The sequence below is a fragment of the Cyprinus carpio genome, unplaced genomic scaffold (assembly GCF_018340385.1).
Source record: "Cyprinus carpio isolate SPL01 unplaced genomic scaffold, ASM1834038v1 S000006763, whole genome shotgun sequence".
NCBI lineage: Eukaryota > Metazoa > Chordata > Actinopteri > Cypriniformes > Cyprinidae > Cyprinus > Cyprinus carpio.
Genome location: NW_024879360.1, coordinates 306552 through 450730, shown reverse-complemented (window position 1 = coordinate 450730; position 144179 = coordinate 306552). Strand labels below are relative to the sequence as shown.

Sequence of the window (144179 nt, the reverse complement as noted above, 5' to 3'; positions counted from 1 at the left end):
CATGGGACCAGCCACGCTTCTCTAGAAACCACAAGGATAAGAACAACTGGAAACCTAACCAGACATCCAAAGGTAATCACCTGACTCATCCAAGAGCAAGTCATGTGGGTAAGCGACAACGAAACCCACCTCAGCACCACTCAGACATGCACAGTGCTGAGTATTCACAAGAACATGACAGCTTACCATCAGAAGACATGGAACAAGTCATGAGACAACTGAAAGAGTTCCTTCAAGACCAGTTTCACACTTATGAATACAAAGTTGAGTCATGCTTGCTCTGACCAGCGACAGAACGGAAGGCCGGTGATCACCTGGTACACAACATCAGAGATGACAAGCACCTGTTCAACAACCACCCGGAACGAACAAGTCTTTCACGGCCAACCGTTGATGAAAAATCTGAGGTACTAAAGAACATCACCTCAGTCTCCCAACGCTCACTAACAAACTGTCAAATGAACTCCAACTCCAAGAACCACATCCCTGTCTGTGCAACAGCAACCACCAGAGCACAGAAGGTCAGAAAGTCTGCCACAGCCAGAAGGCACCACAAGAAGAGTGCAACATAGGAGACAAAGTTTTGCAACCCAGCTTCACACAGCCATGCCAAACTACCTCCGACTGTCTGCTAAAGAACTTCCTGCCTTGCTGGACTGACCCCCAGTAGACCATGGACACGCCCTCATCCAAGCCAAGGATGCAGAGAGCCAGGCTTCAATGACATACAAGCAAAGGGGGGAGACAACACAGACTGAAACAGATCTGACCACACATACACTACACCTTTAACACACACAACATTACCTACACCCAGAGGTAACCACATCTACTGATAACACATTCAACAAACATATTCTTCCCACAGGTAGAATGTCCAAATTTTAGTGTAACAAAGTTACATATACCCTCCATGAAGAAACATGCAGCCATCCTCACAATAGGTTATAACATCTGACACTAAGTTAAGGTACATGAAACACACTAGCTGCACATGACATCCTAGCTCAACAGCAGTTGTAAGCCATGCTAGGAAAACCCACAGCAGCTTTGTTTTGTTGTTTGTTTTGTTTTGTTCTTCTTTTACCTATCCTTCTCCTTCCCCTCTTTCCTGAGTAGGTGAAACACATAGACACCCTGCAAGGGTCGAAGGTCTGATATTAGGATTGACTCACCACACCTAATATCCGCCAGCCACTCTAAAACGGAATGGAAGCCAGAGAGCTCCATGCACGATAGGTCAACTCATTTCATTGCAAATGATATTACTAGAAAATTAACGGTAAACGTTTAAATTAAGACAACCTAGAAGAATCAAACAAAGTTATCCACAAATTGATTGGCGAATCAAAATACAACAACAATTTCCAAAATGATCTAAACTATCCTCAATGTACTAAACTACATTGACCAATTGAACTTAACCACGTGTACCTAAATAACCTGATGCCTGCACCAGTACAGTAACTGTCATGGAGGTGTTGTCTTGTTGTTTGCTGTGTTTGTCTGCTTCTTCTGCCTTTGTTTCTCCAGCGATCGACGATGTCTTCAGCTAAACACCTCGCCGATCGAAGGGGGGTATGTAGCGTGAACCAGACAAATTAAAGATTCGATCGGGAGCCTGGTTGAAACATGAGCCGAATTCCACAGAAAGGCAGGATGTTGTAAATCAACTCCTAGCACCACAGTCTGAACCAAGATAACTAACCAACTCTTTCACAGAACAGCTTTCAACATTAACACCATTAGAACAATTATTGACAATTTCAATTCGAAGAAGAGATTGTCTAATTTGGGGCAAGTAATCGAAGAGATGGACAGTCTGAGACAAACACACAAAGCCATGACAGAGAAAACAAGATCGTTGGATTGACTTCCCCCCACCTAGCAAAACCAGACTGAAATTCCTAAGGAGACCTGTTAACCCCTCTGGTCTCCACAGGACATATCCTTACTCCCCAGAATGGCACAGAGAATGCCTTCCAATGCATATATGCACCAAAATGAACTCAAAAAAGACTTCTAAATGGATATCAGTCCATTGCTTAACTCCATATCATTTATTTAACCGACACATTTGATTTTAATGTTTCTAATCACTTATTGTGTATGTCTTTTTAAATAACTCTTGAATAGCTTAAGGGATCATATTCATGTTTAGTATGAGTGTGTTCGAATATTCTTGCTTGAAACGTTTCTGACCATTAGTTATTTGTCAAATGTATCATATTCTTGTTATAGGAATCATGTCCAAATTATACCCTGCAAGAGCGGGAAAATTCGGACCACGAGCTTGATAAGATAACATGATTTATGAATGGGTGGGACAGACAATGCAACACCCTGAGAAAAGACAGTATCTAATTGGTCAAGACAAAATTTGAGGTGTGGCCAAAAGGCCAGTTTAAATACTCAGGACACCATCAAATTATGCTTTTAGCTTTTAGCTTTTGTCAAGCTTTTGCTATCAGTCATGCCGGCTTTTAGCTTTGCTTGTAGTTTAAGCTTTTAGTCATGCTTTTAGCTTTTAGCTTTTGTCAAGCTTTTGCTATCAGTCATGCCGGCTTTTAGCTTTGCTTGTAGTTTAGCTTTTAGTCATGCTTTGTCATCACTTTTAGCGTTCTTCGAGCGCCGTTCCAGCGTGCTTCGGCCTGCACGCCTGCTGCTACTTAGCCACGATGAGAAGAAACACCACCTAGTCTCGTCAAACTTTACTTCTTTTCTTTTCCGTTTGAGAGTTTCGTGTTCTGAGTTAAGTTTTGTAACGCCGTGTCTCCGAGTCTGACCTCGCGTGCCCGTCTGAAACTTCAACCAGCCCACAACTCTGCATCTTCAGCCAACGCCCAACCACGGGCTTCCCAAGACGTCACTTCAACGACTACTGAACTTCCAGCCAATCAGCAACTTCGGGAAACCCCCTTTTCAGCGACAACAAAGGGAACCCCGTTAAACAGGCAACGCAAGTAACCTCCAGACTCACATCTGTACTGGTGTTATCTTATATAATTTTAACCTCATTGAGGAACTCATTGCGAGGGTTAATTAAGTGATTAAATGGTTGTTCATGTCTATGCAATTTCACGTATTGCTGTAAACTTGGGATTTCACATTTTCATTCTCTTAAACTCACTCTTTCCTAACGTTCTATCCTCCTGCAACTTGTGTGAATGTGTGAGTGCATGTGCTTATGTGTTAGATTAGTTTATATGTCTTAGATTTATCTAATAAAGTCTTATTTATATTGAAAAGAGAAGTATCTTGTGTTTTTGTGCTCACAAGTTAATGTCTTAAACTGCCGATCTTGTTACTGTGCTAATTAATAGTGTTTTCACTATACTTTGGATATTAATATCCAGCGCAGATTTGATGTTATACGGCTCGTTCAGTCAACACACCGACCTGTTTCCCTTACAATTTCAACCATGCTGACTTAAAGAGTGTGTTTTCAAAAATACACCAACACATTAACTTTCCAACACGAGATAACAACATTTTAGACTTTGTTTACACCACACAGAGAGGAGCTTACAAAGCCCTCCCCCTCCCCCACCTCGGTGCCTCAGACCACATCACTGTCATGCTAATGCCTGCATACAGACCCGCTCGTTAAAGTCACCAAACCAGTTCAGAAACAGATTCAAGTGTGGCCAGAAGGGTCGTCTGACGCTCTTCAGGACTGCTTTGATACAACTGACTGGGATATGTTTAAGCAGGCTGCCACTTACAATAACTCCACTGACCTCCAGGAGTACTCGGAGACTGTCACTGCCTACATCACCAAGTGTATTGAGGATGTAACAGTCACAAAAACCATTACTGTCCGGGCCAACCAGAAGCCGTGGATGACAGGGGAAGTCTACAGACTCCTGGAGACGCGGAACGCTGCCTTAAGAGCTGGAGACGAGGGGGGCCTGAGAACAGCCAGGGCCAACCTATCCCGCGGCATCAGAGAGGCTAAGAGACAGTACTCCAGGAGGATAGCCCATAGTTTCAGCGACAGCAGAGACACTCGGAGCCTGTGGCAGGGGATACAGACCATTACGGACTACAAGCCCCCACAGCGGACCTGTGACAGCAACATCTCTCTGCTGAACGAGCTGAACACCTTCTTCGCTCGGCTTTGAGGCACAAAACAGCTCCACTGCACAGAAGACTCACCTCCTCCTAGTGACCAGGTGATGATGCTGACCCCGGACAGCGTGAGGAGATCTTTCAGCAGGATCAATGCACGCAAAGCTCCGGGTCCTGACAACATTCCTGGGCGTGTACTTACTGAGAGACTGTGCAGCAGAACTCACTGATGTCTTCACAGACATTTTCAACATCTCACTTAGTCAGGCTGTTGTTCCCACATGCTTCAAAGCTACCACCATCATTCCAGTCCCGAAGAAGCCATCTCCATCCTGCTTCAATGACTACCGTCCTGTTGCACTTACTCCCATCCTCATGAAGTGCTTCGAACGGCTAGTCATGCACCACATCAAGTCTTCCCTCCCCCCCCCTTCCCTGGACCCCATTCCAGTTTGCATATCGGTCCAACCGGTCGACCGATGATGCCATCTCAACTACCCTCCACTCAGCACTCACACATCTAGAGAAAAAAGACTCATACGTCAGAATGCTGTTCATAGACTTCAGTTCAGCATTCAACACAATCATCCCTCAACAGCTCATTCACAAACTGGTCGAGCTGGGGCTCAACACTTCGCTGTGCAACTGGCTGTTGGACTTTCTGACTGGAAGACCTCAGGCAGTACGTGTCGGCAGCAACACATCCAGCACCATCACACTGAACACTGGGGCCCCCCAAGGATGTGTGCTGAGCCCCCTCCTCTTCACTCTGCTGACCCACGACTGCACACCGTCACACAACTTCATTAAGTTTGCGGATGACACGACTGTGGTGGGTCTCATTAGCAACAGAGATGAGACAAACTACAGGAGCGAGGTGAGCCGCCTGGCCACGTGGTGCAGTGACAACAATCTCTCTCTGAACGTGGAGAAGACGAAGGAGATTGTTGTTGACTTCAGGAGAGCGCACACTCAGCATCTTCCTCTGACCATCAACGGTACGACTGTGTGGAGAGAGTGAGCAGCACCAAGTTCCTGGGTGTGCATATCACAGAGGACCTCTCCTGGACCGACAACACTGCAGCACTGGCCAAGAAATCACAGCAGCGTCTCTACTTCCTCCGCAAACTGAGGAGAGCCAGAGCCCCACCCCCCCCATCATGTACACCTTCTACAGAGGCACCATCGAGAGCATTCTGACCAGCTGCATCACTGTGTGGTATGGCGCCTGCAACGCGTCCTGCCGGAAGACTCTGCAACGCATAGTGAGAGCAGCTGAGAAGATCATTGGTGTCTCTCTCTCCCCTCCCTCCAGGACATTTATGGAACCCGTCTCACTCGAAAAGCCCTCTGCATTGCAGGTGATACCCACTCACCCGTCACACAGCTTCTTCAGTCTGCTGCCATCAGGGAGGAGACTGCGGAGTCTCCAGGCCAGGACCAGCAGACTGAAGGAGAGCTTCATCCATCAGGCTGTCAGGAAGCTGAACTCGCTCCCGAACTTGCCCCCCCGTCCCTCTTCTGCCTCAGGCACCACTGAACTATGAACCACCATACCAACCCCCCCCCCCCCCGGTACCACATCCCCAGGTCCTAACCCCCCCCCCCTCCCTCTAACATACGATGTCATGCACCAGTCACTTTGTGCAGCAGTGGTCTGCTCACTACCTCATTCACTCATTCACCATGGAACTGACATCATTCTACCACCTCATCAGTCAATTTAATAAAATAACTGCTCTTGAGCCCTTTGTCACTTTGTCACTTTTAATCAGACTGAATAAGCTATTTTTTTATGCACTAAAAATCTTTTTATCTGCACTGTTTGTTCACTGGTTTGCACTCTATCTGCCATGTGCCTTGCGCTGCTTTTATTTAACCTTATTTTTATTTTATTTTTTTCTATTATGTCTTTTTTACATTCCCTTATTGTATAGTTTTATCTTATATTTTATATTTGATCTAGATTTTTAGGCTCTACTGTTAGTGTTTATCTGTATGCACCGGGGGTCTGAGAGTAACGATTAATCACCCAAATAAACTCATAAAATATACATAAATAAAAAATTACAAAAAACAAAACTTTACTATACTTTACATAACAAAAACTCTAGCACTTTTTCATCTGATATGACTCTTATTTTCATTTTATAGAATGAAACAACTGCTCAAAATGAAAAAAAAGGGATGAATTACTTCTAAAGCATAGTTTTCAAATACATTATCTATAGATGTAATTTTTCATCAATATTCTATATCAGACACAGTTGCCATGATCCCTTGATGTACCATTGTTCCAGAACATGATATTACTGTGATGCAGGCCCATTGTAATGAGAACCTGTGGTCAAATGTTGTGATCTGATTACATTATCGATTTTTTAAATTTCCGAATTTGTTCAATGATTCACTGTAGTACTGTAATTAAACACATCGCATATTTTGTACTACAATATTTAATGGTCAACTACACCGCAAAACTTACGCATGTAACCATGGTTCCCCCCGAAGGGAACGAGACGCTGCATCAGAAAACGCAATGGGGAAATGCCATCAGCATGACCGGCTCTGAATAACATGTGTAATCAGTCCAATGAAAGGGCGAGACATCATAGACATAGAGACCATGAAACTATAATAGCACGTGAGGTCAGCTTCTAGGAATGAAGCAAGCTCTGGCAGGGATGCCGAAGTATGGCCTTGAGACGCAGCGTCTCGTTCCCTTCAGGGAACCATAGTTATATACGTAACCTGGGACTTTCTCCTTCAGGAACTCAAGCTGCATCAGAAAACGCTATGGGAACGAGAATGCCCAAGCCACCAGACTTGCAAATCCCTGCCTAGTGTGTATCCGAGGAGCATAGCTAAGGCATTAGAACAGAAGAGCCCGGAGTGGCTCACAGATCTAGGCCATAAAATCTGACAAACGTGGGGGGCGTGGACCATCCTGCTGCGTTGCAGATGTCCTGCATAGACACACCTGCCAAGAAGACCTTGGAGGCCGCCATACTTCAGGTCGAGTGAACCTTGACCCCCAGTGGTGAGGGGAGATCAGAGAACTCATAAGCAATAGTAATCGCATCCACTATCCACCTACTGAGGGTCTGTTTTGTAGCTGGAAGACCTCTCTTAGGGGGACCATAGCACACAAGCAGTTGGTCCGCCTTTCTCCAGAGGGCAGCTCTGTGGACGTACAGTTAAGATTCTGCTGGTCTGGCTCCCTGAAGGGAACAGGACTGAAGGCCTGTAGCATGATAGGCAGTGGTGTAACAGAGGGGACCTTAGGAGTATACCTTGCACGAGGGTAGAGAAATAGTTTTGCCATACTGGGTGCAAAGTCTAAGTAGGAAGGGGCAACTGAGAGGGCCTGAAGATCCCCAACTCTCTTTAGAGATGTAATAGCTAGAAGAAAGGCAGTCTTAATTGTGAGATAGAGATCAGCAACTTCTTCAATAGGCTCGAAAGGAGGCTTACAAAGAGCTTCTATTACCACAGCCAGGTCCCACGTGGGGACACAAGATTGTACTGGGGGCCTCGGCCTACGTGCACCGCGGAGGAAACGTGAAACTAGGGGGTGTCTGCCCAGAGACTGGTCACTGAGAGGGGCATGGTAGGCCGCAATGCCCACCACGTAGACCTTCAGGGTAGAGTGGGTCAAACCTGCGGAGAAATGGGCCTGAAGGAACTCCAGCACTGTACCAACTGGGCAGTTAACTGGGTCGAGCTGGCAATCTCCGCAACAAGAAGTGAAAAGTTTCCACTTCAAGGTGTACAGTTTCCTCGTTGAGGGAGCTCTGGATTGGAGGATGTTGTAGCTCCGGATCATAAGCTACGAGATGCGCCCCCTCAGGGGCCACACCCATAACTTCCACGAATATCGTGCCCTCCGCCTGTGAGAGGAGATCCCTCCTGATGGGAATCTTCCATGGAGCGCTGTCAAGGAGAGAAATCAGGTGCGAGAACCATACTCAGCCTGGCCAGAACTAATGTGGGCTACTAACAGAAGATGGACCCCGTCCCAGCGTACTCTCGCCAGAACTCCTGGGAGCAGAGCGATTGGGGGAAAAGCATACAGACGAAGCCTCTGCCAAGTCTGCACCATGGCATCCAGCCCCAGTGGAGCCGGATGAGTCAGAGAGAACCAAAGGGGACAGTGCGATGTAATCTGAGTCGCAAACAGATCCACCTGAGCCTGACCAAATATTCTCCATGTCTGCTTCACTACCTCAGGGTCAAGCCTCCATTCCCCGGGCCTCGGCCCCTACCTCCTCGACAGGATGTCTGCTCCCCATATTCACATGCCCAGGAATATGTACTGCTATCAGCAAAAGGGGTTTGCCCTGGGACCACACAAGGATCTGGTACGCTAGTTTGTACAAACGGCATGAGCGCAGACCCCCTTGGTGGTGCGCACCAACACATGGCAACTACAGTCGCGAGAGTCAAAGAAGGCCTTGGATATGTGGAGGAAGCCTTGGTTCTTGTCTCAGGGCACAGTGCTGGGAGCTCCTTGTCACCATGTAACGCTAGTGACGGATGCGTCCCTCACCGTTTGGCTTGCGGTCATGAGTGGCCACTCTGGCCACGGTCTGTGGAGTGGTTGCCATCTCACATGGCACATCAACTTCCTGGAGATGCTAGCTGTATTTTGAGCATTGAAATTTTCTCCCAGACTTAAGAGAAAGACAGTCTTTGACTCTCGCGACTGTAGTGAGGATCGACTCGATCCGAACAGGGGACAATCGTGCCTGCATCGTGGTCGAATCCCACACCACGCCCAGATAAGTGGTCCTCTGTAATGGAGAAAGCACACTTTTCTTGGCATTTAATCTTAACCCCAACTTTCTCATATGGGCGAGAACGACATCTCGAAGTTGAAACACCATCTGCTCTGATTGAGCCAGATTCAACCAATCGTCAATATAATTTAGCATACGGATGCCCTGGAGTTATAGTGGAGCCAAAGCAGCATCCTCACACTTCGTGAAAGTTCGGGTGTGAGAGTGCTAGGCCAAAAGGAAGAACTCGATACTGGTAAGCTTCGCCCCTGAAAGCAAACTTTAGGAACTTCCTGTGAGTGGGAAGGATAGAGACATGAAATTAAGCATCTTTTAGATCTATCATGACAAACCAGTCCTCAGACCTGATCTGAGACACGACCTGTTTGATAGTGAGCATCTTGAACTTCAGTCACATAACTGAGCGGTGTAACTGATGCAGATCTAAAATAGGACGCAACCCTCCATCCTTCTTTGGAACTAAAAAAGTATCAGCTGTAGAACCCGGACTCTTTGTCATGAGGAGGGACAACCTCGATGGCCTCCTTCCTCAAGAGGGTGTTTACTTCTTGTTCCAATATCAGAGCCTGCTCGGGGCCCACCAATGTGGGAAAGAACACGTTGAAAGGTGGTGGCGGAGAGCCAAATTTTTTTTCTTTTTCTACAGTCTGCAGGACCCAACGAGACACATTTTGCAGTAGTTTCCATGCTGCTAAATAGTCTACTAAAGGAACCAGTCTCTCGAGACTGGTCTCTGATGTACTTGGAGCTGCTAGCTCGGTGCCCTGACCGGGAGGACAGGCAGAAAATGCCTGAACTAACTGCTTGCTGGAGACTGCTGTGCCCTGGAACCTCCTGGTATCTGTTGATGACGTAATTGACGGCGTCGCCGAACAGACCAGAAGGCGCAAGTGGGGCGTCCATGTGGAGGACCTTGTCTTTCTCTTTCAATTCTGACAGGGTCAACCATAAATGTCTCTCCGCTGCCACCAGGGCTGCCATGGACCGCCCAATCACGCGGGCGGTCTGCTTGGTGGCGCAGAGAGCTAAATCAGTGGTTCTCCTGAGTTCTGATACACTGTCTTCTTTAACTTCCTTGCCTTCATCTAGCTCTTTAAGCAAGTCAGCCTGGTATGCCTGCAACACAAACATCTTATGCAGACACGCACCAGCCTGACCTGCTGCCGCGTACCCCTTGCCCACCAGTGCTGAAGTGGTTCGCAGCGGCTTGGAGGGCAAAACCAGAGCCTTTATAGATGATGCTGCATCAGAAGACAGCTAGCCCATGAGCATTTGTTCTACCCGGGGCATCGATCTATAACCGCGTTCACCCAACCCTGCCGCATTGCCGTAATAATCAGAGGCGGGGATGAATAAGCGGGCCGAGAATGGTTTAGCCCACGATCTTGACACCTCGGTTTGGAGATCAGGGAAAAAAGACAGGCTCCGGCATGGAGGTGGTGGCGGAGATCGTAAAACCAGCTTGTTCAGCTTGTTTCTTGCCGGGCTAATCGATGTTTAACTTGGCTAACGCACGAGTTACCACCTCCAACAACTCCTCATACTGGGGTGACTGAGGGGGCAAATCATCGACACTCTCCACATCCACCTCCTCGGAGCCAGATAGGTGGAGTATCGCACCCGCTTCCCAGGGCGAAGTAGCGCAGGAGCGGGCTTCCGATCCCAGAGAGCGGGTGCTGGATCTGGCAGGGGAGGAAGAAGATAGGGACTCGCCCTATTGACTATGCATGCTCTGCTCCCAAGCTAAGTGGATCCCCGCTTGTGATGTAGCGTAGGCAGGGAGGAACACACAGTCTGAAACCTGATCTGCTTTCGCTCAAATGTTTTGTCTTAGTCTCAGCGTTCTTTGCCATGTTGTGATTGTGCAACTTTGACAAACAACAGTAAATAAGACTCACAGACACGAATGGTATGACTTATACACACTAAGAGCTTCGCTGAATGACAGAAAAGCTGACGCTTGTTCCACCTCACATGCTTTTATAGCTTCCTGGTCGCTACGTCACCCGCCTATGACGTCTCGCCCTTAAATTGGACTGATTACACATGTTATTCAGAGCCGGTCACGCTGATGACGTTCCCATAGCATTTTCTGACGCAGCTCGAGTTCCTGAAGGGGTACTCTCATTACTGATTGTGGTTGATTTAAGTTAATGTACTTGTGGTGTTTCATTCTTAATTATTTTCTTTAAAGATATCACATTTACATTTAGCCATTTAGCAGACACTTTTATCCAAAGCGACTTACAAATGAGGACAATGGAAGCAATCAAAATTAACCAAAGAGCAATATGCAAGTGCTATGACAAGTCTCAGGTAGCCTAATAGAATATGAATGCATGATACAGTGCTTTTCTTCTTCTTTTTTTTGTATTGAGTGTCAGCTCGTGTTGACCATTTTGAGTTTTGTCTATAGTTAAAAAAAAAAAAAAAATCTGAAAATGATGTTTTATTAACAAGGTTCGGGAGGAGCGCGTCAGATACTTAGCCTAATTAGCACAAGTGGAGCACACTTAAGTTAATCAAATCTATGGCATATATATATATATATATATATATATATATATATATATATATATATATATATATATATATATATATATATATATATATATATATATATAAATTCAGCTGACTTACCACTATCCATTGACGGTATATTTACATTCGGTTTGCACCTTTTGCCATTACACATCAGACTCAGCTTCACCCATTTAGACGACAAGGTCTATACTGGGGATTTTTTTGTTCTCTGGCCAATTTGCCAGTCCCAGGATCGCTCCTTCTCCACCAGACACTGCTGCCGAGCTCCAGGCTTCATCTTGGCCACTGCTTTCTGCTCGACCAGCCACACGCTCTCCACGGCGCCAAGGTTTAATCTCGCCTCTACCGGCGTCACTTCCAATTTTTCCCTGGCATCCTTTTATCTTTCAGCTGTGCCAACAACTCCTCCAATCGGAAAGTTGACTGTATTTAAGCCTGAGGCAAACACTGATTAATTCCGACGCTCTGTCCTCGCGAAGGGTAAACAAAGTGGATCTGTACGATCTAAGTTATTCATCTCCCAGCAATCAGCCAAACCTCACTCCTAAATCCACTCCAGCAGGACGGGCAATATTTTTGAGCAAAAAGGGCCTCAAGCTCTTGCGCTAACGACACTGCCATGTTGCAAATTCATTTTAGGTAAAGTCGCTAAAAGGCAGGCCGTTTGTTGCTGAAAGTTGTAAAATGACGTTGTGACACAAAAGGATGTTGATGTCATTTTTAGCCACTTAAATGACGTAGAATACAAATAAATTACTCTGATTTTCTGAATTTTTCTAGCATTTTTTCCTGTCTTTTTAAATTACACTCCACTCAGATAAAAGGACTAAAAGATTGATTTGCGAGAAAATTATTTCAATTATGTACCTAAATGATCGAAGATTATTGGCACAAACTAACAACTATGGTTTATCAAAGGAAACAATTATTGATCAAGTGCAACTAGCAACCTTATTCACATGTGACGTGAGTATTACTAGGCACCTCTCTCCAAGTCTCTAGCCGACGTGCCGCCTGGCTAGCTTTTCAATACTTTCTTCTTTGTGTGGTTAAGAGGAAAATGCATGTCTTTTTAACATTTTATAACTTTGAAAAGTTGCGCAAAAAAAAAAAAAAAACAATCAAACAATAGCCTTTAAAATTACCTGAAATACATATATACAGTTTTTCTCGATTGCTTAAACACTATAAGCAGGCTTTTGAGCTAAAATTTCAAGACCATAACGCCATTTTTCAGAAAGCACACCCATTTTGCTGAACTATAAACACTATTCCCCTGCTTTAACACATGAGTCAGATTTGGTGAACTCTTACTGCAAAACTCCACACACAAATCCCTACATTTCTCAGTGCTTACACCATGTGGTCATTTAGAAAGCACTAGCATTCAATATTCTTCACTCAAGTCAGCATAACTTGAGCTCAATTAGCACACAGATAACCACGTGGAAACACTAAGAGTCAAAATTTATCACACACCAATCAGAACCTTCAATAGATAAATAAAAGAGCCCCATTCAGTTAATTCAGTTTTGAAACAATAGATCCAGAGAGACGTGATTGAAAAGGTCGAGGACATCAGAGAGGAGGAAGAGGATGAGCAAGAGCAGTAAGGAGTAGAAGGAAGAGAAAGAGGAGGAGGACGAGGATGAGGGGCACGGAGACAAGGATTCTCAGATAAAATTTGTGCCACTAGTTGACCATGTCCTTGTCCATGGTTTGACTATGAGGGAGGCTGGCCAATGAATTCAGCCAAACTTACAGTTTTTCTCAATTGCTAAAACACTAAACCCTATTGTCTGAACCAAATGCTCAGTTGCCTGAACCCACTGATTGAATCAATCACTCTTTTGGCAAAACCATAAACACTGTAGCGTATCAGACTGGAACCAGACAAATTAAAGATTCGATCGTGAGCATGGTTGAAACATGAGGAGCCGAATTCCACAGAAAGGCAACAGGATGTTGTAAATCAACTCCTAGCACCACAGTCTGAAGCAAGATAACCAACCAACTCTTTCACAGAACAGCTTTCAACATTAACACCATTAGAACAATTATTGACAATTTCATTTCAGAGAAGAGATTGTCAAATTTGGGGCAAGTAATCCAGATTGATGGTCAAAGAGATGCACAGCCTGACCATCACATGTAAACCCATGAGAGTGAACAAGATCGTTGGATTGACTTCCCCCCACCTAGCAGAACCAGACTGAAATTCCTAAGGGGACCTTTTAACCTCTGGTCTTCACATCCTTATGTCAAAGAAAAGCAGAGAAACTGTCTTCATCTTCATTTTGTGTTCATCTACAGAGGAAGGAATCTAGAGGAATATCAGTCCATTGCTTAACTCCATATAATTTATGAAATCATGTCTCTAATCACTTATTGTGTATGTCTTTTTAATAACTATTGAATAGCTTAAGTATTCATATTCATGTTTAGTATGTGTGTGTTCGAATCTTCTTGCTTGAAACGTTTCTGACCATCAGTTATTTGTCAAATGTATCATATTCTTATCATAGGAATCATGTCCAAAATTATACCCTGCAAGAGGGGGAAAATTCGGACCATGTGATTGATAAGAAAACATATGATATATTAATGGGTAGGACAAACACCACAACACCCTGAGCAAAGACATTATCTAATTGGTCAAGACAACATTTGAGGTGTGGCCAAAAGGCCAGTTTAAATACTCAGGACACCATCAAATTATGCTTTTAGCTTTGGCTTTTCAGCTGCTGCTTTTAGTCATCACTTTTAGCATTCTTTGAGCGCTGTTCCAGCGTGCTTCGGCCTGCACACCTGCTGCTACTTAGCCACGATGAGAAGAAACACTGCCTAGTCTCATCAAACTTTACTTCTATTCTTTTACTTTAGTTTCTTTTCCATTTGAGAGTTTGTGTTCTGAGTTAAGTTTTGTAACGCCATGTCTCCGAATCTGGCCTCGAGTGCCCGTTCAACTTCAACCAGCCCACAACTCCGCATCTTCAGCCAACCCCCAACCACGGGCTTCCCAAGATGTCACTTCAACGACTACTGAACTTCCAGCCAATCAGCAACCTCTGGAAACCCCCTTTTCGACGACAACAAAGGGAACCCCCTTTACACACGCAACGCAAGTAACGTACCTCCAGACTCTGATCTGTACTGGTGTATCTAATATAATTTTAACCTCACTGAGGAAACTCAATGCGAGGGTTAATTAAGTGATTGATGGTTGTTCATGTCTATGCAATTTCACGTATTGCTGTTAACTTGGGATTTCACATTTTCATTCTCTTAAACTCATCCTTTCCTAACTTTATCTTCCTGCAACTTGTGTGAACGTGTGAGTGCGTGTGCTTATGTGTTAGATTAGTTTATATGTCTTAAATTTATCTAATAAAGCATATTATCAATATTCATATTGAAAAGAGAATTATCTTGTGTTTTGTGCTTACAAGTTAATGTCTTAAACTGCCGATCTTGTTACTGTGTTAGTTAATAGTGTTTTCACTATACTTTGGATATTAATATCCATAGCAGAGTTGATGTTATACGGCGCGTTCAATGAATCGCTGGCCGTTTCAGTGATCAGCCGTGAAACAGTGATTCTGTTCAAATTCCCTTTAAAATCTTAAATGATTCCCTTTGATGGAATGTCGACGTATACGTAAAAAGCACTTTTCACCTGTTTAGACACAACTTGCCAACACATTTTCAATTGTGATGCACCCGTGCTGCATAATGGTGAGCACAGGTGACAAAAGTCAAACACAATTAAAGCACAGATGAGACCACTTGAACACAACAACTAAAAATTGATCACACTTGTGGCTAATGATGTGAGGGAGCATATACAGTAAGCCAGTTCAGAGAGCACTGGTTTGTGAGGTCCTACCATGGATAGAAATCTGAGAGGAAGAGTTCGTGTGAGAGGAGGTTAGCGAAGACAAAGAACAGTAATATCTGATGAAATCAGAGCTACTGTGATTGCCCATGTTCTTGTCCATGGTATGAGCATGAGGGAGGCTGGACAAAGGGTACAACCAAACATCAGTAGATTCACTGTGTCCACCATAATCCGAAGATTTAGAGAAGAGAACAGGTAATTACTTTTTTTAAAAGTATAGTACAGTATGTAAATGTTGACATCAATTACTGTATGACATACTATATACTGTACCACAGTATACTGTAAGTAAATGTTTCAGTACATCACTGTACCAATATACTGTAGTATTGTAATGGAGGGTTGGTCTAACTGTTTGTAGGCCTAGTATTCCATGTATATTTTTTGTAACTCCATGTTGTCTTTTTGTAGAATTGAAAGACTGCCACATGGGGATGGGAGGACAGGTATGTTCTCCCCACACCAAGAGACCCTAATTGTTGATATGGTCCGTGAGAACAATGCCAATAAACTGAGTGAAATTCAGCAGAAGATCATTGAGGACCATGTAAATTTTGAGGGTATCAACAGTGTCAGCCTCTCTACTGTTGATTGTGTCCTCAAGTGCAACAGACTGCGCATGAAACCGCTATACAGAGTGCCCTTTGATCGCAACTCAGACAGAGTCAAAGAGCAAAGATTTCAGTATGTACAGGTTGGCATATATCCAGACACATTCAATGTTGATTACTCTAAGTAGTGATTTACTGTAGTGGCCTAAATCATTTTTTCCGTATCACTTACAAAATTATCTATTTCTACAGAGGGTTTTTCAACTGGATGCAATGGAAAGACCCCATGAATACATCTACATGCATGAAGCTGGGTTTAATCTCACCAAAAGGAGAAGGAGAGGCCGTAATGTGATTAGCCATCGGGCCATTGTTGGTGTTCCTGGGCAGCGTGGTGGCAATGTCACATTATGTGCTGCCATCAGCAATCATGGGGTTGTCCACCATCATGCCAACTTGGGGCCCTACAACACTCACCAGCTCCTCATTTTCCTCAATCACATGCGAGATGCTCTGTTAGGGCAGCAGGATTAGCATCCCATCTATGTTGTTGTTTGGGACAATGTGAGTTTTAACAGAGCCCTCCAGGTTAGAGAGTGGTTCAATATGAACCAAGGTTTTATCAATCTTTGCCTTCCACCGTACTCCCCTTTCCTAAACCCCATTGAGGAATTCCTCTCATGGCGGTGGAAGGTATATGGACGCCAACCTTACACCAGGGTAAATCTCCTGCAAGCCATGGGACTTGCCTGTGGTGACATAGGTGTGGAGAAATCCAAAATTACAGGACTAAATGACTAAAGGCCTGTGGCTTTAACGTCTGTGGTCATGAAGTCATTTGAAAAACTGGTGCTGGCCCACCTGAAGGACATTACTGGACCCTTACTGGATCCTCTTCAGTTTGCCTACAGAGCAAACAGGTCTGTGGACGATGCAGTAAACATTGGACTGCATTATGTTCTGCAACACCTAGACAGACCAGGGACTTATGTGAGAATCCTGTTTGTGGACTTCAGCTCGGCCTTCAACACGATCATCCCAAACCTCCTCCTCCCCAAACTAACTCAGCTCTCTGTGCCCACCTCCGTCTGTCAGTGGATCAACAGCTTCCTGACAGACAGGCAGCAGCTAGTGAGGCTGGGAAAATACACATCCAGCACCCGTACAATCAACACTGGAGCTCCCCAGGGCTGTGTTCTCTCCCCCACTGCTCTTCTCCCTGTACACTAATGATTGCACATCTAAGGACCCCCTCTGTCAAGCTCCTGAAGTTTGCAGATGACACCACACTCATCGGCCTCATTCAGGATGGTGACGAGTCTGCTTACAGACAGGAGGTTACTCAACAACCTGTCTGGTGTACTCTCAACAACCTGGAGCTTAACACGCTCAAAACAGTGGAGGTGATCGTGGACTTCAGGAGAAACCCCCCTGCTCTCCCCCCCACTAACCATCATGAACAGCACTGTGACTGCAGTGGAGTCATTCAGGTTCCTGGGCACCACCATCTCTCAGGACCTGAAGTGGGACATTCACATTGACTCCATTGTGAAAAAGGCCCAGCAGAGGTTGTACTTCCTTCGCCAGCTGAGGAAGCTTAACCTGCCACAGGAGCTGCTGAAACAGTTCTACTCCGCCATCATTGAATCCGTCCTCTGCACTTCAGTAACTGTCTGGTTCAGCTCAGCTTCTAAATCTGACCTCAGAAGACTACAGAGGGTAGTCCGGACTGCAGAGAGAATCATCGGTACAACCCCTCCCGTCTATTCAAGAACTGTACTTATCCAGAGTGAGCAAAAGGGCTGGCAAAATCACTCTGGACCCCTCACATCCAGCACACTCCCTGTTTGAACTGTTGCCATCTGGTCGACGCTACAGAGCTCTGAGCACCAGAACGGCCAGACACAGGAACAGTTTCTTCCCCCAGGCAATCCATCTAATGAACACTTGACAATAACTGTGGAACACATTACACTATTTATATTTACAGACACATATACTTATTATCTAACACACATACTTAGTGTACACTTAAATTATTATTTTTTTGCACATAATATACCTGTACATACATAACTGCTCGTAATATATCTGCCATACAATTGTCAATTTGTATATTGTCATTCCTTACCTACTGATTTGTATTTTTTGTATTTTTTTATTCTTTTATTGTGTGTTTTTTGTTTCTGTCATTCTCTTGCACTGCGGAGCTTCTGCTTCTGTCACGAAAACAAATTCCTCGTATGTGTAAACATACCTGGCAATAAAGCTCATTCTGATTCTGATTCTGATTCTGAGGCATGCCAAGCCTGGATACGGCATGCCAGGGGTTTTTTCCCCCGTTGCCTGGACAGACAAAATGTGGCCTGTGATGTGGATGAAGTCTTGTGGCCTGACCCAGTACGGAGACATGATGCTGTGGCTGAGTAATGCACTTATTTGTATATTTTTGTACTTTATTTTTACATAGGCTTACTGTACACAAGTGGCAAACCCATAAGATTTCTGTTTTGTCTTTTTGCACAAGTGCTAAATGCACAGGTTTTTTTTTGTTTGTTTTGCAACATGCATTTAGCCTACAGTGAACAATAAACATTTATTTCTCCAGCTTCATGTCCTGAGCATTGTGTTTTCTATTTTTCTACATAGTGTTTAGTGACTGTTCAGTAGTGTTTTTAATTTTGATTGACTCAGGGCACGATTTGACAACATAGTTCAGTTTTGAGCACAGATTGAACTGTTTTGAGGCGAAAGTTTGGTTTTGCAAGAAGAGTCTGAGGTTTTGTGAATGTAGCTTGAAAACTGGGTTTTGTGTTCACAGTTTAGAGAAAAGGAGCGCAGCTTTCAAGAAATGTGTCTTAGCAATCGAGAAAAACTGTAAGTTGCTTCACCGTCGCCTCGATCATAAGAACATTCAGGGAGGAAAACAGGTAGGTGTATCTCGGTGTACTCTACTGTAACTTTTGAGAGCTGTACTCTGTTACAACACATGCATCAAATTGCCTTACATACAGAGTTTCTGTCTGCTTCCATTTTGTAAAAAGTACTTTTGTAAATCAGTACTTCTATTTTTGTAAGACACAAAGACGATGGAATGGAAGAAGCCTGACTAGACATTACAGTTGATGTGTGACAGGGGTGGATAAGTCATGCAAGAGGATTTTACCCCCGCTGCCTGGCTAGGGCCAGTATAGCCTGTGATGTCTGTCCCAGACCAAAGATGTGATGCTGGGGCAGAATTATTATTTATTTTTTTATTTTTTTGCTGTTGTTTGGTGTATTGTACTGTACAGTACATTAAGGAATAGAAAATGTGCAAATGTATACAAGTGTTCATCATGTGAAATGTTTATTGAGGGGGAGAACCACAAGCAACAACTTATTACTGTTTTTTTTTTGTAGTATTATTTTGAATTTCTCACCAGTGTGTAAGACTTTGTAGTGTGTGTGTGTTTTTGAGGGCTTGTGTGTGATGTTTAAGGGCAAAGTTTGGTTTTTCAGCAAGAGTGAATGGTTTTGAGTGTAGAGCTTCATTTTGACCTGAAAATAGGTAGTTTGGGTAATTGGGTGAGACATTATGGATTTGTGTTTACTGTTTTGAGAATATGAGGCATTGTTTCAAGAAATGTGTTTAAGCAATCGAGAAAAACTGTAATAGCAATGGGGCCATGGTGATCGGTTTAAATGAAGTATGAAAAGCAATTAACGATACTGTTCTATTGAACAAACTTAACAATGTATTTTAAACAATATAATGTACATGCGCATTATATCAAAAGCCTTCAAAGGGCACCAACGTCCTAATGACTGTTTCTACATGTCACTGTGTAATTTAATCCTCATTTGGCTAAACATTTAATTCAAATGTACACTTAATCTTGAATTTTTAGACAATTCTTTATGACAGAAATGCTACAGCAATCATAAATCCTTAAATGTGGACATCAAAAGTTGCCATTTTTCAGAGTTTTTCATTATGTTCAGCCATTTCACTGAAATAAGCTGTTCAGCTTTCCCCCATAGGTGGCGTGAATTGAACAAGAGTTCATGATCAACCCTTTCGATGCCCCGCCTTCTCAGTTTTGCATTAGCCCATTGGAGTGGCTCCTTGGAAAATTGTGGGGTAAGAAATTCCTAATCGATCTGTCAGCTCTGCATAACTCACCGTTTTCAAACATAATCACCTCAATTACTCTTGATGAATTCTCTTTCTCAACTGTAGGACACTGATCATAAAATCAATATGAAAAGAGAAAGTTGAAAAAAATTATATATAGATATATTTCATGGGTCCTAGCACTTGGCTGGCAAAAGTCAACATCACCTCAGCTTTCAAAGCTATGCCTATGCATCCAGATTCATGGCACTTATTTGGGGTACACTGGCACAGGAAATTCTATTTATTTATTTATTTTTTATGCTTAACTTTTGAATGCAAAGACCGCACCAAGATTTTCTGAAATGTTATCGGAAGCAGCTTATTGGATTTGTTAAACAACTACGCAAAGTAATCAACACTATGGTATAAATACAGCTGACTTACCACTATCCATTGACGGTTTATCAGCATCCCTCCTCCACCCCATCTCCTCCACTTAGAGTTCATATTACACCTCTATGGGGGGGGGGGGGTACTCTAGGTTCGGGCCATTCCCGAGCTCGCAGCCCTTCCCCGGACAGCACGCCTAATATGCATTTTAATACTTCAGTTAATTATATGTAAGCGTGAATTAGTGATTTGTAAAAATAATAATAATAATAATAATAATAATAATAATTATAAAAATAATAATAATTAAATAAATAAAAAGAGCACACCCATCAACGTGCTTCATTCAGATTATGAAACTTGTTGGAAGCACTACACAGGACTTGCTCGAAAAGGATTTGTCATTTTTAATGATAATGATAACCTTGTTAAAGGAACAGTGGATGCAGTTTGTTTCTCCGGGAAAGCAACGGAGTTGTGCAAGTGTTTGTTTTCAGCATGTTCTACTCAACATTAACATGAGATTGGCAGAAAATGTGTGTTATGTGCCCTTTAATGTCTTTTTGAAATGTCACTCTACTTGTGTGGTTGCTGAGGAGCCATATGAGCTAGTTTTAGGGATCCTGTGTTCAGCTTGAGGCTATGGAGATCCACCAGACAGCCTCTACTTCTCTCTCATAGGCAGAGAAAAATTCTATTCCCCCATGGGTCAGGATTGTTTACTTGACAAGAGTGGCTTGAAGCTGATCCTGGACTTGCATCTGCTGAACCTCAAACTCAGGACATGCAGTTTCAGAATTTTGACACTAAAGTGTTTTATGTCATAGTTTTTTTCTTACAGGGAGCCTCAGAAAAATAGCTTCAACTTCTCTCCCCCTTCTTGAATCATTCAGGTCTCTCTTTTGAGTGCTTTCTTAAACACACAGCCTTGCTTGTTCTATTTACATTGCTGTGCATTTTAAGCAGGCCATGTGGTGGGCTTGTATGGCAGTTCTCCATTACTGCAGACATGAATGAGCTTTTTGTTTGGTCTCACAACTTGTTTTCCAAGATGTCTGTTGCTTGGTTCTGGTCCCTGTTTCCAGGATTTGGTTTGTGCATTTTCCCCCCTTTCTTTTAAAACTTTTGCTCTAAGAGGAAATCATTTTTGAGTACAGGAGCACTGAGACAACATCAACTGATGACAACTTTGTTCCAGGATCTGTTTTAGTAGCTACAAACCTTTAGCTGCAAACCAATTTACCTATAATTACAACCTCCCAAACCCAAAAAAGCCAAGTGCTCTAGGTGCAAGCATGTGGATATCATGGATCCAAATTCACACAAGACTCTGTAGATATAATGGAATCAAATACAACATTTCCAAACCGGAACTGAAGTGGCTGTTGTTCACTTTACAGGTCCTTTCAAAACAATACCACTTCCACAAAACATAACCTGGAAATGGCTAAAACCCATTTGTTTAAATCTGTATTCTACTGAGGCTTCTGCAGTAAGCCAATGTCTTCTCTCTCTCTCTGTAATCAGGGTGAAAGGGAGTAATATCCTGAAAGTGGGATCCAAAAGGATTGTGTCCAGAGGAGGAAGGGAGGGGCTGTGTGTGTGATAAGTGTGCTCTATGTTTTGGCCAGATGTTTCAAAGAAGTTGTAGTTTTCCAACATCAACTTCAAAGGCTTTGTCTCACAATGAAATGTTTACACTTCTGAATCTGTGAAAAAATACATCTCTTCCTGGCAAAGAATGCAAAATAATTGTATAGTCAGTAAAAAGAAAAAGTAGCCAGAAACATTTAAAGGGGTCATATGATGTTGCTAAAAAGAACATTATTTTGTCTATTTGGTTTAATGATATGTGTTTATGCGGTTTAAGGTTCAAAAAACACATTATTTTCCACATAATGTATATTATTGTTTCTCCTCTATGCCCCGCCTTCTAAAACGCATGGTTTTTACAAAGCTCATCGGTCTGAAAAGCGAGGTGTGCTCTGATTGGCCAGCTATCCAGTGCGTTGTGATTGGGAAAATTACGTCAGAATCACGACTGAACGCTAGCACAGCTGATCAAACAGCAACCACGGCGGCTAACGTAATGTCTCGTTCCCGCCTCTCAGGGAACTGAGTTTACGATAGTAACCGGAGGCGTTCCCTATCAAGGCGGTAACTCAACATTACGTCAGCTAAGACCTATATGGGAACCGTATTAAATGCCGCCGTGAGAGCAGTGAAGATAAGCCCTGAACGGGGACAATCACACCCACAGATAAGCGAGACAGTTCCAGCCAATAGCCGTGTCGCTAAGAGTACTCGCACCTTAAGACGGCTTGGTAGCCGGGGATGGCGCGCTGGCTCTCTGACCACTGCTTGCTTCAGCCGAAAGAGCGTCCGGTTCGGGGCGGGGTGCCACGGCGGGCTGTCTAGCCGGTCCCTGAGCCTGGCGAGGCGCAGAAGAAGAGCGGGACCTCGCAGACGGTGACTGGAGTGAGCGACGGGCCATCACGTGGAGCGTTTAACAGCGTCTTGCGGTCAGCATCCTTCAGGTCAGCTAGGGTAAGCCACAGGTGCCTGTTAAGGACGACCATGAACCCCATAGAACGGCCGATGGCTTGAGCAGAGCGCTTAGTAGCCATCAGCGCGAGATCAGTTGCCGCGCGCAGATCCCTGATGACGTCAGCGCCGACTGCGCCGCCAACGAGGGATTGAAGCAGTTTCGACTGGAACACCTGGAGTATAGCCATAGTGTGAAGAGCAGAAACTGCCTCCCCTGAAGCAGCATAGCCTTTGTCCGCCTGGTGGGCCGTGAATCTTCACGGCTTGGAAGGCAGGCTGCGGTCCGAACCCAACGCAGAGGAAGACGGGCACAGGTGCGCGGCAACAGTCTCCTCGACGGGGGGCATGCGCACATACCCGTGGGCTTCCGCCCCGTCCACGTGCGCAAACATAGCCTGCGCTTTTGGGGTGCAGCCCACGACTTCACCACGTGCTCGTGCACGTCTGGGAAGAACGGGGTTCTTCTCCTCGATGCGGCCTGGCGGCGGCTCGACTGGAGGAACCACGAATCCAGCTTACTTTTCACAGGCTCGTCAGGTGCGTTCCAAGCGTGGTCCAGCTTCGTGACGGCCTTGCCGAAGACCCTGACGAGCTCCTCCTGGAGGTCTGCAGGGCCCTCTTGGTCGGGGCGGTCCGACTGAGACCCCCAATCCTTTTCCGACGCTGAGAGCGACATGGAGTCGTCTTCCTCGCCAGCTTCTTCGAAGGTGACGAAGTTCGCGACGCCGTTGGGGGGGGGGGGGGCGGAAGCTAACTTCCGCGAAGTTGACGTCGTCGAACTCGACCTCGGGCGGGGAAGGGCCCACCAGCGGCTCGCTGGCGGCAGTGGGCCTCATCCCTGTAGCTCGGCGCAGTGGGCGCACGTGTCGTCTGTGAGTGCCGCCTCCGCGTGGGCGAGGCCCAGGCAGGTGACACAGAACTGGTGAAGGTCGGGCGGGTCAATGGGACCCACGCAAATCTGCCATGTAGCAGCCATCGGATGCGGAGAGGGAAAAACAGGGGTGAGTAGTCCTCTAATGCAACTTCTACAATGACTTAGATAAGACTTCTAGCGTGAAGAAAGAGATTCTGACGTAATTTTCGCGCCCATGCATTTTATACTGCCCGGTGACGTGTCAGTATTTGCATGCTTCGCGTCAATTGGCCAGCTGTCCCCAGCTGGCGTTAGCCCATAAGATTTCAGCGAAAGTGGAGAAGGGAGGAGTTCCCATATACGTCTTAGCTGATGTAATGTTGAGTTACCGCCTTGATAGGGAATCGATTACAAACGAGGCAGTTGTTGCATCCAGTGGGGACATAATTACTGATTATAATAATTTACACTGTTTTTTTATGCGTTGCGTTGCATATCGCACCGCGTAAACAAAACCATGTCTGCATTTGTGATCGGAGTTGGGATGTGCCAAACGAGGCTTTTGAAACAGTGATGCTTTTACAACAAACTGTGTTGATGCTTCAAATCTTTGGACACAGTGTTCTACCCCGCCATCTGGTGGTCAATAAAAATTCCTACACCAACTGTATCATTTAGATGTTTTGTTCATTGGGATGTCATTGTACGGTTTAATTGTCTATTTAATAAGCATATGTGTCATAGCAAGGTAGCATGTGTGTGTGCAGTGATAAAGTTTCCCAATGTAAAAATTGTAAAATTTGTAAAAATTGGGGAAGTCGTGGCCTATTGGTTAGAGAGTCGGACTTGCAATCCAAGGGTTGTGAGTTCGATTCTCGGGCCGGCAGGAATTGTAGGTGGGGGAAGTGAATGTACAGCGCTCTCTCCACCCTCAATACCACGACTGAGGTGCCCTTGAGCAAGGCACCGAACCCCCGACTGCTCCCCGGGCGCCGCAGCATAAATGGCTGCCCACTGCTCCGGGTGTGTGTTCACTGCTGTGTGTCTGCACTTTGGATGGGTTAAAAGCAGAGCACGAATTCCGAGTGTGGGTTACCATACTTGGCTGTATGTCACGTCACTTTATCTTTCACTTTCACTTTCAATACAATGACAATAAAGACTTTATTTTCTTCATTTCGACTTTTAACTGATGTCTTTTCACATAAATAGAATGTTTAATATGCCAATAAATTAGACCTACGTCATTTTTCATTGGACCATTTTTGTGTCTTCCTTACAAAAGAACACAAACATGCACATTTAGAAACACAAATGCACAAATACAAATGCAGTTATTTTATTTACAGTTTTTCTGAATTGCTTCACTGAACCCCAATCTCTGAACCAAATTCTCACTAGCTTAAACCAATTTGTCGAATAAAGAACTCTTTCTGCTAAACCTTAAACATGTTCAGGCAGTTAGGCTCTATTTGCAAATCTCATGCACCCTTTTTGTGAAATTCTAAACATTCTACTTTACTTAAACCATATCACACTGTGATGCATTTGTGCTGCAAAATGCTAAACACAAGTGGCAAAAATTAAACACAACTAAAGCACAGCTGTCATTGTTTACACACAACGATTCAAAATTGTTCACACTTGTTTCTAATGATGTGATCAAACCAACTGTACAAAATATAAGAATATGAGCAGTTCGGAGTGCACAAGTGGCACAGGTGACTGAATGATGATATGAACAATAGATGGAAACAATCTGAGAAGGAGAGGAGGAAGAGTATGTGTAAGAAGTGGAGGATGAGGAGAGAAAGAATAAGGTTTAGAGAGTGTTATCAAGGCTGGATCTATCAGACCAGAGGGTTTTTTTCTCTTTGTCTAGCATAAAAGACAACATTATGTCAGGTGGACAAAGTCCTTAGGCCAGACTCAAGCACAAAGACATAATGCTGAGACAGAATGAATCTCTCATTCACCCTGATTTAACCATTGCACAACTTACAGGATTTGAGTGTACTGTAACATGCTTCTTATTTAGAGTTTGAGTTGACCTTTTTGGCCTTTGCAGTTGAAGTGCAGTATTTTTATGCTATGTATCCAAGTGCGGAATATATACAAACATTCAATACTATACTATTCTTGCAGTACATACAGTAGGCCTATACAATATATTCACCTTACTCAGTTGCAATTACTATATTTTTTTTTACAGAATTGCAAAATTGTTTAGTCAATACAATATACCTTTTTACTGTAATGTTCTGGATGCTGTGTTCTCCATTTTTCTCTGTAGTGTCTAATGAATGCTCTGTAGTGTTTTCTTTATTGACTTGTGTGTGTGATCTGAGAGCACCGTTTGATTTTGAGTCCAAGTGAAATGGTTTTGCAGTGATTGCTTTATTATTTTATTTTGAGTCAGAGGTTTCGTGAATTTAGTTTGAGTATTTGAATTTGTGTTTAAAGTATTGAGAAAATGAGTGATGGTTTCAAGAAATGTGTTTTAGCAATTCAGAAAAACTGTAATATATTTTGCAATGATATATTTTGTCTCTACAATGTGAGCTGTTGACAACAGAGAAAAAAAAATGTTTGTGGTTAAGGAAGGAGTTTTATCCTTTTTGGGAACATTGGTTGAGCCCACAATGTGTTTTAATTTTCATTCAGTCAACAGACATTCACATGCCATTGTTTTTAATAGTAGTACTATAATTAACAACGATACACCACGTAAAAACACTACATGCATATTGGCATGCTGACTGATATAACTATAATGGAATGCATAGTCGATATATAATAAAAACTGGATGACGAGTAATTTCTTACTGCTAAATTCTGAAAAAAACAGGTGTTAATTATAGGACCTAAAAACTCTATATGTAATAACCTAGAACACTGTCTTTGATTTGATGGCTGCTCTGTCAATTCTTTGTCATCAGTTAGAAACGTAGGTATGCTATTTGATAGTAATCTTTCCTTAGAAAGCCACGTTTCTAGCATTTGTAAAACTGCATTTTTCCATCTCAAAGATATATCTAAATTACAGCCTAAGCTCTCAATGTCAAATGCAGTAATGTTAATCCATGCGTTTATGACCTCAAGGTTAGATTATTGTAATGCTTTATTGGGTGGTTGTTCTGCACGCTTAATAAATAAACTCCAGCTAGTCCAAAATGCAGCAGCTAGAGTTCTTCCTAGAACCAGGAAGTATGGCCATATTAGCCCGGTTCTGTCAACACTGCACTGGCTCCTTATCAAACATCGATTTTAAAATTTTGCTTATTACTTATAAAGCCCTGAATGGTTTACCACCTCAGTATTTGAACGAGCTCTTGTTACATTATAGTCCTCCACATCCGCTGCGTTCTCAAAACTCTGGCAATTTGATAATACCTAGAATATCAAAATCAACACACTCTTGCAGTTTAAATCTAGATTAAAGGCCTATCTCTTTAATCTGGCCTACACATAACACACTAATACGCTTCTAATATCCAAATCCGTTAAAGGATTTTAAACCGGAACAGGGAACACTTCCCATAACACCCAATGTACTTGCTACATCGTTACAAGAATGGCATCTACCCTAATATTAGTCTGTTGCTCTCTTATTCCGAGGTCACCGTAGCTACCAGATCCAGTCTGTATCCAGATGGTCACTGCAGTCACCTGGATCCAGTACGTATCCAGCCCAGATGGTGGATCAGCACCTAGAAAGGACCTCTACAGCCCTGAAAGACAGCGGAGACCAGGACAGATGAGCCCCAGAGACAGATCCCCTGTAAAGACCTTGTCTCAGACGAACACCGGGACAAGACCACAGGAAACAGATGATTCTTCTGCACAATCTGACTTTGCTGCAGCCTGGAATTGAACTGCTGGTTACGTCTGGTCAGAGGAGAACTGGCCCCCCGACTGAGCCTGGTTTCTCCCAATGTTTTTTCCATTCTGTCACCGATGAAGTTTTGGTTCCTTGTCATTGTCGCCTATGGCTTGCTTAGTTGGGGACACTTCATTTACAGCGATATTGTTGACTTGATTGCAAATGATTACACAGATACTATTTAAACTAAACTGAGCTGAATGATGACATCACTGAATTCAATGATGAACTGCCTTTAACTGTCATTTTGCATTATTGACAAACTGTTTTCCTAATTAATGTTGTTCAGTTGCTTTGACACAATCTTTTTTGTTTAAAGCGCTATATAAATAAAGGTGACTTGACTTGACTATAACATTGCACTAAATGGATCGCTGGTATGGGACAGCGCAATCGACACGCTTTGTATTTGAGCCTAACTTGACGTTTCATTGAGGTAACGAAGCTTCATTTTCACAGGTCACGTGACAGCCTCATTTCAAGCAATGCTCCGGAACCCTGTTTTGAAGCACTAATGTGGCAAAAACTCGAAATGTGTGTCGACACTAGGTGTCGATCTACCCATCCCTAGATCAGAGAAACGACAAACAGGTGCTACTCTACACTGTTCAAAATTTGTGTTTGAATCATCAGTGGCAAATCCTTTACATATGTAAACCTAGTTGCATACCGTGAGTCAGAAGTGCCAGACTCTCCTTGCAAAGAGTGAAGAATGGCCAGCGGCTTGAGTGAAGAACAGCCGGGGGCTTGAGTAAGGAACGGCCAGTGGCTTGAGTGAGGAACAGCCAGTGGCTTGAGTAAGGAATGGCCCGTGGCTTGAGTGAGCGGCAGCCAGCGGCTATAACGAGGAACGGCCGGCGGATTCGATGAAGGAGCAGCCAGGGGTTGCGGCAACCACATGTGACGACCCCGGGCTGGACTCCACTTCGTTCCCAGTGAAAGCCGATCTGGCGATCCACAGCGCGAAGTTGATGTATTTCCTCAGCGACCAGCACGGATCAGCTCTAGGCATGACGAAGCGGATATCGTGATCTTTTGGAAGGCCAAACAAAGTAGTTTCACTTTCACAATGAAACCCACAGCTTCTCCTTGAAATGGCACCAGCGGCAACAGCGAGAATAAAAGGTATGCCTTCTTTCTTTGACTGAACATTTGGGTGGCGTAGCGATGTGGGGGCGTGTTTAAACAAGTCGTTTTAGGGGGGCGAGGACAAGTCTTAACTTTTACAAAGAATATCTCTTTGGATTTGAGACTTTAGTTTTTGCAACTTTACAGATCTTCTTTATGCACCAAGAGCTTGTAACACTCCAAAGAGAAAGGAAAAATTTAAATCGCATCATATGACCTCTTTAAACTAGTAAACTGCTAAAAAAAAAATTAAAAAAAAAAAAACCTAATATGATTATGTTGGAAAGGACTCACCTTTTTTTTGCTGCAATAGATCTGCCATTTCTTCTCAGCAGGCAAAGCAAACATGGCTTCCCTGTTCTTGTCTGTGAGATCCAGTTCATCCTGAGGAAAGGAGAGGACATGATAGCTGAGCCACACTTAACCTCATATATCTATAAAAGCATGGTGAAAAGTATTGATACCAGTCCTGTCTGTGTGTGGGGGGAGGATGGGTTGTACCTGGTATTCCCTATATATTATGTCCCCTTGAGAATAGTAATACAAGTCATTTTTGATGTTGATGGAACATTTTTGTCCCGATATGGAAAACGGCTTATAAATCATACAGAAAGAAAAATGCAGAAAGTTCTGTGTGATGTAGTTTCTGTGTATAAAAAAAGTACATATATGGTAAAAAAAAAAAAAAAAAAAAAAAAAAAAAAAAAATTTCTTCTTAATGTTTGTAGAATTTTCTCAAATGATCTAACAAGTTTATCTAATACAATATATAAATGTATTAAAATAATATTAAATAATAATACAATTCTGTAAAATGAAGCGCTCCTTAATCATGGTCCCTAAAATGGAAATGTATTTAATATTAACATAACTGAAACAATGCAAATACAATTATATAAATTAAATATGAATTACCACACATATAGGTAATGAATGCTGAAAAGTTTGTGTTATGAATTACACTTACAGCAATATGAATTTCATTCTATTAATTTTATTTTTCGCTAGAACTCCAGATTATGTTTCAGGAACTACATTTAAAAGCATTCACAATTCAATTTGCAAACCTGCAAGTTCTGCTGAAAAAAAACCTTAACCTTATTCTCCCTTAAGTATGCCTTTAAGTTTTAATTTGTATTTACTGCCAGAATAGAGCTTTGAACAAGATAAGCTATTCATCAAATATATACATTCAGGATACAAGAAAGACACAGAGGCCAGGTTTTGAAAAGTAACTTACTCTGACAGTGTCTGTTTGAAATGATGGAGTCGATAACTTGGTACTTTTTTCTTTCTTTTTTTTCTTTTTTGTGAAAAATTTAAAAGACATATCAAAAAATATTTTGTGAAAAATATCAAACCAGTTAACTTTTACAGAAGACAGAAAGAAAAGATAACTACACAAAGAGTGTAAATTGCAGAGTGAAATGGAAACAAAACTAAAAGCCATACAGTAATAGTGAGAACAAAAAGGCAGTGCTAAAGAGAGTGAGGTGCAGTAAAGACAGAGAAGGAAAGATTTAGAGATGGTCAAAATGGAAGGAAGTCATATGTGGCCCAGAGAGGACTGAGAGAATACTGTTTTAGACAGTAGTGACCAAGCAGAAAGCATCATGCATAGATACACAAAAATGGAGTATTACTGTAACAACTAAGAGGAATAATTTACCTGAATATGCAAACATACAGTAAAACCTACCATAAAATCAAGTCTGATGTTAATAATTTGAAACTCTTTTGTCTCTTGTGTGTCTAATTTTTCACAACGAAACCATATTTGTATTTAATTTAGATGACATCTGAGAGCTCCAATAAAGGGAGAAAGACTAGCAATACAGTGACTCTCTATGGACTACTTTCCTAGCATTTTTTTTCCCTTGTGGGAGGTCAACACTCCCAGTTCACATTATGAAAGAGAGTATAATCTGTAAATTTAAAAATATAATCGTTTGTGTTTCATGGAAGAATCAGTGATGAGGGGTTTGGACAACATAACGGTTAGTGATGATGGACTTTGCACTTTTGGGTGCATTATCTCAGCAACATGCAGTAATACTTGCCTTTAGATTAATACTCATTTAGGCTGCTCCTAAACTGACAGGAACAATCTTTCACAATGACAGTACAATCCTAAACTAATGTGTCAGACATTTTCTCTACTGTCCCACTCCCTTATCATCCAGATCTAATCAGGCTAAGTTACAGGGTGTAAATAGCAAGGTTCACCGAGGACAGTAGCCAGTAATCTCACTGGCCAATATCACCACATCCAGACCTTTCCACTCCAGGAAGGTTAGGGAGTTAAAAGGAGGGAACAAGCCCTTCCGTTACTATGTCATGTTATATGTTATTCTGTAATCTACTATCTATATATATATATATATATATATACAGGTCCTTCTCAAAAAATTAGCATATTGTGAAAAAGTTCATTATTTTCTATAATGTAATGATGATAATTAAACTTTCATATATTTTAGATTCATTGCACACCAACTGAAATATTTCAGGTCTTTTATTGTTTTAATACTGATGATTTTGGCATACAGCTCATGAAAACCCAAAATTCCTATCTCAAAAAAATTAGCATATTTCATCCGACCAATAAAAGAAAAGTGCTTTTAATACAAAAAAAGTCAACCTTCAAATAATTATGTTCAGTTATGCACTCAATACTTGGTCGGGAATCCTTTTGCAGAAATGACTGCTTCAATGCGGCGTGGCATGGAGGCAATCAGCCTGTGGCACTGCTGAGGTGTTATGGAGGCCCAGGATGCTTCGATAGCGGCCTTAAGCTCATCCAGAGTGTTGGGTCTTGCGTCTCTCAACTTTCTCTTCACAATATCCCACAGATTCTCTACAGGGGTTCAGGTCAGGAGAGTTGGCAGGCCAATTGAGCACAGTAATACCATGGTCAGTAAACCATTTACCAGTGGTTTTGGCACTGTGAGCAGGTGCCAGGTCGTGCTGAAAAACAAAATCTTCATCTCCATAAAGCTTTTCAGCAGATGGAAGCATGAAGTGCTCCAAAATCTCCTGATAGGTAGCTGCATTGACCCTGCCCTTGATAAAACACAGTGGACCAACACAAGCAGCTGACATGGCACCCCAGACCATCACTGACTGTGGGTACTTGACACTGGACTTCAGGCATTTTGGCATTTCCTTCTCCCCAGTCTTCCTCCAGACTCTGGCACCTTGATTTCCGAATGACATGCAAAATTTGCTTTCATCCGAAAAAAGTACTTTGGACCACTGAGCAACAGTCCAGTGCTGCTTCTCTGTAGCCCAGGTCAGGCGCTTCTGCCGCTGTTTCTGGTTCAAAAGCACACGCCTGTGCACGGTGGCTCTGGATGTTTCTACTCCGCAGGTCCCCCAAGGTCTGGAATCGGTCCTTCTCCACAATCTTCCTCAGGGTCCGGTCACCTCTTCTTGTTGTGCAGCGTTTTTTGCCACACTTTTTCCTTCCCACAGACTTCCCACTGAGGTGCCTTGATACAGCACTCTGGGAACAGCCTATTCGTTCAGAAATTTCTTTCCGTGTCTTACCCTCTCGCTTGAGGGTGTCAATGATGGCCTTCTGGACAGCAGTCAGGTCGGCAGTCTTACCCATGATTGCGGTTTTGAGTAATGAACCAGGCTGGGAGTTTTTAAAAGCCTCAGGAATCTTTTGCAGGTGTTTTGAGTTAATTAGTTGATTCAGATGATTAGGTTAATAGCTTGTTTAGAGAACCTTTTCATGATATGCTAATTTTTTTGAGATAGGAATTTTGGGTTTTCATGAGCTGTATGCCAAAATCATCAGTATTAAAACAATAAAAGACCTGAAATATTTCAGTTGGTGTGCAATGAATCTAAAATATATGAAAGTTTAATTTTTATCATTACATTATGGAAAATAATGAACTTTTTCACAATATGCTAATTTTTTGAGAAGGACCTGTATGTAAACTCCCTGTCAAGCATCAGGCATCTGCAAAGGCTGTGTATGTGAGACTTCACTAAGCAATATTGCAATATTAATATTAAAACACTGATCATAGCATGTTCATTGTTTCTGGTTAAATGCCACAATTACCTTATTGCATGATTTGTTTTATCCTGGAACTAAACATTTCTACCATATAAAAAGTATTTTGACACAGTCACCTCTGATTACTCGTAATTGTAATGAAGAAACATGCATTTTCTGTAAAGCTGCTATGAAACAACATTTATCGTGAACAGCCTGTTGGTATGTGGCCACAGATAAAGTTGTTGTGCTTATATTTAGACTCTCAACATGACTGTAAATGTGATATTACATGACTTTTTCTCAACAAGATCTAAGTAGAATCAACCGACGCATGTCTCTGATAAACACACGGTGGGTTGTCCCTTAATTAATCAGATGATTTAGTGACACACTCATAACACGCACTCATAACAGACACACACACACACACACACACACACACACACACACACACACACACACACAAACAGTAACTGTTGAAAAATACCCTCAAAAATCTCCACAACTAATGGACAGATTGACAGCCAGTTTGGAACGGCAAATACAGAGACAAGTGGAATGACAGCAAAATGTAAAAATTCCAATGATTGTAGACTAAATATCAGCACCCTTGGAATACTGCTTGGCCAATCAAAATCTTATAAAATGAATGATTGTGATGCACAGTGGTTCTAAGCATTAAATAACAAAATATCATACCAACGAAAGGTTCTTTGTTTTAAAGAGATTTGTGAAATGTTCATAGAGAGCCTATCAAAAGTACAAGAAAGATGTGTTAACTATTTAGCTGCATATGTTGCAAATAAATATGTAAATGACTAGTAAATGTATCTTAGAATTCTGAAATTATGGAAAGGAAGATAGCTGTGTTGGGAAAGGCACTTTTAAAAGTAGCTATTTTTGCGGAAAGTAAGGTTTTCCACTTGTTGCATTCAATGGTATCAATTCCTTCATCCTCCTGGAACTGACTGCATACTCTCGCCACATGAGGCCGGGCATTGTCATGCACCAGGAGGAACAAGGACCCAATGCACCAGTGTAGGGTCTGACAACGGGTCCAAGGACTCCATCTCGATACCTAATGGCAGTAAGTGTGACATTGTCTATCCTGTAGAGGTCTCTGTGTTCCTCCATGGATATGCCTTCCCAGAACATCACTGACCCACCACCAAACTGGTCATGCTGAACAATGTTACAGGCAGCATAACATTCTCCAAAACTTTTCCAGACCCTTTTACATCTGTCACACGTGCTCAGGGTGAACCTGCTCTCATCTGTGAAAAGCACAGAGCGCCAGAGGCGGACCTGCCAATTCTGGTGTTCAATGGCAAATGCCAATCAAGCTACACGGTGCCAGGCAGTGAGCACAGAGCCCACTAGACGACATCAGGCCCTCAGGCCACCCTCATGAAGTCTGTTTCTGATTGTTTTCTCAGAGGCATTCACACCAGTGGCCTGCTGGAGGTCATTTTGTAGGGCTCTGGCAGTGCTCATTCTGTTCCTCCTTGCACACAAAGGAGCAGATACAGGTCCTGCTGATGGGTTAAGGACCTTCTACTGCCCTGTCCAGCTCTCCTAGAGTAACTGCCTGTCTCCTGGAATCTCCTACATGCTCTTGAGACTGGGAGACACAGCAAACCTTCTGGCAATGGCACATATTTATGTGCCATCCTGGAGGAGTTGGACTGCCTGTGCAACCTTTGTAGGGTCCAGGTATCGCCTCATGCTACCAGTAGTGACACTGACCCTAGCCAAATGCAAAACTAGTGACAAACAATCAGAAAAGATTAGTATGGAAAAAATGTCAGTGGCCTCCACCTGTAAAACCATTCCTGTTTTTGGGGTTTTCTAATGGTTGCCCATCTAGTGCACCTGTTGTTAATTTTATTAACACCAAAGCAGCTGAAATTCTGCAACCCCACAGATTTATAAAGTTAATAAATATAAACCAAATTGTATACACGTCTGTGCACAACTTCACCAAAGAAAAGTTGGCCTCTGTATGCATGTTTATCATATCATATTCCAAAAAAACTGTTAAAACTCTTAATCCTGCCAACTGTGACCCAGATCTGTCAGCTTTCTTAAAGCTTCCTGTGAGACAATATTTATTTCATTACTTCAAAAAGTGCAGGTTTTGACATTCCTCATATATGCAAAACACTTTTTTTGTCTTTGCGGCAAATTGACAAGTTTTTATCCATGTTGTGCAGACAAGCCATTTAAATGTTTGGCACAGCAGTACAATAAGACTGTTTGTTTGCTTGCTCGTTTGTTTGTTTAAATCTATAGGGATAATCCAGAATGAAAGAATGGCAGCAGTCTACTTTTTACAATCATTATTTATTTTTACCAAAAATAATCATTGAGTCTTTTCTTTGTGTATTAAGCATGTGGTTGCTGTGATTTACCTAACTGCTCCCATATGTTGGGCATACTTTGTCTCCAAATGATGAGCTTTATTTTTTCCTTTCCACATTCTGTTTTTAGCTGAAATACAGGGTGGGGAAAGACAGTTTAGCCAGACAGAAAAAAATACAGACAGAAAGGGAATCCTTCTTGCAACTCAATTTTCTCCTAAACATTACATTTGCATTTAGCAGATGCTTTTATCCAAAACAAATTACAAATGAGGACAATGGAAGCCATCAAAATAATTTAAACAGCTTTTTATTATTATTATTATATAATAAATAAAAAGAAAACAGATGGAATAGAAAAAGAATAGAGCTAGCTTATGTTAGAGGCCTTTTTTTGTTAATTGTATAATTTGATTCTTGAAGATGGCTAAAGACTCAGCTGTTCAAATTGAGTTGGACAGGTCATTCCACCAGGAGGGAACATTTAATGTAAAAGTCAGTGAAAGCGATTTTGTGCTTCTTTGGGATGAGGCAGCTATAGGTAGCCAGTGAAAAATGATAAACAGATGTATGGCATGCATTCTTTTTGACTCATTAAAAATGTATCTTGCTGCCATGTTCTGGATTAATTGTAAAGGTTTGATAGAACTGACAGGAAGACCTGCCAAGAGAGCAATAGTCCAGCCTGGACTGAACAAAAGCTTGAACAAGGAGTTGTGAAGCATGTTCCGAAAGAAAAGGCCTGATTTTCTTTATGCTGAATAAAGCAAATCTGCAGGACCGGGCAGTTTTAGCAAGAAAAAGTAAGAAAAAGTGAGAAAGTCAGCTAATCATTAATCATAACTCCAAGATTTCTGGCTGTTTTTTAAGAAGATATGGTTGATGTGCCTAGCTGGATGGTGAAATTGTGATGAAACGATGGGTTTGATGGAACCACAAGCAGTTCTGTCTTAACAAGGTTGAGGATCTGGTGGTTAACCATGTCAAAAGCAGCAGACAGATCCAGCAAGAAAGTATTGAAGATTTGGAATCCACTCTTGCCTTTCTTAGGGTTTCAACAACTGAGAGCAAGGCAGTTTCATTTGAATTAGGTGTGTGAACCTAAACTGGTCTCACGGTTCAGTTCGGTTACGATTATCATGTCATCAATTCGGTTCAATTCGATATCAATATATTAAAGTGACATGACATACATCCAAGTATGGTGACCCATACTCAGAATTCGTGCTCTGCATTTAACCCATCCAAAGTGCTTACACAGCAGTGAACACACAAACACACACACACACACACACACCGTGAACACACACCTGGAGCAGTGGGCAGCCATTTATGATGCAGCGCCCGGGGAGCAGTTGGGGTTCGGTGCCTTGCTCAAGGGCACTTCAGTTGTGGTATTAAGGGTGGAGAGAGTACTGTACATTTACTCCCCCCACCTACAATTCCTGCTGGCCCAAGACTCGAACTCGCAACCTTTGGATTATGAGTCTGAATCTCTAACCATTAGGCCATGACTTCTCCACGACTATGATATATTCTATATGATATATGTGCCCAGATGTCGGCTTTTAAAGAAGTTGGAGCATTTTTAATTACTCGCAATCTCATCTCGCCTCCCTCCGCCATTAGGCGCGTTCGATTTGAAGTAGTGCTGCGCAGGATGAGTGTATGACATCAACCATGAGAGCGATTCGAAAGCATAATGGTGTGTTTCCACTACAGCATCAAATCTGCGCTCAGTGCCGCTGGCAACGCTACAACGCCACTGCTTTGTGACGTGTCAAATTTAGGGCAGAGCAAGCCTCTGAAAACCATGTTTACACCCTATTTGTGTTTAATCTTTTTCTCACAGCGATTGGTTGTCACCCAGCGTTATTACAACAGTGCATGTGTGAGGTTAATGTTGAGAAAAAGCACAAGTCAAGTAGGTGGTACTGCGCATGTGTCGTGAGCTTGTCCATCCGTGCTCATCTGCGGTTGAGTATACTTTGAAAGCTGTGTTGACACGGCTGTGAAATCAAAGTATACCCGGGACTTATATGACAAATAACACATATATGACAAATAACGTCAGAAAAGTGTCAGTACGTTATCGGTTATGGTCTATTACTGAACCGATACTGAATTGTCCTTGTCTGCATTGCGATGCATTGTAGAAACAATTAATTTCGACACCCCTAGTTTGAATGTCCACTTCTGAAACCAGACTGGTTCCTGTTGAGGAGGTTATTCCGTGTGAGAAAGGCATGGTTGAACACAGCTCATTTCAAGTGTTTTTGCAATGAAAGGAAGAGGGGAAACTGGTCTGTAGTTCCCTAAAAAAGATGGGTTAAGGGTAGGTTTCTTAAAGGGGTCATCAGATGCGACATGCACTTTTACAACTTGTGTGTTGGCAATGTGTGTACACAACCACCCTATAATGATAAATATCCACCCAGTGTTTTTTTTTTTTTTTATCTTGTTAAATCACTTCCCCTTTCTCATATCAAGCCATTCTCAGATGCCTGTCTGTGTGATGTTACATGGATCCAGGCCCCTCCCACGATTGTTGATTGACAATAGCGTTTTACCTTAGACACGCCCTAAGTGAGCTCTCATCAGTCCGCCCACTGTTTCGACACTGGAGCAGGACTAGACAAGAATGGCTCATAAGCGATTGAGGGGTTCTGTTTTTGGATGTAATAATGAAAATAGCAGTCATCATTTACTCCTGACATCTGAGCAGCTGAAGATGCAGTGGATTACCTTTGTTTTTGAAGGGAGTGAACCCGTGATCTGCCTAAATGCGTTTATGTTTGTGTGAATCATTTGTGATCCAGCCTCACCTACAGAAGAAGTGAGTGTAAGGTTCTTTTCTGTTTTCAATCTTTGCAAATCGCTTTTCCTTTCCTAAACAAACTTGTGCTAAAGGACAATATCTATTTCTCCCTCCATCATCCTTCAGTAGTGTGTGCCAATCCACTCAACCTGAATGGTACACACACCTGGACAAAGTATGAGTGACCACAGAACTTCATATCAGCTTCCGAGTCATCATGTGGTTGACACATCCCACTAGGTCACTGATAACACCATGCAGCCACAACACTGCTCAGGGCCCAACAAGCAACGCCAGGGCCCAAACCCTCCTCCATCTGCTCTAGGTGAACCAAAAACAACTGGTAACAGCTCTCTGTGATATGTGTCGGGTCCCATTGTACCTGTAGCTTTCTCTATTTCTGTTTTATCATGTGATAGAAAGTCTAAGGCCTTCTCAAGCCTTATGGCTGACCCATCTAATCTGTGGCGTATTATGCATCAAACTAAGATTGCTGTAGGGACAAAACGTAATGCCATCAAGTTTGGATTTTTAAACATTTGCTCACTAAAGAATAAATAATTTCTGACTTAATGACCACAAACAACCTGGATTTTATATTTTTAAACGAAACGTGGCTAGAAGACAGCTGCAGTGCAACGGTCCTCAATGAAACAGCCCCTCCTGACTTTACTTTTATAAGTGTCTGCAGGACTATTATGAGAGATGGAGGTGTAGCTGCACTATTTAAAGATGTCTACCAATGCAAGCAAGTGTATTTTTAATATCCAGATATTGTGCTGAAAGGTACCCCACGCATTCTATTTATTATTATTTACAGGCCTCCAAAATACACTCCAGCCTTTGTTGAAGAGTTCACAGAACAATGATTTCCTCAGAGTTTGACTGTTTTGCTATTGCAGGGGATTTTAATATTCACATAGATAATGCAGAAATCAAAACTACAAAATAAATGATAATTGTTTTAAAAACTTTTGACCTGATTCTGCATATGCATGGACCCACAAACAATCGAGGACACACTCTAGATTTACTCATCAGTAGAGTTCTAAACATTTCATCCATTGTTATTAAGGATGTGGCACTATCTGATCACTTGTGTATTTTCTTTAATATATTGATCTCTGCTATCACTGAATCTAGATCTGTCTCTGTCAGAAAGCGATGCATTAATGAGAACACTAGTGTGTTATTTATGAAGACTATGGGCCCTATTTTAACGATCTAAGTGGATGGTCTAAAGCGCAGGGCACAGGTGCACTTAGGGCATTTCCGAATCCACTTTTGCTAGTATAACGATGGAAAAAATGGTCGGTGCTCCTGGCGCATGGTCTAAAAGGGTTGTCCCCCATCTCTTAATGAGTAATGGGTGTGTTTTGGGGCAATCCTTTAATTTTTTGGGGTAATCCTTTAATTTTTAATTTTTGGCATGTTTGTTTGCTGCTGTGTGTAATGCACATTGTGGACCCGCACAGAGGCACATTTTCTACTAACATGCTCTTTAAATAACAACAACAACAAAAATATTATGCCATTGACTTTAGACTTATGACCAGGTTTGAGTTGGTCTATGGCGCAGTCTATTTTCAGTTCCTCAAAATAGCAACACGCCAACAATGCGCCTGAACACACCTCTTTTTTAGAACAGCACGCCCATGGGCATACAAATGGGTGCAAATGCATTTGCTATTTAAACAACGCGGCGCAGGATGAGAAAATTAAAACTGCGTTGGGCTAAAACTTGGAGAATTAGAGTTTTGGTTCCTTGCCGCTGTCGCCTCTGGCTTGCTTAGTTGGGGACACTTCATTTACAGCGATATTGTTGACTTGATTGCAAATTATTGCACAGATACTATTTAAACTGAACTGAGCTGCATGATGACATCACTGAATTCAATGATGAACTGCCTTTAACTGTCATTTTGCATTATTGACACACTGCTTTCCTAATTGATGTTGTTCAGTTGCTTTGACGCAATCTTTTTTGTTTAAAGCTTTATATAAATAAAGATGACTTGACTTGACAATTGTTTTCTGACAGCATCACAACACAGAGACAGCGCTCATAAAGATAATAAATGATATTTACTTTAATTCTGATTCTGGCAAAATATCAGTGCTGGTACTACTAAATCTTGTTGCTGTGTTTGACACTGTCGATCATAACATACTTCTAGAGAGACTGGAAAACTAGGTCGGGCTTTCTGGGGTGGTACTCAATTGGTTCAGGTCATAGTAAGAAGGGGGAGGTTATTATTTGAGTATAGGAGAGCATAAGTTTAAGTGGACGTCCATGACATGCTGAGTCCCACAAGGCGCAATTCTTGCACCACTCTTATTCAGCCTGTATATGCTCCCTCTATGTCAAATAATAAGAAAGAACCAAATTGCCTATCACAACTATGCAGATGACAACCAAATTTACCTAGCCTTATCTGCAAATGACTACAGCCCCATTGACTCCCTCTGCCAATGCACTGTTGAAATTAACAGTTGGATGTGCCAGAACTTTCTTCAGTTAAACAAAGTGAAAAGTGAAAGTGAAAGTGAAAGTGACGTGACATACAGCCAAGTATGGTGACCCATACTCGGAATTCGTGCTCTACTTTTAACCCATCCAAAGTGCACACACACAGCAGTGAACACACACCCGGAGCAGTGGGCAGCCATTTATGCTGCGGCGCCCTGGCAGCAGTTGGGGGTTCGGTGCCTTGCTCGAGGGCACCTCAGTTGTGGTATTGAGGGTGGAGAGAGCACTTTACATGCACTCCCCCCACCTACAATTCCTACTGGCCCGTGACTCGAACTCACAACCCTTGGATTGCGAGTCTGACTCTCTAACCATTAGGCCACGACTTCCCCATTTGGAAACAAAAATTAAGTTCTCAAGGTGATTGCATACCTTGACTCAAGGGGTCAAACAACTAAGAAACCAAGTCAAGAATCTTAATTTGTGATTCTGGAGACAGACCTTAGCTTCAGTAGTCATGTCAAAGCAGTAACTAAATCAGCATAATACCATCTCAAAAACATTGCAAAAATTAGATGTTTTGTTTCCAATCAAGACTTGAAGAAACTTGTTCATGCCTTTATCCCAAGCAGGGTGGATTATTGTAATGGTCTCCTCACTAGCCTTCCCAAGAAGACCATTAGAGAGCTGCAGCTCATGCCAGGATTCTAACTAGAGCCAACAAATCTGAGCATATCACACCAGTCCTCAGGTCCTAACACTGGCTTCCAGTTACATTTAGGATTGATTTTAAAGTACTTTTACTCGTTTATAAATTACTCAATGGCCTAGGACCTAAATACATTGCAGATATGCTCAATGAATATAAACCTAACAGACCACTCATATCATTAGGATCAGGTCAGTTAGAAATACCAAGGGAAAATTTTCTAGGAGTCTTAGCTTAAAAGTGATTCAGGACCAATCTGAAAGTAACTCTGAGGGAGGAAAAGACAAAAACTTTTATCTTATTGAGGAGGTGGGGCCAACCCCTTTGCTAGCTATGACAGAGTCTTTTGAAGACTGTGATTGGTTGGTTGTCCAAGATGGAAATAAAAGACCACTTTTAAGAGTAGGGTCTATTATAAGCCTTAACATAATTTTTCATGTTTTACCATTTTCTCTGTATCTCTCTCTCTCTCGTTATCACTTTGCTTATAGAAGGTTGTGACAGACACAAATCATCACTGCTGCATAGTTGCATTTTTCCAGTTGCCAAATATGTTAATGTAGTTAATGTAGTGATTACTACCATTTCTGGCGCTATGGCATTTCTGCGCAGTGTCAGAGATGTTAGCTTGTCTCTAAAAAGATCGGTCACAAACATAATCCCTGCACAATCTAATGTGTAGCGTCTTGTTAACTCATTCTCATGCATTGTGTGTAAGACACTTCTTCTCCCTCTTCGTGTTTTGTCCATTTTTTCCACTGCTAAAGAAACTCTTTAGCCTCTTAAAAAAGTCCTCGTCCATACTCCTAACAATTTTGGACCTTAAGACCTCTTCTATGGGTTAAGATGCTCTCTGAATTACTTTTTTCTTTACTAGGATCTTTTCTTTAATTTTAAGAGGAAACACTCACATTTCTAATAATTTTCTTAGAATTTTGCTACTAGGAGCAACTCTTAGCACTAAGATTTGTCATGAATACTGTCCCAGATGTACTTAAACATTAGCCACATTTAAATCGAGACTCAAAACTCACTGTTTAGCTGTGCATTTACTGAATGAGCACTGTGCTACGTCCGAACTGACTGCACTGTATTTTATGTATAATCATTTTCTATTTTTAACTGTTTTAAATTCATTTTAAATCAATTTTACATAATTTTAAAAGTTTTTAAATTTCTTATTTTATTGTTGTGATTTTTTTTATGATTATTTTATTTTATTCCTTTTATGTAAAGCATTTTGAATTACCATTGTGTATGAAATGTGCTATATAAATAAACCTCCCTCGCCTTGCCTAATAATGCACTAGTTAGCAAGTTCTGCGGCTATCGTAAACAGTATCATGAGAACGGCTCATCACTCCACGGAAGAGACGGGTGGGCGTGAGCAGAGCTCATTAGCATTTAAAGGAATATGGACTGAAATGGCTTGCTGAAAACAGAGCTGATTTTGACAGGGTACATTGAGAAATTTTAACCAAAGTATGTTATAGGCTTTTCATTAAGACATTTAAAAAATCCTATCAACTTGTGGGAAATGGGCATCCGATGACCCCTTTAAGTAGTGGGGTTATATGAGCCTGTCTATATGCTGAGGGAAAAACACCAGTGTGAAGAGATGTGTTAATGATGTGAGTGCAGGTACATCTGCAGGAGAAATGGCTTGAAGGAGATGAGATGGAATAGAATCGAGCAGACAAGTATTAGGATGATTGACAGATTGTGGTGTGGAAAGTTGTGCACTGATGGTTTTAATTTTATTAATGAGGAATGTGGCAAAGTCGTCACCTCTTAAAGGGTTCATGACATGATTTTTTTTAACAATTATTCTAATATGCTCCTTGAGGTTGACCTAACATGTATGTGGAAAAAATATTATATTCAATAATATAATGTTATATTCACGTTATATTATTATATGTGTTTTGAAAATATAATCCAAAAACTGTCATTTACAGACAAAGCATTATAAAATTGCTTACTTCTGGTTTGCAATGCAGCTTCTGTAAAATCCAATGCCGTTGGCTGCTTCATCTTTCAACAAAAGTTTATTTTAGAGCTCTCTACTAAACTGTGTCCTTTTTACAAAACAATCTGCAGTCAAATGCTCCAAACATACATATAACTGCAACACGATCTGGGACACCATTACAAACCATCCACTTGTTTCTGGCAATCAAATCCTTCTGAAGTCTATACAGAGACACAAACAAGCTGTTTTAACACGGCAAATCACAGGAAACACTCTTTTACTCTTCCGTTTATCCTGTTGTTGACAGATTTGTAAGGACCACCCATTAGCCCAACAACAGAATTCAACGGTGTAGAGGCAAAGGTATACAGTAGGGAAAATATTTATTTGATCCCCTGCTGATTTTGTAAGTTTGCCCATTTACAAAGAAATGAAGGGTCTGTAATTTTTACGGTAGGTTTATTTTAACGTGTAGAGACAGAATACCAACCAAAAAATGCAAACAAACAAACAAAAAAACACATTATATAAAGGTTAGAAACTGATTTGCATTTCATTGAGTGAAATAAGTATTTGATCCCCAAGCAAAACATGAATTAGTACTTGGTGAAGAAACCCTTGTTGGTAAGCATAGAGGTAAGACATTTTTGTAGTTGGTCACCAGGTTTGGACACATCTAAGGAGGGATTTTGATCCACTCCTCTTTACAGATCCTCTCTAAATCCTTAAGGTAACTTGGCTGTCGTTTGGCAAATTAAAGTTTCAGTTCCCTCCACAGAATTTCTATAGGATTGAGGTCTGGAGACTGGCTAGGCCACTCCTTAACCCTCTGGAGTCTAAGGGTATTTTTGGGGCCTGGAGAAGTTTTGTCATGCCCTGACATTTGTGCTTTTTTCAGTTTCTTATAAATATCTAAATGGCTAAAGTCTAATCTCACTGTAATCAGCACAAACTAGGCTATAATAATATGTGAGCAGCATGTATGTACATGATTGTGTTTTTGAGAAAAAAAAATGTTATGCGTGGTTAGTGAAAAACTAAAAATGTTAAAATCACTTGAATAAGGCAATAAAACACATACAGAAAATTGGTTCCCAGGAATTTTGAGAACTGGAGCTTGTAGCCTAGAATTTTTTTTTTCTAAATGATGTGAAAATCATCTTGTTTACTCACTTACAGAAAAAATATATTGATTTAAATTTTCTGAGACACTTTTTGTTGGTAAAAGTCATATGCGAGTAGGCGTCAACTATCATGAATTCACACCTGAGAAGACAAAGGCCTGCATAATGAGCTGCATAATGAGCCATTCAGTCAGCTGTGTCACTGAGAGGGATGAGTTACAAGAAAGAATGTGAGGACAAAATAAATGTATATAATTTTATGTTTGTAGTTTATTTAGAATATATTTAATTATCCCACAACATAATTTAATATTCACTTGTGAGTGCAGTTAAACAGTTTATTAGGAACAATCAAAGCTGACTTTCAAACTGAATTTTTTGCATCATTACTCCAGTCACACAATCCTTCAGAAATCCTTTTAACAATCTTATTTTCTACAAAACAATTTTTTATTGTTATTATTATCATTATTATTATTATTATTATTATTATTATTATTATTATTAATGTTGAAAAGAGCTGAGAATATTTTTTTTTTTAGGTTTTTTAGGGGGGGAAAAATTGAAAGAAGAACAGCAATGATTGTTACATTTGTTACAGTTACATTTATTGTTACATTTATATTATTTACATCAAGCTTTTGAATGGTATAGTAGTGTATTTGTTATTGAAACTTTATAATATTTCACTTGATTATACATTTAGTCAGGAATTATAGTTTGGAAAAAGTCTTTGGAAAAAGTCTAACTAGTAAAATGTTTACACGTTATGTGAAAACTAGTACAAGTATATAAATAAATAAAAAGAGACTTACTCATGTTTATGATCTCTGCTGAATAAAGCACTTCATTCTTTTTTTTCTGAGGAAATCCAAATCTCAAATCCTCAACCACATCACATCTTTTTGGGGTGAATTATGTCTTATTCCTCTCATCGCGAAGCAAACAGTAAAAATAATAAAAACTTGAACAGTCTCGCTGCGTTGTCTTCTGTTGTGTGGGGCGTATTCAAAAGCCGCGCGCTTCAGTGAAATATTTGAATCTCAAAAGCGCGCTCGGGCGCGGGGGCGTGGTCGCATTACAAGATAATGAAGGGAGACGTGAAAAACGGACATCGCGTTGTTTTTCATATGGATTACTTTATCACAGAATATTTGTTTTCAGCAGCACTTGTTTAGTTTAAAAGTAGACATGTCAGGCTTTCTATAGATATCTCTCTCATGTCTCTGTCTTGAGTATTCACTGAGTTACAGTTCATTTTAATGACGCATTTGTATCTGAAGATCAGCGCAGACAAAGGCTGCAGACAGCACTCCTTGTTTGTTATCTTTATTTTATAAGTGCACAAAGTTTTGTTGTTATTATGTCTGTATACAAAAAAAAAGTAGACCCTTTACAGATTCGATTGATGTATTGCACTTATCTGTACGATCAAAACTGAAAGTGTAATTTAAGTTCTTTTCGGGGTTATCAGGAGAAAATACCCCAAAACGCGTATACGCGATAATCGACTCCAGAGGGTTAATGTGCTTCTTCTTGAGCCACTCCTTTGTTGCCTTGGCAGTATGTTTCGGGTCATTGTCATGCTGGAAGACAGGAGGTTCTTGTCCAAGATTATACAATACATGGCCCCATCCATTTGCCCCTCAATGTGGTGAAGTCATCCTGTACCCTTAGCAGAAAAACAGCCCCAAAGCATAATGTTTCCACCTCCGTGAATGTAGGGATGGTGTTCTTGGGGTCATAGTCAGCATTTCTCTCCCTCCAAACAAGGCGAGTTGAGTTCATGCCAAAGAGCTCAATTTTGGTCTCATCTGACCACAGCACTTTCTCCCAAGCCTTCTCTGAATCATTTAGATGTTCATTAGCAAACTTTAAACGGGCCTGTACATGTGCCTTCTTGAGTAGGGGGACCTTGTGAGCGCTGCAGAATTACAGTCCATTGTGGCGTAGTGTGTTACCAATGTTTTGGTTGGTGACTATGGTCCCAACTGCCTTAAGATTATTAACAAGTTCCTCCCGTGTAGTTCGGGGCTGCTCCCTCACTTTTCTCATGATCATCCTTACCCCATTAGGCAAGATCTTGCATGTAGCTCCAGGCCGAGGCCGATTGATGGTTGTTTTGTATTTCTTCCATTTCCGAATAATCACACCAACAGTTGTCTCCTTCTCAACAAGCTTCTTGCTCATGGTCTTTGTAGCCCATTCAAGTCTTGTGCAGATCTACAATCTTGTCTCTGACATTCTTTGACTGCTCTTTGGTCTTGTCCATGGTGGTGGGAGAGGTTGAAACGGAAGATACAGATTGTGTGTCTTATACACCTGATGAGCTGACATTAGGAGTAACTTCTTAAAGTGACAGGACTAATCTGTGTTTCACAGGGGCACATAACCAATCTGTGGGAGCCAGAATTCTTGCTGGTTGGTAGGGGATCAAATACTGATATCACTCACTGAAATGCAAATCAATTTCTAACCTTTATATAATGTGTTTTTTTTTTTTTTTTTTTTTTTTTTTTGATATTATGTCTCTATCTGTTAAAATAAACCAACCAATTACAGACCCTTCATTTCTTTGTAAGTGGGCAAACTTACAATATCAGCAGGGGATAAAATAAATATTTTCCCTGCTGTAATGCATGTACAGTAGGTCTTTTACTTGCACTACTGTAGAGTTTATCTAATTTCATTAGGATTCAGTTTCAACTTGATTCTAACTCTTTGCTTAAACAGACTGCAGAGTCATGAATCTCACATTCACAAACTCACCAGTCTGATCTTAATCAGAGGGTGCAAGGTTAACCACTACCTTAAAGTCGGCCACCTACTGGTTGCTCATAACAAAAAGTGTACTTTGTTTGGTCACTTAAATACAACTTGCTAAGTCAGTGCTAGACAGAAATCCAGTCTCCAGTACCTACTGTTCCTTATCTATGAACCTTCAGTATGTTCTATACTGGACAAAGATATGCGGTAACAAGGTTCCACAAAATCCACTAGTCATAATGATTTCAGGGGAGTTCAGAATAAATCAAATATAACATTTTATTTGTTGGGTGAGAATGTATCATACCAATTACATAATTAAACAATGAGAATTCAACAAATGAACACCAGTGGGCAGGGCTTATGGTGTTATGATGCTAATAACTATTCACTGATGTCTTGCTCTAAATGCAGACATATGGATATGCATGTAACAAATCCCACACTAACCCCTCCCAATCCACCGCGAGTTTGCTTTACTTAACTAGTAAGAATATGCCTCAACCTCAATAATGCAAGTCTGCATAGATTCCTAAAGCCTTATTTATGAATCAACTTTTGTACTACAAGTGTTCCAAACTGCCTAATGTTAGAAATTAGATGCTAAAGCCACTGTGACACTAATTGCACACAGTTAGCCCCTTGAATTTTCTATTTGTGTGTTACATGGATTACTTGAAAGAATAGAGTAATAAATTAAACATATTTAATGGCATAAACCTGACCACCAGAATAGCTGCAAATACTAACCACTAATTCCGAGAAACGGGCATGCAGTTCTTCCTCCGGGGGCATGGGGGCACTGAACTCCAGCAGCTGCAGTGGTTCACTGTCTTTCAGGTTGATCTCAGGGGTTTCACTGCTGCTGAAGCAGCACAGGAAGCCCAGGGTGGGCCGTGTGCGCTTCCGGGGAGGCATCCTCTCCAATCCGGAGGGGCCGTCAGCCAGCAAGGCGAAGAGTATGCTATCTAGGGGGCATGATCTGAAAGAGAGAAAAGAACCAATCAGAATTAAAACACACACACACACACACACACACACACACAGCATAATAGATATCTACATAATAGATATCTACATAATAATTTATCACAAACTAGATGGTTTTAAATCTACTGAGAAACATTAAAGAGATAGTTCACCCAAAAATAAATATTTTCATTTTTTACTCACCTTCATGTTGTTCCAAACCTGTATGAATTTCTTCCTTCTGTTGAACACAAAAGATAATATTTTGAAGATTTTTGGTAACCAAACAGTTGCTGTTAGCCACAGACTCCATAGTATTTTTTTCCATACTCACTATCCATACATGTCAATGGCTACCAGCAACAGAAGACAGAAATTAATACAGGTTTGGAACAACTTGAAGATCAGGAAATGATGACAGAATTTTCATTTGTTGGGTGAACTATCCCTTTAAGACATATGTCAAGAAACTGAATACATGTGTCGAGGATTCAACCACAGAAATAAAAAGCAACTCTTGACCAAAGCTGAAGCCTCCCATTAACAGTTTTGAATTCTCCCTTTATTTATTTATTTTTTATTATTATCATTTTTTTAAAACCCTTAATACTCCCCGATACGGTTCCCTAAACTCATCTACACCACTGATGTTGAATTTAAAGCAGTTTCAAAGCAGTCTAACAGCTTTAATTGCTCAACATCAGAATGGGAACATCAATGAAAGACAGAGGCTGTTGTTCTAAAGGCTGAACCCTTCAGCTGTGTGGAGTGGCCATGAAGAAACTGGGTTTTTGAAAAACAACCGTTCTCATCACTCTCCAGAACTTCTTCGGTCAATGTGGGCATAAAGAATGGAACCGCCTGGCACCCCTCTGGATGTGCTGGAATAACCCCCAGGGCACTACAAAGACTTCTCTGTTTTCAGGCTACAATGTTCGCCAATGGCAAAAGAGAAGTAAAGTGAGGGAGAACATGAGTAATCGTCAGAAGAGGCAGCTGTACCCATCACACTCACCGGAACAGAGAAGACACAAAAGGGAAATGAGCCCAGCATTCCTAGACTCCCTGCTCTCACGATTAAACCCACCATAATCAGAATGGTAGTGGTTTCCAAAATTGTGAGAAGGAACTACAACTGTCAGCCTTGCTTATATCAAACCCTACAAGTGCAATTACAAGTGTTTGCTACAAAAAAATTAAATGGGTCATGAACTGAGAAATCAAAATTCTCTTGATCTTTATACATATAAGAGGTCATTGTACTATAAAAACACCCTGTATGTTTCAGAACTCAAAACTTTGCTGTTACTCTTAAAAACAGCTTATATTGAAAGCAGTCTGCCATTATAAGCTCGTGATAACATTATAAGAGAAAAGTACAACATAAAAACAGAGGCAGTTCATGACCCCTTTAATATCAAAATAGTATGACATAATATGGTTGCTGGATTTTTGCCAGTCCAAGGTGGTCCGGTAGCTATAACTAGCTTGTCCAAGATGATCTGCCAAGATAAATTAAAGGTGATCAGCAATCTAGACCAGCCTCAACTGGCTAAAAAACATGAGAACCAGATCAGGTTTCCACTATATCAAGACGGCTTTCCTAAAAAAAAGTGTAAGAGTTGAGAATTAATAAATTATTATATTGAGTTCAATTACTTTACAAAAATAAAAAATAAAACAGATTTTCCTTTTTTAACCTAAGCTTCCTATTGGAATTGAATGATAAGAGAGAAAGACTTAAAGGGTTAGTTCACCCAAAAATGAAAATTAAACTGTTTTACTCACCCTTGAGTCATCCTAGGTGTATATGACGCATTCATAATAAAACGTGCCACACATGGCTCCAGGAGGTGAATAATTGCCTTCTGTAGTGAATGTATGTGTTTTTGTAAGAAAAATATAAATTTTTCAAACGTAATAAACACTTTTCTCTCACTTCCGTTATCTGTCATACATGGAAGCCATTCTGCAAGAGAAATGCTAGTATCACGAGTTTGTTTATTGTAGTAAAGGAAGCAAAGTTTCCTTACTTTAGCGAAGAAAAAACAGTCTCCTCTTGGTTTATTTCGAAATCCTCAGACGTTTTTCTTTGCAAATCCTCGGTTTGTACTTCTTATTTGTGTCCACACTGACGAACTACAACATCTGCCAGAATGGCTCTCACGTATGACAGATAATGGAAGTGAGAGAAAAGTGTTTATTACATTTGAAATATGGATATTTTTCTTACAAAAACGCATGCATTGACTACAGAAGGCCTTTATTCAGTCCCCTGGAACTGTGTGCGGCACGTTTTATTATGAATGCACACGCTTTATTTGACGACTTCTGGACTGTTCAACTGCAACACCTGCTGACTGCAATGATAGAGCTTGGAACTTGCCAACTGGATTTGTCTGAAAGAAGAAAGTCATATACACCTAGGATGCCTCGAGGGTGAGTAAAACATTTTAATTTTTGAGGGAACTAACCCTTTAAAGAAAGACTGGTTGCCACTAAATAATACAAATAAACAATTAAATTGAATAAAATCTCTTCATATAGATTGTCACTGGTTACAACCAGCATAACCCTTTGTTTAAGCCTAAAAGCTACATTATAAATACATAAACACAGCAAAGACAAATGCTACTTTAAACTTTAACACTGAGATAAATTTAGTATACAGTTTTAATAATTTATTGTTATTATGTCAAGTTTCAGATGCTTGTGAGTAGGGTTAGGAAAGATATTTATGTGGCGAGTGAAGTTGCTGTTTATGTAGAACATTCTAAATTAGTTGCATTATAAGGTTAAACGTTAAATTAAAGATACTGCCTCTTGTGAATGACCCCTAATGAATACATTACAGTTGTTTAATTAATGATATTGAAAACACCACTAATATAAATGCAAGTACGGATGTGTGGAAACACTGGAAAACAACAAAAAATGTAATTTGTGCATACATGGATGTATAATAATGTTCATGCTGTCTCTTATGCATTTTTTCCACAGGGGAGGGCCAGGGCATACTGGGTAATTTGTGTTGACTCTAAAGAGCCCAGTGGTGTATAAAGACAGACAGAGAGAATCTAACAGAGATGGTAAGGGGGGAGGGGGATGGCTGTTGCCATTTCTCATTCAGCCCACGACCACATCATACTATCCTGTGTGCTGCTGGAAGTAGGTCAGGAGAGAGGGAGGAGCATTTCCTAACACACACTGCTCAAATGGTTTCTATATCTTGCATTACTTTTTCTCACTTGTGTGATCAGCAGCATCTGTTTTGGTCAGAATTTCTGCAAAATCATAAGTTTTCCCTTTCCTTTTCTAGCTTTTCTTCACAATGACATGCCACCAGACACCTCCATATTCCTACTAGTGGATTTCAGACTCTGGGGAAGTTGACCACCCCTAGTTTCCAGCCAACCATAAACAAAATTGGTAATGTGACCACAAATATTTTAAGAGTCATCCATTTTACTCTGATGAAGAGAGGCCCATGAAATAATTACATTTAAGTAAAAAAACAAAACAAAAAAACAACAACAACAACAACAAAAAAAAACATGCAGCACCATAAGTTTTGTGCTGTTCAACATGATGTGTGTGTGTGTGTGTGTGTGTGTGTGTGTGTGTATCAAATTAGCTCAAAGTGAGATGTACATAATTAATCATAACGGGTTATTATTAACTACATTCATCTTCAGGAATTACTTGTAGCATTATATCATTAATAGTACAATAAAATGATTTGTTCGTCCGCAGGGCGGACAGTGTTAATCGTTTATTGACTCTAAGTAAAATTATTTCTCTGGCCACGAAAAATAATTTTATTACTAATACATTGCTCCCAGAGCATGTAACGAAACCGGAACGTTTAAAGTGACCTCGTCCAGTGAGCAGCAAACACAGACAACCAAGTGTGAATACATATGGATGTTTATTCAACTACACTACAGGGGAACATGCAACATCAGACTAAACACAAACATACACACATTAAACATAGATGCCAACGCAAGGAAGGCATGGAGGATGGAGAGAGAGAGAGAGAGAGAGAGCGAGAGAGAGAGAGAGAGAGAGAGAGAGAGAGAGAGAGAGTATGCTGCAGAGAGTGAGAGAAGCGAGCGAGCGCTCACGCCTCACGCGCGCAAGAGAGTGGAGAGTCATGGCAGTATTTACTCATAAACTAAATCACAACCTGTTAAGAACCATCAAAAAATCTCATCACCTTAATTAAAAGGGGTCAAAGCCTAGAAGTGCATCTAAATAGTTAACAAGCTGTTACTTGCATTGGTTCTGTAGTTGCTGAGTAAAGTGTCCCGGTGCATGTATAATGCGTAGATTCCTGTTGAATCCTGTTAGGAGTGAAACCTTCGTCATTTCATCCATGGGTTGACTGCTCCGAAGTGAAGCCAGGAGATCGGACTCCCCCCCAGAAGGGGAGTCGCGAGGTGTCCAAGGTGATGGGTGTTTCCAGGGATCCGCAAGTTAAGAGAAGTAAAAGAGAACACCTTTTGGGTGTGGAAGAGGTTTTTCCTGGTTTCCCAGTAACACTCCTTTTGGTTGGATTGACCAATAACAAGGCATATAGTTTCAGCGGGAAAGTGTTTCTTTGTCTCAATGACACCTGATTTGCATAATTTATTAAGGGAGTGATTAACTGGTTATCTGGTAACCCAAACTATGGTACAAATAGTATGATGCATTTTTAGCTATTTTAGATATTTAGCTAAGGCAAACCGAGAGGTTTAATTAGGTACAAAGAAAGATATGCAAGACAGATAGAAACATAAAGATACATTCTTATGCTTGAATATAGGCACTTAGAGGTCAACTAACACGACTAGAGAATCATAACTATGCTAATATGAGCTGGGAAACATACAAACACACAGGGATATATCGTATACATTTGGAATGGCTTATATCCTGAGTTAAATGCAAGAAGGTTTGAGTGTGTGTGTGTGTGAGAGAGAGAGAGCTGGCTGCTCAGCCGGGCCCATTAGGTGTCTGGCATCGAGGGCTATCTAGTTATCTCGGAATGTGTTTGAAGTTGGATGGGAGACCTTAAAGAACGTTCTGTAATTTATATGCAAATGTCAAAAGGCTAAAGGAATCCCTACAACATAAAGCCCAAATGATCGTACATGATCTTAAGCAGATGCTACAGAATTCACCCTTTTTGGCTGACGATGTTCCACGCAAACATTGTCAGACAAGGGTTGTCATGATGGTCGGATGGCAGGTGGATCAGCAAGGCCAGATGGCAGGTGCATCCTGATGGTCAGATGCTGGGTGGTTACTAATTTTCCTCATCCTTTGGACCATCAGCTTGGGTGTTAACCTTGGTCAGGTTCAGCATTGTCTCAGCCTGGGCTCAACTTTTCCGGTGGCTCCATTTGAAGGTTCAAGGAAAGGCAGCTGTGCATCCGTTCATGAACCTTTGCATCCCGTTGACTCTGTTAAACAGGACAAAGGCAAAGCCGAGAGTTAGTGTGTATCCGATTGCTGTGGCGAAGCAAAGTGTCGTGTTGGCGGAGGTCCAGGATCGGGCGATGGGAAAGGTGGTCTGGACAGGCAGCCAAGACAGTGCTAAGAGGGCTGTGTCGATTGGGGTAATGTCAATCGTCTGAGCCCCCCCTTTCTCAATGTTCAGTTCCAATTCAGGTTCCAGAGTGAGATTGTGGCCCTTGAAGAAAGCTGGAATTTTTACCTCGGACTGGTACTCTTCACTTGAAAGGTGGTACAGTGCCAGATCCCCTTTGGGCACTTGAATCCACATACTCTGGTTGGGCAGGCTGACATGGGTGGCAGTGTCATGCTGGTCATAGGTCAATGTGGCATTATGGATGGAAGTGTTAACGAGCCACTGATTTCCCACAATCTCTGCTTGCGTTTCTGTGACGTGTGTGCTAGGCTTGGCCTCAGCCGGGCAGAGTGTCTCTCTTTGTATGGGTTGTAAACCGCAGATTCCTTCAGTGTTGTCTCTGAGGAAGGGCTTGCTGGGGCAGAGATAATGATTGTCTTTGGTCAGTGTACACATACGCAGATTTGGGGCCAGGTATAGCTGTGGGTTACTGTCGTGGTAGGCTACCATAACTGGTGTGTGTATCCCAATGTGAATGTTTCCTTGCCAAAATCCAACATTGACAATATCTTTGAGTCTGTAAATCAGGAGTTTTCTGATGCACTTCTCGTGAGTCGATGCAATCTGAAGGACGATCAGGATGGCTGTCACTTGTACTTTGATGACTGGAAGCTTGCAGTGTTGCTGTAGGAGACATTTGCCGTTAACCCACAAAACACCTGTTCTGGGCATCTGTTCCTGAACCGTGCCTCAACATTGCGTCCTTAAAGGGCCATTGACCATGTGGCTTTGGGGCATTGGTCCTCTGTATGGATGCATTGGTTGTTAAGGGGCCATTAAAGTTTGGAGGCACATCTCTGTGATCACTTTCCAGGTTCCGTTGTGACTGGAGAATCGCTGGATGGTTCAGGAAATGCAGAGCAGGCTCTTTTTGTCATCTGAGTAGTTTGTGCTCTGGCGGGAGCAGTGTTTTGCTGAAGTGGGCACTACCTTTAGTTCTAGACCAACACTGAGGCAGTAGTTGGTGAATCCAGCTGTCAGATGAAACTCCTTGGGATGAGGGTAAATCAGGCATGGCAAAGAATGCAGATGCCATTTGAGTTTGATGTTAGGTGGTCTTGAGTCAGTCCACATAGTTAGCTTTAGCTATGCATCATTGTCTCTTGTAACGAGCAGCTTTAGCATTGGCAGTTGTCTCTTCAGAAAAGGGGGTGTTGCTCAAAGTGGGGCTGGGTTCCCTCCATTCCCTTGAAGGTGTGTGGTTGAGGGTTTGGCCACACTGTCTGTTGAGCTGAACAGCAACCCCTTTTTGTATAGGCTGGGACTGCAGTCTTATATATTCACTAGAGTAAATGTCTGGTAATGTCTTGGCAGAAGGTTCTCGCACTTGACAGGGCTTCTCAAGGGGGTTGCGATGTCTCATAGGGAAGCTCATGCACTTGCTTGTGAAGGCAGGTCTGGTGTGAGGCTCAAGGCCATATTATCATGGCTGGCTGTGAGATTTTCTCGTGACCTCGGTGACCTGACAGTCAGTCTGGGTGAACTGTTTGGCTGAAGTGGCAGGGGTTTTGCACTTCAGCCTTGAGTTTCGGCTGTCTCAAGTTCAGCAAAGGGTCAATGTGATCCAGCACCTCTTTATCAATGAGAAGGTGGTATACATGTATGACTGCATGTTCAGTGCAGACCTTTGGGGCCTTAAAAGTTCAGTTCTGTTTCTGAGCTTCAACGTTGCGTCTATCAAAGAGTTAGAGGTGACCTAAAAGTTGGGTTTACTTCAGTGTCACCGGAGCTCCAAGTCTCACCTTGTTTTCAAACATTCTGTTTCCTGGTTGCCCCCCTTTTCAATTGGGTTCCTCAGGAGTCTTGATACCAGGTTTGTGTGGTGACCGGTATGGTGACAGGTGTTGGATCATCCTGGATGGGCAGGCATCAGCTGAAGTGGCTGGGTGATGCCATTACTTGGTGATGGAATGGCTGGCCCTGTGGTCAGTGGCTGGTTAGCAAGGATCTGAGTCGTGGGCTGGTCTGACCTTGAGACTGGGTTCTTGTGACCAGCTGAGATGTCAAGGGTGATCTTTGTAACCTGGCATTACTCTTTAGACGAGTTGGGTGGCTGGAAAGGTGACATTCCCGCACTTGAGCCCAATTCTATGAATGCTCCAAGTCCAGTTATGTTGTGTACACGGGGTGTACGGTCTCATGGAGCTGATGGTTGTCTGGGTGCCATGACTGTCTGGCTTTAGGATGGATGTCTCTGTGGCGAGAGACTGTTGGCTGAGATCTGGGCATTTCTCTTAGTAGGAGGGCATTCTGGTAGGTTGTTTGTTTCTCATGCCGCTCATAGTTAAAAGGACTCTGCTGGTCTGAATATGTTTGTCCTGCTGGTGAGGCCACTCTCAGGATCAGTTCCTTTAATGTCCTCAGGATCTTTTCATGCTGTCCCATGTGCTCTCCAGAGTCAGTTCTGGTACTGTGGGTAGGATCCCTTATGAAAAATTAACCATGGTTTAATTATAGTAAAAACTGTAGTAACCATGGTTTTTTGGCGTGTTGACTACCATTTGTGCCACGGATTTACTACAAATACCATGGTTAAACTATGGTTAATATAGCAAAACCATGGTTAAATTAAAACTACCATGGTTTAACTATAGTAAACATTTTCAATTGGCAACATCAGCAAAAAAATCACACGCTACAAAATATTAATGGTAGGTAGGATTTTAACAGTCTCTATGGAGGCAGCGCTGTGTTCTCTGTAGGCCAGCGTACTGCGGACTTCGGGTGGAGGTAAGGTTCTGGAGTTGAAACCTTCCTCCCTTGTTGCCTGTTCTGTCATCTGCCGTAGACTCGTTGTAGTAGACTCGTAGTTGTAGTTTTTGTAATCCGATTTGACAGTTTCAGTCTGCTGGTACAGGATGTTGTGTGCCTCGTGGCTGGGGGTGATCCTGAGCAGATAGTCTGTCTTGTGTGGTCGCATTGGCAGAGTTCAAGCATAAAAGTCCCCGTTTTGCAAGTAGGCAAGTGTTGTGGCCTTTTGCAGTATTTAGGTCGACAGTTGTAATGGCTCTGGCCAGCTTGTTGGGGTATGTGGGTCCACATGGTGTGTGTGTCTGCAGGGATCCTCTGGAAGGTTAGTGACAGTTAGTGACCCACACTAAACGCGTAGAGATCGTGTCCGATAAGGCGGGAGTGGATGATTGGTCTGAGTGAGCACCTGAAAATTATGAGTAAAACTGTTGATGGGTGATAACCTAGGGGGTCATTTAATGACTTAGACTATTCGGTTTATCAACATTATTACCAAGTATTCTCTGATGGTTCTCAGACAGGTTCAATCACTATGAAGGTATCAACTAAACAAACTGAAATAAAACCAGGAAGAGACAGAGGGAGGGCTTTCCTTATTTAGTTTAGGAGATATGATTAAGCAGTTATCACTTGTTAAAGTAATGCAGCATGGTCATAAAACCTAGGGAGACTGTTAGCTGCGCTAGCAGGGACACATCAAACACCTCAAGGTAATAAACAGAAACAACAGGAAGTGTTTCTAGTCGGCTCAGGGGCCTGGTGTAAGGAAGGATATAGACAGAAAATTAGGCTACTAAAACCTGTACCATTCATTAAGGGGACAACAGTTGCTAGAACTGCTCTAACCTATACTGAGAGGGAAGATGGTGATGGTCAAATAACTAAAATAAGGTAAAGTTAAAATTAAGATGTCCCAATAGCTTTAGGAGAATAAAAGAAATAATAAAAATAAACAAACTGATTAAATTAAATCTGAGATTTAATTCAAATCAACTTAGCTGAATCTGTACCTTCAAGCTAAAAATAAAGAGGGAAGATGGTGATGGTCAAATAACTAAAATAAGGTAAAGTTAAAATTAAAATGTCCTAATAGCTTTAGGAGAATAAAAGAAATAATAAAAATAAACAAATTGATTTAATTAAATCTCAGATTTAATTCAAATCAACTTAGCTGAATCTGTACCTTCAAGCTAAAAACAAATGAATGAAATGAAATCATAGAGAGGTAGAATAAAGTAAAAAATAAATAAATAAATAAAAAACACAAAAAGAACCAACGTATGTGAGGAGGGGCAAACCTAACTGAGTCTATACAGAAGGTTATAGTGTAAACAAGAAGTGAAACCAGGAGTGAGAGAGAGAGAGAGGAGTGGTTCACACTTTAGACTCTCACAGTGTCAGTTAGTCGGATGGTAACAGCTAACAGTTAAGTTAGCTTTGGCTACACTGGTTTGTTTACACAAGGGTCTGTGACGTGGGTGCTGTTATCAGATTGAACCAGAAGAGGCTGCTCTCAACTTCCGGGATCAGATGTTGCTAAGAGACCTATGCAAGCTTACAACACTTGCAAGTGAAGCAGAACTTGCACTGCTGTAAATCTGCATGGGAAACTCACGCGCCGTCAGTTATGACGTATCGCATATAACAATTCACAAATCAAAACAGTACATTCACTTCACAGACAATGGCAAGTTACTAGTTAGCTAGACTAGAATTAAACCATTACTTTGCTATTCAACTGCATCACTTCAATGACTACAATGATATGCGATGGTTGAAGGAAAGCTTTAATTTAGGGAGATGAGGAACATCGCTCAAATCACTAATAAAAGCAAATATACTGCAGCGAGATTTCTTCGTCGCCCAGTTTGATTTCTTCACCATGCAGTTCAATTCATGCAGCTAATCTGAGGTTTCTTCGTGAGACTTAAGACTTATGCATTTAAAACTGAAAGTGGGGGTTTCTTCTCCCAATATAAGATAAATTTAGTATAAAACTATTTATACAAGCTGCTTCTGGGATTTCTTCGCCAGATAAATGGGACTTATGCGGTTGTTGCAACAATTTTGATTGACTCCCCGTTATCATTAATCCAACACTGACCTGCAGTATTCTAAGATTAATTTTGCTCCGTGAACGGGCAAGAGGGCACATTAGTTAGCTATGCTAATGGTTTAACCCACGGGAGTAATAGTCTAGTTGTATGGCATCAATCTAGCTATACATAACTTAAGGCCTTAATTTTAAGATACGCGAGGAACATCGCTCGCTATCTTCATGCTAAAAGAGGGTTTTTTCGCTCAATTTAGGGCGGTTAAAATTGCATTGAGACACACTATAAAAGGTTTAGCCTTTTTACAGGGTCAAATTTGATAAGCTGCAGTTAACTTAAGTCATTAACAGAGGCTGGTTTCTCAGTGAGGAACTCAGGAACTGTTAAGGCTGGGAACGTGGGCGTGCATAGCCTACACATTCATTCACAAAAACACGCGTTTGGATAGTAGTCTTGTTTTGAATGAACACGCATAAGAAACACACCACGGTTACTGAGTCTGCTCACAGAACTAGGTTTAAAACATTGCCCACATTCTCCACCAATAATGTAAAAAATTAGCTCAAAGTGAGATGTACATAATTAATCATAACGGGTTATTATTAACTACATTCATCTTCAGGAATTACTTGTAGCATTATAGCATTAATATAATATAGCATTAAAATGATTTGTTCGTCCGCAGGGTGGACAGTGTTAATCGTCTATTGACTCTAAGTAAAATTATTTCTCTGGCCACGAAAAATAATTTTACTACTAATACATTGCTCCCAGAGCATGTAACGAAAACCGGAACGTTAAAGTGACCTCGTCCTGTGAGCAGCAAACACAGACAACCAAGTGTGAATACATATGGATGTTTATTAAACTACACTACAGGGGAACATGCAACATCAGACTAAACACAAACATACACACATTAAACATAGATGCCAACGCAAGGAAGGCATGGATAGAGAGAGAGAGAGCGAGAGAGCGCGCAGCAGAGAGAGAGAGAGAGAGAGAGAGAGAGAGAGAGAGCGCACTGCAGAGCGGTTACTTGCATTGGTTCTGTAGTTGCTGAGTAAAGTGTCCCGGTGCATGTATAATGCGTAGATTCCTGTTGAATCCTGTTAGGAGTGGAACCTTCGTCATTTCATCCATGGGTTGACTGCTCCGAAGTGAAGCAACAAAGTTGCTGAAAACTGCCAGAAGATCGGACTCCACCCCGGAAGGGGAGTCGCGAGGTGTCCAAGGTGATGGGTGTCTCCAGGGAACCGCAAGTTAAAGAGAAGTAAAAGAGAACGCCTTTTGGGTGTGGAAGAGGTTTTATCTGGTTTCCCAGTAACACCCCTTTTGGTTGGATTGACCAGTAACAAGGCATATAGTTTCAGCGGGAAAGTGTTTCTTTGTCTCAATGACACCTGATTTGCATAATTTATTAACGGAGTGATTAACTGGTTATCTGGTAACCCAAACTATGGTACAAATAGTATGATGCATTTTAGGCTCACATAGTAGTGATATTTAGCTAAGGCCAACCGAGAGGTTTAATTAGGCACCAAGAAAGATATGCAAGACAGATAGAAACATAAAGATACATTCTTATGCTTGAATATAGGCACTTTGAGGTCAACTAACACGACTAGAGAATCATAACTATGCTAATATGAGCTGGGAAACATACAAACACACAGGGATATATCGTATACATTTGGAATGGCTTATATCCTGAGTTAAATGCAAGAAGGTTTGAGTGTGTGTGTGTGTGTGTTTAAGGACTCATGCTACTTTTGTCTAAATAATTACAAACACATTTTTAAAAATATCACATTTTTATCGGCCTCCAGGGGTGGTGCCAGTCTTCTTTCTAGAATGTGGCACATAATCTTAGAGTTTGTACTTGATTAACTGGGGCCCAGGTCAGGAAGCAGACAGACTGGCAAAACTGACCGTCTACTAGCCGCCTCACGTCACAGAAATCAGTTAATTCTCAGCAGATAGAGACTCTTTCACCTAGATATCACACTATTGAGACTGTGTCTGTTCCCTGAACTAGAAAATACAAAAAATAATTTCAGTTTTTCCTTTCTCTTTGAAATGCTACGAGCTCTTGGTGCTTAAAGAAGATCTGTAATGTTGCAAATACTAAAGTCTCAAATCCAAAGAGATATTCTTTATAAAAGTTAAGAGTCAACCACACCCTCCTAAAACTGCTCATTCTAACATGCCCCCAAATGTCTACGTCACAGTGTGGGAAGATTTGCCTAACACCGCCCAAATATTCACACAAAGAAAGAAGGCGTAACTTTTATTCTCTGTGTAGTATTGTTGTTGCCACCACGGCCATGTTGTGGAGACACTGTGTGTTAATTGTGAAAGCGAAACTACTTTGTTTGGCCTTCCAAAAGAGGAGGATGTCCGCTTTGTCATGCCTGGAGCTGATCTGTGCTGGTCGCTGAAGAAATACATCAACTTTGCGCTGTGGATCACTGGAATGAGTGGTAGAAATGAGTGGTTAAGTTGTATTTACAACACTGTTCCAGTACAGTTCAACCCAAATATTCAGATGTGTGCAACGCATTTTATGGAGGACTGTTTCCTGATCCTAAAAGAGTAGACTACAATGCTGGCTGTTCTGACTCATAGACTGTAAGTACGTTTTCATTTTTAAAGGATTTGCCACTGATGATTCAAACGCGAGTTTTGAGCAGTGTAGAGTAGCGCTTGTTGTTTGTCATTGCTTGTTGTTTTGCGTAAACACAAAACATGGTTTTGTGTTTACGCGGAGCAATGCAACGCAACTCAAAAAAGAATGTATTATTATAATCATTATAATCAGTAATTATAGTTACAGTAATTCCCCACTGGATGCAACAAATACCTCGTTTATAATGTTTTTTTTTTTATGTTTGGTCTCGTTGCTCCATCACAGTATGATAAGGGTCGTAACATTTCCATCACACGCTTGAGGTATTCGGCCGATCACAACGCACTGGATAGCTGCCCAATCACAGCACACCTCACTTTTCAGACCGATGAGCTTTGTAAAAATTGACGCGTTTCAGAAAGGCGGAGCATAGAGAAGAAACAATAATGTATATTATGTGGAAAATAATGTGTTTTTTGAACCTTAAACCGCATAAACACATTTCATTACACCAAATACATAAAATAATGTTATTTTTAGCAACATCACATGACCCCTTTAATAAACAAACTGCAGCTGGTCCAAAATGCAGCAGGTAGAGTTCTTACTAGAACTAGGAAGTATGACTGCTACACTGCACTGGCTCCCTATTAAACATTGTATAGATTTTAAAATCTTAATTACTTCTAAAGCCCTGAATGGTTTAGCACCTCAGTACTTGAGCGAGCTCTTATTGCATTATAGTCCTCCATGTCCGCTGCAATCTCAAAAACTGGGAATTTGATAATACCTAGAATATCAAAATCAACTGCAGGTGGCAGATCCTTTTCCTATTTAATGCCCAAACTTTGGAATTATCTACCTAACACTGTTTGGGAGGCAGACACACTCCGTCAGTTTAAATTTAGATTAAAGACCAATCTCTTTAACTTGACTAACACATAACACACTAATACATGTCTAATATTCAAATCCGTGGCATAATTTGATCTCAAAAAAGTGAGGTGTCATCTAAAGGTGAGGAGTCTGCATCTAAGCTTTAATGGGCCATCTACCAGTGGACCTGACACACCAGAAAAGCTAAGAAAGATGAACAATGCAAAAACATGTCAATATCAATGGCAGGTTGGGGGATCCATGATAATGGTTTGAGATATTATGGGGGTCTGGTACTCAAAAAAGGTTGAGAACCACTGCTGAATGACATCTTCAGCCGAGAATGTGAAAAGTTTGGGTTTGGCCTATGAATATTTATTGGTCTTTATTTAGGTGCAATTCAGAGGGCCTCGTCATACCTGGGGGCTGTAGAATAGGGCTACTGATGCAGCATCTTGCTATTCTCTATTAAGCAAACCATGGTTTCATACCTAACTGAGATGACCTTAGCCATATAGAGGGACAAAAATATCACAGAAACATTGATGAGGGACCTTTTGGCTAGGGCAAATAAGCAACCAACCACAACAAACTCTTGCAACCACATATCAATGTACCATAAACAGCATTGTGGCAATGAGTTTTACACAATGTTAAACTCTGTTTCCTTCTGCTGCAGTTACAAATGCAAGCAAATGTCTTTCTCTCTTCATATACCCCTCATTTCTCCTCCTCATAATTGTTTGTTCTCTCTGTAAGCGTGTTTTTGCACATTTTATCTTCCCCACACAGCTTGGGCTTTCTGTAATGTAAAAACACTTTTCTCCCCCACACGTTTCCCCTAGAATTCATTTCATAATGTCCTCATGACAAAACCCAGAGGGGCTTAGAGGAATCTTTGGCATCCCAAACAACCTCTGTGGCCAAATGGAATCTTTTCATGCTCTCTCTCTGCCCTTTCTTGAGAGGATAGTGTTCAAAGCCAGCATAGCCACTATTTCCCAGTGTTTGAAAAACAAATAAAGTAGCAACGGACAAAGTCAAAATGAAATCAGTGTGAAAAAAAGAAGAAGAACAGCTGTTAATGAGGTACAAAAAAAGATAACTAGGCTGCATCCCAATTCAGACAGTACACATTAGAACTATGTACTTTGCATGCTAGTTTCCTTTAAAGTAAAGCAATGAAGTATCGGGACATAGCCTAGTCTGTGTCATAAAATTATGTCTTGATATGACAGCTAAATCCAATAACTGTGTAACCCCCCTGTACTTTTCTTCAGCTGATTCATACAACACTGGTTTTCAGGTATTAGGCACTGTGTGATTGTACTGTCTGTTTGATTATCTGGATATTGATTTTGACCTCTAGCATGAGTTTTACTGACTGCATAGCTTGGTGATTTCACATGTATCATGGTTTCTTATGTGTCAGCCAGTGTAGATGATATCTTGACTCAAAGGGCCCAGTTCACTGCAGTACAGTAATATGTTCTATATATGTTCTATTATTTAAATATAACATACAGGTAAATGACATATATGCTGCATCCAAAAGCTCTAAAATGCTGCCTTCGGAGGTAGCATTTTAAGGCATGAAAGCATTACATTACAAGGCACGTCCGAATATAAATCTGCTTCACTCCTTGTCTCCGGAGGTACCTTCTTTTGATTGAATTTTGAAGACAGCATAGATGTATCCTTCGCTGCCTTTGATATCCTACAATCCTGGGTGTTCCATTCCGTGATGGCTGAGCTAAAAAAATAAAGACGGTGTTTGGAAGTTGCGTTTGGTGGTCAGTTTGTGTGTAAATGTATATAACTTTTTGCACTTTTGATGTTATTTCTAGCGAGAAACCAGTATTATAGTAATTAAATATTTGTTTAGTTATCACCAAAACTCATTCTGTTTTGTTGTAGATCATTAAACCGTTACGGTAAACAGTGAGGCAGCAAGTCAGGTGCCTAAGTTTTCAGATGCAGCCATATAGAGTCTCTGTGGAAAAAAAGAAAAAAGAAAAAAAAAGATCAAGATTCAACTTCACAGAAATGTTTGTATCAGGGCCGTAACCACCATAGACATTGATAATAATTAAAATAATTAAAAGTGCCCAAACACCTGTTTACGTCTCGGTGTAAAAGAAATGAACTGTGCACTCACTGACTTCTTAGTTAAGAGGTCCATTTTGTCCTGATGGATGTGACACACTGCTACATGGTTCAGCCTCTGCTGTGTCATAGTTGTGCGTAACCAAGTCTTTAATCGTATAAGAGCACTAAAGCTCCTCAATATCATCAGTCATTCAGCGCTATTGTGGCTGCGGTGTGACAAGCAATAAATGACGCATCTCCATGGGAACCATAAAGTGATACTACGATCAATAACGGTCGCCTTGAAAAACTTTTAAACTTACGTGTGAAAAGGTTAAGTAAGGCTTACATTTAAATGTGTCTTTGTTTTGAGTGTATGGTCAATAAATAAAGGAATTTAAAAGTTGGGCACAAAACCTGTTTGTCGCGCCCCACTTGTCATGTCTCTATTCCCCACCAGTGGGCCGCGCCCGCACCCCACACTTTGAGAAACGCTGACCTAACTTAACAGCTAACTTAGCAATAGGGGTACCTCCGTTTGGTCAGGATTTTTTTTTTTTTTTTTTTTTTTGGCTGGTGTCGACCAACAATGAAAAATCATTGTCTGGCTGCCTTTCAGTGTCCTTTTCATCTTTCCGTCAGCTTTCTCCAACCATTCATCCCAGCGACTGTGCAAAATAGTGAACAAACTTGGTAGACAAAGCGGGTTGGGTAATACCAAGTAGTCGGTGCGGTGGGCGGGGGGTACATTACAGATTATTTAAAATATGATACTATCTTTCTTGCTGGCAAATGAAATTAATAAAGAAAATGAACAAAAGTATTCATTCTGAATATTTCATATTTATTTTAATCTGAATGATGTGATGATATTGGGGGGGTTATATTAGCTGGATCTGATTTTTGAGGGGGTCATGACCCCAGTAACCCCCGTGCAAATTACGTGCATGTTTGAAAGCTAGATCCAATCCTCCTTTTAAAGGAGGAAACAAAGAAAACAGTAAACAAAGCTGATCTGTATGATCTATTTGTCACTCTGTAAATTAACCAACCTCACTCCTATCCACTCCAGCCGCCAAGGCGGCCAATAGATCGAGCAAAGCCCCGAACTCACCTCGCTTGACCCCACCATTGCCCCACACAAGATCCGCGTCCTTGAGCATTGGGTTACAGCGGCAGGCCTCAAACAAGCCTGGGACGCACCCCAGTTCTCACAGAAGCAAAACCTCACTCGCTTCCCACTTCTGCTCAACTTTTCAACGTGGCTCTTTCCGGCTCTTTCTTTTTTGTTAATAAAACATCATATAATGGATGTTGATGTCATGATTAGAGATTGACTGATATATCGATTTACCGATATTTTCCCCAATATTTAACATAGCCAGTTATGCACAAATTAGATGCATAGATGCATGTTGGGGGAAGTCGTGGCCTAGTGGTTAGAGTGTTTCACTCCTAATCCTAAGGTTGTGGGTTCGAGTCTTGGGCCGGCAATACCACGACTGAGGTGCCTTTGAGCAAGGCACCGAACCCCCAACTGCTCCCCGGGCACGGCAGTACAAATGGCTGCCCACTGCTCCGGGTGTGTTCACGGTGTGTGTGTGCACTTTGGATGGGTTAAATGCAGAGCACAAATTCTGAGTATGGGTCATCATACTTGGCTGTATGTCACGTCACTTTTACTTTCATGTTGGAAAAAAAGCGCTGAATTTAATTCTCTCTCTGTTGTCTATGCTCATCGTTAGTCTTGTGAATTCGAAGTCACGCAGATAATCTGTCAATATCCTCTCCCAATAAAGATGTAACTTTGCATGAGTTAATATAATACAGCCATGAATGAGCGCATGTTGGGAAAAAGTGCTCTCTGTTGTAAATTTGCTCCATTATTAGTCTCGTGAAGCCACTTTCATGTGCTGTTCACTCACCGGGTTGATGCTCAATGCTCCAGCACGGCCACCGCATGTAACTTTTAACAAGATTCACTTGTTTAAAACACCCTACATTGTATTAACATTTACTATATAACCATTATTTTGCTAATAAACATCTAAATAAATGCAACTCTATGGAAATTAATTATTTATTATCGCTGCGAGCGATCATAGTTTAAGTATAGTTCTGTGTAACTGCATAGATAAACCACGCTGTCAGCAGGCATTTCATAATTTAAAAGGACAAAACATTATTAATAATTCTGATATAACATTCAAATTGAGAAATGCAATAAAATACGATGTTTTGTTTGTTATATTCCAATATTCCAGAGAATATAATTCAGTGAATTAACATAAACCATTTAACTCATTGTTACTCTGTAGCTATTAAACAGCTTATAAACCTACTAAAACATTAGTTTAAAATGAAGTTATGACTCCTGTCCTTTATTTATTTTCTCCATTAGAAAACATTAGACATTATACATTATTTTGCTCATTGTTAATATTAGTGTTGTTGCTGTTGATGCTTTTTATAAATAAAATGTTTTTTATTTTAATATAAAGATTAAATTTAACATGGAAGACAAATTTTCAACACTTAAAAAAAAGATGACTAAAAGAGGAAAAAACCAAAGTGATGTATGTTTCTTTCTTCACTCAGTCATTTATTTACTTTATAACAGTTAATAAATATCGGTTCTGCATATCAGTTATTGGGCACATAAACATGCAAATAATTGGTATCGGTATCGGTTATAAAAAAAATCAATATTGGTTGATCACTAGTCATGATGCAAAACTGCGTAGAACACGCAATGAAATTGAAATTAAATTAAACTTTCTGTATTAATTTTTACTAGCATTTTACCTGCATTTTAAATTACACATTGTACTCAGATAGACATATAAGTTTAAAATAATAACAACAAAAAAAGATTTTCGAGAATATAAGTTATAATGTAATACAACAGCGTACCTAAATAATTAACAATTATATGTACAAACTAACATCTAAGGTGTATCATAGAAACTATTATTATTATTATTATTTTTATTATTAAACAAGTGCAACCAACAACCTAATTTGCATGTAATAGCTTACTGCTAAGCACCTCTCAGTCTCTACCAGCTGATGTGCTCCTTGGCTGGTTAGCTGTTTCATTACCTTCTTTTTGTGTGGTTAAGAGGAAACGCATGTCTGTTGATCATTCTATCACTTTTTAAAAGTTGCTTAAAAGGCATCATGCTTTTTTATTTTCAATATCTAAATTTGTTAATAGTGCTAAAAAAAAAAAGGTTGCTAGGGTAGTCTGAAAAACTGTTAAATCTAGCAACAAAATTGCTAGGTTAGCAACACTGCAGGCTACTCAGGCATTTCAGCATTTCCTGCCCCGCCAAATGTCGCAAGCCCCTGTAGCCTACAGCTACAGCAGCTGAAACAAGTGTAAAGCTGCTTCCACTTGCATCACAGGCCATCACATCTCAGACTTTCCTCCTGCTACTTCTAACCCCTCTTCCTTCTCAGTGGTCTCCAGCTCCCATAGCAGATGCTAGCATGTGGCTGCTTCTGCTAGCTGTGCAGGCTACACAGGCGCTTTTTCTTTTTTCTCAGTGGCCTCTAGCTCCCAAAGTCTCGGCTTCTCCTCACACTGCACTGCCACCCTCTCCTCTTAACCAATCACTGCAGCATATTCAGCTACTGCGCCACACGCAACATCCCCCGCTGGCATGGCTTTCCAACCTCCTATCCATCCCACTCCCTTCTATCTCCAGCGGTAGACACTAGCATCAGGCTGCCTCTGCTGGCCGCTCAAGATCAGCCATCTTACTCTTACCCTTCCGCTACTCCTTTTCCCTATCAATGGCCAGGTGCTAATCTGTGCATGAGGCTGCCTCCACAAACAGTTATGGCCCCTCTTTATCTTCCTTCTAACCCTTCTCCAATCTAAACCTCAGAACACCTATTCACAGCAGTCTCACTACCTACCTTGCCGAATGCTGCCACTCTGGAACCACCCTGTGCCTAATACCATCAAGTCTCAGATTCTCACACTCACATCTTCCGTGCATGCCTTAGACAATCAAATTATCATAAATCAGGTATGTCTTAATGGAATCAGTTTATGGATTACTTCCTTAAACAATGGAATGGCTTAACCTTTTTCTACAGCGTTCTGGTTTCTCTCCCTGATGACATTCAACTGTTTACCAACGCAGCCCCATCTGTTGGTTTCGGGGGATTTTACCAAAGGTGTTGGTTCATGTCTCCTTGGCCCCCCCAGATGCTTGACTCTCCCCAGTCCTCTGCGCTGTTCGAACTTTACCCTCTAGTTGTCGCTGCCTTTTTATGGGGAAAAAATTGTGTGTCAAGCACCATCTTAGCATACTGCGACAACGAAGTGACCGTGCATTGCATAAATAAAGGCTGTTCTCATTCCCTCGCTCTCATGCCACCACTAAGATGTCTAATTTGGATTTCAGCATGCGATCAATTTATCATAACTGCTAAACATATTCCCGGATCCAAAAATCAAATTGCTTATTCTCTCTCTCATTTTATGTTTCAGAAATTCTGAGCGCTGGTTCCAGAGGCAGACCCATCACCAACCCCAGTACCTCACTATTCGCAACTCATATTCCCATAACTCATCCCTTAAAACCTCTCCTTAACGTGTCACTCGACTCTATCCTCCAAAGCAGTTTCACCCAGAACTATCCATTCATATCTAACAGCTTGGAGATGTTTCAAAGCTTTTCACCTCTCCTATAACCTGCCATTTCCCGATTTTTCTCTCCTCACAATTACTTAATTTATTTCCAACCTCAATTCCGTGAAGAACCTCCAAGCAGGGTCTATTAAAGGTTACTTAAGTGGCATTTAATTTTTTCATAAACTAATCTACAGGTTCCCCTCCCCCAAAATAAATAATTTTCAAACTTCTCTTCTAATCAAAGGAATTCAGTGCTCTCGACCATCAAGCCCGGATTCCAGACAACATATAACTCTGGACAACCTTACAAAATGCATCCAAAATCTCCGCACTGGGTACCATTCGATCCATACCGTTCGTACCCTCGATGCCATGATTTTATTGGCTTTTTTTGGTTATCTTAGATGGTCAGGAATTGCAATAACTTCTAAATTAAACCCCAAACTCCACCGACAATCTCTGTTTTGTCCATACTTGATAGTGAAACTATCGCTTACTTCATTATACAAAGTAAGATGGACCAAGAAAGAAAAGGCCACGACAAATAAATATTTAATCTCCCATTTCCAATTCAACCTTATCAGGCTCTCTTTTCGTATTTCCAACTCAGGAACGCTCAATCTAAATCCGCACTGGATCCTTTCTTCGTCGACGACTCTAACCATCCCATTACACGTTTTTGGTTCCAAAAACACTTAAAACTGATCCTTGCTCAATCAGGCTTACCTGCTTACCTTTTTTTGAGTTAAAAATGCTGTTCAACTGCGGAAAACTAAATTACGGCGCTTTTAAATCATGTTGTTTACTCAGATAATCAGAGGCTCTCCTTTCCAGTGCAGTAAGTCACGGCTCTCCCATCTGGTGCAGCAGAGCCGCAGCCCCCTTCGGATGCAGCGAGAGTCCCTCCATCAGTCACGTCTCCTTGCTTATCAGCATTAGACAGAGCTCCCCTTCCGGTGCAGCAGACCCACGGCTCCCTTCGGTCGCAGGGTCAACCCTTCGTCTGTCGTCTGAGTTACGCTGCGTACTCGGCGGTGGACAGGGCTCTCCCTCCCGGTGCAGCAGAGCTGCAGGCTCCCTTTGGTCACAGTGAGAGCCCTCTATTCGATGCGTCAAACCGTGCCTCGTATTCATCCGCAAGGGAGACTCTCCCTTATGGTGCAGCAGAGCTGCAGCTCCCTTCAGATGCAGCAAGAGACCCCCCATTAGTCGCATTTCCTTGCTTATTCAGCATCAAACGGGACTCTCCCTTCAGGTGCAGCAGAGCCGCAGCTCCCTTCAGGTGCAGCGATAGTCCCTCATTTGATATCTGCCATCTTGTTCCTCTTCTAGCAGCACGTAGAACTTGCCAGTCTGATGCTGCGAGTCGCAGCTCCTGTCGAGCACTGCAAAATTTTGCTCTCTGGCTGCTGTCCCATGCCTTTAATCTTCTTTTGGGGAGTTCTTTGTGTTCGGGCCATATTCCAGGCTCGGGGCCCTCCCCCAGGACAGCACGCCAAAATATGCTTACCATTTGCTATCAGATTAGATGTAAGGGTGAACTCGTGAAGTTCAGGAGGACCACGATCAGATAATCAATAATTTGGCACAGGTGCAACTCATTTAGCTAACCATCCTAACTAGCACAATACGTATATATATATATATATATATATATATATATATATATACATATATATATATATATATATATATATATGCAGCCAACCTACCTCTGTCCTGTGACAGATTTCCGGCATCCCTCCTCCACCCCAACTCCTCACTCCTAATCTATTTTTATCCCACATTAGGCATAGGAAGAGTTATCTGAGTTTGGGCCATATTCCAGGCTTGGAGCCCTCTCCCAGAACAGCACGCCAAAATATGCTTACTATTTGCTATCCGATTAGATGTAAGAGGGAAGTCGTGAGACTGCGTAGTGCAGTCCAGAAACATCATGCCCCTCACCTCAAAATGCACTCCGGTTGTATTGTAAACAATGGTATCATCAACATTGCTTGAGACTGAGAGAATATTACTGAAGAGGATTGCGTAGAATCTGTGCATGCAGGGCTCTTACTGGACGTTTTCAGAATGGTATGTTCCCTGCTTCCTGCTTACCGTGCTGCTGTTTTGTGATCGTAGCTCCGTGTAGCTTTGTTTTTCTGTAGAATCTTTATATTACTATCACTCTCTGTTGTTTAAAGTGATAAAATATAACTTAATTCCCACCATATTTCTGATATTATCTATCAATCTAATCTGATTAATTTGATCGTTCACTTTTATTTTAAATCCGCAAGTGCAGTGCACCTGCATCGCGTTAGCACTCGTTAGCTTGTCATTAGCGTTTCCATTTGTGCCAATCGCTGTTTTCTTTCCTCCTCTCCTCTCTCTCGCTACTCTGTCTCTCTGGTTTTCACAAGTTCATCAAACAACTGTGGTAAGAATCTTTCATCAAGCACGGTGAGTAATGGCTTCGCCTGCTATTGTTATTTGCACTGCTTGCCACATGTATAGTTTATCTATCTCTGTCGGTGATGAGGGATTCACATGTGATAAATGCAGGGAAATAGTTAGGCTGACAGAGAAGATGTCAGAATTAGAGACACGCATCCAAACTTTAATTGAGGACAGTAAGAATATGAGGGCTCTAGATACGGCTTTGGATGCGTCTAGCTCAGGGAGTCCTGTACATTGTTCAGTTCCGGTAACAGGGCCTTTGCAGCAGGGCAACTGGGTGACTGTGAGGCGGCATAGTTGTGGGTCTAAACACCACTCTTCTGTTCCGATCAAAACATTAAAACAGGTTCTCCCCACTCAGTGAAGCACCCACTGAGAAACCTGATGAAAGTGCTCTAGTTATTGGCGATTCTATTGTAAGAATGTGAAAATAGAGACACCAGCCAACATAGTCCAATGTTTACCGGGAGCCAGAGCGCCTGACATCTTAGCAAATTTAAAAGTGCTGGCTAATGCTAAACGTAAATACAGGAAGATTGTTATTCACGCGGGTGCTAATGATGTTCGACTTTGCCAGTCGGAGATCACTAAAAATAACATTAAAGAGGTGTGTGAACTTGCAAGCATGATGTCAGACACTGTAATATGCTCTGGTCCCCTCCCTGCTTACCGTGGTGATGAGATACATAGCAGATTGTCATCACTCAATGGCTGGATGTTTAAGTGGTGCCCGCAGAATAACATAGGTTTCATAGACAATTGGACAAGCTTTTGGGGTAGACCTGACATGTTGAAAAGAGATGGTCTTCATCCCTCCTGGGGTGGTGCCGCTCTTCTTTCTAGAAATATGGCACATAGTCTTAGAGTTTGTACTTAACTAACTGGGGCCCAGGTCAGGAAGCAGACAGACTGGCTAAACCAACCGTCTGCTAGCCGCCTCCAGTCACAGAAGTCAGTTAATTCTCAGCACATAGAGACTCTTTCACCTAGATATCACATTATAGAGACTGTGTCTGTTCCCCGGGCTACAAAATACAAAAAACGTCCAAACCAATTTAAGAGCAACAATTTAATTGAGGTTCAACAAATAAAAAACAGATGCAATACGGATAAACAAATAATAAAGCTTGGCTTATTGAATATCAGGTCCCTTTCTACGAAAGAACTTTTTGTAAATAATATGATCACTGATCATAATCTAGATGTACTCTGTTTGACAGAAACCTGGCTAAAACCTGATGATTACATTATTTTAAATGAGTCTACACCCCAAGATTACTGTTATAAACATGAGCCATGTCCAAAAGGTAAAGGGGGAGGTGTTGCTTCAATTTATAACAATGTTTTCAGGATTTCTCAGAGGGCAGGCTTCAAGTATAACTCGTTTGAAGTATTGGTGCATAATATAACATTATCCAGAGAAACAAATGTTAATGATAAATCCCCTGTGATGTTTGTACTGGCTACTGTATACAGGCCACCAGAGCACCATACAGACTTTATTAAAGAGTTTGCTGATTTTACATCCGAGTAAGTGCTGGCTGCAGATAAAGTTTTAATTGTTGGTGATTTTAATATCCATGATGATAATGAAAAAAGATGCATTGGGATCAGCATTTATAGACATTCTGAACTCTATTGGGGTTAAGCAACACATCTCAGGACCTACTCATTGTCGAAATCATACTCTAGATTTAATACTGTCACATGGAATTGAAGTTGATGGTGTTGAAATTATGCAGCCAAGCGATGATATCTCAGATCATTATTTAGATTTGTGCAAAACTTCATATAGCTAAAACTGTAAATTCCACTTCTTGTTACAAGTATGGTAGAACCATCACTTCTACCACAAAAGACTGCTTTGTAAGTAATCTTCCTGATGTATCCCAATTCCTTAGCATATCCAAAACCTCAGAACAACTTGATGATGTAACAGAAACTATGGACTCTCTCTTTTCTAGCATTTTAAATACAGTTGCTCCTTTACGCTTAAGGAAGGTTAAGGAAAATAGTCTGACACCGTGGTGTAATGAGCACACTCGCACCCTAAAGAGAGCAGCCGGAAAATGGAGCGCAGCTGGAGGAAAACAAAACTAGAGGTATTTCATATTGCTTGGAGGGAAAGTAACCTATCTTACAAAAAAGCATTAAAAACTGCTAAATCTGATTACTTTTCGTCTCTTTTAGAAGAAAACAAACATAACCCCAGGTATTTATTCAATACAGTGGCTAAATTAACGAAAAATAAAGCATCAACAAGTGTTGACATTTCTCAACATCACAGCACAGACTTTACTTCTAAAGTCAATACGATTAGAGATAAAATTGTAACCATGCAGCCATCAGCTACAGTATCACATCAGACAGTGCACTATAGATCCCCTGAGGAACAGTTCCACTCATTCTCTACTATAGGAGAGGAAGAATTGTATAAACTTGTTAAATCATCTAAACCAACAAAATGGCATCTGTGAGGATTTCCAGTCAGGATTTAGACCGTATCATAGTACTGAGACTGCTCTCCTTAGAGTTACAAATGACCTGCTCTTATCATCTGATCGTGGTTGTATCTCTCTATTAGTGCTATTGGATCTTAGTGCTGCGTTCGACACTATTGACCACACTATTCTTTTGCATAGACTAGAACAATTTGTTGGCATTAATGGAAGTGCATTAGCATGGTTTAAATCGTACTTATATGACCGCCATCAATTCGTAGCAGTGAATGAAGAGGTATCATATCGTTCACAAGTGCAGTATGGAGTACCGCAAGGCTCAGTACTAGGGCCGTTACTCTTCACGCTTTACATGTTACCCTTAGGAGATATCATCAGGAAACACGGTGTTAGCTTTCACTGTTATGCTGATGATACTCAGCTCTATATTTCTTCGCGGCCCGGCGAAACATACCAATTTGAAAAACTAACGGAATGCATAGTTGATATAAAAAACTGGATGACAAGTAATTTCTTACTGCTAAATTCTGAAAAAAACAGAGGTGTTAATTATAGGGCCTAAAAGCTCTCCATGTAATGACCTAGAACGCTGTCTAAGCCTTGATGGCTGCTCTGTCAATTCTTCGTCATCAGTTAGGAACCTAGGTGTGCTATTTGATAGCAACCTTTCCTTAGAAAGCCACGTTTCTAGCATTTGTAAAACTGCATTTTTCCATCTCAAAAATATATCTAAATTACGGCCTATGTCCAATGTCAAATGCAGAAATGTTAATCCATGCGTTTATGACCTCAAGGTTAGACTATTGTAATGCTCTATTGGGTGGTTGTTCTGCACGCTTAGTAAACAAACTCCAGTTAGTCCAAAAATGCAGCAGCTAGAGTTCTTAGTAGAACCAGGAAGTATGATCATATTAGCCCGGTCCTGTCAACACTGCACTGGCTCCCTATCAAACATCGCATAGATTTTAAAATCTTGCTTATTACTTATAAAGCCCTGAATGGTTTAGCACCTCAGTATTTGAATGAGCTCTTGTTACATTATAGTCCTCCATGTCCGCTCCGTTCTCAAAACTCTGGCAATTTGATAATACCTAGAATTTCAAAGTCCAACTGGAATCTGGAATAACCTACCTAACATTGTTCGGGAGGCAGACACACTCTTGCAGTTTAAATCTAGATTAAAAACCCATCTCTTTAAACTGGCTTACACATAACATACTAATACACTTCTAATTTCCAAATCCATTAAAGGATTTTTAGGCTGCATTAATTAGGTAAACCGGAACCGGTAACACTTCCCATAACACCCGATGTACTTGCTACATCGTTAGAAGAATGGCATCTACGCTCATATTAGTCTGTTTCTCTCTTATTCCGAGGTCACCGTAGCCACCAGATCCAGTCTGTATCCAAGTCAGAGGGTCACTGCAGTCACCCGGATCGAGTATGTATCCAGCCCAGATGGTGGATCAGCACCTAGAAAGGACCTCTACAGCCCTGAAAGATAGCGGAGACCAGCACTAGAGCCCCAGAGACATATCCCATGTAAAGACCTTGTCTCAGACGACCACCGGGACAAGACCACAGGAAACAGATGATTCTTCTGCACAATCTGACTTTGCTGCAGCCTGGAATTGAACTGCTGGTTTCGTCTGGCCAGAGGAGAACTGGCCCCCCAACTGAGTCTGGTTTCTTCCAAAGGTTTTTTTCTCTCCATTCTGTCACTGATGGAGTTTTGGTTCCTTGCCGCTGTCGCCTCTGGCTTGCTTAGTTGGGGACACTTCATTCACAGTGATATCGTTGACTTGATTGCAAATTATTGCACAGATACTATTTAAACTGAACTGAGCTGCATGATGACATCACTGAATTCAATGATGAACTGCCTTTAACTGTCATTTTGCATTATTGACACACTGTTTTCCTAATTAATGTTGTGCAGTTGCTTTGACGCAATCTTTTTTGTTTAAAGCGCTATATAAATAAAGATGACTTGACGACTTTGTTTGTTGTTGTCTCATACTTTTAGACATGCTGTTATTTGTAAATGCTACTGCTTATGTTAGCATTTACTATATGGTTTTATTCTTATTAACCCTCTAAGCACCAAAGTCGCAAAATTGCTACAAGATGTCATACTTAATAAAATAGACTATAGACTATACAGGTGCTGGTCATATAATTAGAATTTCATCAAAAAGTTGATTTATTTCACTAATTCAATTCAAAAAGTGAAACTTGTATATGATATTCATTCATTACACACAGACTGATATATTTCAAATGTTTATTTCTTTTAATTTTGATGATTATAACTGACAACTAAGGAAAATCCCAAATTCAGTATCTCAGAAAATTTGAATATTACTTAAGACCAATACAAAAAAAGGATTTTTAGAAATCTTGGCCAACTGAAAAGTATGAACATGAAAAGTATGACCATGTACAGCACTCAATACTTAGTTGGGGCTCATTTTGCCTGAATTACTGCAGCAATGCGGCGCGGCAGTCTGTGGCACTGCTCAGGTGTTATGAGAGCACAGGTTGCTCTGATAGTGGCCTTCAGCTCTTCTGCATTGTTGGGTTGGGCATATCGCATCTTCCTCTTCACAATACCCAATAGATTTTCTATGGGGTTAAGGTCAGGCAAGTTTGCTGGCCAATTAAGAACAGGGATACCATGGTCCTTAAACCAGGTACTGGTAGCTTTGGCACTGTGTGCAGGTGCCAAGTCCTGTTGGAAAATTAAATCTGTATCTCCATAAAGTTGGTCAGCAGCAGGAAGCATTAATTGCTCTTAAACTTCCTGGTATACAGCTGCGTTGATCTTGGACCTCAGAAAACACAGTGGACCAACACCAGCAGATTACATGGCACCCCAAACCATCACTGACTGTGGAAACTTTACACTGGACCTCAAGCAACGTGGATTGTGTGCCTCTCCTCTCTTCCTCCAGACTCTGGGACCCTGATTTCCAAAGGAAATGCAAAATTTACTTTCATCAGAGAACATAACTTTGGACCACTCAGTAGCAGTCCAGTCCTTTTTTGTCTTGAGACGCTTCTGACGCTGTCTGTTGTTCAAGAGTGGCTTGACACAAGGAATGCGACAGCTGAAACCCATGTCTTGCATCCGTCTGTGCGTAGTGGTTCTTGAAGCAGTGACTCCAGCTGCAATCCACTCTTTGTGAATCTCCCTCACATTTTTGAATGGGTTTTGTTTCACAATCTTCTCCAGGGTGTGGTTATCCCTATTGCTTGTACACTTTTTTCTACCACATCTTTTCCTTCCCTTCGCCTCTCTATTAAGGTGCTTGGACACAGAGCTCTGTGAACAGCCAGCCTTTTTTGCAATGACCTTTTGTGTCTTGCCCTCCTTGTGCAAGGTGTCAATGGTTGTCTTTTGGACAACTGTCAAGTCAGCAGTCTTCCCCATGATTGTGTAGCCTACAGAACTAGACTGAGAGACCATTTAAAGGTCTTTGCAGGTGTTTTGACTTAATTAGAGTGTGGCACCAGGTGTCTTCAATATTGAACCTTTTCACAAAATTCTAATTTTCTGAGATAATGAATTTGGGATTTTCCTTAGTTGTCAGGTATAATCATCAAAATTAAAAGAAATAAACAATTAAAATATATCAGTCTGTGTGTAATGAATGAATCTAATATACAAGTTTAACTTTTTTAATGGAATTAGTTAAATAAATCAACTTTTTGATGATATTCAAATTATATGACCAGCACCTGTAGTTCCCAATATGGTGTAATATCTCATTTGTATTCCTTACCACTAGATGGAAGACATGTAGTACTTTGATTTGTAGCGTGAACCAGACAAATTAAAGATTCGATCGGTCGTGGTTGAAACATGAGCCGAATTCCACAGAAAGGCAGGATGTTGTAAATCATCTCCTAGCACCACAGTCTGAAGCAAAATAACTAACCAACTCTTTCAGAGAACAGCTTTCAACATTAACACCATTAGAACAATTATTGACAATTTCAATTCGAAAAAGAGATTGTCTGATTTGGGGCAAGTAATCGAAGAGATGGACAGTCTGACCCTCACATGTAAAGCCATGAGAGTAAACAAGATCGTTGGATTGACTCCCCCCCCCCCCCCCCCACCTAGCAGAACCAGACTGAAATTCCTAAGGAGACCTGTTAACCTGTCTGGTCTTCACAGGACAGATCCTTACTCCCCAGAATGGCACAGAGAATGCCTTCCAATGCATATATGCACCAAAATGAACTCAAAAAAGACTTCTAAATGGATATCAGTCCATTGCTTAACTCCATATCATACATGAACCCACACATTTGATTATAATGTTTCTAATCACTTATTGTGTATGTCTTTTTAAATAACTCTTGAATAGCTTAAGGGATCATATTCATGTTTAGTATGTGTGTGTTCGAATCTTCTTGCTTGAAACGTTTCTGACCATCAGTTATTTGTCAAATGTATCATATTCTTGTTATAGGAATCATGTCCAAATTATACCCTGCAAGAGCGGGAAAATTCGGACCACGTGCTTGATAAGATAACATATGATTTATGAATGGGTCGGACAAACAATGCAACACCCCGAGAAAATACAATATCTAATTGGTCAAGACAACATTTGAGGTGTGGCCAAAAAGGCCAGTTTAAATACTCAGGACACCATCAAATTTTGCTTTTAGCTTTGAGCTTGCGTTTAGCTTTTGCTATCAGTCATGCCGGCTTTTAGCCTGCTTTTAGTCATGCTTTGTCATCACTTTTAGCGTTCTTTGAGCGTGATTCCAGCGTGCTTCGGCCTGCACGCCTGCTGCTACTTAGCCACAATGAGAAGAAACACCACCTAGTCTCTTCAAACTTTACTTCTGTTCTTTTACTTTAGTTTCTTTTCTTTTCCGTTTGAAAGTTTGTGTTCTGAGTTAAGTTTTGTAACGCCGTGTCTCCGAGTCTGACCTCGAGTGCCCGTTCAACTTCAGCCAGCCAACTCCGCATCTTCAGCCAACGCCCAACCACGGGCTTCCCAAGACGTCACTTCAAGGACTACTGAACTTCCAGCCAATCAGCAACTTCGGGAAACCCCCTTTTCAGCGACAACAAAGGGAACCCCGTTAAACAGGCAACGCAAGTAACCTCCAGACTCACATCTGTACTGGTGTTATCTAATATAATTTTAACCTCATTGAGGAACTCAGTGCGAGAGTTAATTAAGTGATTAATGGTTGTTCATGTCTATGCAATTTCACGTATTGCTGTAAACTTGGGATTTCACATTTTCATCCTCTTAAACTCATTCTTTCCTAACTTTCTATCTTCCTGCAACTTGTGTGAATGTGTGAGTATGTGTGCTTATGTGTTAGATTAGTTTATATGCCTTAGATTTATCTAATAAAGCCTTATTCATATTGAAAAGAGAAGTATCTTGTGTTTTGTGCTTACAAGTTAATGTCTTAAACTGCAGATCTTGTTACTGTGCTAATTAATAGTATTTTCACTATACTTTGGATATTAATATCCAGCGCAGATTTGATGTTATACGGCTCGTTCAATGAATCGCTGGCCGTTTCAGTGATCAGCCGTGAAACAGTGATTCTGTTCAAATTCCCTTTAAAATCTTAAATGATTCCCTTTGAGCTAAATTGACCTGTTTCCCTTACAGATTCTAGACCAAAATTACGTCAGGTTCTTATTCAAAGTGTTCGAGAAAATAGCAGAGCAAGTGAGCTCTCATGTCATTGATGCGGAAGCAGTTCAGTTCATAGCGTGCAAGTAAATTGTGAGATTTGTGAGAGAAAATCGGCAAATGACTAATAAAAAGTTGTACTGTGAGGATGTGTTGCAAAAGTTATTCACCGATTCTGACTCTGAAGGGGAATATTTGCCTTTTGGAAATGATGATCGGTCGTCTAATACTCGCGCTTCTCCCGGTACATCTTTGCAGTGCAATGGTGCCGCCGTGCAAGGCGAGAGTGTTCACGAAGCACAAACAAGTGATAATTTCGACCCTTTGCCCAATGGGGATGCAGGTGGCGGGGTGAACATGGTCATAGTGTCCATAGGAGAGCTGTTGCTGATCGCGCACGCTCTAAGGGCTGCCGGCAGACAAAGTACTGGTGCAGTAAGTGTGGGATAGGTCTGTGCGCTGTGCCAAGCTACGAGAGGTACCATACTCTCAAGAACTATAAACTGTGTCACCTAGATACCTGAATGGGCAGATAGCTGGTCAACTGATCAAAAAATAAGCACCTGCATTTTACTATGGCACAGTAATAATTTACTACTTTCTCCTGTTTTACTGTTGATTTCCTCTTTTCCTGATCATTTGGAATAAGGAATATCTACTATTTCCTGAATATTATGAAATTTGAGATGGCCGCCCCCTGAAACCCCAAATTAGATGAATATATTTACACCCCACATAAATTTTCAGTCATGCCCAACATTTTTCTAATTTACAGTAGATTTCTATCTTTAAGTAATACCAAGGTACATCTGCTTTTAGCTCTTTTACAGAATTGTTGGTCGCTTGTATGTCCATATGTAGGTCACGCAATACCAGGGTCAGTACAGAGTCTATTGCATCTCTTACTGTCGAGGCCACAACTGAATCCAAAGTACTTTGCTGCTCTTTAAGTGCTATCTTGATACCATTAGCAATGGTGCCGTCGAAATCCTCTTTGTTGATGGTGGAATCTTTGAATTTTTTCTTTATTGGCGATTGCTCAATCACTCTTTTCTGATTGTCCTTGACCATTGAAGTATTCATGATGGAATAGATAGAGAATGGTTTGAAACCTACTTTTCAGGATTGTAGAATATTTGACAGAGTGAGGAGAGCGAAGGACCGTGCATGCACTGGTCACATGATCTCTCTCTAAGCAGTCTCTAAGAGACCGTATTTTATATGCCTATTTGAAATACTTAAAATACTTAATCATGTATAGGTCATTATTTTCTCAGATAATACAATATCTTTCTTCATCTGTGTTAATAGTACTGCAAACTATAGCCTATCACAGTTTTGGCTATATGCAAGTGAATCATATGACATCCTGTTGGATCCATAGTCAGAGTCTTAAAGGGACAGTTCACCCAAAAATGAAAATTATGTTGTTCACCCTGCTGTCATTCCACTCCTGTGGACCTTAGTTCATCTTCAAACATAAAAGAAGATATTTTTAATGAAATCTGAGAGCTTTCAGTCCCTCTACAGTTAGCCATGGAACTGCATCATTAAGCATGTACATCAAGTAATCCAATATTATGAAGCAGCATTAGTATTTTGTTTGCGCAAAAAAAAAAAAAAAACCTAAAAAAAAAATTCCAACCACATGCGTCTTGGTACTCTAATGAACATTCATTCGCATGTGCATTGAGTTGGCGCGAGTCTTCTATTGTGTTAACACAACACAAATGTGTGATGCTTTTGCGAACACACAATGCAGATAAATATTTTCATAAATAAAGTTGTAAATTATGTTGTTTTGTGCAAACAAAGCACTTGTGTCACTTAATAAAATTGAGGTTAAACCACTGGAGTCACATGGGTACTTCTATAACAATGTCTTTCCTACTGTTTGGGGTTTTGAATGTGTAAGTTGCGTTGCTGCCTGTGGAGGGACAGAAAGCTCTCGGATTTCATTAAAAAGATCTTCATTTGTGTTCGGAAGAGGAAGAGGTCACATGGGTGTGAAATGACACAAGGGTGAGTAATTAAAGGGATAGTTCACCTAAAAATGGAAATTCTGTCATTAATTACTCACCCTCATGTCGTTCTAAACTTGAATAACCTCTGTTCATCTTCAGAACACAAATTAAGATATTTTTGATGCATTCTGGGAGCTCTCTGACCCTCCCAAAGACAGCAATGTAATTAACACCATCAAAAGAAATGTAGCAAGGAGATCTGTAAAATAATCCATGTGACATCAGGGGTTCGACTGTAATTTTATAAAGCTACAAGACTACTTTTTGTATGCAAAGAAAATGTCACGCGGATATGCTGTTTACATCGGTTATGCTTGGATTTGGAGGGTGTTTTTGTTCAACAGTCCAAAAGTAGTTAAATAAAGCACATGCATCCATAATAAAACATGCCTCTCACGGTTCTGGGGAGTGAAAAAAGGCCTCCTGCAGCGAATCGATGCATTTTTGTAAGAAAAATATACATATTTTAAATTTTATAAATACTTTTTTCTCACTTCTGCTGACTGTCATATCTGCAAGCCATTCCAGGGGATAATGTAGGACGTATGCATAGTGCACGCAGTGGTGATTAGTGATGAATGAGGAAGCGTGGAGGAGAGACAGCTAAACAAATTGCCGGTCATGAATTAGAAGCACAAAATGAGGATTTGTAAAGAAGAATGTAGGAGGATTTCAATATAAGCCAAGAGGAGATTGGTTTTCCTTTGTTTCCTTTGAGACTGGTTTTAACTTTGCTCCTGTTAACAAACTCACGAGACTAGCATATCTAACCAGTGCGTGCGCAACTTATGCCTCCTACGTCATCTCCTGGAACAAAGTTCTCCAATAATTTCTAATTTGGAATGCAGTACCCATTTACACTGCTAGCTGTCAATATTACATACTGCACCTTTAAGTGCCTACGTGCAACAGAGATGATGGGAAGCCCAGCCCTCCCTATCTCTTCTCTATTCTCTCCAAATAACTTCCTCTCTCTGCTATCTTGTTAGATAAAAGAAAGACTACAGCCTTTAGGGAAGAATTGTTCAAAACTTTCACTGTGAAAACCTAAGCCACACCATCACATGTAACCAACATAACTGACTCAATTTTGTACAAAAATATGCCAGTTCTGACAAAAACAAATAAATGTTACAGGAGGAGTCGTAAATGCTGTCAATAGTCATTTAAGCGTTCTGACAATATGGATTTCCATATTCGATTTGATTCACAAGTCCTTGATTCCATTCGGTATCGAATATTTAGGCTTTTTTAATGTATTTTTTATTGTTGCTATGTGACTGTCAACTGCATAAACCTATGCTCCACGGAGCTATCAACATTAACATCAATCCCTCCTGCTTGTTTGGGCATTTAATAATGTTTGAATTTTCATTGTGTTAAATCTCTTTTTTTAGCCCAGTTAAAAGAACACCTGCCTAATAATTCTGCACATTTAAATATATGCCATTTTTCAGCCAACATAATTTTTTACTTATAAATGATTATATATAAAATTAATCGTAGTTAATAATCATGTACTAATGCCTAAATTAATACTTAATTAATCAAATACTAATGATTATTAAAGTTAACTAATCAAGAATTAATAAAGAGCTATCCTTAACTACAACTGGAGTCATATGGATTCACGCATGAATAATGGCAGCATTAATTACATGTTAGTACATGTTTGATAGTTAATGCATTAATTAACCTTTATGGGTAAACTAAAGCAAATATCAAATAAAATAAATAATAAGAAAAAAAAAAAAAATAAAATAAAAAAAAAAAATTTAGACATCTTAAAACAATATGATCTATCGACACCTTCATCTTTCTGATTTTTTTTCTTGTCTGTTTTGTTTTGTTATTTTTCCATTTCTCTCACCCTGCTGTGACCTATAAACAGCAAAATAAAAATAAAACCTCAAAATCCACAAAGAACATTTGTAGAACAATCCTGAAGAAATGCCTGGAAACAGTTCACTGTCCATCCAGATGCAGGCCGTGATGATACTGTACCTCCGTACTCTGACTTCTTGAAAATCCACACCACATCTCTTAACCAGTAAAATACTTGCTGTGTTAGTGCATGTCTTTTTGATAGAAAGTATGAATTTATTGTATTGAATTTAGTAAGCAGTTAACAGTGAATTAATTATGATGGCCCCCCTCAAGTAAAGTCATGTCAAAATAATGCATTAACAAGCCATGAGTTAATGTTAGTGTATGTGTAGTCGATAATGAGTTGATTATTGTGGGCCCTCTCAAGTAAAGTCATGACAAAATAATGCATTAAAGAGCAGGTTATATGGTTTTTTAAAGTGTCCTAATATTGTGTTGGAGTCCCCTACAACTGGTTTAAATGCATCTAAGGTCAGAAAACACTAATTTTCCCAGAATATACATTTATACATAGAGTAATTTGTCCATAATTTCAAAATGGTTTGTTCGATTCAGTTCTGAGTGAAATGTCTGTAAACCCCTCCCTTCCATAAGCCTACTCTGCTCTGATTGGTCAGCTGGCCAAGCCGGTTGTAATTGGCATGAAGAGGAGCACTTGAACAAGTTAGCGAGCGCTACCATCTGCATTGCCAAGTCCACATTGTTTTTGATGTCGCGGGTTGTAGCGACCCCAATAACGTCATATTTAGGCACTGGAATGTGAATTTACCAGGGAAACCCCGACTGAAAGCGTGTATTTTACACCCCAGAATGCGTGGGTTTTGTTGTGACAACCTGGCAACCCTAGCATGCACCTTTTCATAAAACAATAATATAGTGCTCCAATCCCTTCTTAAAATAATGACATAAAAACATTTTGTTTAACAGGTATGCAAGCGAATCGTGCCCACAGCTAATGTTTAGCTGCTAAACTGTAAGCACTTAACAAAACAATAATGGTGGATACTTTTGCCGAATGCTAACGTGACTAACTGATGAAACAATACAGTTTGAAAACCAAAATATGTCTACTTTAATGTCTGAAGAATGACAGACAAAATACATGCGCACCAGCCTAACTAACTTGTCTCTCTCTACCGGGTCTTTTACTCCCTGCATTAACCCTATAACATAAACAGCACTTTCACAATGATTATAAAGTCTGTGCGCTACACTACATTCTTTATTATTAAATGAAGTAATTAGAACAACAACTACATTAATCAACACATTCTTAGGAAATAGGGGATTCACAGCGAATTATCAGAACTATTTCCATAAAACAGTAATATTGTACTGCACTAGGTATACATCACGTTAGCATTAAAAAAAAATAATAATAATAAAATTTAAAAACAAACTAGATATTTTGACCACTCAATTGAAAATGTATATATATCAATCGTACTTACAGGTTGTGGTTTTAGAGACGTTTGTTGGTCCAAATAAGGAAGATTAGAAGCCAACGAAGATAAAATGACGAGCACAACAAAAGATTCAAATTGTATTGCTGTGGTATCATGGAACACAGCATCTTCTCGACACAGAGAGTGTTTGTATTTTGTGGACAGGCAGGGATTATGAAAGTAAAAGTGACGTGACATACAGCCAAGTATGGTGACCCATACTCGGAATTCGTGGTCTGCATTTAACCCATCCAGAGTGCACACACACAGCAGTGAACACACACACACACCAAGAACACACCTGGAGCAGTGGGCAGCCATTTATGCTGCGGTGCCCGGGGAGCAGTTGGGGGTTTGGTGCCTTGCTCAAGGGCACCTCAGTCGTGGTATTGAGGGTGGAGAGAGCACTGCACATTCACTCCCCCCACCTACCACCCACACAACCTTTTTGGAGTATGAGTCCAACTCTCTAACCATTAGGCCACGACTTCCCCTAATTATGCTAATGTGTTACCCAGTGAAGTATACCGGCAACAGGCAGAAGATACGAAAATATAACGACTCGTTAAGGTGATTCTGAGTCGACTCTTTTTTGATTAACAACTTTGCAGACTGTTTACATTGAAGGATAGCTACCTAACTGGAAAAGAGATATTTTTCTCTTTAACAAACATGATTTAATGTTAGTGTTCCTGTGGCTCAGTGGTAGAGCATTGTGTATGTAGCGCAACATGTTTGTGGGTTCGATTCCCAGGGAACACACATGGTAAAAAAGATGTATAGCCTGAATGCACTGTCGCTTTGGATAAAAGCGTCTGCCAAATGCATAAATATAAATGTAGTTAATAATGAGTTAATTATTGTGGGCCCTCTCAAGTAAAGTCATGACAAAACAATGCATTAACAAACCATGAGTTGATGTTAGAGTAGGGGTAATTAATAATGGGTTAGTTATGATGGGCCCCTTAACTTTGCAAACCAAAAACATGCTGCCATGTTTTTTTTTTTTTTTTTTGTTTTTTTTTAGATAGATAGAGGAGGCTTTCTTCTTATTTGCCCCATATTTTTTTTTTTTAATTGTACTGTCATTAACTTTATAATTTGACGTTAACTGAGGCCTGTAGAGTCTGCAGTGAAGTTCTTGGGTTTTCTGCCATTTCTCAAGCATTACACGCATTACACGGTCTGATCTTGGGGTGAATTTGCTGGGATGTCCACTCCTGGGAAGATTGGATTCTTTTTTGAATGTCTTCCACTTGTGAATTATCTTCAGCTCTGTGCAATGATGGACTTCAGTTTGTTTGCAAATGACTGTTTTACTCTTCCCAGATTGAAGGCAGCAACAATTGCTTCTCTAAGATCATTGCTGATGTCTTTTCTCTTTGGCATTGTGTTAACAAACACCTGAAGGCTCCAGACCAGCAAGCTGCTAAAACTTCTGCTTATATAGAGGTTCTCACACTGGCTGATGATCAGTTAACTGCCAACTGCTACCTACCCTCTTAATTCCGTACAGTACAGTATTCCTATGTAACTTTGTCACACATGGCTTTTCCATTTTGGGATAGTTTTTGGTAAATGTGTTGTTGTTCATCTGAGGTTTTATTTTCCAAAAATTAAGACCTGGCAAGAATCCCTATTTTTATTTTTTTTACTATGCCCTGATACAGAAAACCATGGAATTTATTAAGGTGTCCTAACATTTTTAAATTGCTGTTTGTGTCTGTGTGTGAGTGTGTGTGTGTGTGTGTGTGTGTGTGTGTGTGTGTGTGTGTGTGTGTGTGTGTGTGTGTGTGTGTGTGTGTGTGTGTGTGTGTGTGTTTGACCCTGGACCACAAAAACAGTCATAAGGGCCTTTTTATTTCATTTTTTACATTGAGATTTATGCATCATCTAAAAGCTGAATAAACAAGCTTGACATATGGTTTGTTAGGATATGACAATATTTGGCTGAGATATCTGGAATCTGAGGGTGCAAAAAAGTTAAAATATTGAGAAAGTCACCTTTAAAGATGTCCAAATTAATTCCTTAGTGTCCGAATTAAGTGCTTAGCAATGCATATTACTAATTACTAATTACTAAATTAAGTTTTGATATATTTGTGGTAGGAAATTTACAAAATATCTTCATGATCTTTACTTAATATCTTAATGATTTTTGGCATATAAGAAAAATTTATCATTTTGACCCATTTTGACCCATACAATGTATTGTTGGCTATTGCTACCAATAGCCGTGTGACTTATGACCTAATATAGCTATACTTTCATGTGAACTAACATGAACTAGCAATGAACAACAGTATTTGTATTAACTAATGTAAACAAAGATTAATAAATACTGTAAAAAATGTTAATTGTTTGTTCATGTTAGTTGACGTGCTTTGAAATTGAAAAAATAATAATCTAAGTCCGTCACCAATCTTTGTCAGTCAAGGGGTTAAGGCAAGTTAACATCGCATAATCAAAAAAGAAATTAATTAATTAAAACAAATGTTTTTGAAGTAATTGCACTGCTAGCTCAGTTGTCAAATTCAACCAGGCGCAATGACAGGCAATGTGTATGTCTACCCTGACCTCAAAAACATAGTCAATCAGAACAGTTCCCTTGCACTCCTAATGCTCTGCAGCCAAAGAGACCAAAGCTAAGAAAACACTCTGTATTTTATGATTTGCATGTTTCTTTCTCTCTGATTTACCATGGGGAACTGAAAAGACTTGTCATATAATAACCAATTCCAAAGTTCATCACGCAACTCAAAACTCCAAACATCCTTGCAAGGTGAAAGGTGAACAGTAGCTGCATGATGAAGGACAGAGGTCCTAAAGAACATGCGCTACTGGTGAGATGAACCTTGTTCATGTGAGGCATCCTAAATCAACCAACTGTGCAAGATAAGAATGGCAATTCTTGTTTGTTGAACAGTAGCAGCCATGGAGAACCACTTAGCACTAGTATGCACTCTCTCTTCACTGTGGATAAACACGATTGCTTTCTGAAAACACTGGTTAGCTTGCGATCTCCACTTCAATATTCTATTATCAAAAAAGTGTAATTTACCAACTGTTCATTTATGAGAGAGAGAGAGAGAGAGAGAGAGAGAGAGAGAGAGAGAGAGAGAGAGAGAGGCTGTGTAAGTAGAATTACCACCGTTTTGCAGCGTTTCTCTATTAACAGTGAATTTAGAAACAATGATGTTACCAGTTCCTTCTTGAGAAAGATAATCTCTTGAGTGATAAAGGTATTTTATTGATAAAACTGTGGGGCAGCGCTAAGTTTGTGTTGCTGAATGTCTGTGTGTGCACAACGCGATCTGTGTGGGTGACTAAATGTGTGTGAGTAAAATACAGTGAAGACAGCACATTAGTTTAGAACTCTTCTAATTTTTATATTTAAAATGTAGAGAGTGTGTTAATTTGTGCAATGATAACCTACCAGCAATGTTAAGTTGCTTTTTAAAAAATATATTAATATGAGTACAATATAAATGTATTAGAACAAGTACATTATTATTTATGGGCTTAAAAACAAGATGCAAACAATCAGAATATTGTACCAGGTGGGGAGAGCCCAATGTAAACATGAAACAAATGTCATTTATTTGTTTCACCCTCAACAAGCGGAACAGACACACTGTTTACTGAACAGATACCAGTAACTTGGAGATTCTCCTAAAGTCAGAAAGCACTGGATGACAGCATGTCCCAACATCTGGACTTTGCATATCATTAGCATGTTTTGCTTAGCACTGTGATAGGTGATCAGATGCTCAGGAAATTACTGACCAGGGGTGGAGTTTTGCATTATCCTAAAATAATCTGTTACACTTTAGTTTAAGGTGTCCTTGTTACAGTGTAATTATACATTTAAGTACTGAGTAAAATTAATTAACCACATGTACTTACTATATGGTTTGTCTTATGGTTACTTGCATGTAATTATGCATCATTTATTGTTATTATAATAATAAGTATATTTAATGTGTGTAACAAGGACACCTTAAAATAAAGCATTACCAATAATCATTCTTTAATTCTTATCCTTAGTTTTTCAACATGCCATACCCTCCTCAGACCTAATACAGATGTCAGTCATGGTGCTGTCACAGGCAGCAGAAACAGCCACACACTTTCTTTTTTGACTCAAAGCTTACATCTGCCATTTAAACAGTCCTCACATAATATTGCTTCTTAATGTAAAATGTATTTGATGCACTAAAGATGAGCATTTGATCTTATGAAAAGGTTTTCAAAAATTAAATGCACTAAGATGGAAGGATGCAAGTACTTACCCACTTCAGAGACCAGCCCTTTTGGATATCTCATCCTTGCCCTATTCACTGTCAACCAGAATATTTCCTAGTGCCCTTTAAATGTAGGCATCCAAATCCTCTCAGACCTACTTATTTTCTTTTATTTTAAACCTTTAAATCTGTGCTTAAAAGAGTATAAAAAAGCAAACTGATACTTCCACCCCAGAGCGACCTGAGTGCTACTGCACCAGAGTCTGGATTTCAGCTGACTGTGCTGGAATCAAAGCTGTTGACATTGCTCCCTCCCTCTCTCACATTGCTCACTCCCCTCCCTCTCCCCATCTCTGGAATTCAGGCTTAGCACATGACAGCATGCATGTGTATATCTATAAACCAGCATGAGAAAAATGGAGTGAGAAAGCAGCATGAGAAGGAATGACACTACTAATGTCACTAAATCCTCCTTCTAGTCATATTTACATTTAATCATTTAGCAGATGCTTTTATCCAAAGCAATTTACAAATGAGAACAATAGAAGCAATCAGACCAGTGAGAGAACAACAACAGAATACAAGTGCCATGACAAGTCTCAGTTAGTCTAGCACAGAACACGCAACTTTTTTGTTTTTGTTTTTCAAGAAAAGAAAAGTCTCCCCAATCTAGGATGCAAGAAGAAAGGAACGGAAATTAGGGAACTCAATTCCTGCATGTTCTCACCATTTTTATAGACTGGTGTATGTTGATGTCTAATAAGAACTAGCAGCAATGAGATTTTTGTCAAACAGATAGGGCTGTTGCAAATCCATTGCAAATCATTTGAACTTTGTGTCAGTTCGTCATGAATAAAACGCAGCAGCTGTTTACTGTCGTGTTATTTGTTGTCGCGCCACACCACATCCAGTGTAGACAGCATCAGACTAGTATTTTGTTGCTCACTTCTGACAGTGCATTCAAACAGGGATGCGCTTCCCAAAAGTATCGCAAGAAAGCATTGATGCTTTTGGGAACAGCAGCCCAGAACAATGCTTATCAGAGGACAGAAAAATATTATATGTTATTACACAAAAACATTTATATTGTAGCCTATTGTCACGGGTAGCTACTGTGTGAAGCACGGAGCAAGGATCACGGAGACCAGGAGTACTATCACAGATTTTAATTATTTTCACACAGAATCACATGAAGCACAGAGTGTAGACAAACAATACTGGACCCCGAACAGAACACAGGAAACACTACGTAAGCACATGACATGGATGGGACGCACCTGGAACCAAATTTACTACACAGGGAATACCTGGAACTGATGAACAAAACTGGGAACACCTGGGAGGAATGATAACACAACATGAGGAGCAAAGACACGCACAAAACACGGAACAGAGTCTAACAAAAGGCGCGACCTTGCACCACACAACATCCAGTGGGGAGGGGGGTGGGCACAGGTGGTACCTGTTCAGGGGCACCATGTCGGATCAGGAGACTCGGGTGTCCATGGCGGATCTGGGAACCTGGGCAGCCATGATGGAGCAGGTAGTTCAGGAGGCCATGGCAGAGCAGCCTCTGAGCTTGGCCATGGGTATATGACCCCCCCCCCAAAAAAAAAATAAAAATATATTGGGGAAGACTAGGCAGAATGGAGTGGGCACTTGAGCAAGCCCTGGGGCTGGAGCAAACACTGGGGCTGACAGGAGATATGTTGCCCTTCCTGGAACTGGGGGATCAGGAGCCCTCCGTGTGCTATACTCGGGAACAGGAGCCCCTCCTGGGCTGAACTGGAGATCAGGAGCCCAACCTGGGCTTAACTCGGAAAAAGGAGCCCTCCCTGGGCTTAACTCAGAAACAGGAGCCCTCCCTGGGCTTAACTCTGGGACTGTGCCAACACTGGAGTGAACTCTGGGGCCTCAGCTGACACTGGAGTAAACTTTGGAAGGTGCTTACGAGGAGCTGGCACTGGAGGGCGCTCTGGAAGGTGCTTATGAGGAGTGGGAACTGGAGGGCACTCTGGAAGGCGCTTACGAGGAGCGAGCACTGGAGGGCGCTTCTGAGGAACAGGCTCTGGAGTGAGCTTTGGGACGGGCAGGCTTGCCACAATGTTCATTAATGCAGATGGCTAACTGGACTCAGGAACTGCTGGCTGAGGGGTTCCGGATCGGGGACTCTCCAGACACCAGATGAATGTCTCCTTCCAGTCAAGGTCGGTGGGATGGGAACTCCATGGGATGATGGAAAGTTATCCTGATCCAAAACAGTGTCGCGAGGGTTTCCCCCTCGAGGGAGCTGTTGAGGGCTAGCGGCACAAACGCCCTGGCAAAGATGATGGGGTCTGGGCTCGCCTGAGCCATCGTAATGGTCTCGTACTCTATCACATACCTTGTCAGTGTTGTGCGCTTGCTTAGACCTTTGTTGTGATAAACAGTAAAGTGTGTTCAAGCGCTAGCAAAAGACAGTGTAAAGAAATACTCTTTGAGAGATGCAGTTAAATCAGTGGAAGTTAAAAGCAGATCGTAAGTGTATTTATTTCTTGTCTCATTAGGGTTAAGCACAGTTGTCATTGCTAGGAAACGTGTTACATATTCATGTATTTGTGATTCGTTTGTTTTATGTTATGATCTGTTTGTCCTCTAGGGGGCGAGTATGTTGTGTCTTTGTTTTATTAGGGACTGATTGCCGGGACATGTGGATCATGTATGTTTGGCATAAGAAGACCAAGCGGCCAAATCTGTGTGGCGGGCGGGGTGTTCGGCAGTGGTTCTGTGTGCCCTATTGTTGTGTTTTACTTTGGATAATTTTCCTATCGTCATGTTTATCATTTTGGTAATAAATTCCCTATTGTATGAGCTGTGTAAGTCTATGTCCTCTCGTGTGTTATGGCTGCGGACGTAACAAAATGCATGTTTGTTTACTGTGTTGAGACGTGCTGCATTTGGTCTCGTACTCTATCGCATACCTTGTCAGTGTCTTGCGCTTGCTTAGACCTTTGTTGTGATAAACAGTAAAGTGTGTTCAGCTGAATTTAATTTCCGTTTTGTCTGACGGGTATAAAAAAGGTTAGTATACCGCGGCAGTGGTCGCAGCAGCCCTCCTGTTAAGCCCTGTGTAAAGTGTAAAGACCATCAACTCTACAATGCGACTCCACCAGGCAGGGACACCGGCAAGGGATATAAGTATTGTTTTGATTAATCCTTTTTCCTACTACTTGTTTCACTTCTGTTTCAGTTTTTATAACCAATTCTTACTATGTGTTTCCAGATCACTACTATCACTACCACTTGCGAACCATGTTAACCACCAGATCCTGTCAACCATACTGGCAAAGGACATATCAGGAACTGCGCTCCAGTGGTTTGAGTCTTACCTATCAGATAAGTCCTTCAAAGTATCTTGGAGAGGTGAGGTGTCCAAGTCGCAACATCTAACTACTGGGGTGCCTCAGAGCTCAGTTCTTGGACCACTTCTCTTCTCTGTCTACATGGCATCATTAGGTTCTGTAATTCAGAAACATGGCTTTTCATACCACGGCTATGCTGATGACACTAAACTCTACCTCTCATTCCATCCTGATGATCCTACGGTAGCTGCTCGCATCTCAGCCTGTCTAACAGACATTTCTTGCTGGATGAAGGACCATCACCTTCAGCTCAACCTTGCCAAGACAGACCTGCTTGTGGTTCCAGCAAACCTATCGTTTCATCACAATTTCACCATCCAGTTAGGCACATCAACCATAACTCCTTCAAAAACAGCCAGAAGCCTTGGAGTTATGATTGATGATCAGCATAGCTTGTCAGTGAACTACGGCTCTGTGTTGTAAGTGATGGACATTTACTGCCAATCACAGAACCGGCTTTACTGACGAGACAATCACATGCAATTAATCGTGCAGCCCTAAATTAGAGCTATTCAAGTAATCTGGGGTCTCATTTATAAACATTGCATACACACAAACTGGGCATAGAAACATGTGTACGCAATTTTCCACGCACATATTGTGATTTATAAAAAAATGAACTTTCCGTACCGCACCGTACGAACATACTTGACCATGCGTACAAACTCTTTTTCCTGAAGTGAGAAAAGTAATTAAGTAAACAGCGATTTTACACTCTGTTTTTCATGTCGATATACACATTTACATTAAATACTCCACTCGCATTAATGGAGATATACACTGAAATTACATAATTTTACAAAAAACATAATTACATAATTTTATTAACAATAGGCTAAATAATTTTCCAGTGGTATGCTATGTTTTAATAACAGCGAGGAGTGCTATAGGTGCACAATAATTCATCTTTAAACTAAACTACAGATCACATTTTAGCGAGAACAATGATCAATGATGCCCACTTACTTCGATATTATGGTGGACACTGCTGGATTCAGTGGTCGAAAGGTCCATTGTCCGGCAAAGGACCAATGATAATAGCTTACTGTACAACCGCAGCTGCACAGAGGTGCTGATGTCGTGTGAATGCATCTCAACAACATAATGAAAAATACCACTATATTTGAAGGATATAACAAGGAGAAAATGGTAAGATTTGCACGTTTCCTTTTTAAAATACTTTGTCAGTGACAAGCCTAATCAGACAATTGTATTTACACTGCAATAAGGGCCTATCTGTTTCCACTAAAAATAGCTAAAAGATGTTCATCAGCAAAACTGCATACATTTAATTGATTTGAATTGTTTAAAACAATTGAAATACTATTTGGCCAGTGTAAAAGAATGAGATCAACTCTATTCTAAAATATATCTGAGAATAACTTTAAACCATTTTGTTTTTTATGGATATTTTCATATATTTATTATAAAACATAACAAGGATACTGGATAATTTTTAGCAATAAAAATTAATTTCAAAAACACAAATAAAACCACAATCTCATACTCACATAACCTCAATGTCTTGGTGTTAAACATGGTGTCACGTGCATTTGAATATGCATGGAAATAATATGCATAGTAAAACAAGGCGTTGTAAGCTCCATAAATGGTTATTTCGGGTAGGAGACGAGGTGGAGATGCACGTACACACAATCTTCTCCTGACTGGGATTTATAAAGGGATTTTTGTGCAGGTTCTGGCGTACGCATGGTTTTATAAATCTGAAAACTCTTGTGGGTATGCAAAATCTATCTTTTGTGCCTACGTACACTTTTAGGATGACATCTAAAGAGAGTTTTATAAATGAGACCCCTGGTGATTTATTTATTTTTTCATATCGCAGTATATATTGCAGAAAACAAAATATCGCAGTGTGAGTTTTTTTTTTTTCAATATCGTGCAGCCCTACAAGCAGATCTAAATGGAGTGCATGACCCAAAAAATCTCAGATGAATGTCAGATTTACACTGCTACATCCTTACTATATAAATCAACACTGTGAGTAAATCACTTGCATATGCAACTAAATTTCACACTAGGAAACTAAATGTCTATAGTTAGCCATTCATATTAACTTGTCATTGGGTTAGAGGCAAAACAGTTTAGCACAGATATATTTCACTGTGTATTGTGTCCTATATCAGTTTTATGATGCATACACACTAGAACACTCTGACTGAGTGTTTGGCATAAAAAGAATGCATAAGCTCATTTAAAATGGTTGTGGAAAGAGATAATTCTTAATTTAAAATATAGTTGAAATCATTGGGGTCCAGGCACCAATAACCCAAATGGATGATTAGCGTTTCAGTTAAAATGTTTGATTTTTTTAAGTCCATCTCAGAAGAAACAGTATGTGGACTCCCATTATACATTTAAATTTAGATTAACTGCATGTCAACAAGCAGATGATGATTGGTGCGCTATGCTTTCTTGTTATTTTAGCCTTTCAAAAAAAGGATTTTAATCATATATTTGCAGAGTAAGAATATTTCATGGTATATTGTAACTGTTTCAGTTTGTTGTTGTAGCAACCTTTCAGTCTGAATATTTTAATACAATTTTGGGGACCAGAGAAATTACAGTTCAAAATACAGATTTTGGGTATCAGACAAGATTTGATGTTAACTGGTTTTGGTTATCAGACAAAACCCTCCCAAAAGTTTTAAACACAGGATCTGGTCAAGAGACTGCGGCCATTTGTTCAAAAGTAATCTGATTATAGGATCATAGGATTTTGGCCAACGGATTGGATAAAATCTTGAAAATGGGTTGTTCAAAAAAAAAAAAAAGCATTCTGAATTCAGATTAGATTTGATCTGGATTAAATCCTCAGTTTGTGTTGTTCAACCTGACCATAACAGTTTAAATTCCATTTGTCTGTCCTCCATTTTGTTTCACATTTTCTCCCAGTCTTTTTGTTTCCTTTGTGATTCCCTCATGGATCCCTTCCTTCGCTCTGAATTCACAACGGCTGAGGGTGAGCTGACTATGGGGCCCCAAAATGAGGAGGAGGATCTCATTGACTGGGAATCTGAACTGGAAATTGAGCTGGCCCCTCTCTTCTCTCTGTCGTCTCTGCTGGTCCCGTCCAGCCCTCCTTCATCCTTGGTTTCCTCGTCCAGCCCCGAGGGGGATTCCGATCCTAGAAAGTGTCCTCCAGTGCCTGCTCCTAGAATGTGGCCACCCTCCCATCCACTCCTGCCTCCATCGTCTGGCAGCCCCTCTGCTCACCCTCAGCCCACCATCTATGTGGTGCGAGCCCAGCGGGACTGCCATCCTCCAGCGTCGCCGTGGTCAGAGTCTCCCTCACCTCCACCTCCAGGCTCCAAGGCCTGGACTCCGCATCTGCCTTTTGACCCGTCGGCTCCACCATGGCTCTTAGCTCCCTCCTCTCCGTCGTGGCCCGGCAGTCCACAAGCTCTGCCTGGCTCCCTCGTCCCTCCGGCTCCACCTTAGTCTGGCGTTGACCATTCTGTGCCTCGGGACTCCACTCCTCTGGCTTCACCTCGTCGCTCCGTCAGGCTCCTTCATCCCCTCTCGGCTCCACCTCTGTCGCTCCGGCTCCACTGCGGCGTCCTCGATCCACATCTCTGCGGCTATTGGGATACTTTTGATCCAGAAAAAATTATGGATTATTTTGTTACCAGCAGAAGGGTGGATTTCAGGAACAAATGCAATAAAACTTTAAAACTGGTCCAAAAAATACATTTGTAACACGTTATATATATCCCCCAAATAGCTGTCAATATCTATTTATTTTTTTTTTTTAATCTTTGATTGTAAACAACATTGGCACAATCATCAGAGATGTACCAGTCATAAGTAGTTATTTATGTAAATGCAATGCAAAACTAGAATTCAAAACACTGCCATTTAATAAAGTAACATTTAATAAATAAATTTTATTTTTTATTTTATTTGGCTTCTTGGAGATCCAATCTAACATTTTTGGCATAATCGTCATGATGCCTGCACAATTTGATATCCGCACAATTTTGACATTTTTACAGAGAACCCTTTACAACAACAATTTGGAACAAATGCTGAAAATTTGAAATCAGACACTCTTTCCATAAATACATGTATGATTTGTAAACACATTTGAACTCCACTGAATCTACAAACGTGACTGCGCCATCTTTCTTCAAAATGAAACAAACCCCTACTTCCTGTTTATCTTACTAAATAAGAGCTGTTAGTGTTTCCACAGCATTGTTGTCTCAAGAGATTCAAGCTATTCAAGGGGTCAGTTTTGAGCATTGCAAAAGTAACATCAGTTAATCTTACTGAAAATGCTTTGTGGAATTAACAATTTTACTAAGTGACATACAACTATTATGATAATGTGTTTAGTTTAGAAAACTTAACATAACTCCCCAGTTATTTCATATCTTGCACACATCTTCAAAGCATGCATGAAATTTGTGACATTCATTTCCATTCGGAGCTGATATAAAGCTAAAAGATGTCTTTAATGTGCCACCCCTGCAGCCACAATTCAACACAACTTCCATTCAGAGCCCTTAAATATTGCTCTCATTTTAGACAAGTCCAGATGTCAAACTGTAGAATGGAAATTAAACTTCAGTTAATGCACTTTGCTTTAAATAGCCATTGATATGCTGGGCAACCACCACATGCTAAATGACATGCACTAAAACTTCCAACTAGGAATTCTTTAATGTAGAGAAAAAAGTTCAGAAGGAAGTGTGTGTGTGTGTGTGTAAATATATATATATATATATATATATATATATATATATATATATATATATATATAACACACATGTTTGAGAGAGAGTTGTTGTTGTTGTGTGTGTCTGTGTGTGTGTGTATGTGTGTGTGTGTGAGAGAGAGAGAGAGAGAGAGAGAGAGAGAGAGAGAGAGAGAGAGAGAGAGAGAGAGAGAGAGAGAATGCAAAATCAGATGAGGGAGCTCTGTGTGCTTTATTTTTTTAAAAAAAAAATTTTATTTTACTTTTTTTTTTTTTTTTTTTTTTGGAAGTGCTGATTGAAACCATCTGTGCCTGTTGGGCTTTTCGGCTCTTGCAACGTGACTCTACAGTATGCTGGCTTTAGGATGGCCTGCTAACATTAAATTTATATCACTCACATTCATTCAATCAATATGCAGTGTCAACTTTGAAGGTCTTTTTAAACAGTGTTTGTTTGCCCAGTTCCTAAAGTTACTCCAACGGTATTTGTATTTCTCACAAAATTCAAACCATTTTTTTTTTTTTTTTTGGCAAATTTCATCATATGCATAAACTTAGTGGTTTAGAGCAGGGTTTTTAAGACAAGGCTTTGTGAAATCTTAACTGCAGAGGGTCCATCAGTTGAGGAAAAGCTAACAATTAATGTGTAAAATTATATGAAGTAAAATGAACTAAAATGTAAAATTATATAAGAGGGCTGAACAATTAATCAAAATAAAACTGAAGTCACGATACATCTTAGTGTGATAAATCAAATGCTGTGACTTAAATAGGTTACTGATAAGTAAGATAGTTGTAGTAGTTATGTTTAGGTATTGGGTAGGGTTAAGAGATCTAGAAAATGATCATGCTGAATAAGGCATTAATAATAATAAAATAATGTATTATTAATAAATTAATAAAATAATAATAAAATAGGCAGCTAGTTAATAGTGAATAGTAAAACCTTTTTACAGTATCTTAATTTTTAAGGTAATATGTGACCCTGTACCACAAATCCAGTCTTAGGTCACATGGGTATATTTGTAGCAATAGCCAACAATACATTGTATGGGTCAAAATTATTGATTTTTATTTTATACCAAAAATCATTAGGATTTTAAGTAAAGATCATTTTCCATGAAGATTTTTTGTAAATTTACTACCGTAAATATATTAAAACTTAATTTTTGATTAGTAATATGTATTGCTAAGAACTTCATGGACATTTAAATGCGATTTTCTCAATATTTAGATTTTTTTGCACCCTCAGATTCCAGCTCTTCAAGTTGTTGTACAGTATACATCAATAGAAAGCTTATTTATTCAGCTTTCAGATGATGTATAAATCTCAATTTCAACAAATTGACCCTTATGATTGATTTTGTGGTCCAGGGTCACAAATATGGTTCAATTTGAGAGATATGGGGATCCCAATGTCTTGTAAACAGTTGAATTTTACAGTTTCAGTGGTCAAAAACCAAATATGGGTCACACTGCATACAGCTAATACTTTTTTTTTTATCTCTTAAAGAGAAATTTCTTGAGAACAAATACAGTGAAACTAGAACTGTATCTTGATTCCCTCTATGAAAACAATTGAGTAGAACATATATCAAACATTAACAATATATTAAAGCTCTCCCCACACATGCATTCAATAACTGCAAGAATTGCTTCCTAAAGAATGTTTAATTATTACAATTTCCTGTTGCTATTAAAATGAATCATAGTAATACCGAGTTCAGGGTAGATCAAGTATACAATGCTATGGGCTATATTTAACAGAATCACTGATATAAGTGCCTCAGAAAGAGTTTAACTGGAAAATTTCAATGGTCTCAGGCACAGTACAAGGAACTGACAATCCTCCAGGGGAAGAATCAGACATGGATGTTGCTGCAATGGCTGCATTTTGCAGATTTGACATCTCTACACTCTTTAGACTCGGGGAACACTCTGCAGAAACTGCCAACATTAGCCTTAATAATGCAGGTTTTTAACCTTAGACTCAATAATGCAGGTCTCAACTTAAATGCTGCCCCAAACTTAAATATTTCTGCAGCTCTCCTGAAGGATAAGGTGATGCATACAGACCTCAGGCAGAGGAAACTCCAGACTTTGACATTAGCCCCAACCAGTTGAACTATTAAGAGAAAGGCAGTAGAATTCATTGTTTCAACTAACCTAAAAGAGTGCAGGACTGTTAGTTGAGAGTGTTATAATAAAACAGGGTAACAGGGTCACTGCATTTTATGAAAGTGATGAATAAGTAGTTTAGGTCAGTAAAGGATAATAGACACAAAAAACTCAGAAACAGAAGACTTATGATATATACTGAGTTCAAAGAGAAAGAGACATTATGCAGAGTTTTTTTTTTTTTTTTTTTTTTTTAGTTTTGGGTGCAAAAAAAAATAAAATAAGGAGGAACACATAGTTCATTTCACCAATAACAAACAACCAACCACTTAAATCTTGATCATAACTATTAATTTTGTTTAATCATTTATAATTGATAAAATGTGAAAAACACCTTATTTTCAGATGTGTATAATTATTAAGCAGGTTTTTTTTGTTTTTGTTTTTTACAGGTGAAATGGGCCAAAAATGAGATTTAACACACTGAAAAGTCAAAAATTATTAAATGCCCATGAAAAGGGTTCAATATTATAGAAATTGCAAAAGTCATCTCCATTGGTCAAAAAATGCTCATTGGAGCAGCAGGTTAAAAAAAAAAAAAAAAAAAAAAAAAAAAAAAAAAAAACCTTCATTAGAAGAAAAGATATGAACTGCAAAAGACTTTAAGACCTGGGGCCAGTTGCATAAACTTAGCCTCTATGTTAAGACAAAGTCTTACATTTTGACCAACTAGCAGTTAACCAAAGGGTAATCAGTCTTATATTTTGGATTCAACTTAGGTTAATCTAAGTTTTTATGTAACCAAATGTTAAAAAAAAAAAAAAAAAAAAAAAAAAATTGACCAGTCTTAAAATTTTTTTTTTTAAATGTTTAAGAGTAGTCTAAACCTTTTATGCAACCGGCCCCTGGTTTCACAGACAGGGCTTAGACTAAACCAAGATGTATGTATATTAAGGTAAAGAATTAGCCTAAATGTTAAAGAAAGAATTAAACCATTAGTAACCCTTTAGTCTCCAGTGCCACCAGTTTCCAGAACTGCAAACTACCTGGAGTCTCCAAAAGTGCTTTTCTTAGGTAAGGAATCCTGAAACATGACCACCACTAAAGTAGAATCACAAGCTGTAGTGTCATGAAATAGATAAGGATTTATTTTTTAAAAAGTTTGAAAATCATCAGAATAATCACAATCCTATGTTCCTTAGGAACATTTAGATGAAACAATAAAGGTGCAAAAACTTTTTGCCACAATGAAAAATATTCTGTTAAGACCACTGCACCTTGTTGAACACCAGCATTCCAGGAGTTCAGATTAAAGGCCGTAGCCTCTACGCCGTAGGTTGTGCATCAGTTTTCATTTATAGTTCTGCATTGTTGTCCGCATCGACGTGCAGTACATATGCAAACCGCTAGTCTGCAGTGTCCATGGGCATGTTGCTTATGTTACCCACAGTACCACGACAAAAGCTGAAAAAGAAGCAGCTTGTCGGTGAAGCATCAGCCGTGACTGTGGCAAATAAGTATCAAAGAACAGATAATTTATTTAAAACTACAAAAAAAGAGATGACAACGGAACAGAAGATGGCATTCTTTCAATCTCCACAAGGACTTGTAACGTACCAGCACAGAACAACTGTTTGTCGCGAACAACAAAGTGATGTAATGTTACGTTTTATAATAAATGATAAGACACTTGTTCTTTGCTTTATTTTATTTTAAATAAGAAGGTGTAACATTAAAATATTTTAAAGTGCAAAAACACACACAAAACTCAAATACATACGGAGGGAGGGGTACTAGCAGACCAATCACAGCCCTTGCGGTCCGCGTAGATTTGACGCGCTGTGACATTTTTGGAGAGGTGCACGTCAGGCTATGCCATAGCCTGCACGTTACGCACAACCATATAACACTAAACACTATAACACTATGAATGTAAGAATCTAAGCATGTTTAAGTCTCAGTATTTAGATCAGTGTGCTCAATAATGTGTCTTTGACCTTCACTGTGAATATTTTGATTATACTTTTGTAAATAAAATACAAATGATCAAAACCCCCTTTAATTTAATCTCCTCACATTCTTCCTTACCTGCTTCGCAGTCACATTGCTCATTGTTGGCCCATCAGGGGAGGACCCTTTGTCTCTCAGGTGTGAATCACAAAATATTCATGACCATTGTCACTCCCTGGTACATGGCTAGTGTTGTCAAGTCTGCAGAATTGGGCTACTTTAACACTGTTGCTGGGTTTTTTTTTTTTTTTTCATGTCCGTGGGTTGAAACGACCCCAATAATGTGATATTTAGCCCCTGGAATTAGGGCTGTGCAAATAATCAAATGCGATTATCATGCACATCTTGTCAGTAATGCCGGTTCTGTGATTAGTAGTAAATCTCCATCACATGCTTTCAGATGGAGCAGCATTTACTACACAGAGCTGTGGTTTACTGACAAGCTACACAATATTGCATTCATAATCACAGGCGATTTATCGCCAATAATGAAAGCGATATTGCATAGTTTGTCAGTGAAGTACGGCTCTGTGTAGTAAATGCTGCTGGGTCATACCGTGTAAACTCAACCCAAGGTCCCCGGCTCAAATTTTTTATTTTTGCTTCTGAGACATACTAGTCTCAGAAAAATGGTTGCAGGAATCAAAATTTTCATTGTATTTTCTTCAGGTTTGAAATAGAAATTCATGAGACATGTGACCTTCAACCCATAACTTTTCTGGATTGCTCAAGGACTGATTTCATATATTATTATATGAAATAAAAATGTTTAAAAAATTCAGTGGTAAAAAAAAATTTCAAGGCACTTCAGTTCTATAACTTTTTATCTTTTTACATTATCAGCTCTGAAGATCTTCTTTCTAAAGACACCAAATGTGTGTGTGTAGCACACTGAAGTCAGGAACTGTTGCAATTTTAAATTAGGTAGGGCATTTTCAGCTGTGAGTCCCATTATGGGGGGTGCAGGTTAACAGGTTAAATTGTTATTGCCTTGAGTTAATATTTTGGAATAAATGTAAAATGCCTAAAAACACTAAATTGATGAGATTCATACATGGCTTTAATAATTAGAATATTCATTACATTGTTAATGTAATATATATATATATATATATATATATATATATATATATATATATTAAGATAAGGTAAATAATCTTTATTTAACTAAGTAAATGTGACTGGGACATGAATTTACATTTGATAAAAAAAAATTGACTCCTCATTTTAGAACACCACCGCACACCACTGGCCCTAATATATACATAAACACATGTTTGCAATGATAACTCAAACACTTACAATGATGTGACAACTATGTAATGGAGGCAGGATATTTAAAGGGGTCGTATGATGTGATTTCAAGTTTTCGTTTCTCTTTGGAGTGTAACAAGCTCTTGGTGCATAAAGAAGATCTGTAAAGTTGCAAAGACTAAAGTCTCAAACCCAAAGAGATATTCTTTATAAAAGTTAAGAGTCAAACACACCCCTCTAAAACAGCTTGTTCTAACACGCCCCCACATATCTACGTCACGATGTGGGAAGATTTGCATAACCCCACCCAAATGTTCCCACAAAGAAAGAAGGCGATTTAATATGATTACAAGGATTTGCCACTGATGATTCAAACTGGAGTTTTGAGCAGTGTAGAGCAGCGGTTCCAGTCCTCGCGCCCCCCTGCTCTGCACATTTTGTATGTTTCTCTTATCACTACAGACGTTCATTCTATTCGAACGTAAGCGCCCTGCAAAGTTGACACCACAGGATATTCTGCCATGATTCCAGTTCGAAGCGAACGTATATGTTCCATTCAAAGTGCATTGAAGTGTGCGAGATGTGAATTTAAATTGTATTTATTTACAGAGGTATATGATGTCACACTTGTCCGTGTGTGAAGACGTTAGGCAGCACATATCCGTGAATGAATGTTCCGAAGCGAGGTAAACTTTGACAGATTTCCCCTGCTCAGGGAGTAGGGAGCAATGAACACTATGTAGGGACCATGTCAATGGTAACACAGTTCATGCACGGAGCTCACTTCTAATGAGCTGGTTATCTGAATGAGGTTTGTTTACAAAGAGAGATGTGCAAAATATGCAGAGCTTGGGGATGCGAGGACTGGAATTGAGAACCGCTGGTGCAGAGTACAGCTTGTTGTTTGTTGTTTCTCCGATCACAAATGCAGACATGGTTTTATGTTTACACGGCATGGTGCGATGCAACGCAACGTGTAAAAACACAGTATAAGTCATTATAATCCATAATTATGTCCCCACTGGAACAAATGGATCATTTGTAATGCGTTTTATTTTTTTTGTCTTGTCTCGCCGGTGTTCTGTCTGGGACACGCATCACAGTATGACAAGGGGCATCGCACACACTTAAGGCATTCGGCCAATCACAAAGCACTGGATAGCTGGCCAATCAGAGCACACCTCGCTTTTCAGACCGATGAGCTTTGTAAAAAAAGACGTGTTTCAGAAAGTCAGTGCATAGAGGAGAAACAATAATGTACAGTATGTGGAAATTAATGTTTTTTGAACCTTAAACCACATAAACACATTTAATTACACCAAATACACAAAATAATGTTCTTTTTAGCAACATCATATAACCCCTTTAAAGGTGCCATAGAATGCAAAAATCACTTTTATAAGGTGATTAACACAGTTGTGTGGCTGCAGTGTGTGAAAACAACCAGCCTATAATGGTAAAAATCCACTCACTCATTGTTTTATAATCCCAAAAAATTGTAAACAGTCTGTCCACACGATCAGTTCCAGACTATGACGTCATACTCTGTGAAAGTCCCACCTATTTGTGACGCTCTCTGCCCTATTAGCATATACACAGCCCTGAGTGAGAAGCAGCGGTCCGCCATTTATGTTTTCTTGCTGTAGCTTCTGAAGATACAATGTCAGCGCCAAAGAGTCATTAAAAGCATCGTGTGTTGGGATGCACCAACGAACATAGGAGTCTCCATTGACCTTTCTGAAGGAAATGTCCCAAAAAAAAAAAAAAAAAACCCCGTTTGTGCTAACATTTTACGACGGACTGCCTCACAAACGAGGGTCTGTTCAGCACTGGAGTTGTGCAAAGATTGCTTCTGAAGGAGATCGATACCAATGCTGTGTGCACAAACATCCAGACTCCAGACAAACTAAGCATCACTCATCATATTTTGTTTTCCAAAAGAGCTTCTTGGCTCTCTGTAAGGCTAATGTTGCTAAAGCTACCATTGTCTCTGCCTGTTTTCACTAATGCTGCCTTCACGTGCTACCAGAATGAATTTGAATAGCAGGGTCGTGCACAGACATTTTGAGCGGCAGTGGCCCAAAGAAGTTTCTGCAAGACTGTGAAAAGGAGAAACACAGTGGGGGAATGGAAGGCACCACGGCCGTTGCCAGGGTTTGAAAATTAGTGTGGTCTGGGTGGGAATTGTGCTATAATAACCCCACTCTTTATATACACTAAACACTTTAAAAGAGACAGATATGTAGATGTTTGTGAAAGATGTTTTCTCTATTTTGGAGGAAGGAGCATTGTTAAATTATATCACATTGCACCAATACTTTAGGTTAGGGTATATAATTTTATCAATTGTTTATTATTTATTCAGCAATACATAGGCCTATTACTGTTATAGTTTTCATTCATATCATTGCTATATAGATGATAACTTTGTCTAGTGCCCTTATGAATGTTGTTGGCATGACTTATAACGACTTACAAAATTTAACTACAATATGAAATAGCATACACGTAACATACTTGTTCTACAGATCTCTGCACAAGTCTTATATGCTACTGTTTTGACAGCGTTGATAACATTTCTGACAGACAATATCATGATGTGTCTGTGGGCTCTTTTGATTACTATCAGTTTAATTTCTGGCAGTGTTGCCAGATATTGCTATGAAAAACAAATAAAAATAAATAAATAAATAAATAAAAATATCTTTCTGCATGTAGTCACTAATGGCCAACAAACTCTCTGTTTAGTCTGTTTTTAGGAAGGCTACAACTTTGGTGTTCGACATATTGTTTTAGAAACAAACAATTAAATATTGAAATTGTTAAAGTTAACTTCAAGAAAAAAAAAATATGACTGTCTGTAAAAGGAAATTATTAAATCAGTTTTTAAATTATTATTTATTTCACATGGGCTTAAATCAGATTCAGTCATTTTACACACAGATGGTGCATCTTACCCACTGACTCGACTCGGGTCAACTTACCCCGAACATGGGGCAAACTGAGCCATGGGAACACTTTTTTTTATAAGAAGCCATATTTTTTAGAACCCTTTGTCATAGATACATTGTGATCATTTAAAATGACAGGAATACTTTCATTTGGATAGGATAGGATAGGATAGGATAGATACTTTCATTGTACTTCTGTGTCATTTCCCCTTATCTTGAGGACCACATTAGTGAAAAATGGCTAATCTTACCCTATCCCCTATAAGTATTATACATTTAATTTCATATTTTACAGTATAAATCTACATTATATACTACAAAGCCAATTCCAAAACAGTTTGGACACTGTACAAATTGTGAATAAAAACAGAATGCAATGATGTTTCAAATTTCAATATTTATTCAGAATACAACATAGATGACATATCAAATGTTTAAACTCAGAAAATGTATCATTTTAAGGGACGAAAAAGTTGATTTTAAATTTCATGGCATCAACACATCTCAAAAAAGTTGGGACAAGGCCATGTTTACCACTGTGTGGCATCCCCTCTTCTTTTTATAACATTCTGCAAACGTCTGGGGACTGAGGAGACAAGTTGCTCAAGTTTAGGAATAGGAATGTTGTCCCATTCTTGTCTAATACAGGCTTCTAGTTGCTCAACTGTCTTACGTCTTCTTTGTCGCATCTTCCTCGTTATGATGCGCCAAATGTTTTCTGTGGGTGAAAGATCTGGATGCAGGCTGGCCATTTCAGTACCAGGATCCTTATTCTACACAGCCATGATGTTGTTATTGATGCAGTATGTGGTCTGGCATTGTCATGTTGGAAAATGCAAGGTCTTCCCTGAAAGAGACGACGTCTGGATGGGAGCATATGTTGTTCTAGAACTTGGATATACCTTTCAGCATTGATAGTGCCTTCCAAGATGTGTAAGCTGCCCATGCCACATGCACTCATGCAACCCCATACCATCAGAGATGCAGGCTTCTGAACTGAGCGCTGATAACAACTTGGGTTGTCCTTGTCCTCTTTAGTCCAGATGACATGACGTCCCAGTTTTTCAAAAAGAACTTCAAATTTTGATTCGTCTGACCACAGAACAGTTTTCCACTTTGCCACAGTCCATTTTAAATGAGCCTTGGCCCAGAGAAAACACCTGCGCTTCTGGATCATGTTTAGATATGGCTTCTTTTTTGACCTATAGAGTTTTAGCCGGCAACGGCGAATACCATGGTGGATTGTGTTCACTGACAATGTTTTCTGGAAGTATTCCTGAGCCCATGTTGTGATTTCCATTACAGTAGCATTCCTGTATGTGATGCAGTGCCGTCTAAGGGCCCGAAGATCATGGGCATCCAGTATGGTTTTCCGGCCTTGACCCTTACGCACAGAGATTGTTCCAGATTCTCTGACTCTTTGGATGATATTATGCACTATAGATGATGATAACTTCAAACTCTTTGCACTTTTTCTCTGAGAAACTCCTTCATGATATTGCTCCACTATTTTTTGATACAGCATTGGGGGAATTGGTGATCCTCTGCCCATCTTGACTTCTGAGAGACACTGCTACTCTGAGAGGCTCTTTTTAGATCCAATCATGTTGCCAATTGACCTAATAAGTTGCAAATTCGTCCTCCAGCTGTTCATTATATGCACATTTAACTTTTCCGGCCTCTTATTGCTACTGTACCTGTCCCAACTTTTTTGGAATGTGTAGCTCTCATGAAATCCAAAATGAGCCAATATTTGGCATGACATTTCAAAATGTCTCACTTTTTTTGATATGTTATCTATATTCTATTGTAAATAAAATGTAAGTTTATGAGATTTGTAAATTACTCCATTCCTTTTTTACTCACAATTTGTACAGTATCCCAACTTTTTTGGAATCGGGTTTGTAATAAACAACTAATTTAGAACATTATACTACTTTTTTACCTATTTATAGGCCTACTATTAATATGGTTTTAATAAAATATGATGCGTTATGGATTACTAGTATCAAGACAAGTGATCATAATGGGAAATAAACTTAATTACAAGAATTAAAGTTTGACAAACTGTTAAATATTCTATATGATGACTTACCTGCTGGTCTTTTTTGTGAAGGAATTTTTTTTGTGAATTTATTTTTTTCTACAAATTGTGCCAACAACAGCAAATTTGGTGTTATCTATATTAGAACCAAACCAAAACAATAATCTAACAACACAATCTAATTCTAAGAACATGGATATTTTGTACAAGTTGTTAGCACTTTTAGAAGGCCAAGTCATTACCGACAAAAACAAAAACAAATAAACTACCAACTAATTACTAATTCAGTGGATCAACCACTTGACTAATGTGGACTGTGGTCTCAACTCTCCAGAGAGCGGGCACACAGATTGTGAGTGATGCTGCAGAGCAGGTGGGAAACACGGAGTGGATTAACGGAATCAGCAGATCTTTAGCGGAGCGGTAACAGCTTTGAGCTGGGGTGATGGGGGGATTGGTGAGAGGGGCACCTCAGCTGATGAGGGCAAAGGGGCAGTGGCTCTAACCACCGGGCCACCCCCCTGTGCACGGACCTGGTGAATAGGAATGTGGCAGTTAAAACTTGAATTAAGAAAATAAACAAGGTAACTGTGTACTGCTGCGATGTCAGTCACTAATGATATAATAACTGCATTAGATGATAAAAAAAAAATCATGTGCTGCACTTTTTATTGATTTATCGAAATCATTTGTTTCAGTGAATCATGATCTTTTGTTGCAAAGACTTAAATGTGTTTAAGTGGTTCTCTGATTATTTGAATGGAAGGACTCAGTGTGTGTCCATAGATAATTATGTTTCTGCTCCTTTAATAGTGAAGACAGGTGATCCTCAAGGATCAATTTTGGGGACAGTTTTATTCTCTATCTATATAATTGAACTTGGTAAAGGAGTTGAGCCAGCAAATGTTCACTTTCAATAATCTATTAACAAACGTGTTTATTTGAGCACTTCTGTCAGTGAATATGCAGCCTGCAAAACACTATAATAAATATCAAAGAAATAATAAAGTTAAACAAGAAAGCTTAAAATAGTCTAAATAAGAAAGTTAAATATACCCTGTCTACCGGACGCAAGTGGCGCGACATGACAAAATACTATAGAACTCATTATAATCAATCAGTGATGCTACATTGGATGCGGCACCATTAACTCAGAGCGGTTATTTTTAGGTTTGATATTCGCCTAGGCTGCTTTAGGGACCGTCTGCAAATTTACCTCTCAGTACAAAACGAAGTCCAATAATTAATACAAATTATGTTTACAATGCCATAGTAAATGCCTTGTGGGCAAAATGACAGAAAATATTTAACCAATATGTCACTACAGACAATATCTCCCTTACTGTATGTACAGTACACACAAACTATTTTCTTTGAAAAATTACTATAAATCACTATAATTTTTTTTTTTTTTTTAATGTTCCAAAGGTTGTAGGACATTTGTAGTTACAAGACAGACTTACGACATGTGAAATTTTGCCAATATATCCCTTACTGTACATACAATGCATAATTATTGTTAGAAAACAATTACTGTAATTCACCAAAAAGGGTTTTTTATGTTCCATAGGTACATTCATAGGTACATGTAGTACATTCCTTGTAGCCAGATTGACTTACTACAGGTGAAAGTTTGCTAATATCACCCTTACTGTACATGCAGTACATAAATATTCTTAAAAAAACAATTACTGTAATTCACCAAAATATTTTTTTTTTTTCATGTTCCAAAGGCTGTAGTACGTTTGTATTTACAAGGCTGATTTACTACAGGTGAAATTTTGCAAATTCGTTTCTTACTGTACATACAGTACATAATTACTCTTAAAAAACAATTACTGTAAATCACCAAAAGATTTTTTCATGTTCCAAAGGTTGTAGTACGTTTGTAGTTACAAGACTGACTTACTACAGGTGAAATCTTGCATATATCTCCCTTACTGTACGTGCAGTACATAATTATTCTTAAAAAAACAATTACTGTAATTCACCAAAATATATATTTTTTTCATGTTCCAAAGGCTGTAGTACATTTGTATTTACAAGGCTGATTTACTACAGGTGAAATCTTGCAAATTCCTTTCTTACTGTACATACAGTCCTCATCGTGGCGAATTAGCAGCAGGCGTGCAGGCCGAAGCACGCTGGAACCACGCTCAAAGAACGCTAAAAGTGGTGACTAAAAGCAGCAGCTGAAAAGCCAAAGCTAAAAGCCAAATTTGATGGTGTACTGAGTATTTAAACTGGACTTTCGGCCACACCTCAAATGTTGTCTTGACCAATTAGATATGTTCTTTGCTCGGGGTGTTGCGATGTTTGTCCTGCCCATTCATAAATCATATGTTATCTTATCAATCACATGGTCAGAATTTTCCCGCTCTTGCAGGGTATAATTTTGGACATGATTCCTATGATAAGAATATGATACATTTGACAAATAACAGATGGTCAGAAATGTTTCAAGCAAGAAGATTCGAACACACACATACTAAATATGAATACTTGAGCTATTCAATAGTTATTCAACATCAAAGCATCAACAAGTGTTGACATTTCCCAACATCACAGCAGTAATGACTTTATGAACTACTTTACTTCTAAAGTCGATACTATTAGAGATAAAATTGTAACCATGTAGCCATCAGCTACAGTATCACATCGGACAGTGCACTATAGGTCCCCTGAGGAACAGTTCCACTCATTCTCTACTATAGGAGAGGTAGAATTGTATAAACTTGTTAAATCATCTAAACCAACAACATGTATGTTAGACCCTATTCCATCTAAGCTCCTAAAAGAGGTGCTTCCAGAAGTCATAGATCCTCTTCTGACTATTATTAATTCCTCATTGTTATTAGGATATGTCCCCAAAACCTTCAAAATGGCTGTTATTAAGCCTCTCATCAAAAAAACCACAACTTGACCCCAAAGAACTAGTTAATTATAGACCAATCTCGAATCTCCCTTTTCTTTCCAAGATACTAGAAAAGGTAGTATCCTCACAATTATATTCCTTCTTAGAGAAAAATGGCATCTGTGAGGATTTCCAGTCAGGATTTAGACCGTATCATAGTACTGAGACTGCTCTCCTTAGAGTTACAAATGACCTGCTCTTATCATCTGATCATGGTTGTATTTCTCTATTAGTGCTATTGGATCTTAGTGCTGCGTTCGACACTATTGACCACACTATTCTTTTGCATAGACTAGAACACTTTGTTGGCATTAATGGAAGTGCATTAGCATGGTTTAAATCATACTTATGTGACCGCCATCAGTTCGTAGCAGTGAATGAAGAGGTATCATATCATTCACAAGTGCAGTATGGAGTACCTCAAGTCTCAGTACTAGGGTCGTTACTCTTCAGGCTTTACATGTTACCCTTGGGAAATATCATCAGGAAACTGGTGTTAGCTTTCACTGTTATGCTGATGATATTCAGCTCTATATTTCTTCGTGGCCCGGCGAAACATACCAATTTGAAAAACTAACGAAATGCATAGTCGATATAAAAAACTAGTAAGTAATTTCTTACTGCTAAATTCTGAAAAAACAGAGGTGTTAATTATAGGACCTAAAAGCTCTGCATGTAATGACCTAGAACGCTGTCTAAGATTTGATGGCTGCTCTATCAATTCTTCGTCATCAGTTAGGAACCTATGTGTGCTATTTGATAGCAACCTTTCCTTAGAAAGCCACGTTTCTAGCATTTATAAAACTGCATTTTTCCATCTTAAAAATATATCTAAATTACGGCCTATGCTCTCAATGTCAAATGCAGAAATGTTAATCCATGTGTTTATGACCTCAAGGTTAGACTATTGTAATGCTCTATTGGGTGGTTGTTCTGCACGCTTAGTAAACAAACTCCAGTTAGTCCAAAATGCAGCAGCTAGAGTTCTTACTAGAACTAGGAAGTATGATCATATTAGCTTGGTCCTGTCAGCACTGCACTGGCTCCCTATCAAACATTGTATAGATTTTAAAATCTTGCTTATTACTTATAAAGCCCTGAATGGTTTAGCACCTCAGTATTTAAACAAGCTCTTGTTACATTATAGTCCTCCACGTCCGCTGCGTTCTCAAAACTCTGCCAATTTGATAATACCTAGAATATCAAAGTCAACTGCCGGCGGCAGATCCTTCTCCTATTTAGCGCCCAAACTCTGGATTAACCTACCTAACATTGTTCGGGAAGCAGACACACTCTTGCAGTTTAAATCTAGATTAAAGACCCATCTCTTTAACCTGGCTTACACATAACATACTAATACACTTCTAATATCCAAATCCGTTAAAGGATTTTTAGGCTACATTAATTAGGTAAACCGGAACTGGGAACACTTCCCGTAACACCCGATGTACTTGCTACATCATTAGAAGAATGGCATCTACGCTCATATTAGTCTGTTTCTCTCTTATTCCGAGGTCACCGTAGCCACCAGATCCAGTCTGTATCCAAGTCAGAGGGTTACTGCAGTCACCCGGATCCAGTATGTATCCAGCCCAAATCGTGGATCAGCACCTAGAAAGGACCTCTACAGCCCTGAAAGACAGCGGAGACCAGGACAACTAGAGCCCCAGAGACAGATCCCCTGTAAAGACCTTGTCTCAGACGACCACCGGGACAAGACCATAGGAAACAGATGATTCTTTTGCACAATCTGACTTTGCTGCAGCCTGGAATTGAACTGCTGGTTTCGTCTGGTCAGAGGAGAACTGGCCCCCCGACTGAGCCTGGTTTCTCCCAAGGTTTTTTCTCCATTCTGTCACCGATGGAGTTTTGGTTCCTTGCCGCTGTCGCCTCTGGCTTGCTTAGTTGGGGACACTTCATTTACAGCGATATCGTTGACTTGATTGCAAATTATTGCACAGATACTATTTAAACTGAACTGAGCTGCATGATGACATCACTGAATTCAATGATGAACTGCCTTTAACTGTCATTTTGCATCATTGACACACTGTTTTCCTAATTAATGTTGTTCAGTTGCTTTGACGCAATCTTTTTTGTTTAAAGCGCTATATAAATAAAGGTGACTTGACTTGACTTATTAAAAAGACATACACAATAAGTGATTAGAAACATGATAGTCAAATGGGTGTGTTTCATATATGATATGGAGATAAGCAATGGACTGATATTCCTTTATAAGTCTATTTTGAGTTCATTTTGGTGCATCTACATCTGTAAAAGACAGTTTTTGTGCCATTCTCTGACATAAGGACGTTCTGTGGAGACCAGAGGTTAAAAGGTCCCCTTAAAGGAATTTCAGTCTGGTTCTTGCCTTGTAGGTGGGGGAAGTCAATCCATGTGATCATGATTACCATCATGGGTTTACATGTGATGGTCAGGCTGTGTATCTCTTTGACCATCAATCTGGATTACTTGCCCCAAATTTGACAATCTCTTTTCCGAACTGAAATTGTCAATAATTGTTCTAATGGTGTTAATGTTGAAAGCTGTTCTCTGAAAAAGTTGGTTGGTTATCTTGCTTCAGACTGTGGTGCTAGGAGTTGATTTACAACATCCTGTTGCCTTTCTGTGGAATTCGGCTCCTCATGTTTCAACCATGCTCCCGATCTAATCTTTAATTTGTCTGGTTCTGGTCTGATACGCTACAAGATTTTTAAAACAACAGTGTATGATGTGATCCTCAGTCATTTAGTGTATGATGGCCGGTTTTCCTTTGTGACTTGTAAATAGTCACAAGGAAAACTGGACAACATACACTAAATGACTGAGGATCATACACTACCAGGTCTTCAAATTGTTCTAATCACAAACTCATCCAGAAATGTGTGCATTGTTGCTAGAAAACACTTGAAATCAAATGATATGAAAACAATGTGTTCTAAAATCTGCTGAAAATATCAAACATGTTTGATCTCCTCCGACTGGATGGAATCAAAGTCTAAAGCTTAAAAAATTGTGTCTGTGACCATCATACACTATGTAACTTTCTATTAGATACGTCCACTCAAATCTACAGACTGGCTTTGACCTTTGGCAACTAGCATTAACTTCTCCAGGCTGTAAATCTGTGTGAAATTGGGTTAAAAATGGTGTAGCGTATTTCAGACTTAAGATAATATAGATAAAATGACATCCATTAAATAAGAGGCTTCATAATGAGGCTATAGTTTTTTAATAAAACATGATGTGAGCTCAATGGGAACAGGTGTGTGGTTAAAGGATACAAACATTTACCCATTAAGCACAGCCAGACTTTTTGCATTTAATGATGTATATCTTAATTGAAATGATTTTTTCATTTAAAATAAAATTAAATATTTTTGTGTGAGAGATTAATATTTTATTTTGACATAACTTTTTTTACTGAAACCAATATCTTGCATACTAAAAATGTCTCAATGTAGATTTTGGTGAGCTATGTACGTTTTAATAGGTAGTTTTTAAACAAATTAAAATGGCTGACAGGAAGTTCAGCCAATTATGGCATAATTGATATGGATGTTCTCAGCATGATCCAAGGAGTCTATCAAGACCAGTGTCATTACAATTGGCTTATTTAAAAAAAGTTATTAGAATTTTTAAAAATTTTATTATAACTTTTGACCACAAGGTGGTGTTGTCCCCAAGAATCTTCATCATCAGGGCAGGCCATGCCATCAGGGCATGGTGCCAGACACAAACCGAGTTTTGTAACAATATGCCAATGCGTTTGTAACATAGCAATTTACAACAAAATTCTAAATGGGCGACAACTAAAATGGCTGACATGGGAAAACTGGGTATGATTCGACTCTCACTCTCTCTCTCACTATAGCGCGTAACTTAAAGTTCACTGGCATTTCATAAACATAGCATTATAATGACAACTTTATAGAATGTGAAATCTATAGTAAATTGTGTCTGCTTTCCTTGCCCATGTTTCAGCGCACTGTTATAAAAGGGCATCACGGAGCTCTCTCTTTCTCTCTCTCTCTCTCTCTCTCTCTCTCTCTCTCTTAGCGCATACATTTTTTGTGTAGATACAAGTTGTAATGTTACATCTGTTATGTATCTAAGTTATCTGATTAGCATCATAGGATGTGTCATAGAACGTGCTTCAGTTTATTGGCATAAATTCACTTAGCTCTACCTCAAGAAATTCCTTTTTAGATTCTTTTTTTTTTATAACATTGATGCATCATAATCATAATCTAACCATGTGTTCTATTCATGTGTTCACATGTTTTCATGTCATATTTTCAGTTTTAAGAGTCTTCAGATATGTTCATTATCTCCATTACGGGAATGTCTCGCCCACTGCACACACTCAACCCCCGAGTACTCTTTTTGAAACCTATCGAAGAAATTGTCAAAAATGCCCATCTCTAGTAACAAATGTGTTTGAATTTTAATAACATTTCGATTTGTTCCTTGTGAGATTCCACACACTGCTGTAATGCAGCACTTAAATGCCTTTCAGTATCTGTATATTTTTTTCCCCAGAGCTTTTAGCAAGAAGGGTATTACAAATCACTGACTTATCTGAAAGAATTGATGGGACCAAAAGCAGTGAATTTTGGAACACCCTGCCACCCAAAGGAGCTTCTTGGCTGAAGCTGGACTTATGGGAAAGTCTGGAAGAGGGGTGGTTTCTCTCATGGACAGAGCAGGAATTTTCCCACAATCCAACAAATAAACAGAGCAGTCCAGGACAGTACAGAGACCCTTCTCTGCAAAGGGGGAGGGTTGTCATTGTGATAAAAAACAAACAAACCAAAAAAAAAAAAAAAAAAAAAAACCTACTGCTCTACAAAAGAACAACTCCCCGTTGTTACTGTTTTTTAGATCAGTGTGTTATGAATGAAATGTATGTTTTCTGAATGAGAATTGTTGCCAGTGATATGGTAGTATCATTATATTACTTTTACATGGAGATTGGTAGCTCTGTTAGTACAATCTGTTGACTTTAGTTATCTTTGTTGCATTATTTGCCAATGGTGACCATTAAAAAATGGGGAAAGAGCACTTTTCCCCAAGGAGCAAGTTTTTTCTCCAATATTTGCAGGCCTGTAACTCAACAGTATTTAAAGATATCTTCATACCCTTTTAGATATTGAGTCTTAACAAACTTTCCTTTTGGCATCTTCATTTTTAAGGTCCCATATGTTTCAATTCCAGAGATACTGGAATTTCAATTAGGCTCCAGGAATGAATCGTTAAACTGTACACATTTTCAGTGGTCAAAAACCTAATGTGGGTAACTTTGCAAAAATATTACACTTTACTTTAAAAGAGGAAAGTCTAAAGAACAAATAATATTAAAACTAGAAATGTATATTGTTTCCTTCTGTTAAAACAACTGCATTGAATGTACCTGAGTGCAATAAATATTATTTTTTACAAAGTTTGCGTGCCTATAACTCAAGAAGTATTAAATATATCACAATGTGATTTTAGATTCTAGTCCTTGAAGGACTTTTCTTTCGAAATATATATTTTCAAGGCCCTACATCATTCAGTACCAGATATATGGGGGTCTCATTTATGCTACATATTCAGATTGTTGAATATTACCCATTTTCAGTGGTCAAAACCAAATGTTGGTTACTTTGTATACCAGATGATACTTATTGTATTTAAAGTAGAACGTCTGAAGAATAAGCAATGCTGAAACTAGAAATGTATCTTGTTTCCCAACTATCAAAACAACTGTATAGGATAGTGTTGTCAAAAGACACGGTACTTCAGTACCAAGTCAGTACTAAAAAAAATGAAAATGTCACGGTACCAGGTTTCTTTTAGTACCGGTGGTACCGAGTACCCGGTCAACCCGGTTCTTGACGCATACAGCGCTATGATTTCAGTGAAGCAGAAAACGTGGCGGAATCTCAAAATCCAGTCATGAAAATTAAACTTACATTTTAATATGGACAGTCACGGAATTTGTCAAAGTTAGCATAAATTAATCAAATCAAATCTCCATATGGACCAGTATCTGTAAATGTTAAGCCGCAAAAGTTGGTTAAAATATAAATCCTGCATGTTCTTTATCTCTGTGTGAATGAATGAATGGCAGAGACGTGCTGTTTTGTTTACTACACTGACTGAAGCGTGTGACACTTGCAGTAATTTCAGCATCTGCCGTCTCAATGAGGACATAAATACATAAACAACATCACCAGAACTGTTCTGAGACACTTCACAAGCATTTTATCATTTCATTTGAGTAAAACCAGTGTCAATTTAAAGGTATTCACGGCAACCTGTCAAAATAAAAGTTGATTGTTACATAAAGGCATTGTGCTAGAAATATTACTATTATTTAGTAGAATGAATGTGATACTGCTACTACTGTTGAAAAAAATAATAAAACTTTATTTTTTAAAGAAATAAATAGCAAATCCCCTTTATTTACCAAAAAAATAAAATGTGTTTAAATTTCATTAATTAAAAGACAAATTAAATTTGGGTGAAACTTGTTTACTGTTTTTCATAATTATATTATTTGTAGAAAAACTTTAAACACAATTGTAAATAAGTATAAAGAATGGCATTGGTTTTATTTTTAGTGATAAAAAGTGTGTGTGTGTGTGTGTTTTTTTTTTTAATTAGCATATTTTTGTGTTTTGCTTTGGTACCAAAATTGGTACCGAGAACCGTGGATTTTCACTGGTATCGGTACCGAATACTGAAATTTTGGTACCGTGACAACACTAGTATAGGACATTGGTGTTTGAGTGTTATAAATATTTGTTTTCCAAAATTTGCATGCCTGTAACTCAAAAAGTATTACAGTTAGTTATCTTAATATTACAAAGAAAAATTATAGGTATCTTAATATGAATTTAGATTCTGGTTCGTAACAAACTTTTCTTTTGGAAATCTTTATTTTTAAGGAAGTACAACCATACAAGTATGGTTAATCCTAGAGATATCTAGGTCTCAGTGCAGCTCCATGTCCAAATTGTTTAATCCTATCCTGTATTTTCAATGGTCAAAAACCAAATGTAGTTTTGTGTTTATAGTCAGTCACTATTGCCACTTTCAAATATCCAAATAATAACAGTAACCCTGGATTGATGAATGTACAGTGTGCCGCATCAGATTATGAATAACAGAATTATTTGTTAATTCGACAATGTTTTCTGGAAGTATTCCTGAGCCCATGTTGTGAATTCCATTACAGTAGCATTCCTGTATGTGAGGCAGTGCCGTCTAAGGGCCCGAAGATCCCGGGCATCCAGTATGGTTTTTCCAGCCTTGACCCTTAAGCACAGAGATTGTTCCAGATTCCCTGAATCTTTGGATGTTATTATGCACTGTAGATGATAACTTCAAACTCTTTGCAGTTTTTCTCTGAGAAACTCCTTTCTGATATTGCTCCACTATTTTTCGCCGCAGCAATGGGGAAATTGGTGATCCTCTGCCCATCTTGACTTCTGAGAGACACTGCCACTCTGAGAGGCTCTTTTTATACCCAATCATGTTGCTAATTGACTAATAAGTTGCAAATTGGTCCTCCAGCTGCTCCTTATATGTACATTTAACTTTTCCAGCCTCTTATTGCTACCTGTCCCAACTTTTTTGGATTGTGTAGCTCTCATGAAATCCAAAATGAGCCAATATTTGGCATGACATTTCAAAATGTCTCACTTTCAACATTTGATATGTTATCTATATTCTATTGTGAATGATATATAAGTTTATGAGATTTGTAAATTATTCCATTCCTTTTTTACTCACAATTTGTACAGTGTCAGAACTTTTTTGGAATCGGGTTTGTACTTTTTGATAATCATTCAGAATCCAATTCATAGTCTTTGTTCAGCTTTTTGTTGAAAATGTTATTTCTTTATTTTTTATGAAACTTACCCACATTAAAGTGTTTAAAAAAAGAATGCATGAAGCTAGAATAAAATGTTTTTGTTTACAAGCAGATACCCTGTTCTTTCTTTGGATGTTTTGTATGTAACAAAATACAGCATATACAAATTAAAACCTAAATAGGGACATAGTAGTATACTTAAAGTATGATGTAAAGTTCACTTAAAGAAAACTTATGAGTATACTTGCAGTATAAAACTACTAAACTAGTAGATTACTGAGACTATAAAGTACTTCAAAGTGTACAAAGTATTTAATTAGTAAACTATCAGTATACCTATAAGTTCACTTTTAGTATAACTGCAGTACAAACTACAAACACAGAGGTAAACTAGTTGTGTACTCAAAGTTTGCTACTGTTATACTTAAAGTATACTTAAAGTATACTTTTATATACTAGAAAGTGGGCCAATTTAGTCCCAGGGAGTATTGAAACAGTAAACTTACAAGTATAGTACTAGAACACTGATATTTGTATACTTGCTACATTAAGTATACTTTAAAATATACTTGAACCTTACTTAAGTATACTTAATAAAATAAACTTGAAGTATACTACTTTTTGGTAAGGGGAGACAAAGGCATCCAGTGTGTTTCTAGCACAGAGGCATGGATCCTATTAATAAACGCTTCCAGATTTTCTAGCAGTCAACTCTCTTCAGCTAACACATGTCAGCTAAGCACAAGGGGCTGTAACTACAAGCTGTGATTGGTAGAGAGAGAGCAGTGTAGAGATACTGTATATGGTGCCAAGTTGCTAATTACTGACAGACCTCAGAGGAGCAATGCCAACAACATCAGAGCCACTATACACTTAACAAAGCTGGTGAGCTGCCCAGCAGAATGGCCAGGGGAATGGATGAATGCAAAAGACAAGGCAATTGTCTTGTAAAGTATTGCATTCACGTGTGCTGCCTAAGAAGATAGATATGTTTGAATGATGAAACATGAAGACAATAAACACTCAGCTGTGACAATATATAGTTTAGGTGTTCTTCTCAGGTATTTTCATAATAAGTATATTTATAATCCATTGCTAATCAATCATAGTCTTTGTTACAGTATATAATATATTTTCTGCCTCGTTTTGTTATAAGAAGCCACATCAGATCACAAAAGGAAGTTATTTCAAACATTCAATTTATGTTGTGGGGTAAAAACATGTTCCGTTTTGTTGTAAACAAAAGGTTTAGAAATGCTTCTCATTGGAAGTCATTACAAAGGAAGATATTTGGCATGTTGCTTTTTCAAATGCACGTTATAAGTTAGGAGGCTCTTCCTCATCTCAACGTGTAGACTCACAAGCACACACAAATGGATCCATTTTACAATTCACAAATGCATACCGAACTATGGATATCATACCAAACGGTTCAATATTATTTTGAGAATTGAGGCATTCCGAGTGTGAATGGGCCTTAACTCAATATCATGGCAAACACAGGCAAGAACCTTTTATTTGTTTTCAATAAAATGTACAAATCTGGTGTTTTTAAAGTAATTTAGCAGTTCCTTGTGTCTAGTTTCATATAAGTTATAAACCACTGAAAAAAGATTCCCCATTTTTCTGGCAAATGGTAGGAGTGGGCAATATGACCAAAATATTGGTACTCCATGGTATGAGATTTTTTTTTTTTTTTTTTTTTACGATAACACAATATATTTCTCTATAGTTATTTGTTTTTTGTTATTTTATTTTTGTAATTAAAAATAAGAACAAAGAAGCAAATCACAAAACTATGACAATAATGACTAGCCAAAATTACAATTCATATAAACTTATTTAGCTTAGTCACAGCAGGTTTATTTAACATGTAGTAAGAAATAGTACAGAATTTGAATAATCAAGTGTAAAATCAAATATTTATGAATCAATTATGAACTTATTAAAAGATTTAAAAAACGATTCAGTCAAGAGCATTTAGTAATTTTCTATTAGTCTTTTGTGGTTTATTAACATTAATGACACAGATAGCAGCAGGTTTATTAGGCTTCTGTCACTGTAAAGGGATAGTTCACCCAAAAATGAAAATTAGCTGTGAATTTATTCAACTTCAGGCCATCCAAGACATTTGGATACCCAATTGTCATAGACGTGAAAGAATAACATTCTTATCCACAAAAATAATTATTCATTGACTGCCATGGCGGTGTTGTGCAGAATTTTGACTGCCTGCCAGAATTCAACTGCCCTCATGACGTTTGTTGATATCTGTGCGGTCGAATGAATTTAGTTTAATATTAATTTTATTTTATGTATTTTATGTAGTTACTGCATTCTTTTGTGGATAAACATTATTTGTAGAATTTGTTAAGAATATACTGATTTGTTTTATATGTTTGAATTTCATTTAAAAATGTCAAAAAAAAAAAAAATTTAAAAATCCCACGCTGTTTTTGTAAGTTTTGCAAACTATATATATATATATATATATATATATATATATATATATATATATATATATATATATATATATATATATATTATATATATGATCAAGTTATTTATTTATTTTTATACACACAATAAACACCACAAAACACCAAAACAACAACAACTGACATCATCCCCACTCCCAGAGCCACTATACATGCTCCATGAATAACTTAAATATATAAGACGATGAGCCGAGTTTTTAGCGTTTAAACTGAGGTTTGACCACACTCTCTCCCGATTCCAAACAGATTTGACAGAAAAAGGCATTGTAATGCGATCAACAATTCCTCCACACACCAAGGAAACAGATGGTTGACCAGAAGATGGCACAATCCAATCCCGCACAAAATAAGATCTCCTTAAAGTAACTCTATATACCAAACCACCTGAGTGTGCAAACCTTTTAACCTTTTAAAATTCAAATGAAATAAATAAAGATATTAATGTCTGTTGTATAAAATAAAAGCAGCACAAAAAAGGAACGACAAACAACTTTGAAGCCGAACCAAAGCAGACTGCATATTACCGAGAATATAGGTCCGCCTAAAAAAATATTTGGATACGTGAATGAACCACACCAGTGCAAAACCTGTCCCCAAAAAGCCCAGTGTCAAGAGCTAGTAACTTAATCATACCTTCTCTCCATTAGCTCCAAAAAAAAACAGATTTCAAAGCTTATCAGTCACTAGACAAAATTGCAGGATACAAGATCACAGCAGAAACTTAAGTGTCCATGTCCACCTTGTTATTCTACTCTCCTGGGCAGTTAAGGTGCTTCTTCTGTGGCAGTGAGCTGATAAAATCCTCTGCTTTCTGAGAAGAGTCAAACATCATCTGCTCACCGTTGTGTCGTAGTTTAATAATCGCCAGATAGATGAGAAACGTCCGCAGACCCAGCGCTACCATCCTCCCAAGGACCGGCCTGAGGGTCCCCCTCTTAGCAGATGTTGCTAGACTGAAGTCAGGAAAAAACAGCAGCGTGACATTATCCTGCGTATATTTACCCGGGTATGCCTGCCGTGCACCCTTCAGGATCGCCGATCTGTCTTGCTGTCTCAGCACACGAAAGATAAGGGTACACGGCCATTCGGAGATACTTTTTCTTCCATCATACACATACGCTCGATCTCAATATCGCATCCTTTCAGTGCAGGAATCCACTTGGAAAGATTAGCTCTGAGAAAGCCGGCTGGATCGGAGCCTTCCACCCCCTCTCGCAACCCCACCAGTCGCACGTTATTTCTCCTGCTCTTATCCTCCATGTTTGTCACTTTATTTGTAAGTTGTTCTAGCTGTTTTCTCAGGTTCGTGACTGTTCTCCTGTCCTCACGTGCAGCTGCTTAAACGGAATCGACCCGGTCACGTGTCTGTTTCGCTGCGATGGCTAGCTTTGCAACTTCTGCTTTTAGCTGTTTTACAGAATTGTTAGTCACTAGTATGTCCATATGTAGGTCAAGCAATACCGAGGTCAGTACAGAGTCTATCGCATCTTTTACTGTCGAGGCCACAACCAAATCAAAAGTACTCTGCTGCTCTTTAAGTGCTAGCTTGATAACGTTAGCAATGGCACTGTTGAGCTCTTCTTTAGTGATGGTGGAATCTTAGAATTTTTTCTTTATTGGCAATTGCTCAATCACTCTTTTCCGATTGTCCTTGAGCCTTGAAGTACTCATGATGGAGTAAATAGAAAGTAGTTCAAAATTTACTATCAGGATTGTAGAATGTTTGACAAATTGAGCAAAGCGAAGGACCGTGCGTGTGCCGCTGTCGAAGGATCACATAATAGTTAGCCATAGTCTTTGAGTAGGCAATAGCCCCTTTTTTTCTCCAGAACGCAATTACATTTACATGATTGTGACAGACAAATTTAGTATGCCTGTGTGCAGTTCATATTATGTATGTACCAAATTTGCATTTTTGCTGATATATTTTGTTAAATATATACAGTAGGCTAAGTGAGATATAGGCTATTATGTGGACTGCACATAGAACAAGGTGTGAGTGGTTTGTAGCCTATGTGTGTACTGATGTGTGTGCATGTACTTTTAGAGAGAGAAATTCTGTACGGCAAATCACAAATCCCACCGCTGTGTATACCAGTGGAGTTTTGCTAACATCTAATGGAAAAAGTTTGGTACTGCAACCAAAAAATATCACTTATAGCTCATTTTTTGAGGTATCAACCTTAAAATCACAATTTGTTCAGGTTTATTTTCTAGCAGGGTTTCCCCCCACTTTTTTGTTTCACTTTTATTTTTCCAACAACAATCTGCCAAATGTCTTCTTTAAAATGAGACCAAATATAAGTCTGTGCTCTAAAGACATTTTTTTCCTCTAAGGACCTCAGAGTAACTTCTTTAAAATTATGCACAAGGGTTAAATTTGCACAGTCAATTTATGGCATACTCATTTCAGAAAAGAGAAACCTGGATCCCAATGTGGAAGGAATTGATGATTTTGCTATACAATACAAATTATACAATGTAACATTTATTCCCACTGTGGAATTTCTATTAGTGCAATATAATTCCATTTGCAATCAATTATGCTTATTTCTGATTTCTTATTTCTCATAGCATATCAAATGTAATAACCATTTTACAACAATACACTTGCTAAAATTATGCTGTACAGGTTCACAAGCACATCATTCATACTGGTGATTTCTGGCCATGGAGAGTGTTTGCTGAAAAGACACAAAGACAAGAGCTTTCCAGTAGGGCACCTGTCAAACTTATACTGCTATATACAGGAGATATTTCCGGCTGTGAAGTGTGATCGATGAGAAGATTGTGACTTAAGCTTCAAAGGGAGAAATATCTTATGGTCATCAAAGCTACCTTGATTTGATAAATATTTACAAAATATTCAATAATATACAATATCATTGCAATACAAAATAAATAGTTTATATTTTAATGTATTTCAAATGTCATTTATTCCTGTGATACCAAGCTGAATTTTCCGCATCATTACGCCAGTCTTTAGTGTCACATGATCATTCAGAAATCATTCTAACATGCTGATTTGCTGCGCAAGAAACATTTCTGATTATTTTTGATGTCTAAAACAGTTAGTTTGTGTGGAAATCGTGATACATTTAACTTCCATGATTCTTTGTAACAGTGTAACAATCTTAACTGTATTGTATGATCAATTCAATGTATCAAATATATTTTAATGTATATAAACAAACATTTTACAAGAAATACTACATTTCTTGTCAGCAGTTAAAAGAGATTGATTTAAATTAATGCATTCTTTGCTGACAAATGCCAAAGGCCCATTACTCAAAAAGTTTTCAGGCTGACATTTCTTCACAGTGATCCATTATTTTACATATATTGCAAATAAGCCTACACATAGATCCAGTTATTTGCAGCCAAATAATAGAATACAAGACTAAAATAATATAAAAAAAAACAATTTAGTATGTTCTCAATACATTTAACAAACAATGTTTACCCACATAAGGATGCGATACCTGCATAACATAAAAAGAACTGAAAATGAAAGGGCATCACAGACATGCATTAAATTCATTGGCCGCATCGATGTCAACAAACGACGTCATGCGCGTGCACGCGGAGTGCAGTCGAATTCTGACAGGCAGCGGAAATTCGGCACAACAGCGGCTACATGAACGCCGTTGTGTCATCTTAAATGTCACGTTATTCCCAAACGCTGCAGGGATTTGCAACTGACAAGCGAACCACAACAGAACGCCCTTATCTACTACCGCATATAAATAACATAACTTATGTTACATAGATTTATATGTGGTCGTAGATAAAGGCGTAAACTGCATTAAAAAAAAAAACTGATGCGTAACGTGGATTCTATGTAAGGTTTATCTATGTCTGGAGAAGTGAAATTTTGACAGGTCCAAATAACCTGCATAGATTAAGCAATGCTATGAAATATGCAATGTTCCTGTAATGTCAGCAGTGCTGTCATAATCATTAAAACTCTTGCACAAATCAATAGTGCTCATTTAGGCATCGTTACTTACCGTACATCTTCATCTTTGTGAAAAACGCGTTGTCCAAATTGTAATCCGTTTGCGCTGACGCCGTCAATTAAGCGCTCTAACTCGAAAAGTACCAGTAAGCGAACTGCTTGGAGCTGCTCATGTTTCATCAGTTCAAGCCAGTTCAAGCCATAAGCACGCCTACTAAATGTCTCACTTAAAGACACAGCTCCATCACCGAACATGTCCATCAAACCAAATGGTATAATGTTATGCGCGAGTATCCAAATGAATAGTTCACATAGAATCATTTATTTTTGCTCCACTGATATATTATAGAAAAGTGTTTTGCTCTCATCCTGTAAAGAAACTACTACTGTAAAGAAAAGAAAATAAAGAAAATTGTAGAAGTTGGAAGTGTCACATGTTATGTATTTGTTGTGAGAAATGCAGTAGCACATGTAGGTCTTCAAGATATCTGTTAAAGATCTCTTGATCTGAAAAGCATCTGCTGTGTACAAAGGTCTAACAGACGTCTTTCAGATGTCAGTTTTTCATAGATTCTAAATCATACATATCTTACAGACATCTAATATAGGCTATGTCTATTTGACATCTGATAGGAAATGTCCTATATGTCCTATAATGACGTATTGCAAATGAGCAAACACTCTAAAAATATGTCTTGCAGATGTAAATGCAGACGTCAAATAGACATCTCTGTGATGTACATGTGCTATCAAGGAACAGATTAATTATAAGTATCCACCTTCTTCCTAAAGGCCTCATGTTGTTTTGCACAATTTATGAGTGTAAACAGACAATCAGCAATAGGTTTGCTCTGTGAATGCAATAATAAGCATTTTTAACTGGTTGCAATGAGACAACATTATCCTACTCATCCTTTATCCACCAAACACTAAAATGAAACTTAAATTGTAAAAGCAAAAGAAAATAACTTTCAACATTCCATGAATAACCCCAAAATCTTGTTTATTTCCGTATCAGTAAAAGACGTATATATATATATATATATATATATATATATATATATATATATATATATATATATATATATATATATTCTTTACATTGACTTGTTGTTTCCCCCCAAAATGCCTGATTAACATACTGTATATCCACTACAAAAGACATGTATGAAATTGATGCCAAACTGAACTTCTGAAACTCCAAAACGTTTTTTCTGAAATTTCTATTTATGACAAACAATTAAAAAAATTTATATATATATACAGAGAGAGAGAGAGAGAGAGATTCCAAAGATTCAGAGAATCTGGAACAATCTCTGTGCGTAAGGGTCAAGGTGATCTTCGGGCCCTTAGACGGCACTGCATCACATACAGGAATGCTACTGTAATGGAAATCACAACATGGGCTCAGGAATACTTTCAAAAAACATTGTTGGTGAACACAATCCACCGTGCCATTCGCTGTTGCCAGCTAAAACTCTATAGGTAAAAAAAGAAGCCATATCTAAACATGATCCAGAAGCGCAGGTGTTTTCTCTGGGCCAAAGATCATTTAAAATGTGGCAAAGTGGAAAACTGTTCTGTGGTCAGACGAATCAAAATTTGAAGTTCTTTTTGGAAAACTGGAACGCCATGTCATCCGGACTAAAGAGGACAAGGACAACCCAAGTTGTTACCAGCACTCAGTTCAGAAGCCTGCATCTCTGATGGTATGGGGTTGCATGAGTGCGTGTGGCATGGGCAGCTTACACATCTGGAAAGGCACCATCAATGCTGAAAGGTATATCCAAGTTCTAGAACAACATATGTTCCCATCCAGACGTCTTCTCTTTCAGGGAAGACCTTGCATTTTCCAACATGACAATGCCAGACCACATACTGCATCAATTACAACATCATGGCTGCGTAGAATAAGGACCCGGGTACTGAAATGGCCAGCCTGCAGTCCCGATTTTTCACCCATAGAAAAGGGTGTCAAAAGATCCCACAACATTCCTGTATACAAAATTCACATAGTTTTAATTCATAGGCAATGATTATGCTAATTGTGAAAGAGTGTGCATGTGCACCCTACAGGTATTTATGAAATACTGGAATTCATAAAAAATATACACATTTAACTATCAAACCTGAGGTTTATGATCCCTTTGTAAATCCTGCGGTGAGGTTCCTGGAAGGTCCATTTTACATTCAAATTACTCTGAATTTATTAATATATTTAGTAAAGTTTCATGAATGAGGTCTATTTGATATTTGTTTACTGGTAATTTATGGAACATATCAGTAAACAAATATCAAACGGGGCTGCTCAGTCACCATGGGTGTATACTTATATGCTTTTCACCCTCTAGAGTATACTTGTATAATGATGGAAGAACAGACAGGCAGGTTGATGGCTGAAACATTGGACAGGACTGACAGGCACACTAAATACATAACATATTGTTTACACACATATGTACACAAATACACACCACTGTACATAATAAGCACCCCATGCAGCACCTAAACAAACAAACAACCAACCAAACAAAGTGACACCTTTGCTAATGTATACGATGGTTCTGGACACAAATTTTTGCAACATCATTGTGTAACATCAAGTATTACACTGATTAGCTACTCTTCTTTACACTACTGTTTTTTTCTCCTTTCTTTTAATCTATCTGTCTTTTTCCTTAGAATCCTTCCTAATCCTGAAATAGAGAAAGAGTTGCCATTGTCTGTGGGCCTGCTAACCAAAGCTCTCTATTTATACTTTTCATTTAGGTTGGTTAACAGCATGCTCCAGAGGTAGACCCACTCTCCAAAGCCTCTCGCTGCTCTCCAGTGGGGCTGTGCTAGCTGTCCCAGTCTGGCCCAGGCAGCTAAATCCGAACTTGCTGAGGTTAGAATAGCAACTGGAATGCTGGGTGAAATAGTCGAGTGGCCTCCAAAATCCCACAGAAGTAGGAATAAGTCAGGGCGTATCAAGTTTTATACTTTTAATCTTTAATATTTTCATTACAGGGCTGACAGCATGTAATCAGTACAGACTGATTAAAAGCAAATTTTATTAAAAGAAAAATGGGTAACTAACCCTAACCATGACTATGACATAAGTCATATAAATTAATGTGTGAAAACTTATCCCAGTGTTATAAAGGGGTCATATGATGTGATTTCAATTTTTCCTTTCTCTTTGGAGAGTTACAAGTTCTTGGTGCATAAAGAAGATCTGTAAAGTTGTAAAGACTAAAGTCTCAAATCCAAAGAGATATTCTTTATAAAAGGTACCGTTTTTTGGGGGGGTTTTTTTACGATTGTTTACACACTAAAATAAAAATTTCCACACAATTTGCAAAATTCTACTCCAATGAGCAAAACACCTCCACAGATTTGCACAACATTACACTGCTTCACCCTTTTTGCATACAGTTACACACAGTGATTTGTAAAACTCTACACACATTTTCACACCTTAGACACAGATAAGGATTGTGAGGTTACTGCGAGGATACTATGACCACACTAATGAACGAATTGGATAATCACATCCACCAGGTGTGGAAGCACACATGTGCTAATTTGAAAACACAGCACTCAGGTGTGCTATAAAAGGCAGCAGGTGAGTTCACCTGTCTTCAACAAAAATGGAAGGAGCTAGAAGAAGAAGAAGAAGAAGAGTGAGAATGAGAGGGAGAGCTCAAAGAGGAGATGAAGGAGGTAGAGGAAGAGGAGAAGGCGGTAGAGGAGGAGGCCCAGGTAGAGGAAGAGGAGAAGAAGGAGATAGAGGAAGAGGCCTAGGTAGAGGAAGAGGTAGAGAAGGACTTGAAGAGTTGATAGAACCTGAACAAAGAAGACGAGGACCAAATCTGACTTAAGAAATCTGTGCAACACTTATTGACCATGTTATCAACCATGGACTGACACTGATGGAAGCTGGACAAAGAGTTCAACCAAATCTCAGCAGAAATACTGTTGAGTCAGTAATTCAGACATTTCATCGAGAAAACAGGTACGCTAACCACACAGCACATTGAAACTGAAGCTTGCTGTACTTATCATCAATATTGTTTACTGTGACATTTGACAGTAGGCTGCATGTGTATTTTTTTTTTTATATATATATATTTTTTTACATAGGATTGAGGGTCGAGGACACCAAGGTGGAAGGGGCCCTATGTTTACTCGTGCACAAGAGGCCGCCATTGTGAACATGGTTTTGACCAATAATTGTATCAGGCTGCAAGAAATCCAAGCCAATATCATCAATGATGACCATATTTTCAATAACATCCAACGAGTCTCTCTGTCAACATTAGGTGGAATCCTCAAGAAAAATCAAATATACATGAAGCTGTATCAGATACCATTTGACAGAAATTCAGAGAGAGTGAGACATCTGTGCAATGAGTATGTGGATGTCTGTATTGTTCATCTTACTATGGTGTGGTATTGTGTACTGCAGAAAAAATGTTCTGGCACAAAAAAATACTGTGCAATAGATATTGAATAGCTAGCATCCTATTGTCTTTTATTGTGTTATAGAGAGTCTTGCAAATGGATGCTGCAGAAATTCAACATGAATTTATAGTGGATGAGGCTGGATTTAACCTTGCGAAAACAAGAAGAGGGAGAAATGTAACTGGATACAGGGCAATCACCAGTGTGCAAGGGCAGCGAGAGGGTAACATCACCCTTTGCGCTGCTATTACACAAAATGGGGTCCTCCACAACCATGCAATTCTGGGACCCTATAATGCAAATCTAATACTTGCATTTCTTAACAGAGTGCACAAGATTGACACAGCATTAAACCAAGTGGACCAGATGCGGTACATTGTCGTTTGGGACAATGTCTCATTCCATCGGGCTGCTCTGGTCCAGAATTGGTTCCATGAGCACCCTGAATTTGAAGTCTTATACCTTCCCCCATACTCCCCCTTCCTGAATCCAATAGAAGAGTTTTTTTTAGCATGGCGGTGGAAGGTATACAACCTGCGGCCCTATGACAGTTTGCCCCTCATTCAGGCCATGGAGCAGGCCTGTGATCATATCGAAGCAGCTTCTGTGCAGAGGTGGATTCGTCACACGGCGATTCTTCCAACAGTGCCTTGCCAGTGAAGATATAGCCTGTGATGTGGACGAAATCTTATGGCCTTATCCAGCCAGATGGAGAGATGATGAATAGTTACAGTATTCTTGTTGCTTTTACAGTAGTTTTTCTTCAGAGTCAAAGTGTATGTACTTCATGCATTAATTTTTATTTGTCTACAGATTTTATTTGTTTCATTGATTTCATTGTTGGTTGATTACTGTAACTGATTATGGTAAGAAATACTGTAAGTATTGAAATAAATACTTGAAATATTCAGTCTGCAGCATCAAGTGTTGTGGAGTGCTTGGTAAGTTTATAGTAGGCCTATTTGTGTACATTCTCCCTATATCTCAAACTAATCATAAAGAATGTTGTGGGTTTGTCACAATTTTTTTTTTTCCATCTAAATTATCCCTTACATAACAATGTCTGACCAAAAATCTAGCACATGCTATTTCCTAAATTTAGTTTTTGTACAAATGTGTTTTTTATTTATCACAGCAGTGTGAAACTGGCTGCAATAGTGTCTGATCATTGAGGACTGTGTTGGTTAAATGAAAACTAATAGCATTTTCACAAATATGTGTATATGTTTTGACTGAAGTGTGTCATTTTGCAAACAATCTAGGAATTATGCAAATTGAGTGTGGTGTTTGGATAATTGTGATTATATTTTGAAAAAAAAAGTCCACGCCCTCAAACACCTCGTTCTAACACGCCCCCACATGTCTACGTCACTGTGTGGGAAGATTTGCAAAACACCACCCAAATGTCCACGCAAAGAAAGAAGGTGTAACTTTTATTCTCGCTGTTTATTCCCACCATGTTGTTGAGAAGCTGTGTGTGTCGTTGTGAATGTGAAACTACTTTCCAAAAGAGGACGATATCTGCTTTGTCATGCCTAGAGCTGATCCGTGCTGGTCGCTGAGGAAATACATCAACTTTGCGCTGTGGAACGCCAGATTGGCTTTCACTGTGGACGAAGCGGAGTCCAGCCCAGGGTTGTCACATGTGGTTGCCGCAAGCCTGCTGTAGGACTGTTTCCTGAACTTGCAGACTAGCCTACAATGGGTCTATGATCAAAGGCTGTTCTATAAAGTGGGGCAGTTCAAACCTTTCAAGGACAGTCTGGCGCTTCTGACTCACAGCCTGTAAGTACATTTTTATATTTAAAGAATTAGCCACTGATTATTCAAATGCAAGTTTTAAGCAGTGTAGAGTAGTGCTTGTTGTTTGTCGTTTCTCCAATCACAAATGCAGATATGGTTTTATGTTTACGAAGCGCGATACGTAACACAACGCGTAAAAACACAGTTTATGTCATTATAATCAGTAATTATGTCCCCACTGGATGCAACAAATGCCGCATTTGAAATGGATTTTATTGGTTTTGTCTGGTCAAGCTGGGAGACGGCATCACAGTATGTTAAGGGGTGTAACATTTATGTCACATGCTTGAGGCATTCAGCTACAACGCACTGGATAGCTGGCCAATCAGCATACACCTTTTTTCAGAACGATGAGCTTTGTAAAAATCGATGCCTTTCAGAAAGGTGGGGCATAGAGGAGCAACAATAATGTACATGTGGAAAATAATGTGTTTTTTTAACCTTGAACCACATAAACACATTGCATTATGCCAAATACACAACATAATGTTCTTTTTAGCAACGTCATATGACCCCTTTAAATGTTTTTTTTTTCAGTCGCTTTGGTACATTTCTCAGATAATTGACATTCTCTACATAACCTCAACATCGTCTAGTCAGTTGTGCACATCATAAAATTAATTCCTCATTCTTTTGAACAAATTTGCAATGCTTTGGTATATTCATGTAATTGATTATGTACAATTGTCTGCATCAACATTTACGTCAACATTAACTGACATTAGGGATTTCACTTGGGAGCCCCAATCACCTCTGAGCATTAAAAGAAAAGGCCAGTGACAATTAGTGAGTGGAATTTGCATGCCAACCCACTCCCTGTACTGTACATACGGGTATATAAGATGGCAGCGTGCATCCACTCATTTGGATTTTTGCTTCGGAACCTATTGCTTTGCAAATGCATTCTGAAAGAAAAAGAAAATTCTACAAGAAGAAGAAGAAGAGCTGCAGGAGATTGTCAGCTGTGTTTCTCCTCACACTGTGCATTCAGAGGAGAGATCACCCTGCAAAACACAGATAAGTGCTGTAGTCCTCCCCTGTGCACTCCAGCTAGAAGAGCAAATTCCTACAGCTTGCACAGTCATGAGTGTCTTTCAAGATGTCTTTCTGACAGTGTGTCTTTCTGACTTTCTGGGTGTGGTAGTTTCCTTACCTCCAAGGATGGGCATGATCGCTGTCTTACATGTCTGGGCTGTAAGCATTCTGAGACCGCGTTCGTGGATGCTTCATGGTTCCGCAGGCTGTAAAGACTGCAGCACTGCATTGGTTAGAGACAAGGGAGACCTGAGGATTGTAGTCATGCTCTGGACATGACCCTCAGCCACTCTCTGCCCCAGTGTCAAGTCTAGTCACCTTTATTTATATAGTGTTTTTAACAATACAGATTGTGTCAAAGCAAATGTACAGCACTAATTAAGTAAATATTGTGTCAATAATGCAAAATGACAATAGTAAACATTAAAAAGTAAAAAGACAATAGTACAAAGTAATAGTAAAAAAAAAATAGGGAATTCATCATTGAATTCAGTGATGTCATCATCCAGCTCAGTTCAGTTTAAATAGTATCTGTGCAATCAAGTCAATGATATTGCTGGAAATGAAATGTCCCCAACTAAGCAAGCCAGAGGCAACAGCAGAAAGGAACCAAAACTCCATCGGTGAAAGAATGGAGAAAAAACCTTGGGAGAAACCAGGCTCAGTCTGGGGGGCAGTTCTCCTCTGGCCAGACGAACCAGCAGTTCAATTCCAGGCTGCAGCAAAGTCACATTGTGCAGAGGACTCAACTGGCTCCTGTGGTATTGTCACGGTGGACATCTGAGACAAGGTCTTTACTGGGGATCTGTCTCTGGGGCTCATCTAGTTGTCCTGGTCTCCACTGACATTCAGGGCTGTAAAGGTTCTCTCTAGGTGCTGATCTACCATCTGGTCTGGATACGTACTGAATCCGGATGACTGCAGTGACCATCTGGTCTGGATACAGACTGGATCTGGTGGCTACGGTTACCTTGGAATAAGAGAAAAACTGACTAATATTAGCGTAGATGCTATTCTTCTAACGATGTAGCAAATACATTGGGTGTTATGGGAAGTGTTCCCAGTTCCGGTTGACCTAATTACTGCAGCCTAAAAATCCTTTAATGGATTTGAATATTAAAAAATGTGTTAGTGTGTTATATGTAAGCCAGGTTAAAGTGATGGGTCTTTATTCTAGATTTAAACTGACAGAGTGTGTCTGCCTGTCGAACAATGTTTGCTAGGTAATTCCAGAGTTTGGGTGCTAAATAGGAAAAGGATCTGCCACCCGTAGTTGATTTTGATATTCTAGGTATTATCAAATTGCCAGAATTCTGAGAACGCAGCGGACTTGGAGGGCTATAATGTAATAAGAGCTCATTCAAATACTGAGGTGCTAAACCATTCAGGGCTTAAGAAGTAATAAGCAAGATTTTAAAATCTATACAATGTTTAATATGTAGCCAGTGGAGTGTTGACAGAACCGGGCTAAAATGGTCATACTTCCTGGTTTTAGTAAGAACTCTAGCTGCTGCATTTTAGACCAGCTGGAGCTTGTTTATCAAGCGTGCAGAACAACCACCCAATAAAGCATTACAATAATCTAACCTTGAGGTCATAAATGCATGGAGTAACATTTCTGCATTTGACATTGAGAGCACAGGTCGTAATTTAGATATTTTTGAGATGGAAAATTTTTTACAAAAGTTTTACAAATGCTAGAAACGTGGCTTTCTAAGGAAAGATTGCTATCAAATAGCACACGTAGGTTCCTAACTGATGACAAAGAATAGAAAGAGCAGCCATCAAGTCTTAGACAGTGTTCTAGGTTATTACACACAGAGTTTTTGGGTCCTATAATCAACCCCTCTGATTTTTCAGAATTTAGCAGTAAGTAATTACTGGTCATCCAGTTTTTTATATCGACTATGCATTCCATTAGTTTTTCAAATTGGTATATTTTCTTTGGTATATTGCTTTAGGGTGTGTTTGGGCTGCATGTATCACCACAGAACTCCCAGAGGTGGCGGCGGCCACTATGATGTCTCCAGAGGTGGTGGCTGATGCTGCAGAACCTTCTGAGGTAGTGGCTCTCGCTGACGTGTCCCCAGAAGCGATGGTGCCTTCTGCAGTTTCTCCAGAGATGGCAGCACATGTTGCAGAACCTCCCGAGGCGGCGGCGCTTGCTTCAGCTTCTTGCATGGTGGCGGCTCCCAGTAATGAACTCTCCCTGTTTCCTTATGATACTGATGTAGAATCTCCACAGGTGGCAGCAACCGCTGCAGAACCTCCAGAGGTGTCAGTGGTATCCATTTATCAACTCTCTGCCTGTCCTGTCACGGCTATGGAGGCCATCTGTAAACTATCTGCCCAATTTTGAATAATATGTCTGAATTTTCTGTCAGTCCAGTTTCAGTCACTGGACTGCCTATCGAGTTTCACTCAATGAGTCTAGTTATGAACTGTCAACTCAACCAGTCTCTGCCAAGGATTTCAATGCTGAATTGTCAGCCTGTTCAGTTTCAGTCAGTGAGCCTGTACATGAACTGTCTGCCCATTCAGTTGTCACCAGGGAAAATATTGTTGAACTTGGTGTGTTTCCTGCCTCGGTCCTTGAGACCGTATATGCTCTGTCTGTTTCTTGTGTTTTCCCTAGTTCCCAGTTTCTACCAGGGGTCTCTGCTCCGTCTGCTCATCCATGGTGGCCATCTGCTCTGCCATGGTGGTCTTCTGCTCTGCCGTGGTGGTCTTCCGCTTCGCCTGTTCCGTCTGCTCTGCCTTGGTGGTCTGCTGTCTGGTTCTGGCGGTCTTCTGCTCAGCCGTGACGGCTAACCCACACAAGCCAGCTATCCCCATCACTGTACTGGCTAACGTATGCTCTTTGGACAATAAACTGGACTACATCCGATTACTACGCTCAACTCAGAGGACTGTAAGAGACTGTTGTGTTTTTGTGTTCACGGAATCAGCTAGGGCCAACTTATCCCGCAGCATCAGGCAGGCTAAGAGACAGTACTCCAGGAGGATAGCCCATTGTTTCAGCAACAGCAGAGACACTCGGAGCCTGTGGCAGGGGATCCAGACCATTACGGACTAAAAGCCCCCACCGCAGACCTGTGACAGCAACATCTCCCTGCTGAACGAGCTGAACGCCTTCTTCGCTCACTTTGAGGAACAAAGCACCACTTTCAGCACCACTGCACAGAAGACTCCACCTCCTCCCGGTGACCAGGTGATGACGCTGACCCCAGACAGACAGAGGAGATCCTTCAGCAAGATCAATGCACACAAAGCTCCGGGTCCTGACAATATTCTTGGGTATGTACTGAGAGACTGTGCAGCAGAACTCACTGATGTCTTCTCAAACATTTTCAACATCTCACTTAGTCAGGCTGTTGTTTCCACATGCTTCAATGACTACCATCCTATTGCACTTACTCCAATTCTCATGAAGTGCTTTGAACGGCTAGTCATGCACCATATCAAGTCTGCCCTTCCCCCTCCCTGGACCCCTTCCAGTTTGCATATCGGTCCAACTGCTTGACCGATGATGCCATCGCAACTGCCCTGCACTCAGCACTCACACATATAGACAAAAAGGACTCATACGTCAGAATGCTGTTCATAGACTTCAGTTCAGCAATCAACACAATCATACCTCAACAGCTCATTTACAAACTGGTCCGGCTGGGCTTAACACTTCGCTGTGCAACTGGCTATTGGACTTTCTGACTGGAAGACCTCAGGCAGTACGGGTCGGCAGCAACACATCCAGCACCATCACACTGAACACTGGAGCCCCCCAAGGATGTGTGCTGAGCCCCCTCGTCTTCACTCTGCTGACCCACGACTGCACACCGTCACACAACTCCAACCTATTTATTAAGTTTGCGGATGACACCACTGTGGTGGGTCTCATTAGCAACAGAGATGAGACAAACTAAATCACCGATCCAATCATCACAACCTCTCAGTGCAATGACAACAATCTCTCTCTGAATGTGGAGAAGATGAAGGAGATTGTTGTTGACTTCAGGAGAGTGCACACTCAGCATGCTCCACTGACCATCAACGGTGCGACTGTGGAGAGAATGAGCAGCACCAAGTTCCTGGGTGTGCACATCACAGTGGACCTCTCCTGGACTGAAAACACAGCAGCACTGGCCATGAAAACAGAGAAGAGCCAGAGCCCCGCCCCCCATCAGGTACACCTTCTACAGAGGCACAATTGAGAGCATTCTAAAGAGCTGCATCACTGTGTGGTATGGCGCCTGCAATGTGTCCTGCCGGAAGACTAGTGAGAGTAGCTGAGAAGATCATTGGTCTGCTCACTACCTCATTCAGTATAGAACTGACGTCATTCTACTACCTCTTCAGTCAGTTTAAATAAAAGAACTGCTCTCTGAGCCCTTTGTCACTTTAATCAGACTAAATAAGCTTTTTTTGCACTACAATCTTTTTATCTGCACTGTTTGTTCACTTTACTGGTTTGCACTCTATCTGCCATGGGCCTTGTGCTGCTTTATTTAACTTTATTTTTATTATTTTTTTTTACATGCCCTTATTTGTATAGTTGTATTTTATATTTTATATTTGATCTGTATCTACAGTAGGTGGCCAACCAAAATAAGCTTTTTGCCGCCACGAGCGCAGCCGCCGCCGCTGCGTCTGCAAAGTGCATTTGCAGCTTTTGACTGCTGAGTGGTGTTTTAACCACAAGTTATCAAACAAACGCATCAAAGCACATTTTCGCAAATACCCATCAGCTTTGCCTCACCGATGTGTTACATTTGACTGCTGCAGTCAGGGAAAATGAAAGAAAAACACTGTAGTTAAAATATTTTTAATTCACAGATGAAAGTTTAGTACTTGAAGTTATGTGCGTTTCTTAGAACGAATTCAAGCAGGATAAATGTCAAGCCTATGAGCCTGTGCTTATATTTTCTCTAAGCTACACATTATTACACCATATTTTAGATTTGAAACATTTAATAGGTGTGCAGTATTATTTATATAATATGAATTATGTGTTATATTATCCTAAAGAAATGGTGGTTTACTTGGTTTAATGCATCGGAGCATTAAAAGTGGTAGCCTATTTTAGTGAGCTATAGGCTACATGGATTTATATGCAAAATGTCAATATTCACATATTAGGCCTATATTTGTCACAAATACATTTTTAATTTATATTTTAAAATTCCTTTAATAAAACAGCATGCATTTTTACTCATGCACATACTTTGTTATTCGTTACCTGTCCTTTATTTTAACAGAACTTCTTTGGGAAAAGATATCTGTCTGTAAACTGATTAAGAAATTGTTGCGTGTTTTATAAATTATTACGGCCCGAGCACCGATGGTGTGAGGACCCTCTTGTATCTGCTTCGTTTATTAGGGCCCGAGCACTGCAGTGCGAGGACCCTCTTGGAATTGCTCCGTTTATTAGGGCTCAAGCCTGGAGGGCGAGAGCCCTATTGTTTTCCTTAGGATTATTTTTTATTATTATTATTATTAGGGCCCGAGCACCGATGGTGTGAGGACCCTATTGTATCTGCTTTGTTTATTATTAGGGCCCGAGCACCGATGGTGTGAGGACCCTCTTGTATCTGCTTCGTTTATTATTAGGGCCGGAGCACCGATGGTGTGAGGACCCTCTTGTATCTGCTTTGTTAGGGCCCGAGCACCGATGGTGTGAGGACCCTATTGTATCTGCTTTGTTTATTATTATTATTATTATTCTTCTTCTTCTTCTTCTCCAAAATGAATCGCATTTTTGAGGGCCTAAACATGCTCGAAAAGTCCTGAAACTTTGCACACACGTCACACCTGGTGAAAATTTACGTCTGATATAGGTTTCAGAAGAGGGTGTGGCAAAATGTCTCGACAGCGCCACCTACCGTAAAAAAATCAACAGCCCTCGAGCTGTGTTTCACGTACATGCACGAAAATTGGCACACACATGTAAAGCATCAGTACCTACAAAAAAGGACTCTTGGAGCAATATCCGAAACCCAACAGGAAGTCGGTTATTTTTAATTTTATGAGCAAATTTTGCCTCATTTTTGTCATTTGCATGCCTTGTATTTTAACGAACTCCTCCTAGAGATTTATTCAGATCAACACCAAATTTGGTATGCCTAATCTAAAGGCCTTTGCGATGTTAAATTGCGAAGATCTTGAGTTTTCGTTTAAGGGCGTGTCTGTGGCGGCCTTACAAATTTCGATGTTTCGCCATGAGAAAGGAAGTTGCTATAACTCAAACATACAATGTCCAATCTGCCCCAAACTTCACATATTTGAGAAGACTCCTGACCTGAATACATCTACATGCCAATATTCAGATATCGCTATAGCGCCACCTGCTGGCAACAGGAAGTGACATGTTTTACGCCGTAACAAACTACTCCTAGAAATTTTATGACATCTTATAATTTTTTTTTCGTCAGTCTAATCTAAAGGCCTTTGCGATGTTAAATTGTGAACATCTTGAGGTTTCATTAAAGGGTGTGGCCATGGCGCCGTGACAAAGTTCGATGTCTCGCCATGGGAATAGAAGTTGTTGTAACTCAGGCATAAGATGTCCGATCTTCCCCAAACTTCACATGTTCGAAAAGAGTCTTGGCCTGAACACATCTGAAGGTCATTATTCCACTATGATCATAGCGCCACCTGCTGACAACAGAAAATAGCTTGTTTTACACTAACTTAAACAAATAAATCCCAATCTGCACCAAACTTCAAATATTTGATAAGAGTCATGGCCTGAAGATATCTAAAGGCCAATGTTCAGTTATAATCATAGCGCCACCTGTTGGCAATAGGACACAACATGCTTTATACTAACTCAAACATTCCATGTTCAATCTGCACTAAATTTCATATGCTTGATAAAAGTGCTGGACTGAAGAAATCTACATGACAAAATCTAGTTATAGTCATAGCGCCACCAGCTGCCAGCAGGAAGATTGGCACATATAAATGACTTTGACATATTCCTCTAATATTTACCACATTAAATGCATATTTCTCGCCGTTCGCTGTTTTACAAAAGCCACCCGGTGGTGGTGAGCCCGGGTGCGAGGGCCCATTCATCGCTGCTTGCAGCTTTAATTAGGGCCCGAGCACCGATGGTGCGAGGACCCTCTTGGAATTGCTGTGTTTATTATTATTATTATTATTATTAGGGCCCGAGCACAGCAGTGCGAGGACCCTCTTGGAATTGCTCCGTTTATTCTTCTTCTTCTTCTTCTCCGCAATGAGTCACATTTTTGAGGGCCTAAACATGCTCCAAAACTCACGAAACTTTGCACACGCATCAGAACTGGCGAAAATTTACATCTGATATAGGTTTCAGAAGTGGGTGTGGCAAAATGGCTCGATAGCGCCACCTATTAAATTTCGTGCCTATTAAAGTGCGCCTCGAGCTACGTTTCATGTACATGCATGAAAATTGGTATACACGTGTAGCACACCATTATCTACAAAAAAGTCTCTTGGTACAAAATCCAAAACCCAACAGGAAGTAAGTTATTTTGAATTTCCTGTAGGATTTTTGTGCAGTTTTTGCCATTTCCATGCCTCGTACTTTGACGAACTCCTCCTACAGTTTTAATCGGATTGTCTTCAAATTTGGTGAGTGTCATCATAAGACCTTTGTGATGTTAAATTGCGAAGGTTTTGAGTTTTCGTCAAGGGGTGTCTCCCTGGCGGCCTGTCAAAATTTGATGTTTCGCCGTGAAACAGGAAGTTGCGGTAACTCAGGCAAGCAATGTCCGATCTGCCCCAAACTTCACATGTGTGATAGGTGTTGTGTCCTGAACAAACACTCATGACCAAATTCAGTTATAGTCATAGTGCCACCTGCTGGCAACAGGAAGTGACATGGTTAAAACTGTTATGGACTCCTAGGAACATATTAAAAAGTGTCAACAAGTGTTATATAGGCTGGAAACATGCTAGAAACATACTAAAACATGCTAGCAACACTTAGCTAAGTGCTAAAGCATGCTACTAATGCAGTGAAAAAAGGAAGTTGCTGTAACTCAGGCCAGCAATGTCCGATCTGCCCCAAACTTCAAACGTTTGACAAGAGTCCTGTCCTGAACACATCAACATGCCTGTATTCGGTTATAGTCATGGCGCCGCCTATTGGCAACAGGAAGTGTCTTGTTAAACACTTTTATGGACTCCTTGCAAAATAATAAAAAGCATCAACATGTGTTAAATAGGCTGGCAAAATTCTAGAAGCAAGCTAAAACATGCTAGCAACACTTAGCTCAGTGTTAAAGCATGCTATTAATGCAGTGAAATAGAACATTACTGTAACTCAAGCATACATTGTCCAATCTGCCTCAAACTTCACAAGTTTGATTAGAGTCCTGGCCTGAAGACATCTACATGTTCATATTTGGTTATAGCTATAGCGCCACCTACTGGCAACAGGAAGTGACATGTTTTTCACTGATATGCACTATTAGCAAACAAAAAAATATGCCATTGTGTGCTAAACGTGCTAGAAATATTCCAAACATGCTAACAACATTAACTAAGTGCTAAAACATGCTATTAATACTATGAAACAGGAAGTTGTTGTAACTCAGGCAAGCAATGTCTGATCTCCCCCAAACTTTATACGTTTGATAGGTGTTATGCCCTGAACAAACACCCATTCACAAATTCAGTTATAGACATAGCGCCACCTGCTTGTAACAGGAAGTGACATGGTTAACACTGTAATGGACTCCTAGGAACATATTAAAAAGTGTCAACAAGTGTTAAATAGGCTAGCAACATGCTAGAAACATACTTATACATGCTAAGTAGCACTTAGCTAAGTGCTAAAGCATGCTACTAATGCCGTAAAAAAGGAAATTGCTGTAACTCAGGCAAGCAATGATCAATCTGCCCCAAAATTTAAACGTTTGACAAGAGTCCTGTCCGGAACACATCAACCTGCCCTTATTCGGGTTATAGTCATAGAGCCACCTACTGGCAACAGGAAGTGTCATGTTTAACACTGTTATGGACTCCTGCCAACATATTAAAAAGTGTCAGGAAGTGCTAAATACACTGGCAACATGTTAAAAACATACTAAAACATGCTAGTAGCACTTAGCTAAGTGCTAAAGCATGCTACTAATACAGTGAAAAAGGGAGTTGCTGTAACTCAGGCAAGCAATGTCTGATCTCCCCCAAACTTTATACGTTTGATAGGTGTTATGCCCTGAACAAACACCCATTCACAAATTCAGTTATAGACATAGCGCCACCTGCTTGTCACAGGAAGTGACATGGTTAACACTGTAATGGACTCCTAGGAACATATTAAAAAGTGTCAACAAGTGTTAAATAGGCTGGCAACATGCTAGAAACATACTTATACATGCTAGTAGCACTTAGCTAAGTGCTAAGTGCTAAAGCATGCTACTAATGCCGTAAAAAAGGAAATTGCTGTAACTCAGGCAAACAATGATCAATCTGCCCCAAACTTCAAACGTTTGACAAGAGTCTTGTCCGGAACACATGAACATGCCCTTATTCGGGTTATAGTCATAGTGCCACCTACTGGCAACAGGAAGTGTCATGTTTAACACTGTTATGGACTCCAGGCAACATATTAAAAAGTGTCAGGAAGTGCTAAATACACTGGCAACATGTTACAAACATACTAAAACATGCTAGTAGCACTTAGCTAAGTGCTAAAGCATGCTACTAATGCAGTGAAAAAGGAAGTTGCTGTAACTCACCTACTGGCAACAGGAAGTGGCATGTTTAACACTGTTATGGACTCCTTGTAAAATAATAAAAAGCATCAACATGTGTTAAATAGGCTGGCAAAATTCTAGAAGCATGCTTAAACATGCTAGCAACACTTAGCTAAGTGTTAAAGCATGCTATTAATGAAGTAGAACATTACTGTAACTCGTGCATACTATGTCCAATCTGCCTCAAGCTTCACAAGTTTGAATAGAGTCCTGGCCTGAAGATATCTACATGCTCATATTTGGTTATAGTTATAGTGCCACCTACTGACAACAGGAAGTGACATGTTTTAAATACTTTTATGCACTATTAGCAACACCGTAAAATATGCCATTGTGTGCTAATCATGCTAGAAATATTCTCAAACATGCTAGCAACACTTACTATGTGCCAAAGGATGCTATTAATACTATGAAACAGGAAGTTGTTGTAACTCTTGCATACAATGCCCAATCTGCCCCAAATTTCACACGGTTTTATAAGAGTCCTGGCCTGAACACATCTAAAGGCCAATATTCAATTATAATTATAGCGCCACCTGCTGGCAACAGGAAATGACTTATTTTAAACTAACTTAAACATGAAATGTCTTATCTGCCCTAAACTTCACATGTTTGATAAGATTCCTAGTCTCAACAGATTTTAAGGCCAATACTTCAGTTATAATCCTACCGCCACCTGCTCTTGACAGGAAATTACTTGTTTTAAACTAACTTTAACATGCAATATCCGGTCTGCCCAAAGTTCTTGTGTATGATATGGGTCCTGGCCTGAACTCATCTTTAGGCCAATATTTGTTTATAGTCTTAGCGCCACCTGCTGGCAACAGGAAATTACTTCTTTTACACTAACTTAAACATGCAATGTCTGTTCTGCCCGAAACGTTGCATGTTTGGTAAGAGTCCTGGCCTGAAGACATTTACATGCCGATATTCAGTTATAATCATAGCGCCACCAGTTGGCAGCAGGAAATGTGGCACAAATATTTACCTTTTTATAAGCAATTGGCCAACGTTCGCTGTTCTCCTATGGCCACCGGTTGGTGGTGAGCCTGGGTGCGAGGGCCCTTTCATCGCTGCTTGCAGCTTTAATTAGGGCCCGAGCACCGATGGTGTGAGGACCCTATTGGAATTGCTTCGTTTATTATTATTATTCTTCTTCTCCAAAATGAATCGCATTTTTGAGGGCCTAAACATGCTCGAAAAGTCATGAAACTTTGCACACACCTCAGAACTGGCGAAAATTTACGTCTGATATGGGTTTCAGAAGTGGGTGTGGCAAAATGGCTCGACAGCGCCACCTATACACGTTCAACGGTGTGCGCCTCGAGCTACATTTCACGTACATGTATGAAAATCGGTACACACATGTAACTCCCCAATACCTACAAAAAAGACTCTTGGTGCAAAATCCGTAACAAACTACTCCTAGAAATTTTATGACTTTTTTTTTTTTGGTCAGTCTAATCTAAAGGCCTTTGCGATGTTAAATTGTGAACATCTTGAGGTTTCATTAAAGGGTGTGGACATGGCGCCGTGACAAAGTTTGATGTCTTGCCATGGGAATAGAAGTTGTTGTAACTCAGGCATAAGATGTCCGATCTTCCCCAAACTTCACATGTTCGAAAAGAGTCTTGGCCTGAACACATCTGAAGGTCAATATTTCACTATAATCATAGCGCCACCTGCTGACAACAGAAAATGGCTTGTTTTACACTAACTTAAACATGCCATGTCCAATCTGCACCAAACTTCAAATATTTGATAAGAGTCATGGCCTGAAGATATCTAAAGGCCAATGTTCAGTTATAATCATAGCGCCACCTGTTGGCAATAGGACACAACATGCTTTATACTAACTTAAACATTCCAAGTTCAATCTGCACTAAATTTCATATGCTTGATAAAAGTACTGGACTGAAGAAATCTTCATGACAAAATCCAGTTATAGTCATAGCGCCACCAGCTGGCAGCAGGAAGACTGCCACATATATATGACTTTGACATATTCCTCTTATATTTACCACATTAAACGCATATATCTGGCCGTTCGCTGTTTTACAAAAGCCACCCGGTGGTGGTGAGCCCGGGTGCGAGGGCCCGTTCATCGCTGCTTGCAGCTTTAATTATTATTATTATTCTTCTTCTCCAAAGTGAATCGCATTTTTGAGGGCCTAAACATACTCGAAAAGTCATGAAACTCTGCACACACCTCAGAACTGGCGAAAATGTACATCTGGTATGGGTTTCAGAAGTGGGTGTGGCAAAATGGCTCGACAGCGCCACCTATACACGTTCAACGGTGTGCGCCTCAAGCTATGTTTCACGTACATGTATGAAAATCGGTGCACACATGTAACTCACCAATACCTACAACAAAGTCTCTTGGAGCAAAATCAAAAACCCAACAGGAAGTCGGATATTTTTAATTTTATGAGCAAAATTTGTGTAATTTTTGCCATTTCCATGCGTCGTATTTAAACGAACTCCTCCTAGAGATTTATTCAGATCAACCCCATATTTGGTATGCCTAATCTAAAGGCCTTTGCGATGTTAAATTGCGAAGATCTTGAGTTTTCGTCAAA

At 39.8% G+C, this 144179-nt stretch overlaps 1 protein-coding gene and 1 long non-coding RNA gene across 2 annotated transcripts; one reads left to right on the top strand and one right to left on the bottom strand.

The window, feature by feature from the left end:
• Positions 1-28192: 28192 nt before the first annotated feature.
• Positions 28193-124821, bottom strand: LOC122144821 (disheveled-associated activator of morphogenesis 2-like). Its single transcript, XM_042755997.1, has 5 exons — positions 124620-124821; positions 47748-47979; positions 29029-29147; positions 28306-28404; positions 28193-28202 (listed from the first exon to the last, which is right to left on the bottom strand). Exons 1-5 carry the CDS (start codon positions 124745-124747, stop codon positions 28193-28195), a joined length of 588 nt encoding a protein of 195 aa, XP_042611931.1. The 5' UTR covers positions 124748-124821.
• Positions 59835-86385, top strand: LOC122144818. Its single transcript, XR_006159847.1, has 3 exons — positions 59835-60148; positions 61656-61658; positions 86323-86385. It is a non-coding gene; the product is annotated as an uncharacterized LOC122144818 (long non-coding RNA).
• Positions 124822-144179: the final 19358 nt, after the last annotated feature.

What these genes read in the sequence shown, in the direction of transcription:
- LOC122144821 (XM_042755997.1), bottom strand. Translation starts at nt 124,747, where the DNA reads ATGAAACATGAGCAGCTCCAAGCAGTTCGCTTACTGGTACTTTTCGAG. An exon ending in CCCGTTTCTCGGAATTAGTG is followed by an intron (nt 29,148 to 47,747) that starts GTTAGTATTTGC and finishes TCCTTTCCTCAG; the next exon opens with GATGAACTGGATCTCACAGA. An exon ending in TTCCAACATAATCATATTAG is followed by an intron (nt 28,405 to 29,028) that starts GTTTTTTTTTTT and finishes TCCTCACTCAAG; the next exon opens with CCACTGGCCGTTCCTTACTC.